The sequence below is a fragment of the Sturnus vulgaris genome, chromosome W (assembly GCF_052056855.1).
Source record: "Sturnus vulgaris isolate bStuVul1 chromosome W, bStuVul1.hap1, whole genome shotgun sequence".
Classification (NCBI taxonomy): domain Eukaryota; kingdom Metazoa; phylum Chordata; class Aves; order Passeriformes; family Sturnidae; genus Sturnus; species Sturnus vulgaris.
Window position 1 is genome coordinate 6,133,376 of NC_142282.1, and position 144,179 is coordinate 6,277,554.

Here is a 144,179-nt window from a genome sequence, read left to right on the forward strand (position 1 = left end):
GGATGGGATTCCTGGGATGGGAATGGGTGGGATGGGATGGGATGGGATGGGATGGGATGGGATCCCTGGGATGGGATACCTGGGATGGGAATGGGTGGGATGGGATGGGATCGGATGGGATTGGATGGGATGGGATGGGATCCCTGGGATGGGATGGGATGCGATGGGATTGGATGGGATCCCTGGGATGGGATCGGATGGGATCCCTGGGATGGGATGGGATGGGATGGGATGGGATCCTTGGGATGGGATCCCTGGGATGGCTTAGGATGGGATTGGATGGGATGGGATGGGATCCCTGGGATGGGATGGGATCCCTGGGATGGGATGTGTTCACTGGGATGGGATGGGATCCCTGGAATGGGATGGGATGGAATGGGATGGGATGGGATGGGATGGGATGGCATCCCTGGGATGGGATGGGATCCCTGGGATGGGATCCCTCGGATGGGATCCATGGGATGGGATGGGTTGGGATGGGTTGGGAACCGTTGGATGGGATCTTATGGGATCCCTGGGATGAGATGGGATGGGATTGGATCCCTGGGATGGGATGAGATGGGATCCTAGCCATGGGATCTTTGGAATGTGATCCCTCATATGGGATGGGATCCCTGGGATGGGATGGAATCCCTGGGATGGGATCCCGGGGATGGAATGGGATGGGATGGGATGGGATGGGATGGGATGGGATGGGATGGGATGGGATTGGAAGGGATGGGATGGGATGGGAAGGGATGGGATGGGATCCCTGGGATGGGATGGGATCCCTGGGATGGCATGGGATGGGATCGGATGGGATGGGATGGGATGGAATGGGATGGGATGGGGTGGGATTGGTTGGGATGGGATGGGATCCCTGGGATGGGAACGGATGGGATCCCTGGGATGGGATGGCATCAATGGGATGGGATCCCTGGGATGGGATGGGATCCCTGGAATGGGATGGGATGGGATCCCTGGAATGGGATCCCTGGGATAGTATGGGATTGCTGCGATGGGATCGAATCCCTGGGATGGCATCCTTGAGATGGGATGGGATCTCTGACATGGGATCCCTGGGATGGGATGTGATCCCTGGGATGAGATGGGATGGGATGGAATGGGATGGGATCCCAGGGATGGCATGGGATCCCTGGGATGTTATCCCTGGGATGGGATGGGATGGGATGGGATGGAATGGGATGGGATCCCTGGGATGGGATGGGATGGGATGGGGTGGGATGTTATCCCTGGGATGGGATGGGATCCCTGGGATGGGATGGGATGGGATGGGAAGGGATGGGATAGGATGGGATGGGATGGGATGCGATGGGATTGGATGGGATGGGATGGGATCCCTGGGATGGGATGGAACGGGATGGGATCCCTGGGATGGGATGGGATGGGATGGGATGGGATGGGATGGGATGGGATGGCATCCCTGGGATGGGATGGGATCCCTGGGATGGGATCCCTTGGATGGGATCCATGGGATGGGATGGGTTGGGATGGGTTGGGAACCGTTGGATGGAATCTTATGGGATCCCTGGGATGAGATGGGATGGGATTGGATCCCTGGGATGGGATGAGATGGGATCCTAGCGATGGGATCCCTGGAATGTGATCCCTCGTATGGGATGGGATCCCTGGGATGGGATGGAATCCCTGGGATGGGATCCCGGGGATGGAATGGGATGGGATGGGATGGGATGGGATGGGATGGGATGGGATCCCTGGGATGGCATGGGATGGGATGGGATGGGATGGGATGGGATGGAATGGGATGGGATGGGATGGGGTGGGATTGGTGGGGATGGGATGGGATCCCTGGGATGGGAACGGATGGGATCCCTAGGATGGGATGGGATCCCTGGGATGGGATCCCTGGGATGGGATGGGATCCCTGGGATGGGATGTGTTCACTGGCATGGGACGGGATCCCTGGAATGGGATGGGATGGGATTCCTGGGATGGGATGGGATGGGATCCCTGGAATGGGATCCCTGGGATAGTATGGGATTGCAGCGATGGGATCGAATCCCCGGGATGGCATCCTTGAGATGGGATGGGATATCTGACATGGGATCCCTGGGATGGGATGTGATCCCTGGGATGAGACGGGATGGGATGGGATCCCAGGGATGGGATGGGATCCCTGGGATGTTATCCCTGGGACGGGATGGGATCCCTGGGATTGGATGGGATGGGAAGGGATTGGATGGGATCCCTGGGATTGGATAGGATCCCTGGGATGGGATAGGATCCCTGGGATGGGATCGGATGGGATGGGATGGGATGGAATGGGTTGGGATGGAATGGGATCCCTGGGATGGTACGGAATGTGATCCCTGGGATGGGATGGGATACCTGGTATGGGATCCCTGGGATGGGATGGAATGGGATGGGATGGGATGGGGTAGGATGGGATGGGACGGGATGGGATGGGATGGGATCCGTGCGATGGGATGGGATCCCTGGGATGGGATCTCTGGCATCGGATGGGATCGATGGGATCGGATGAGTTGGGATGGGATGGAATCCCGGGGATGGGGACCGGGGATGGCATGGGATAGATGGGATGGGATGGGTTGGGATGGGATAAAATCCCTGGGATGGGGACCCGGGGATGGGATGGGATCCCTGGGATGGGATCCCTGGGATGGGATGGGATGGGATGGGATGGGATGGGATGGGATGGGATGGGATGGGATGGGAGGGGATGGGATTGGTTGGGATGGGATGGGAGGGATACCTGGGATGGGATGGGATGGGATGGGCTCCCTGGGATGGGATGGGATCCCTGGGATGGGATATCTGGGATGGGATGTGATGGGACGGGATGGGATGGGATGGGGTGGGAAGGGATGGGATGGGCTACAATGGGATGGGATGGGATGGGATGGGATGGGAAGGGATGGGATGGGATAGAAAGGGATGGGATGGGATCCCTTGGATGGGATGGGATCCCTGGGATGGCATGGGATGGGATGGGATGGGATGGGATGGGATGGGATGGGATGGGATGGGATGGGGTGGGATGGGATTGGTTGGGATGGGTTTGGATGGGACGGGATCCCTGGGATGGGATGGGATGGGATGGGATGCCATGGCATGGGATCCGCGGGATGAGATGGGATGGGATGGGATGGGATGGGATGGGATGGGATGGGATGGGATGGGATGGGATTGGATGGGATGGGATCGGATGGGATCCCTGGGATGGGATGGGATGGGATCCCTCGGATGGGATATCTGGGATGGGATGTGATGGGACGGGATGGGATGGGATGGGGTGGGAAGGGATGGGATGGGCTACAATGGGATGGGATGGGATGGGATGGTATCCTTGGATGGGATGGAATGGGATCCCTGAGATGGGATGCGATCCCTGGGATGGGATGGGATTGGATGGGATGGCATGGGTTGGGATGGGTTGGGAACCCTGGGATGGGATGTTATGGGATCCCTGGGATGAGATGGGATGGGATTGGATCCCTGGGATGGGATGAGATGGGATCCCAGGGATGGGATCCCTGTGATGGGATCCCTGGAATGGGATGGGATGGGATGGAATGGGATGGGATGGGATGGGATGGGATGGGATGGGATGGGATGGGATGGGATGGGATGGGATGGGATGGGATGGGATGGGAAGGGATGGGATGGGATGGAAAGGGATGGGATGGGATCCCTGGGATGAAATAAGATCCCTGGGATGGGATGGGATCCCTGGGATGGCATGGGATGGGATGGGATGGGATGGGATGGGATTCCTGGGATGGGATGGGATGGGATCCCTGGAATGGGATCCCTGGGATAGTATGGGATTCCTGCATTGGAATCGAATCCCTGGGATGGCATTCGTGAGATGGGATGGGATCTCTGACATGGGATCCCTGGGCTGGGATGTGTTCACTGGGATGGGATGGAATCCCTCGAATGGGATGGGATGGGATGGGATGGGATGGGAAGGGATCCCTGGGATGGGATGGGATCCCTGGGATGGGATCCCTGGGATGGGATCCCTGGGATGGGATGGGATGGGATTGGATGGGATGGGATGGGATCCCTGGGATGTTATGGGATCCGTGGGATTTGATGGGATGGGATTCCTGGGATGGGAATGGGTGGGATGGGATGGGATGGGATGGGATGGGATGGGATCCCTGGGATGGGATACCTGTGATGGGATCGGATGGGATTGGATGGGATGGGATGGGATCCCTGGGATGTTATGGGATCCGTGGGATGTGATGGGATGGGATTCCTGGGATGGGAATGGGTGGGATGGGATGGGATGGGATGGGATGGGATGGGATCCCTGGGATGGGATACCTGGGATGGGATCGGATGGGATTGGATGGGATGGGATGGGATCCCTGGGATGGGATGGGATGCGATGGGATTGGATGGGATCCCTGGGATGGGATTGGATGGGATCCCTGGGATGGGATGGGATGGGAAGGGATTGGATGGGATCCCTGGGATTGGATAGGATCCCTGGGATGGGATAGGATCCCTGGGATGGGATCGGATGGGATGGGATGGGATGGAATGGGTTGGGATGGAATGGGATCCCTAGGATGGTACGGAATGTGATCCCTGGGATGGGATGGGATACCTGGTATGGGATCCCTGGGATGGGATGGAATGGGATGGGATGGGATGGGATGGGATGGGATGGGGTAGGATGGGATGGGACGGGATGGGATGGGATGGGATCCGTGCGATGGGATGGGATCCCTGGGATGGGATCTCTGGGATCGGATGGGATCGATGGGATCGGATGAGTTGGGATGGGATGGAATCCCGGGGATGGGGACCCGGGGATGGCATGGGATCGATGGGATGGGATGGGTTGGGATGGGATGGAATCCCTGGGATGGGGACCCGGGGATGGGATGGGATCCCTGGGATGGGATCCCTGGGATGGGATGGGATGGGATGGGATGGGATGGGATGGGATGGGATTGGATGGGATGGGATGGGAGGGATACCTGGGATGGGATGGGATGGGATGGGCTCCCTGGGATGGGATGGGATCCCTGGGATGGGATATCTGGGATGGGATGTGATGGGACGGGATGGGATGGGATGGGGTGGGAAGGGATGGGATGGGCTACAATGGGATGGGATGGGATGGGATGGGATGGGAAGGGATGGGATGGGATAGAAAGGGATGGGATGGGATCCCTTGGATGGGATGGGATCCCTGGGATGGCATGGGATGGGATGGGATGGGATGGGATGGGATGGAAAGGGATGGGATGGGATCCCTGGGATGAAATAAGATCCCTGGGATGGGATGGGATCCCTGGGATGGCATGGGATGGGAAGGGATGGGATGGGATGGGGTGGGATGGGATTGGTGGGAATGGGATGGGATCCCTGGGATGGGATCGGATGGGATCCCTGGGATGGGATGGCATCAATGGGATGGGATCCCTGGGATGGGATGGGATCCCTGGAATGGGATGGGATGGGATTCCTGGGATGGGATGGGATGGGATCCCTGGAATGGGATCCCTGGGATAGTATGGGATTGCTGCGATGGGATCGAATCCCTGGGATGGCATCCTTGAGATGGGATGGGATCTCTGACATGGGATCCCTGGGATGGGATGTGATCCCTGGGATGAGATGGGATGGGATGGAATGGGATGGGATCCCAGGGATGGGATGGGATCCCTGGGATGTTATCCCTGGGATGGGATGGGATGGGATGGGATGGAATGGGATGGGATCCCTGGGATGGGATGGGATGGGGTGGGATGTTTTCCCTGGGATGGGATGGGATCCCTGGGATGGGATGGGATGGGAAGGGATGGGATAGGATGGGATGGGATGGGATCCCTGGGATGGGATCCCTTGGATGGGATCCATGGGATGGGATGGGTTGGGATGGGTTGGGAACCGTTGGATGGAATCTTATGGGATCCCTGGGATGAGATGGGATGGGATTGGATCCCTGGGATGGGATGAGATGGGATCCTAGCGATGGGATCCCTGGAATGTGATCCCTCGTATGGGATGGGATCCCTGGGATGGGATGGAATCCCTGGGATGGGATCCCGGGGATGGAATGGGATGGGATGGGATGGGATGGGATGGGATGGGATCCCTGGGATGGCATGGGATGGGATGGGATGGGATGGGATGGAATGGGATGGGATGGGGTGGGATTGGTGGGGATGGGATGGGATCCCTGGGATGGGAACGGATGGGATCCCTAGGATGGGATGGGATCCCTGGGATGGGATCCCTGGGATGGGATGGGATCCCTGGGATGGGATGTGTTCACTGGCATGGGACGGGATCCCTGGAATGGGATGGGATGGGATTCCTGGGATGGGTTGGGATGGAATCCCTGGGATGGGGTCCCGGGGATGGGATGGGATGGGATGGGATCCCTGGGATGGGATGGCATGGGATCCCTGGGATGGGATGGGATCCCTGGGATGGGATCCCTGAAATGTGATCCCTCGTATGGGATGGGATCCCTGGAATGGGATGGAATCCCTGGGATGGGATCCCTGGGATGGGATGGGATTCCTGGGATGGGATCCCGGGGATGGGATGGGATGGGATCCCTGGGATGGCAGGGTATTCCTGGGTTAGGAGTACGTCCCTGGGATGGAATGGGATGGGATGGGATTTCATGGGATGGGATGGGATGGGATGGCATCCCTGGGATGGGATGGGATGGCATCCCTGGTATGGGATCCCTGGGATGGGATGCGATGGGACGGGATGGGATGGGGTGGGAAGGGATGGGATGGGCTACAGTGGGAAGGGATGGGATGGGATGGGATGGGATAGGATCGCTGGGATTGGATCCCTGGGATGAGATGGGAACCCTGGGATGGGATCCCTGGGATGGGATGGGATGGGGTGGGATGGGATGGGATGGAATGGAAAGGGATGGGATGGGATTGGATGGGATGGCATGGGTTGGGATCGGTTGGGAACCCTGGGATGTGATGGGATGGGACTTGATCCCTGGGATGGGATGAGATGGGATCCCAGGGATGGGATCCCTCGAATGTTATCCCTCGTATGGGATGGGATCCCTGGGATGGGATGGAATCCCTGGGATGGGATGGGTTGGGATGGGATGGGATCCCTGGGATGGGATGGGATCCCTGGAATGGGATCCCTGGAATGGGATCCCAGGGATGGGATGGGATGGGATTGGATGGGATGGGATGGGATGGGATGGGATGGGATCCCTGCGCTGGGATGGGATCGGATGGGATGGGATCCCTGGGATGGGATCGGATGGGATGGGATGGGATATGCTGGGATCCCTGGGATGGAATCCCTGGGATAGGATGGGATCCCTGGAACGGGTTGGGATGGGTTGGAATGGGATGGGATCCCTGGGATGGGATGGGATCCCTGGGATGGGATCCATGGGATGGGTTACTTGGGAAGGGATAGGATCCCTGGGATGGGAGAGGATGGGATGGGATGGGATGGGATGGGATGGGATGGGATGGGATGGGATGGGATGGGATGGGTTGGGATGGGATGGGATGGGATGGGATGGGTTGGGATGGGATGGGATTCCTGGGATGGGATCCCTGGAATGAGATCCCTCGTATGGGATGGGATCCCTGGGATGGGATGGGATTCCTGGGATGGGATGGAATCCCTGGGATGGGATCCCTGGGATGGGATCCCTGGGAAGGGATCCCGGGGATGGGATGGGATGGGCTCCCTGGGATGGGATGGAATCCCTGGGATGGGATAACTGGAATGTGATTGGAACCCTGGAATGGGATGGGATCCCTGGGATGGTATGGAATCCCTAGGATGGTATGGAATCCCTGGGATGGGATGGGATGGGATGGTATCCCTGGGATGGTATACATGGGATGGGATCGGATGGGATTGGATGGGATGGGATCGAATGGGATGGGATGGGCTAGAATGGGTTGGAATGGGATGGGATCGATGGGATGGGAGGGGAGGGGATGGGATGGAATGGGATGGGATGGGATCCCTGGGATGGGATCGGATGGGATGGGATGGGAAGGGCTGGGATCCCTGGGATGGAATCCCTGGGATAGGGTGGGATCCCTGGAACGGGTTGGGATGGGTTGGAACGGGATGGGATCCCTGGGATGGGATGGGATGCCTGGGATGGGATCCATGGGATGGGTTACTTGGGATGGGATAGGATCCCTGGGATGGGATGGGATGGGATGGGTTGGGATGGGATGGGATCCCTGGGATGGGATGGGATCCCTGGGATAGGATCCCTGGAATGAGATCCCTCGTATGGGATGGGATCCCTGGGATGGGATGGGATTCCTGGGATGGGATGGAATCCCTGGGATGGGATCCCTGGGATGGGATGGGATCCCTGGGAAGGGATCCCGGGGATGGGATGGGATCCCTGGGATGGGAGCAGATCCCTGGGATGGGATGGGATGGGATGGGATGGGATGGGATGGGATGGGATGGGATGGGATGGGATAGGATGGGATGGGATGGGATGGGATGGGATGGGATGGGATGGGATGGGATGGGATGGGATGGGACGGGACTTGATGGGATGGGATGGGATCCCGGGGTTGGGATGGGATCCCTGCATTGGGATGGGTTTGGCTGGGATGGGATCCCGGGGATGGGATCCCGGGGATGGGATGGGATGGGCTGGGATGGGATCCCTGGGATGGGATCCCTGGGATGGGATGGGATTTCTGGGATTGGATGGGATCCCTGGGATTGGATAGGATCCCTGGGATGGGATAGGATCCCTGGGATGGGATCGGATGGGATGGGATGGAATGGGATGGGATGGAATGGGATCCCTGGGATGGTACGGAATGTGATCCCTGGGATGGGATGGGATACCTGGTATGGGATCCCTGGGATGGGATGGGATGGGGTAGGATGGGATGGGACGGGATAGGATGGGATGGGATCCCTGCGATGGGATGGGATCCCTGGGATGGGATCTCTGGGATCGGATGGGATCGATGGGATGGGATGGGTTGGGATGGGATGGAATCCCGGGGATGGGGACCCGGGGATGGGATGGGATCGATGGGATGTGATGGGTTGGGATGGGATGGAATCCCTGGGATGGGGACCCGGGGATGGGATGGGATCCCTGGGATGGGATCCGTGGGATGGGATGGGATGGGATGGGATGGGATTGGATGGGATGGGAGGGATACCTGGGATGGGATGGGATGGGCTCCCTGGGATGGGATGGGATGGGATCCCTGGGATGGGATATCTGGGATGGGATGTGATGGGACGGGATGCCATGGCATGGGATCCGTGGGATGAGATGGGATGGGATGGGATGGGATGGGATGGGATGGGATGGGATGGGATGGGATTGGATGGGATGGGATCGGATGGGATCCCTGGGATGGGATGGGATGGGATCCCTGGGATGGGATGGGATGGGATGGGATATCTGGGATGGGATGTGATGGGACGGGATGGGATGGGATGTGGTGGGAAGGGATGGGATGGTCTACAATGGGATGGGATGGGATGGGATGGGATGGGATGGTGTCCTTGGATGGGATGGAATGGGATCCCTGAGATGGGATGCGATCCCTGGGATGGGATGGGATTGGATGGGATGGCATGGGTTGGGATGGGTTGGGAACCCTGGGATGGGATGTTATGGGATCCCTGGGATGAGATGGGATGGGATTGGATCCCTGGGATGGGATGAGATGGGATCCCAGGGATGGGATCCCTGTGATGTGATCCCTGGGATGGGATGGGATGGGATGGGATGGGATGGGATGGGATGGGATGGGATGGGATGGGAAGGGATGGGATGGGATGGAAAGGGATGGGATGGGATCCCTGGGATGAAATAAGATCCCTGGGATGGGATGGGATCCCTGGGATGGCATGGGATGGGAAGGGATGGGATGGGATGGGGTGGGATGGGATTGGTGGGAATGGGATGGGATCCCTGGGATGGGATCGGATGGGCTCCCTGGGATGGGATGGGATGGGATCCCTGGGATGGCATGGGATCCCTGAGATGGGATGTGTTCACTGGGATGGGATGGGATCCCTGGAATGGGATGGGATGGGATGGGATGGGATGGGATGGGATGGGATGGTATTCCTGGGATGGGATGGGATGGGATGGGATCCCTGGAATGGGATCCCTGGGATAGTATGGGATTCCTGCATTGGAATCGAATCCCTGGGATGGCATCCGTGAGATGGGATGGGATCTCTGACATGGGATCCCTGGGATGGGATGTGATCCCTGGGATGAGATGGGATGGGATGGAATGGGATGGGATCCCAGGGATGGGATGGGATCCCTGGGATGTTATCCCTGGGATGGGATGGGATCCCTGGGATGGGATGGAATCCCTGCGATGGGATCCCGGGGATGGAATGGGATGGGATGGGATCCCTGGGATGGGATGGGATGGGATGGGATGGGATGGGATGGGATGGGATGGGATGGGATGGGAAGGGATGGCATGGGATGGGAAGGGAGGGGACGGGAACCCCGGGATGGGATGGGATCCCTGGGATGGCATGGGATGGGATCGGATGGGATGGGATGGGATGGGATGGGATGGAATGGGATGGGATGGGGTGGGATGGGATTGGTTGGGATGGGATGCGATCCCTGGGATGATATGGGATGGGATGGGATGGGATCCCTGGGATGGGATGGGATCCACGGGATGGGATGGTTTGGGATAGGATTTCTGGGATTGGATCCCTGGGATGAGATGGGATCCCTGGGATGGGATCCCTGGGATGGGATGGGATGGGATCCCTGGGATGTTATGGGATCCGTGGGATGTGATGGGATGGGATTCCTGGGATGGGAATGGGTGGGATGGGATGGGATGGGATGGGATGGGATGGGATCCCTGGGATGGGATACCTGGGATGGGAATGGGTGGGATGGGATGGGATCGGATGGGATTGGATGGGATGGGATGGGATCCCTGGGATGGGATGGGATGCGATGGGATTGGATGGGATCCCTGGGATGGGATCGGATGGGATCCCTGGGATGGGATGGGATGGGATGGGATGGGATGGGATGGGATCCTTGGGATGGGATCCCTGGGATGGCTTAGGATGGGATTGGATGGGATGGGATGGGATCCCTGGGATGGGATGGGATCCCTGGGATGGGATGTGTTCACTGGGATGGGATGGGATCCCTGGAATGGGATGGGATGGAATGGGATGGGATGGGATGGGATGGGATGGGATGGCATCCCTGGGATGGGATGGGATCCCTGGGATGGGATCCCTCGGATGGGATCCATGGGATGGGATGGGTTGGGATGGGTTGGGAACCGTTGGATGGGATCTTATGGGATCCCTGGGATGAGATGGGATGGGATTGGATCCCTGGGATGGGATGAGATGGGATCCTAGCCATGGGATCTTTGGAATGTGATCCCTCATATGGGATGGGATCCCTGGGATGGGATGGAATCCCTGGGATGGGATCCCGGGGATGGAATGGGATGGGATGGGATGGGATGGGATGGGATGGGATGGGATGGGATGGGATTGGAAGGGATGGGATGGGATGGGAAGGGATGGGATGGGATCCCTGGGATGGGATGGGATCCCTGGGATGGCATGGGATGGGATCGGATGGGATGGGATGGGATGGAATGGGATGGGATGGGGTGGGATTGGTTGGGATGGGATGGGATCCCTGGGATGGGAACGGATGGGATCCCTGGGATGGGATGGCATCAATGGGATGGGATCCCTGGGATGGGATGGGATCCCTGGAATGGGATGGGATGGGATCCCTGGAATGGGATCCCTGGGATAGTATGGGATTGCTGCGATGGGATCGAATCCCTGGGATGGCATCCTTGAGATGGGATGGGATCTCTGACATGGGATCCCTGGGATGGGATGTGATCCCTGGGATGAGATGGGATGGGATGGAATGGGATGGGATCCCAGGGATGGCATGGGATCCCTGGGATGTTATCCCTGGGATGGGATGGGATGGGATGGGATGGAATGGGATGGGATCCCTGGGATGGGATGGGATGGGATGGGATGGGGTGGGATGTTATCCCTGGGATGGGATGGGATCCCTGGGATGGGATGGGATGGGATGGGAAGGGATGGGATAGGATGGGATGGGATGGGATGCGATGGGATTGGATGGGATGGGATGGGATCCCTGGGATGGGATGGAACGGGATGGGATCCCTGGGATGGGATGGGATGGGATGGGATGGGATGGGATGGGATGGGATGGCATCCCTGGGATGGGATGGGATCCCTGGGATGGGATCCCTTGGATGGGATCCATGGGATGGGATGGGTTGGGATGGGTTGGGAACCGTTGGATGGAATCTTATGGGATCCCTGGGATGAGATGGGATGGGATTGGATCCCTGGGATGGGATGAGATGGGATCCTAGCGATGGGATCCCTGGAATGTGATCCCTCGTATGGGATGGGATCCCTGGGATGGGATGGAATCCCTGGGATGGGATCCCGGGGATGGAATGGGATGGGATGGGATGGGATGGGATGGGATGGGATCCCTGGGATGGCATGGGATGGGATCGGATGGGATGGGATGGGATGGAATGGGATGGGATGGGGTGGGATTGGTGGGGATGGGATGGGATCCCTGGGATGGGAACGGATGGGATCCCTAGGATGGGATGGGATCCCTGGGATGGGATCCCTGGGATGGGATGGGATCCCTGGGATGGGATGTGTTCACTGGCATGGGACGGGATCCCTGGAATGGGATGGGATGGGATTCCTGGGATGGGATGGGATGGGATCCCTGGAATGGGATCCCTGGGATAGTATGGGATTGCTGCGATGGGATCGAATCCCCGGGATGGCATCCTTGAGATGGGATGGGATATCTGACATGGGATCCCTGGGATGGGATGTGATCCCTGGGATGAGACGGGATGGGATGGGATCCCAGGGATGGGATGGGATCCCTGGGATGTTATCCCTGGGATGGGATGGGATCCCTGGGATGTTATCCCTGGGACGGGATGGGATCCCTGGGATTGGATGGGATGGGAAGGGATTGGATGGGATCCCTGGGATTGGATAGGATCCCTGGGATGGGATAGGATCCCTGGGATGGGATCGGATGGGATGGGATGGGATGGAATGGGTTGGGATGGAATGGGATCCCTGGGATGGTACGGAATGTGATCCCTGGGATGGGATGGGATACCTGGTATGGGATCCCTGGGATGGGATGGAATGGGATGGGATGGGATGGGGTAGGATGGGATGGGACGGGATGGGATGGGATCCGTGCGATGGGATGGGATCCCTGGGATGGGATCTCTGGCATCGGATGGGATCGATGGGATCGGATGAGTTGGGATGGGATGGAATCCCGGGGATGGGGACCGGGGATGGCATGGGATAGATGGGATGGGATGGGTTGGGATGGGATAAAATCCCTGGGATGGGGACCCGGGGATGGGATGGGATCCCTGGGATGGGATCCCTGGGATGGGATGGGATGGGATGGGATGGGATGGGATGGGATGGGATGGGATGGGATGGGATGGGATGGGATGGGAGGGGATGGGATTGGATGGGATGGGATGGGAGGGATACCTGGGATGGGATGGGATGGGATGGGATGGGCTCCCTGGGATGGGATGGGATCCCTGGGATGGGATATCTGGGATGGGATGTGATGGGACGGGATGGGATGGGATGGGGTGGGAAGGGATGGGATGGGCTACAATGGGATGGGATGGGATGGGATGGGATGGGATGGGAAGGGATGGGATGGGATAGAAAGGGATGGGATGGGATCCCTTGGATGGGATGGGATCCCTGGGATGGCATGGGATGGGATGGGATGGGATGGGATGGGATGGGATGGGGTGGGATGGGATTGGTTGGGATGGGTTTGGATGGGACGGGATCCCTGGGATGGGATGGGATGGGATGGGATGCCATGGCATGGGATCCGCGGGATGAGATGGGATGGGATGGGATGGGATGGGATGGGATGGGATGGGATGGGATTGGATGGGATGGGATCGGATGGGATCCCTGGGATGGGATGGGATGGGATCCCTCGGATGGGATATCTGGGATGGGATGTGATGGGACGGGATGGGATGGGATGGGGTGGGAAGGGATGGGATGGGCTACAATGGGATGGGATGGGATGGGATGGTATCCTTGGATGGGATGGAATGGGATCCCTGAGATGGGATGCGATCCCTGGGATGGGATGGGATTGGATGGGATGGCATGGGTTGGGATGGGTTGGGAACCCTGGGATGGGATGTTATGGGATCCCTGGGATGAGATGGGATGGGATTGGATCCCTGGGATGGGATGAGATGGGATCCCAGGGATGGGATCCCTGTGATGGGATCCCTGGAATGGGATGGGATGGGATGGAATGGGATGGGATGGGATGGGATGGGATGGGATGGGATGGGATGGGATGGGATGGGATGGGATGGGAAGGGATGGGATGGGATGGAAAGGGATGGGATGGGATCCCTGGGATGAAATAAGATCCCTGGGATGGGATGGGATCCCTGGGATGGCATGGGATGGGATGGGATGGGATGGGATCCCTGGAATGGGATCCCTGGGATAGTATGGGATTCCTGCATTGGAATCGAATCCCTGGGATGGCATTCGTGAGATGGGATGGGATCTCTGACATGGGATCCCTGGGCTGGGATGTGTTCACTGGGATGGGATGGAATCCCTCGAATGGGATGGGATGGGATGGGATGGGATGGGATGGGATGGGAAGGGATCCCTGGGATGGGATGGGATCCCTGGGATGGGATCCCTGGGATGGGATCCCTGGGATGGGATGGGATGGGATTGGATGGGATGGGATGGGATCCCTGGGATGTTATGGGATCCGTGGGATTTGATGGGATGGGATTCCTGGGATGGGAATGGGTGGGATGGGATGGGATGGGATGGGATGGGATGGGATGGGATCCCTGGGATGGGATACCTGTGATGGGATCGGATGGGATTGGATGGGATGGGATGGGATCCCTGGGATGTTATGGGATCCGTGGGATGTGATGGGATGGGATTCCTGGGATGGGAATGGGTGGGATGGGATGGGATGGGATGGGATGGGATGGGATCCCTGGGATGGGATACCTGGGATGGGATCGGATGGGATTGGATGGGATGGGATGGGATCCCTGGGATGGGATGGGATGCGATGGGATTGGATGGGATCCCTGGGATGGGATTGGATGGGATCCCTGGGATGGGATGGGATGGGAAGGGATTGGATGGGATCCCTGGGATTGGATAGGATCCCTGGGATGGGATAGGATCCCTGGGATGGGATCGGATGGGATGGGATGGGATGGAATGGGTTGGGATGGAATGGGATCCCTAGGATGGTACGGAATGTGATCCCTGGGATGGGATGGGATACCTGGTATGGGATCCCTGGGATGGGATGGAATGGGATGGGATGGGATGGGATGGGATGGGATGGGGTAGGATGGGATGGGACGGGATGGGATGGGATGGGATCCGTGCGATGGGATGGGATCCCTGGGATGGGATCTCTGGGATCGGATGGGATCGATGGGATCGGATGAGTTGGGATGGGATGGAATCCCGGGGATGGGGACCCGGGGATGGCATGGGATCGATGGGATGGGATGGGTTGGGATGGGATGGAATCCCTGGGATGGGGACCCGGGGATGGGATGGGATCCCTGGGATGGGATCCCTGGGATGGGATGGGATGGGATGGGATGGGATGGGATGGGATGGGATGGGATTGGATGGGATGGGATGGGAGGGATACCTGGGATGGGATGGGATGGGATGGGCTCCCTGGGATGGGATGGGATCCCTGGGATGGGATATCTGGGATGGGATGTGATGGGACGGGATGGGATGGGATGGGGTGGGAAGGGATGGGATGGGCTACAATGGGATGGGATGGGATGGGATGGGATGGGAAGGGATGGGATGGGATAGAAAGGGATGGGATGGGATCCCTTGGATGGGATGGGATCCCTGGGATGGCATGGGATGGGATGGGATGGGATGGGATGGGATGGGATGGAAAGGGATGGGATGGGATCCCTGGGATGAAATAAGATCCCTGGGATGGGATGGGATCCCTGGGATGGCATGGGATGGGAAGGGATGGGATGGGATGGGGTGGGATGGGATTGGTGGGAATGGGATGGGATCCCTGGGATGGGATCGGATGGGCTCCCTGGGATGGGATGGGATGGGATCCCTGGGATGGCATGGGATCCCTGAGATGGGATGTGTTCACTGGGATGGGATGGGATCCCTGGAATGGGATGGGATGGGATGGGATGGGATGGGATGGTATTCCTGGGATGGGATGGGATGGGATGGGATGGGATCCCTGGAATGGGATCCCTGGGATAGTATGGGATTCCTGCATTGGAATCGAATCCCTGGGATGGCATCCGTGAGATGGGATGGGATCTCTGACATGGGATCCCTGGGATGGGATGTGATCCCTGGGATGAGATGGGATGGGATGGAATGGGATGGGATCCCTGGAATGGGATGGGATCCCTGGGATGGGATGGAATCCCTGGGATGGGATCCCGGGGATGGAATGGGATGGGATGGGATCCCTGGGATGGGATGGGATGGGATGGGATGGGAAGGGATGGCATGGGATGGGAAGGGAGGGGACGGGAACCCCGGGATGGGATGGGATCCCTGGGATGGCATGGGATGGGATCGGATGGGATGGGATGGGATGGAATGGGATGGGATGGGGTGGGATGGGATTGGTTGGGATGGGATGCGATCCCTGGGATGATATGGGATGGGATGGGATGGGATCCCTGGGATGGGATGGGATCCATGGGATGGGATGGTTTGGGATAGGATTTCTGGGATTGGATCCCTGGGATGAGATGGGATCCCTGGGATGGGATCCCTGGGATGGGATGGGATGGGATCCCTGGGATGTTATGGGATCCGTGGGATGTGATGGGATGGGATTCCTGGGATGGGAATGGGTGGGATGGGATGGGATGGGATGGGATGGGATGGGATGGGATGGGATCCCTGGGATGGGATACCTGGGATGGGAATGGGTGGGATGGGATGGGATCGGATGGGATTGGATGGGATGGGATGGGATCCCAGGGATGGGATGGGATGCGATGGGATTGGATGGGATCCCTGGGATGGGATCGGATGGGATCCCTGGGATGGGATGGGATGGGATGGGATGGGATGGGATGGGATGGGATCCTTGGGATGGGATCCCTGGGATGGCTTAGGATGGGATTGGATGGGATGGGATGGGATCCCTGGGATGGGATGGGATCCCTGGGATGGGATGTGTTCACTGGGATGGGATGGGATCCCTGGAATGGGATGGGATGGGATGGGATGGGATGGGATGGGATGGCATCCCTGGGATGGGATGGGATCCCTGGGATTGGATCCCTCGGATGGGATCCATGAGATGGGATGGGTTGGGATGGGTTGGGAACCGTTGGATGGGATCTTATGGGATCCCTGGGATGAGATGGGATGGGATTGGATCCCTGGGATGGGATGAGATGGGATCCTAGCGATGGGATCCCTGGAATGTGATCCCTCATATGGGATGGGATCCCTGGGATGGGATGGAATCCCTGGGATGGGATCCCGGGGATGGAATGGGATGGGATGGGATGGGATGGGATGGGATGGGATGGGATGGGATGGGATGGGATGGGATGGGATGGGATGGGATGGGATGGGATGGGATTGGAAGGGATGGGATGGGAAGGGATGGGATGGGATCCCTGGGATGGGATGGGATCCCTGGGATGGCATGGGATGGGATCGGATGGGATGGGATGGGATGGAATGGGATGGGATGGGGTGGGATTGGTTGGGATGGGATGGGATCCCTGGGATGGGAACGGATGGGATCCCTGGGATGGGATGGCATCAATGGGATGGGATCCCTGGGATGGGATGGGATCCCTGGAATGGGATGGGATGGGATTCCTGGGATGGGATGGGATGGGATGCCTGGAATGGGATCCCTGGGATAGTATGGGATTGCTGCGATGGGATCGAATCCCTGGGATGGCATCCTTGAGATGGGATGGGATCTCTGACATGGGATCCCTGGGATGGGATGTGATCCCTGGGATGAGATGGGATGGGATGGAATGGGATGGGATCCCAGGGATGGGATGGGATCCCTGGGATGTTATCCCTGGGATGGGATGGGATGGGATGGGATGGAATGGGATGGGATCCCTGGGATGGGATGGGATGGGGTGGGATGTTATCCCTGGGATGGGATGGGATCCCTGGGATGGGATGGAATCCCTGGGATGGGATCCCGGGGATGGAATGGGATGGGATGGGATCCCTGGGATGGGATGGGATGGGATGGGATGGGATGGGATGGGATGGGATGGGAAGGGATGGCATGGGATGGGAAGGGAGGGGACGGGAACCCCGGGATGGGATGGGATCCCTGGGATGGCATGGGATGGGATCGGATGGGATGGGATGGGATGGAATGGGATGGGATGGGGTGGGATGGGATTGGTTGGGATGGGATGCGATCCCTGGGATGATATGGGATGGGATGGGATGGGATCCCTGGGATGGGATGGGATCCATGGGATGGGATGGTTTGGGATAGGATTTCTGGGATTGGATCCCTGGGATGAGATGGGATCCCTGGGATGGGATCCCTGGGATGGGATGGGATGGGATCCCTGGGATGTTATGGGATCCGTGGGATGTGATGGGATGGGATTCCTGGGATGGGAATGGGTGGGATGGGATGGGATGGGATGGGATGGGATGGGATCCCTGGGATGGGATACCTGGGATGGGAATGGGTGGGATGGGATGGGATCGGATGGGATTGGATGGGATGGGATGGGATCCCTGGGATGGGATGGGATGCGATGGGATTGGATGGGATCCCTGGGATGGGATCGGATGGGATCCCTGGGATGGGATGGGATGGGATGGGATGGGATGGGATGGGATGGGATCCTTGGGATGGGATCCCTGGGATGGCTTAGGATGGGATTGGATGGGATGGGATGGGATCCCTGGGATGGGATGGGATCCCTGGGATGGGATGTGTTCACTGGGATGGGATGGGATCCCTGGAATGGGATGGGATGGGATGGGATGGGATGGGATGGCATCCCTGGGATGGGATGGGATCCCTGGGATGGGATCCCTCGGATGGGATCCATGGGATGGGATGGGTTGGGATGGGTTGGGAACCGTTGGATGGGATGAGATGGGATCCTAGCGATGGGATCCCTGGAATGTGATCCCTCATATGGGATGGGATCCCTGGGATGGGATGGAATCCCTGGGATGGGATCCCGGGGATGGAATGGGATGGGATGGGATGGGATGGGATGGGATGGGATGGGATGGGATGGGATGGGATTGGAAGGGATGGGATGGGATGGGAAGGGATGGGATGGGATCCCTGGGATGGGATGGGATCCCTGGGATGGCATGGGATGGGATCGGATGGGATGGGATGGGATGGAATGGGATGGGATGGGGTGGGATTGGTTGGGATGGGATGGGATCCCTGGGATGGGAACGGATGGGATCCCTGGGATGGGATGGCATCAATGGGATGGGATCCCTGGGATGGGATGGGATCCCTGGAATGGGATGGGATGGGATTCCTGGGATGGGATGGGATGGGATCCCTGGAATGGGATCCCTGGGATAGTATGGGATTGCTGCGATGGGATCGAATCCCTGGGATGGCATCCTTGAGATGGGATGGGATCTCTGACATGGGATCCCTGGGATGGGATGTGATCCCTGGGATGAGATGGGATGGGATGGAATGGGATGGGATCCCAGGGATGGGATGGGATCCCTGGGATGTTATCCCTGGGATGGGATGGGATGGGATGGGATGGAATGGGATGGGATCCCTGGGATGGGATGGGGTGGGATGTTATCCCTGGGATGGGATGGGATCCCTGGGATGGGATGGGATGGGATGGGAAGGGATGGGATAGGATGGGATGGGATGGGATGCGATGGGATTGGATGGGATGGGATGGGATCCCTGGGATGGGATGGAACAGGATGGGATCCCTGGGATGGGATGGGATGGGATGGGATGGGATGGGATGGCATCCCTGGGATGGGATGGGATCCCTGGGATGGGATCCCTTGGATGGGATCCATGGGATGGGATGGGTTGGGATGGGTTGGGAACCGTTGGATGGAATCTTATGGGATCCCTGGGATGAGATGGGATGGGATTGGATCCCTGGGATGGGATGAGATGGGATCCTAGCGATGGGATCCCTGGAATGTGATCCCTCGTATGGGATGGGATCCCTGGGATGGGATGGAATCCCTGGGATGGGATCCCGGGGATGGAATGGGATGGGATGGGATGGGATGGGATGGGATTGGAAGGGATGGGATGGGATGGGAAGGGATGGGATGGGATCCCTGGGATGGCATGGGATGGGATCGGATGGGATGGGATGGGATGGAATGGGATGGGATGGGGTGGGATTGGTGGGGATGGGATGGGATCCCTGGGATGGGAACGGATGGGATCCCTAGGATGGGATGGGATCCCTGGGATGGGATCCCCGGGATGGGATGGGATCCCTGGGATGGGATGTGTTCACTGGCATGGGACGGGATCCCTGGAATGGGATGGGATGGGATTCCTGGGATGGGATGGGATGGGATCCCTGGAATGGGATCCCTGGGATAGTATGGGATTGCTGCGATGGGATCGAATCCCCGGGATGGCATCCTTGAGATGGGATGGGATATCTGACATGGGATCCCTGGGATGGGATGTGATCCCTGGGATGAGACGGGATGGGATGGGATCCCAGGGATGGGATGGGATCCCTGGGATGTTATCCCTGGGATGGGATGGGATCCCTGGGATGTTATCCCTGGGACGGGATGGGATCCCTGGGATTGGATGGGATGGGAAGGGATTGGATGGGATCCCTGGGATTGGATAGGATCCCTGGGATGGGATAGGATCCCTGGGATGGGATCGGATGGGATGGGATGGGATGGAATGGGTTGGGATGGAATGGGATCCCTGGGATGGTACGGAATGTGATCCCTGGGATGGGATGGGATACCTGGTATGGGATCCCTGGGATGGGATGGAATGGGATGGGATGGGATGGGATGGGATGGGGTAGGATGGGATGGGACGGGATGGGATGGGATGGGATCCGTGCGATGGGATGGGATCCCTGGGATGGGATCTCTGGGATCGGATGGGATCGATGGGATCGGATGAGTTGGGATGGGATGGAATCCCGGGGATGGGGACCCGGGGATGGCATGGGATCGATGGGATGGGATGGGTTGGGATGGGATGGAATCCCTGGGATGGGGACCCGGGGATGGGATGGGATCCCTGGGATGGGATCCCTGGGATGGGATGGGATGGGATGGGATGGGATGGGATGGGATTGGATGGGATGGGATGGGAGGGATACCTGGGATGGGATGGGATGGGATGGGCTCCCTGGGATGGGATGGGATGCCTGGGTTGGGATATCTGGGATGGGATGTGATGGGACGGGATGGGATGGGATGGGGTGGGAAGGGATGGGATGGGCTACAATGGGATGGGATGGGATGGGATGGGATGGGATGGGAAGGGATGGGATGGGATAGAAAGGGATGGGATGGGATCCCTTGGATGGGATGGGATCCCTGGGATGGCATGGGATGGGATGGGATGGGATGGGATGGGATGGGATGGGATGGGATGGGATGGGATGGGGTGGGATGGGATTGGTTGGGATGGGTTTGGATGGGACGGGATCCCTGGGATGGGATGGGATGGGATGGGATGCCATGGCATGGGATCCGCGTGATGAGATGGGATGGGATGGGATGGGATGGGATGGGATGGGATTGGATGGGATGGGATCGGATGGGATCCCTGGGATGGGATGGGATGGGATCCCTCGGATGGGATATCTGGGATGGGATGTGATGGGACGGGATGGGATGGGGTGGGAAGGGATGGGATGGGCTACAATGGGATGGGATGGGATGGGATGGTATCCTTGGATGGGATGGAATGGGATCCCTGAGATGGGATGCGATCCCTGGGATGGGATGGGATTGGATGGGATGGCATGGGTTGGGATGGGTTGGGAACCCTGGGATGGGATGTTATGGGATCCCTGGGATGAGATGGGATGGGATTGGATCCCTGGGATGGGATGAGATGGGATCCCAGGGATGGGATCCCTGTGATGGGATCCCTGGAATGGGATGGGATGGGATGGGATGGGATGGGATGCGATGGGATGGGATGGGATGGGATGGGAAGGGATGGGATGGGATGGAAAGGGATGGGATGGGATCCCTGGGATGAAATAAGATCCCTGGGATGGGATGGGATCCCTGGGATGGCATGGGATGGGAAGGGATGGGATGGGGTGGGATGGGATTGGTTGGAATGGGATGGGATCCCTGAGATGGGATGTGTTCACTGGGATGGGATGGGATCCCTGGAATGGGATGGGATGGGATGGGATGGGATGGGATGGGATTCCTGGGATGGGATGGGATGGGATCCCTGCAATGGGATCCCTGGGATAGTATGGGAGTCCTGCATTGGAATCGAATCCCTGGGATGGCATTCGTGAGATGGGAAGGGATCCCTGGGATGGGATCCCTGGGATGGGATGGGATGGGATCCCTGGGATGTTATGGGATCCGTGGGATGTGATGGGATGGGATTCCTGGGATGGGAATGGGTGGGATGGGATGGGATGGGATGGGATGGGATCCCTGGGATGGGATACCTGGGATGGCATCGGATGGGATTGGATGGGATGGGATGGGATCCCTGGGATGTTATGGGATCCGTGGGATGTGATGGGATGGGATTCCTGGGATGGGAATGGGTGGGATGGGATGGGATGGGATGGGATGGGATGGGATCCCTGGTATGGGATACCTGGGATGGGATCGGATGGGATCCCTGGAATGGGATGGGATGGAATGGGATGGAATGGGATCCCTGGGATGGTACGGAATGGGATCCCTGGGATGGGATGGGATACCTGGTATGGGATCCCTGGGATGGGATTGTATGGGATGGGATCCGTGGGATGGGATGTGATGGGATGGGATGGGATGAGATGGGATGGGATGGGATGGGATGGGATGGGATGGGATGGGATGGGATGGGGTGGGATGGGATGGGATGGGTTTGGATGGGACGGGATCCCTGGGATGGGATGGGATGAGATGGGATGGGATGGGATGGGATCCCTGGGTTGGGATTGGTTGGGATGGTATCCCTGGGATGGTGTCACTGGGATGGGATGGGATGGGATGGGATGGGATTGGATGGGATGGGGTGGGATGGTATGGGATTGGCTACAATCGGTTGGGATGGGATGGGATCGATGGGATGGGATGGGATGGGATGGAATGGGATCCCTGCGCTGGGATGGAATGGGATCCATGGGATGGGATGGGATACCTGGTATGGGATCCCTAGGATGGGATGGGATGGGATGGGATGGGATGGGATGGGATGGGATGGGATGGGATGGGATGGGGTAGGATGGGATGGGATGGGATGGGATGGCATTCCTGCGATGGGATGGGATCCCTGCGATGGGATCTCTGGGATCGCATGGTATCCAGGGGATGGGATGGGTTGGGATGGAATCCCTGGGCTGGGGTCCCGGGGATGGGATGGGATGGGATGGGATCCCTGGGATGGGACGGCATGGGATCCCTGGGATGGGATGGGATCCCTGGGATGGGATACCTGAAATGTGATCCCTCGTATGGGATGGGATCCCTGGAATGGGATGGAATCCCTGGGATGGGATCCCTGGGATGGGATGGGATTCCTGGGATGGGATCCCGGGGATGGGATGGGATGGGATCCCTGGGATGGCAGGGTATTCCTCGGTTAGGAGTACGTCCCTGGGATGGAATGGGATGGGATGGGATTTCATGGGATGGGATGGGATGGGATGGCATCCCTGGGATGGGATGGGATGGGATCCCTGGGATGAGATGGGATGGGATTGGATCCCTGGGATGGGATGAGATGGGATCCCAGGGATGGGATCCCTGTGATGTGATCCCTGGGATGGGATGGGATGGGATGGGATGGGATGGGATGGGATGGGATGGGAAGGGATGGGATGGGATGGAAAGGGATGGGATGGGATCCCTGGGATGAAATAAGATCCCTGGGATGGGATGGGATCCCTGGGATGGCATGGGATGGGAAGGGATGGGATGGGATGGGGTGGGATGGGATTGGTGGGAATGGGATGGGATCCCTGGGATGGGATCGGATGGGCTCCCTGGGATGGGATGGGATGGGATCCCTGGGATGGCATGGGATCCCTGAGATGGGATGTGTTCACTGGGATGGGATGGGATCCCTGGAATGGGATGGGATGGGATGGGATGGGATGGGATTCCTGGGATGGGATGGGATGGGATCCCTGGAATGGGATCCCTGGGATAGTATGGGATTCCTGCATTGGAATCGAATCCCTGGGATGGCATCCGTGAGATGGGATGGGATCTCTGACATGGGATCCCTGGGATGGGATGTGATCCCTGGGATGAGATGGGATGGGATGGAATGGGATGGGATCCCTGGAATGGGATGGGATCCCTGGGATGTTATCCCTGGGATGGGATGGGATCCCTGGGATGGGATGGAATCCCTGCGATGGGATCCCGGGGATGGAATGGGATGGGATGGGATCCCTGGGATGGGATGGATGGGATTGGATGGGATGGGATGGGATCCCTGGGATGTTATGGGATCCGTGGGATTTGATGGGATGGGATTCCTGGGATGGGAATGGGTGGGATGGGATGGGATGGGATGGGATGGGATGGGATGGGATGGGATCCCTGGGATGGGATACCTGTGATGGGATCGGATGGGATTGGATGGGATGGGATGGGATCCCTGGGATGTTATGGGATCCGTGGGATGTGATGGGATGGGATTCCTGGGATGGGAATGGGTGGGATGGGATGGGATGGGATGGGATGGGATGGGATGGGATCCCTGGGATGGGATACCTGGGATGGGATCGGATGGGATTGGATGGGATGGGATGGGATCCCTGGGATGGGATGGGATGCGATGGGATTGGATGGGATCCCTGGGATGGGATTGGATGGGATCCCTGGGATGGGATGGGATGGAATGGGATGGAATGGGATCCCTGGGATGGTACGGAATGGGATCCCTGGGATGGGATGGGATACCTGGTATGGGATCCCTGGGATGGGATTGTATGGGATGGGATCCGTGGGATGGGATGTGATGGGATGGGATGGGATGAGATGGGATGGGATGGGATGGGATGGGATGGGATGGGGTGGGATGGGATGGGATGGGTTTGGTTGGGACGGGATCCCTGGGATGGGATGGGATGAGATGGGATGGGATGGGATCCCTGGGTTGTGATTGGTTGGGATGGTATCCCTGGGATGGTGTCACTGGGATGGGATGGGATGGGATGGGATGGGATGGGATGGGATGGGATTGGATGGGATGGGGTGGGATGGTATGGGATTGGCTACAATCGGTTGGGATGGGATGGGATCGATGGGATGGGATAGGATGGAATGGGATCCCTGGGCTGGTATGGAATGGAATCCATGGGATGGGATGGGATACCTGGTATGGGATCCCTAGGATGGGATGGGATGGGATGGGATGGGATGGGATGGGATGGGATGGGATGGGATGGGATGGGATGGGATGGGGTAGGATGGGATGGGATGGGATGGGATGGGATGGGATGGGATGGGATGGGATGGGATGGCATTCCTGCGATGGGATGGGATCCCTGGGATGGGATGGGATCCGTGGGATGGGATATCTGGGATGGGATGTGATGGGACGGGATGGGATGGGATGGGGTGGGAAGGGATGGGATGGGCTACAATGGGATGGGATGGGATGGGATGGGATGGGATGGGATGGGAAGGGATGGGATGGGATAGAAAGGGATGGGATGGGATCCCTGGGATGGGATGGGATCCCTGGGATGGCATGGGATGGGATGGGATGGGATGGGATGGGATGGGATGGGGTGGGATGGGATTGGTTGGGATGGGTTTGGATGGGACGGGATCCCTGGGATGGGATGGGATGGGATGGGATGGGATGCCATGGCATGGGATCCGCGGGATGAGATGGGATGGGATGGGATGGGATGGGATTGGATGGGATGGGATCGGATGGGATCCCTGGGATGGGATGGGATGGGATCCCTCGGATGGGATATCTGGGATGGGATGTGATGGGACGGGATGGGATGGGATGGGGTGGGAAGGGATGGGATGGGCTACAATGGGATGGGATGGGATGGGATGGTATCCTTGGATGGGATGGAATGGGATCCCTGAGATGGGATGCGATCCCTGGGATGGGATGGGATTGGATGGGATGGCATGGGTTGGGATGGGTTGGGAACCCTGGGATGGGATGTTATGGGATCCCTGGGATGAGATGGGATGGGATTGGATCCCTGGGATGGGATGAGATGGGATCCCAGGGATGGGATCCCTGTGATGGGATCCCTGGAATGGGATGGGATGGGATGGAATGGGACGGGATGGGATGGGATGGGATGGGATGGGATGGGAAGGGATGGGATGGGATCCCTGGGATGAAATAAGATCCCTGGGATGGGATGGGATCCCTGGGATGGCATGGGATGGGAAGGGATGGGATGGGGTGGGATGGGATTGGTTGGAATGGGATGGGATCCCTGAGATGGGATGTGTTCACTGGGATGGGATGGGATCCCTTGAATGGGATGGGATGGGATGGGATGGGATGGGATGGGATGGGATTCCTGGGATGGGATGGGATGGGATCCCTGGAATGGGATCCCTGGGATAGTATGGGATTCCTGCATTGGAATCGAATCCCTGGGATGGCATTCGTGAGATGGGATGGGATCTCTGACATGGGATCCCTGGGATGGGATGTGTTCACTGGGATGGGATGGAATCCCTCGAATGGGATGGGATGGGATGGGATGGGATGGGAAGGGATCCCTGGAATGGGATGGGATCCCTGGGATGGGATCCCTGGGATGGGATGGGATGGGATGGGATCCCTGGGATGTTATGGGATCCGTGGAATGTGATGGGATGGGATTCCTGGGATGGGAATGGGTGGGATGGGATGGGAATGGGTGGGATGGGATGGGATGGGATGGGATGGGATGGGATCCCTGGGATGTTATGGGATCCGTGGGATGTGATGGGATGGGATTCCTGGGATGGGAATGGGTGGGATGGGATGGGATGGGATGGGATGGGATGGGATGGGATGGGATGGGATCCCTGGGATGGGATACCTGGGATGGGATCGGATGGGATTGGATGGGATGGGATGGGATCCCTGGGATGGGATGGGATGGAATGGGATGGAATGGGATCCCTGGGATGGTACGGAATGGGATCCCTGGGATGGGATGGGATACCTGGTATGGGATCCCTGGGATGGGATTGTATGGGATGGGATCCGTGGGATGGGATGTGATGGGATGGGATGGGATGAGATGGGATGGGATGGGATGGGATGGGATGGGATGGGATGGGGTGGGATGGGATGGGATGGGTTTGGATGGGACGGGATCCCTGGGATGGGATGGGATGAGATGGTATCCCTGGGATGGTGTCACTGGGATGGGATGGGATGGGATGGGATGGGATGGGATGGGATGGGATGGGATGGGGTGGGATGGTATGGGATTGGCTACAATCGGTTGGGATGGGATGGGATCGATGGGATGGGATGGGATGGAATGGGATCCCTGGGCTGGTATGGAATGGGATCCATGGGATGGGATGGGATACCTGGTATGGGATCCCTAGGATGGGATGGGATGGGATGGGATGGGATGGGATGGGATGGGATGGGATGGGGTAGGATGGGATGGGATGGGATGGGATGGGATGGGATGGGATGGGATGGGATGGCATTCCTGCGATGGGATGGGATCCCTGCGATGGGATCTCTGGGATCGCATGGTATCCAGGGGATGGGATGGGTTGGGATGGAATCCCTGGGATGGGGTCCCGGGGATGGGATGGGATGGGATGGGATCCCTGGGATGGGATGGCATGGGATCCCTGGGATGGGATGGGATCCCTGGGATGGGATCCCTGAAATGTGATCCCTCGTATGGGATGGGATCCCTGGAATGGGATGGAATCCCTGGGATGGGATCCCTGGGATGGGATGGGATTCCTGGGATGGGATCCCGGGGATGGGATGGGATGGGATCCCTGGGATGGCAGGGTATTCCTGGGTTAGGAGTACGTCCCTGGGATGGAATGGGATGGGATGGGATTTCATGGGATGGGATGGGATGGGATGGCATCCCTGGGATGGGATGGGATGGCATCCCTGGTATGGGATCCCTGGGATGGGATGCGATGGGACGGGATGGGATGGGGTGGGAAGGGATGGGATGGGCTACAGTGGGAAGGGATGGGATGGGATGGGATGGGATAGGATCGCTGGGATTGGATCCCTGGGATGAGATGGGAACCCTGGGATGGGATCCCTGGGATGGGATGGGATGGGGTGGGATGGGATGGGATGGAATGGAAAGGGATGGGATGGGATTGGATGGGATGGCATGGGTTGGGATCGGTTGGGAACCCTGGGATGTGATGGGATGGGACTTGATCCCTGGGATGGGATGAGATGGGATCCCAGGGATGGGATCCCTCGAATGTTATCCCTCGTATGGGATGGGATCCCTGGGATGGGATGGAATCCCTGGGATGGGATGGGTTGGGATGGGATGGGATCCCTGGGATGGGATGGGATCCCTGGAATGGGATCCCTGGAATGGGATCCCAGGGATGGGATGGGATGGGATTGGATGGGATGGGATGGGATGGGATGGGATGGGATCCCTGCGCTGGGATGGGATCGGATGGGATGGGATCCCTGGGATGGGATCGGATGGGATGGGATGGGATATGCTGGGATCCCTGGGATGGAATCCCTGGGATAGGATGGGATCCCTGGAACGGGTTGGGATGGGTTGGAATGGGATGGGATCCCTGGGATGGGATGGGATCCCTGGGATGGGATCCATGGGATGGGTTACTTGGGAAGGGATAGGATCCCTGGGATGGGAGAGGATGGGATGGGATGGGATGGGATGGGATGGGATGGGATGGGATGGGATGGGATGGGTTGGGATGGGATGGGATCCCTGGGATGGGATGGGATCCCTGGGATGGGATCCCTGGAATGAGATCCCTCGTATGGGATGGGATCCCTGGGATGGGATGGGATTCCTGGGATGGGATGGAATCCCTGGGATGGGATCCCTGGGATGGGATCCCTGGGAAGGGATCCCGGGGATGGGATGGGATGGGCTCCCTGGGATGGGATGGAATCCCTGGGATGGGATAGCTGGAATGTGATTGGAACCCTGGGATGGGATGGGATCCCTGGGATGGTATGGAATCCCTAGGATGGTATGGAATCCCTGGGATGGGATGGGATGGGATGGGATGGGATGGGATGGGATGGGATGGGATGGGATGGGATGGGATGGGATGGAAAGGGATGGGATGGGATGGGATGGGATCCCTGGGATGGGATGTGATGGGTTTGGATGGGAGGGGATCCCTGGGCTGGGATGCGATGGGATGCCATGGCATGGGATCCCTGGGATGAGATGGGATGGGATGGGATCCGTGGGATGGGATGAGATGGGATGGGATGGGATGAGATGGGATGGGATGGGATCCCTGGGTTGGGATTGGTTGGGATGGGATACCTGGGATGGCATGGAATCCCTGGGATGAGATCGCTGGGATGGGATGGGATGGGATGGGATGGGATCCGTGTGATGGGATGGCATGGGATGGGATCCCTGGGATGGTGTCACTGGGATGGGATGGGATGGGATGGGATGGGATGGGATGGGATGGGATGGGATGGGATTGGATGGGATGGGGTGGGATGGTATGGGATTGGCTACAATCGGTTGGGATGGGATGGGATCGATGGGATGGGATGGGATGGAATGGGATCCCTGGGCTGGTATGGAATGGGATCCATGGGATGGGATGGGATACCTGGTATGGGATCCCTAGGATGGGATGGGATGGGATGGGATGGGATGGGATGGGGTAGGATGGGATGGGATGGGATGGGATGGGATGGGATGGGATGGCATTCCTGCGATGGGATGGGATCCCTGCGATGGGATCTCTGGGATCGCATGGTATCCAGGGGATGGGATGGGTTGGGATGGAATCCCTGGGATGGGGTCCCGGGGATGGGATGGGATGGGATGGGATCCCTGGGATGGGATGGCATGGGATCCCTGGGATGGGATGGGATCCCTGGGATGGGATCCCTGAAATGTGATCCCTCGTATGGGATGGGATCCCTGGAATGGGATGGAATCCCTGGGATGGGATCCCTGGGATGGGATGGGATTCCTGGGATGGGATCCCGGGGATGGGATGGCATGGGATCCCTGGGATCTCAGGGTATTCCTGGGTTAGGAGTACATCCCTGGGATGGAATGGGATGGGATGGGATTTCATGGGATGGGATGGGATGGGATGGCATCCCTGGGATGGGATGGGATGGCATCCCTGGTATGGGATCCCTGGGATGGGATGCGATGGGACGGGATGGGATGGGGTGGGAAGGGATGGGATGGGCTACAATGGGATGGGATGGGATGGGATGGGATGGGATGTGATGGGATGGGATGGGATGGGATGGGATGGGATGGGATGGGATGGGTTGGGATGGGATGGGATGGGATAGGATGGGATGGGATGGGATGGGATGGGATGGGATGGGATAGGATCGCTGGGATTGGATCCCTGGGATGAGATGGGAACCCTGGGATGGGATCCCTGGGATGGGATGGGATGGGGTGGAATGGGATGGGATGGAATGGAAAGGGATGGGATGGGATTGGATGGGATGGCATGGGTTGGGATCGGTTGGGAACCCTGGGATGTGATGGGATGGGACTTGATCCCTGGGATGGGATGAGATGGGATCCCAAGGATGGGATCCCTGGAATGTGATCCCTCGTATGGGATGGGATCCCTGGGATGGGATGGAATCCCTGGGATGGGATCCCGGGGATGGGATGGGCTCCCTGGGATGGGATCCCTGGGATGGGATGGGATGGGATGGGTTGGGATGGGATGGGATCCCTGGGATGGGATGGGATCCCTGGAATGGGATCCCTGGATTGGGATCCCAGGGATGGGATGGGATGGGATTGGATGGGATGGGATGGGATGGGATCCCTGCGCTGGGATGGGATCGGACGGTATCCCTGGGATGGGATACATGGGATGGGATCGGATGGGATTGGATGGGATGGGATCGAATGGGATGGGATGGGCTAGAATGGGTTGGGATGGGATGGGATCGATGGGATGGGAGGGGAGGGGATGGGATGGAATGGGATGGGATGGGATCCCTGGGATGGGATCGGATGGGATGGGATGGGAAGGGCTGGGATCCCTGGGATGGAATCCCTGGGATAGGGTGGGATCCCTGGAACGGGTTGGGATGGGTTGGAATGGGATGGGATGGGATGGGATTCCTGGGATGGGATGGGATGGGATCCCTGGAATGGGATCCCTGGGATAGTATGGGATTCCTGCATTGGAATCGAATCCCTGGGATGGCATTCGTGAGATGGGATGGGATCTCTGACATGGGATCCCTGGGATGGGATGTGTTCACTGGGATGGGATGGAATCCCTCGAATGGGATGGGATGGGATGGGATGGGATGGGAAGGGATCCCTGGAATGGGATGGGATCCCTGGGATGGGATCCCTGGGATGGGATGGGATGGGATGGGATCCCTGGGATGTTATGGGATCCGTGGAATGTGATGGGATGGGATTCCTGGGATGGGAATGGGTGGGATGGGATGGGATGGGATGGGATGGGATGGGATCCCTGGGATGTTATGGGATCCGTGGGATGTGATGGGATGGGATTCCTGGGATGGGAATGGGTGGGATGGGATGGGATGGGATGGGATGGGATGGGATGGGATGGGATCCCTGGGATGGGATACCTGGGATGGGATCGGATGGGATTGGATGGGATGGGATGGGATCCCTGGGATGGGATGGGATGGAATGGGATGGAATGGGATCCCTGGGATGGTACGGAATGGGATCCCTGGGATGGGATGGGATACCTGGTATGGGATCCCTGGGATGGGATTGTATGGGATGGGATCCGTGGGATGGGATGTGATGGGATGGGATGGGATGAGATGGGATGGGATGGGATGGGATGGGATGGGATGGGATGGGATGGGATGGGGTGGGATGGGATGGGATGGGTTTGGATGGGACGGGATCCCTGGGATGGGATGGGATGAGATGGTATCCCTGGGATGGTGTCACTGGGATGGGATGGGATGGGATGGGATGGGATGGGATGGGATGGGATGGGATGGGATGGGGTGGGATGGTATGGGATTGGCTACAATCGGTTGGGATGGGATGGGATCGATGGGATGGGATGGGATGGAATGGGATCCCTGGGCTGGTATGGAATGGGATCCATGGGATGGGATGGGATACCTGGTATGGGATCCCTAGGATGGGATGGGATGGGATGGGATGGGATGGGATGGGATGGGATGGGATGGGATGGGGTAGGATGGGATGGGATGGGATGGGATGGGATGGGATGGGATGGGATGGGATGGCATTCCTGCGATGGGATGGGATCCCTGCGATGGGATCTCTGGGATCGCATGGTATCCAGGGGATGGGATGGGTTGGGATGGAATCCCTGGGATGGGGTCCCGGGGATGGGATGGGATGGGATGGGATCCCTGGGATGGGATGGCATGGGATCCCTGGGATGGGATGGGATCCCTGGGATGGGATCCCTGAAATGTGATCCCTCGTATGGGATGGGATCCCTGGAATGGGATGGAATCCCTGGGATGGGATCCCTGGGATGGGATGGGATTCCTGGGATGGGATCCCGGGGATGGGATGGGATGGGATCCCTGGGATGGCAGGGTATTCCTGGGTTAGGAGTACGTCCCTGGGATGGAATGGGATGGGATGGGATTTCATGGGATGGGATGGGATGGGATGGCATCCCTGGGATGGGATGGGATGGCATCCCTGGTATGGGATCCCTGGGATGGGATGCGATGGGACGGGATGGGATGGGGTGGGAAGGGATGGGATGGGCTACAGTGGGAAGGGATGGGATGGGATGGGATGGGATAGGATCGCTGGGATTGGATCCCTGGGATGAGATGGGAACCCTGGGATGGGATCCCTGGGATGGGATGGGATGGGGTGGGATGGGATGGGATGGAATGGAAAGGGATGGGATGGGATTGGATGGGATGGCATGGGTTGGGATCGGTTGGGAACCCTGGGATGTGATGGGATGGGACTTGATCCCTGGGATGGGATGAGATGGGATCCCAGGGATGGGATCCCTCGAATGTTATCCCTCGTATGGGATGGGATCCCTGGGATGGGATGGAATCCCTGGGATGGGATGGGTTGGGATGGGATGGGATCCCTGGGATGGGATGGGATCCCTGGAATGGGATCCCTGGAATGGGATCCCAGGGATGGGATGGGATGGGATTGGATGGGATGGGATGGGATGGGATGGGATGGGATCCCTGCGCTGGGATGGGATCGGATGGGATGGGATCCCTGGGATGGGATCGGATGGGATGGGATGGGATATGCTGGGATCCCTGGGATGGAATCCCTGGGATAGGATGGGATCCCTGGAACGGGTTGGGATGGGTTGGAATGGGATGGGATCCCTGGGATGGGATGGGATCCCTGGGATGGGATCCATGGGATGGGTTACTTGGGAAGGGATAGGATCCCTGGGATGGGAGAGGATGGGATGGGATGGGATGGGATGGGATGGGATGGGATGGGATGGGTTGGGATGGGATGGGATCCCTGGGATGGGATGGGATCCCTGGGATGGGATCCCTGGAATGAGATCCCTCGTATGGGATGGGATCCCTGGGATGGGATGGGATTCCTGGGATGGGATGGAATCCCTGGGATGGGATCCCTGGGATGGGATCCCTGGGAAGGGATCCCGGGGATGGGATGGGATGGGCTCCCTGGGATGGGATGCAATCCCTGGGATGGGATAGCTGGAATGTGATTGGAACCCTGGGATGGGATGGGATCCCTGGGATGGTATGGAATCCCTAGGATGGTATGGAATCCCTGGGATGGGATGGGATGGGATGGGATGGGATGGGATGGGATGGGATGGGATGGGATGGGATGGGATGGGATGGGATGGAAAGGGATGGGATGGGATGGGATGGGATCCCTGGGATGGGATGTGATGGGTTTGGATGGGAGGGGATCCCTGGGCTGGGATGCGATGGGATGCCATGGCATGGGATCCCTGGGATGAGATGGGATGGGATGGGATCCGTGGGATGGGATGAGATGGGATGGGATGGGATGAGATGGGATGGGATGGGATCCCTGGGTTGGGATTGGTTGGGATGGGATACCTGGGATGGCATGGAATCCCTGGGATGAGATCGCTGGGATGGGATGGGATGGGATGGGATGGGATCCGTGTGATGGGATGGCATGGGATGGGATCCCTGGGATGGTGTCACTGGGATGGGATGGGATGGGATGGGATGGGATGGGATGGGATGGGATGGGATTGGATGGGATGGGGTGGGATGGTATGGGATTGGCTACAATCGGTTGGGATGGGATGGGATCGATGGGATGGGATGGGATGGAATGGGATCCCTGGGCTGGTATGGAATGGGATCCATGGGATGGGATGGGATACCTGGTATGGGATCCCTAGGATGGGATGGGATGGGATGGGATGGGATGGGATGGGGTAGGATGGGATGGGATGGGATGGGATGGGATGGGATGGGATGGCATTCCTGCGATGGGATGGGATCCCTGCGATGGGATCTCTGGGATCGCATGGTATCCAGGGGATGGGATGGGTTGGGATGGAATCCCTGGGATGGGGTCCCGGGGATGGGATGGGATGGGATGGGATCCCTGGGATGGGATGGCATGGGATCCCTGGGATGGGATGGGATCCCTGGGATGGGATCCCTGAAATGTGATCCCTCGTATGGGATGGGATCCCTGGAATGGGATGGAATCCCTGGGATGGGATCCCTGGGATGGGATGGGATTCCTGGGATGGGATCCCGGGGATGGGATGGCATGGGATCCCTGGGATCTCAGGGTATTCCTGGGTTAGGAGTACATCCCTGGGATGGAATGGGATGGGATGGGATTTCATGGGATGGGATGGGATGGGATGGCATCCCTGGGATGGGATGGGATGGCATCCCTGGTATGGGATCCCTGGGATGGGATGCGATGGGACGGGATGGGATGGGGTGGGAAGGGATGGGATGGGCTACAATGGGATGGGATGGGATGGGATGGGATGGGATGTGATGGGATGGGATGGGATGGGATGGGATGGGATGGGATGGGATGGGTTGGGATGGGATGGGATGGGATAGGATGGGATGGGATGGGATGGGATGGGATGGGATGGGATAGGATCGCTGGGATTGGATCCCTGGGATGAGATGGGAACCCTGGGATGGGATCCCTGGGATGGGATGGGATGGGGTGGAATGGGATGGGATGGAATGGAAAGGGATGGGATGGGATTGGATGGGATGGCATGGGTTGGGATCGGTTGGGAACCCTGGGATGTGATGGGATGGGACTTGATCCCTGGGATGGGATGAGATGGGATCCCAAGGATGGGATCCCTGGAATGTGATCCCTCGTATGGGATGGGATCCCTGGGATGGGATGGAATCCCTGGGATGGGATCCCGGGGATGGGATGGGCTCCCTGGGATGGGATCCCTGGGATGGGATGGGATGGGATGGGTTGGGATGGGATGGGATCCCTGGGATGGGATGGGATCCCTGGAATGGGATCCCTGGATTGGGATCCCAGGGATGGGATGGGATGGGATTGGATGGGATGGGATGGGATGGGATCCCTGCGCTGGGATGGGATCGGACGGTATCCCTGGGATGGGATACATGGGATGGGATCGGATGGGATTGGATGGGATGGGATCGAATGGGATGGGATGGGCTAGAATGGGTTGGGATGGGATGGGATCGATGGGATGGGAGGGGAGGGGATGGGATGGAATGGGATGGGATGGGATCCCTGGGATGGGATCGGATGGGATGGGATGGGAAGGGCTGGGATCCCTGGGATGGAATCCCTGGGATAGGGTGGGATCCCTGGAACGGGTTGGGATGGGTTGGAATGGGATGGGATCCCTGGGATGGGATGGGATGCCTGGGATGGGATCCATGGGATGGGTTACTTGGGATGGGATAGGATCCCTGGGATGGGAGAGGATGGGATGGGATGGGATGGGTTGGGATGGGATGGGATCCCTGGGATGGGATAGGATCCCTGGGATGGGATCCCTGGAATGAGATCCCTCGTATGGGATGGTATCCCTGGGATGGGATGGGATTCCTGGGATGGGATGGAATCCCTGGGATGGGATCCCTGGGATGGGATGGGATCCCTGGGAAGGGATGTGATGGGATCCTAGCGATGGGATCCCTGGAATGTGATCCCTCGTATGGGATGGGATCCCTGGGATGGGATGGAATCCCTGGGATGGGATCCCGGGGATGGAATGGGATGGGATGGGATGGGATCCCTGGGATGGGATGGGATCCCTGGGATGGCATGGGATGGGATCGGATGGGATGGGATGGGATGGAATGGGATGGGATGGGGTGGGATTGGTTGGGATGGGATCCCTGGGATGGGAACGGATGGGATGCCTAGGATGGGATGGGATCCCTGGGATGGGATCCCTGGGATGGGATGGGATCCCTGGGATGGGATGTGTTCACTGGCATGGGATGGGATCCCTGGAATGGGATGGGATGGGATTCCTGGGATGGGATGGGATGGGATCCCTGGAATGGGATCCCTGGGATAGTATGGGATTGCTGCGATGGGATCGAATCCCCGGGATGGCAACCTTGAGATGGGATGGGATCTCTGACATGGGATCCCTGGGATGGGATGTGATCCCTGGGATGAGACGGGATGGGATGGGATCCCAGGGATGGGATGGGATCCCTGGGATGTTATCCCTGGGATGGGATGGGATCCCTGGGATGTTATCCCTGGGATGGGATGGGATCCCTGAGATTGCATGGGATGGGAAGGGATGGGATAGGATGGCATGGGATGCGATGGGATGGGATGGGAAGGGATGGGATTCCTGGGATGGGATGGGATCCCTGGGATGGCATGGGATGGGATTGGATGGGATGGGATGGGATGGGATGGAATGGGATGGGATGGGGTGGGATGGGATTGGTTGGGATGGGATGGGATCCCTGGGATGGGATCGGATGGGCTCCCTGGGATGGGATGGGATGGGATCCCTGGGATGGCATGGGATGGGATTGGATGGGATGGGATGGGATGGGATGGGATGGAATGGAATGGGATGGGATGGGGTGGGATGGGATTGGTTGGGATGGGATGGGATCCCTGGGATGGGATCGGATGGGCTCCCTGGGATGGGATGGGATGGGATCCCTGGGATGGGATGGGATCCCTGGGATGGGATGTGTTCACTGGGATGGGATGGGATCCCTGGAATGGGATGGGATGGGTTTCCTGGGATGGGATCGGATGGGATGGGATGGGAAGGGAGGGGATGGGATCCCTGGGATGGGATGGGATCCCTGGGATGGGATCCCTGGAATGAGATCCCTCGTATGGGATGGGATCCCTGGGATGGGATGGGATTCCTGGGATGGGATGGAATCCCTGGGATGGGATCCCTGGGATGGGATGGGATCCCTGGGAAGGGATCCCGGGGATGGGATGGGATGGGATCCCTGGGATGGGATGGGATCCCTGGGATGGGATGGGATGGGATGGGATGGGATGGGATGGGATAGGATGGGATGGGATGGGATGGGATGGGATGGGATGGGATGGGATGGGATGGGATGGGATGGGATGGGATGGGATGGGACGGGACTTGATGGGATGGGATGGGATCCCGGGGATGGGATGGGATCCCTGCATTGGGATGGGATCCCTGGGATGGGATCCCGGGGATGGGATCCCGGGGATGGGATGGGATGGGCTGGGATGGGATGGGATGGGATCCCTGGGATGGGATGGGATCCCTGGGATTGGATGGGATCCCTGGGATTGGATAGGTTCCCTGGGATGGGATAGGATCCCTGGGATGGGATCGGATGGGATGGGATGGGATGGAATGGGATGGGATGGAATGGGATCCCTGGGATGGTACGGAATGTGATCCCTGGGATGGGATGGGATACCTGGTATGGGATCCCTGGGATGGGATGGAATGGGATGGGATGGGATGGGGTAGGATGGGATGGGACGGGATGGGATGGGATGGGATCCCTGCGATGGGATGGGATCCCTGGGATGGGATCTCTGGGATCGGATGGGATCGATGGGATCGGATGAGTTGGGATGGGATGGAATCCCGGGGATGGGGACCCGGGGATGGCATGGGATCGATGGGATGGGATGGGTTGGGATGGGATGGAATCCCTGGGATGGGGACCCGGGGATGGGATGGGATCCCTGGGATGGGATCCCTGGGATGGGATGGGATGGGATGGGATGGGATGGGAGGGATACCTGGGATGGGATGGGATGGGATGGGCTCCCTGGGATGGGATGGGATCCCTGGGATGGGATATCTGGGATGGGATGTGATGGGACGGGATGGGATGGCATGGGGTGGGAAGGGATGGGATGGGCTACAATGGGATGGGATGGGATGGGATGGTATCCTTGGATGGGATGGAATGGGATCCCTGGGATGGGATGGGATCCCTGGGATGGGATCCCTGAAATGTTATCCCTCGTATGGGATGGGATCCCTGGAATGGGATGGAATCCCTGGGATGGGATCCCTGGGATGGGATTCCTGGGATGGGATCCCGGGGATGGGATGGGATGGGATCCCTGGGATCTCAGGGTATTCCTGGGTTAGGAGTACATCCCTGGGATGGAATGGGATGGGATGGGATTTCATGGGATGGGATGGGATGGGATGGCATCCCTGGGATGGGATGGGATGGCATCCCTGGTATGGGATCCCTGGGATGGGATGCGATGGGATGGGATGGGATGGGTTGGGAAGGGATGGGATGGGCTACAATGGGATGGGATGGGATGGGATGTGATGGGATGGGATGGGATGGGATGGGATGGGATGGGATGGGATGGGATGGGATGGGTTGGGATGGGATGGGATGGGATAGGATGGGATGGGATGGGATGGGATGGGATGGGATGGGATAGGATCGCTGGGATTGGATCCCTGGGATGAGATGGGAACCCTGGGATGGGATCCCTGGGATGGGATGGGATGGGGTGGGATGGGATGGGATGGAATGGAAAGGGATGGGATGGGTTTGGATGGGATGGCATGGGTTGGGATCGGTTGGGAACCCTGGGATGTGATGGGATGGGACTTGATCCGTGGGATGGGATGAGATGGGATCCCAGGGATGGGATCCCTGGAATGTGATCCCTCGTATGGGATGGGATCCCGGGGATGGGATGGGCTCCCTGGGATGGGATCCCTGGGATGGGATGGGATGGGATGGGATGGGATGGGTTGGGATGGGATGGGATCCCTGGGATGGGATGGGATCCCTGGAATGGGATCCCTGGAATGGGATCCCAGGGATGGGATGGGATGGGATTGTATGGGATGGGATGGGATGGGATGGGATCCCTGCGCTTGGATGGGATCGGATGGTATCCCTGGGATGGGATACATGGGATGGGATCGGATGGGATTGGATGGGATGGGATCGAATGGGATGGGATGGGCTAGAATGGGTTGGGATGGGATGGGATCGATGGGATGGGAGGGGAGGGGATGGGATGGAATGGGATGGGATGGGATCCCTGGGATGGGATCGGATGGGATGGGATGGGATAGGATGGGATGGGATGGGATGGGATGGGATGGGATGGGATGGGATGGGATGGGACGGGACTTGATGGGATGGGATGGGATCCCTGGGATGGGATGGGATGGGATGGGATGGGATGGGATGGGTTGGGATGGGATGGCATTCCTGCGATGGGATGGGATCCCTGCGATGGGATGGGATGGGGTAGGATGGGATGGGATGGGATGGGATGGGTTGGGATGGGATGGCATTCCTGCGATGGGATGGGATCCCTGCGATGGGATCTCTGGGATCGCATGGTATCCAGGGGATGGGATGGGTTGGGATGGGATGGAATCCCTGGGATGGGGTCCCGGGGATGGGATGGGATGGGATGGGATCCCTGGGATGGGATGGCATGGGATCCCTGGGATGGGATGGGATCCCTGGGATGGGATCCCTGAAATGTGATCCCTCGTATGGGATGGGATCCCTGGAATGGGATGGGATCCCTGGAATGTGATCCCTCGTATGGGATGGGATCCCTGGCATGGGATGGAATCCCTGGGATGGGATCCCTGGGATGGGATGGGCTCCCTGGGATGGGATCCCTGCGCTGGGATGGGATCGGATGGTGTCCCTGGGATGGGATACATGGGATGGGATCGGATGGGATGGGATCGAATGGGATGGGATGGGCTAGAATGGGTTGGGATGGGATGGGATCGATGGGATGGGAGGGGAGGGGATGGGATGGGATGGGATAGTATCCCTGGGATGGGATCCCTGGGATGGGATCCCTGGGATGGGATCCCTGGGATGGGATGGGACGGGATGGGACGGGATGGGATGGAATGGGATGGGATCCCTGGGATGGAATCCCTGGGATAGGGTGGGATCCCTGGAACGGGTTGGGATGGGTTGGAATGGGATGGGATCCCTGGGATGGGATGGGATGCCTGGGATGGGATCCATGGGATGGGTTACTTGGGATGGGATGGGATCCCTGGGATGGGAGAGGATGGGATGGGATGGGATGGGATGGGTTGGGATGGGATGGGATCCCTGGGATGGGATGGGATCCCTGGGATGGGATCCCTGGAATGAGATCCCTCGTATGGGATGGGATCCCTGGGATAGGATGGGATTCCTGGGATGGGATGGAATCCCTGGGATGGGATCCCTGGGATGGGATGGGATGGGATGGGATGGGATGGGATGGGATGGGATGGGATGGGACGGGACTTGAAGGGATGGGATGGGATCCCGGGGTTGGGATCCCGGGGATGGGATGGGCTGGGATGGGATGGGATGGGATCCCTGGGGTGGGATGGGATCCCTGGGATTGGATGGGATCCCTGGGATTGGATAGGATCCCTGGGATGGGATAGGATCCCTGGGATGGGATGGGATGGGATGGGATGGGATGGAATGGGATGGGATGGAATGGGATCCCTGGGATGGTACGGAATATGATCCCTGGGATGGGATGGGATACCTGGTATGGGATCCCTGGGATGGGATAGAATGGGATGGGATGGGATGGGATGGGATGGGATGGGATGGGGTAGGATGGGATGGGACGGGATAGGATGGGATGGGATCCCTGCGATGGGATGGGATCCCTGGGATGGGATCTCTGGGATCGGATGGGATCGATGGGATGGTATGGGTTGGGATGGGATGGAATCCCGGGGATGGGGACCCGGGGATGGGATGGGATCGATGGGATGGGATGGGTTGGGATGGGATGGAATCCCTGGGATGGGGACCCGGGGATGGGATGGGATCCCTGGGATGGGATGGGATGGGATGGGATGGGATGGGATGGGATGGGATGGGATGGGATGGGATGGGATTGGATGGGATGGGAGGGATACCTGGGATGGGATGGGATGGGCTCCCTGGGATGGGATGGGATCCCTGGGATGGAATATCTGGAATGGGATGTGATGGGACGGGATGCCATGGCATGGGATCCGTGGGATGAGATGGGATGGGATGGGATGGGATGGGATGGGATGGGATGGGATGGGATGGGATGGGATGGGATGGGATGGGATGGGATGGGATTGGATGGGATGGGATCGGATGGGATCCCTGGGATGGGATGGGATGGGATCCCTGGGATGAGATGGGATGGGATTGGATCCCTGGGATGGGATGAGATGGGATCCCAGGGATGGGATCCCTGTGATGGGATCCCTGGGATGGGATGGGATGGGATGGGATGGGATGGGATGGGATGGGATGGGAAGGGATGGGATGGAAAGGGATGGGATGGGATCCCTGGGATGAAATAAGATCCCTGGGATGGGATGGGATCCCTGGGATGGCATGGGATGGGAAGGGATGGGATGGGATGGGATGGGGTGGGATGGGATTGGTGGGAATGGGATGGGATCCCTGGGATGGGATCGGATGGGCTCTCTGGGATGGGATGGTGTCCTGGTTTTGGGCAAATTTGGGGGAAAACCTCCAGAAGGAGCCCCCAGACAGCAAACCCCACGACTCCTCCCCCCCCACCCCACCGGGTTCGGGAAGAATTTCCTTGGAGAAGAGTGGGAGAAAAAACCTGTTTATTTAACAAGCAAGACACTCCCCAGCACAGGGAAAAAAGACAACACCAGCTGACAAAAAAACTCTTTCACCGTTCTGAAGGGATGACAAACTCAGTCTCTCTGGCGAGTGGTCGCTCAGTTATCAGTCTCTGGCGCTGGGGATGACTGCTGCAGGTGACAAAGTGTAGCCTCCCGGTGTTTCTTGGGGTTCCCAGGTCCCCGTCCGTTCAGATGGTATCCAGGAGAGGGAGGGGACGGGGTGGAAGAGAAAACAGTCCAGGGAAAAAGTTGGACTGCCTAGCTGAACTAACTAATAAGCAGAAAGCAAGGGCAAAGCGAAGGAAAGAAAAAGGCAGAAGCGAGCAAGCAGGCAAGCAAGCAGGCAAGCAAGCAAGCAAGCAAGCAAGCAAGCAAGCAAGCAAGCCGAGCTAAAACCTCTCCTAAACATAGACCATGGGGGAGGTGAGCCGGCTGATAACAAGACAAAACAAAGCTTCACTCTCAGACTCAGTCCTGGAAGCACAGGACATAATACCAAACATAATCAGGACACACGATTGGAGATAGAAACACCATAACATCACCCTAGGACATTCCACCCCTTATCTCCATATCGTGAACATACTAAACAGCATGTAAAAACTTCAGCAAGTAGAAATTTCCATCTTTCACTTATTCGGACACATTTCCTTCTGTCTCATGCTGCCTCACCCCACAATCAGATCTCCCTGAGGCACACATCGTGTTGTTCCATCTCTCTGCATTACCCACCATGTACAACCTGGTCCTTGAGCAAAGACAATCCCACGAATGGGTTTGTCTGTACTCGGGGCAGAATTGATCCAAACTGCCTTCCCCAACAAACCTCTGATATGTGCCACTGGGACTTTGTCTCCATCTACTATATTCAGGGACTTAGACTGGGCAGGGCCCGCTCGGTTGGTGGAACCCCGGGTGTTAACTAACCAAGTGGCCTTTGCTAAATGCTGCTCCCAGTTTTTGAATGATCCCCCACCCAATGCTCTCAAGGTGGTTTTTAACAGTCCATTGTACCTTTCCACCTTCCCTGCAGCTGGTGCATGGTAGGGGATATGGTACACCCACTCAATGCCATGTTCCCTAGCCCAAGTGTTGATAAGGCTATTCTTGAAATGAGTCCCATTGTCTGACTCAATCCTCTCAGGGGTGCCATGCCTCCAAAGGACCTGCTTTTCCAGGCCCAGGATGGTGTTACGGGCTGTAGCGTGAGACACAGGGTAGGTCTCCAACCATCCAGTGGTGGCTTCCACCATGGTCAGTACATAGCGCTTGCCCTGGCGGGTTTGAGGCAGTGTGATGTAGTCAATCTGCCAGGCCTCTCCATACTTGTACTTGGACCACCGCCCCCCATACCAGAGGGGCTTCACCCGCTTGGCTTGCTTGATGGCAGCGCACGTCTCACAGTCATGGATAACTTGAGAAATACTGTCCATGGTTAGATCCACCCCTCGGTCTCGTGCCCACTTATATGTGGCATCTCTGCCCTGATGACCTGAGGCATCATGGGCCCATCGAGCCAGGAACAACTCTCCCTTGTGTTCCCAATCAAGGTCTATCTTCGACACCCCTATCTTTGCAGCCTGATCTACCTGCTGATTGTTTTTCTGCTCTTCGTTAGCCCTACTTCTGGGAACATGGGCATCTACATGGCGAACCTTCACAGGTAATTTCTCTAACCGGGTAGCGATATCTTTCCACTCTTCGGCAGCCCAAATTGGTTTTCCTCTACGCTGCCAGTTAGCCTCTTTCCATCTCTCCAACCATCCCCACAGAGCATTGGCTACCATCCATGAATCGGTATAAAGGTAAAGCTTTGGCCACTTCTCTCTTTCAGCAATGTCTAAGGCCAGTTGAACCGCTTTGAGTTCAGCAAGTTGACTGGATCCACCCTCTCCTTCAGTGGCCTCTGCTACCCGTCGCGTGGGGCTCCATACGGCTGCTTTCCACCTCCGATTCATCCCCACAATGCGACAGGAACCGTCGGTGAATAGAGCATAGCGTGTTTCCTCTGCTGGCAGTTGGTTATATGGTGGAGCTTCTTCAGCCCGTGTCACTGGTTCTTGTTCCTCATCTGTGACACCAAAACTTTCACCTTCAGGCCAATTTGTAATTACTTCCAAAATCCCAGGGCGATTCAGTTTTCCAATCCGGGTGCGCTGTGTAATGAGGGCAATCCACTTGCTCCATGTAGCACTGGTGGCATGGTGGGTTGAGGGAACCTTTCCTCTGAACATCCACCCCAGCACTGGCAGTCGGGGTGCCAGGAGGAGTTGTGTTTCTGTGCCAACCACAACCAAGAACCATACATTCCTGGAACAGATTCCAGCACCTTTATAAATCTCCTGCAGGCCATTAAAACCAAGCCCAGTCCGATGGATATTTTGGTCAATGCCCCTCTGCTACAGAAACTACGCATTAGGGACAATACCGGAGCTATTTCTGGATAAGCAAATAAACCCAGGGACCACAAAGGTATTAAGACTTCAAAAAACCCTAGGGACCAAAATCCCATGCAGGCCTCCACCCCAAAAGACATGAATTCCAACAACATAGCCAATAACTGCTCTATACCAACGCAAAAGAATTTGAACCAAATTATTATTATTAGAACAGGGTTTTTTTCCCACTTTCTCGAGCCTCGAGTTGGGCGCCAATTTATTTGTCCTGGTTTTGGGCAAATTTGGGGGAAAACCTCCAGAAGGAGCCCCCAGACAGCAAACCCCACGACTCCTCCCCCCCCACCCCACCGGGTTCGGGAAGAATTTCCTTGGAGAAGAGTGGGAGAAAAAACCTGTTTATTTAACAAGCAAGACACTCCCCAGCACAGGGAAAAAAGACAACACCAGCTGACAAAAAAACTCTTTCACCGTTCTGAAGGGATGACAAACTCAGTCTCTCTGGCGAGTGGTCGCTCAGTTATCAGTCTCTGGCGCTGGGGATGACTGCTGCAGGTGACAAAGTGTAGCCTCCCGGTGTTTCTTGGGGTTCCCAGGTCCCCGTCCGTTCAGATGGTATCCAGGAGAGGGAGGGGACGGGGTGGAAGAGAAAACAGTCCAGGGAAAAAGTTGGACTGCCTAGCTGAACTAACTAATAAGCAGAAAGCAAGGGCAAAGCGAAGGAAAGAAAAAGGCAGAAGCGAGCAAGCAGGCAAGCAAGCAGGCAAGCAAGCAAGCAAGCAAGCAAGCAAGCAAGCAAGCAAGCCGAGCTAAAACCTCTCCTAAACATAGACCATGGGGGAGGTGAGCCGGCTGATAACAAGACAAAACAAAGCTTCACTCTCAGACTCAGTCCTGGAAGCACAGGACATAATACCAAACATAATCAGGACACACGATTGGAGATAGAAACACCATAACATCACCCTAGGACAGATGGGATGGGATCCCTGGGATGGGATGGGATCCCTGAGATGGGATGTGTTCACTGGGATGGGATGGGATCCCTGGAATGGGATGGGATGGGATGGGATGGGATGGGATGGGATGGGATGGGATGGGATTCCTGGGATGGGATGGGATGGGATCCCTGGAATGGGATCCCTGGGATAGTATGGGATTCCTGCATTGGAATCGAATCCCTGGGATGGCATCCGTGAGATGGGATGGGATCTCTGACATGGGATCCCTGGGATGGGATGTGATCCCTGGGATGAGATGGGATGGGATGGAATGGGATGGGTTCCCTGGAATGGGATGGGATCCCTGGGATGTTATCCCTGGGATGGGATGGGATCCCTGGGACGGGATGGAATCCCTGGGATGGGATCCCGGGGATGGAATGGGATGGGATGGGATCCCTGGGATGGGATGGGATGGGATGGGATGGGATGGGATGGGATGGGAAGGGATGGCATGGGATGGGAAGGGAGGGGATGGGATCCCTGGGATGGGATGGGATCCCTGGGATGGCATGGGATGGGATCGGATGGGATGGGATGGGATGGAATGGGATGGGATGGGGTGGGATGGGATTGTTTGGGATGGGATGCGATCCCTGGGATGATATGGGATGGGATGGGATGGGATCCCTGGGATGGGATGGGATCCATGGGATGGGATGGTTTGGGATAGGATTTCTGGGATTGGATCCCTGGGATGAGATGGGATCCCTGGGATGGGATCCCTGGGATGGGATGGGATGGGATCCCTGGGATGTTATGGGATCCGTGGGATGTGATGGGATGGGATTCCTGGGATGGGAATGGGTGGGATGGGATGGGATGGGATGGGATGGGATGGGATCCCTGGGATGGGATCCCTGGGATGGGATGGGATCCCTGGGATGTTATGGGATCCGTGGGATGTGATGGGATGGGATGGGATACGTGGGATGGGATGGGATCCCTGGGATGGGATGAGATGGGATGGGATGGGATGCCATGGCATGGGATCCGCGGGATGAGATGGGATGGGATGGGATACGTGGGATGGGATGGGATCCCTGGGATGGGATTGGTTGGGATGGGATACCTGGGATGGGATGGAATCCCTGGGATGAGGTCCCTGGGATGGGATGGGATGGGATGGGATGGGATGGGATGGGATGGGATCCCTGCGATGGGATGGGATGGTATGTTATCCCTGGGATGGTGTCCCTGGGATGGGATGGGATGGGATGGGATGGGATGGGATGGGATGGGATGGGATGGGATTGGATGGGATGGGGTGGGATGGGATGGGACGGGATCCCTGGGATGGGATGGGATGGGATGGGATGGGATGGGATGGGATGCCATGGCATGGGATCCGCGGGATGAGATGGGATGGGATGGGATACGTGGGATGGGATGGGATCCCTGGGATGGGATGAGATGGGATGGGATGGGATGCGATGGGATCCCTGGGTTGGGATTGGTTGGGATGGGATACCTGGGATGGGATGGAATCCCTGGGATGAGATCCCTGGGATGGGATGGGATGGGATGGGATGGGATGGGATCCCTGCGATGGGATGGGATGGTATGTTATCCCTGGGATGGTGTCCCTGGGATGGGATGGGATGGGATGGGATGGGATGGGATGGGATGGGATGGGATGGGATTGGATGGGATGGGGTGGGATGGGATCCCTAGGTTGGGATTGGTTGGGATGGGATACCTGGGATGGGATGGAATCCCTGGGATGAGATCCCTGGGATGGGATGGGATGGGATGGGATGGCATGGGATGGGATGGGATGGGATGGGATGGGATGGCATGGGATGGGATGGGATGGGACGGGATGGGATGGGATCCCTGCGATGGGATGGGATGGGATGGGATGGAATGGGATCCCTGGGATGGTACGGAATGGGATCCCTGGGATGGGATGGGATCCCTGGGATGGGATCCCTGGGATGGGATGGGATGGGATGGGGTAGGATGGGATGGGTCGGGATGGGATGGGATGGGATCCCTGCGATGGGATCTCTGGGATGGGATGGTATCCATGGGATGGGATGGGTTGGGATGGGATGGAATCCCTGGGATGGGGACCCGGGGATGGGATGGGATCGCTTGTATGGGATCCCTGGGATGGGATGGGATCGGATGGGATGCCTGGGATGGGATGGGATCCCTGGGATGGGATGGGATCCTTGGGATGGGATATCTGGGATGGGGTGTGATGGGACGGGACGGGATGGGATGGGGTGGGAAGGGATGGGCTACAATGGGATGGGATGGGATGGGATGGGATGGGATGGGATGGGATGGGATGGGTTTGGATGGGACGGGATCCCTGGGATGGGATGGGATGGGATGGGATGGGATGGGATGGGATGGGATGGGATGCCATGGCATGGGATCCGCGGGATGAGATGGGATGGGATGGGATACGTGGGATCCCTGGGTTGGGATTGGTTGGGATGGGATACCTGGGATGGGATGGAATCCCTGGGATGACATCCCTGGGATGGGATGGGATGGGATGGGATGGAATGGGATCCCTGCGATGGGATGGGATGGGATGGGATGGAATGGGATCCCGGGGATGGTACGGAATGGGATCCCTGGGATGGGATGTGATACCTGGGATGGGATCCCTGGGATGGGATGAGATGGGATGGGATGGGATGCGATGGGATCCCTGGGTTGGGATTGGTTGGGATGGGATACCTGGGATGGGATGGAATCCCTGGGATGACATCCCTGGGATGGGATGGGATGGGATGGGATGGGATGGGATGGGATGGAATGGGATCCCTGCGATGGGATGGGATGGGATGGGATGGAATGGGATCCCGGGGATGGTACGGAATGGGATCCCTGGGATGGGATGTGATACCTGGGATGGGATCCCTGGGATGGGATGGGATGGGGTAGGATGGGATGGGACGGGATGGGATGGGATGGGATCCCTGCGATGGGATCTCTGGGATGGGATGGTATCCATGGGATGGGATGGGATGGAATCCCTGGGATGGGGACCCGGGGATGGGATCTCTGGTATGGGATCCCTGGGATGGGATGGGATGGGATGGGATGGGATGGGATGGGTTGGGATCGGATGGGATCCCTGGGATGGGATGGGATCCCTGGGATGGGATGGTATCCCTGGGATGGGATATCTGGGATGGGGTGTGATGGGACGGGACGGGATGGGATGGGGTGGGAAGGGATGGGATGGGCTACAATGGGATGGGATGGGATGGGATGGGATGGGATGGGATGGAATGGGATGGGATGGGATGGGATGGGATGGGATGGGGTGGGATGGGATGGGATGGGTTTGGATGGGACGGGATCCCTGGGATGGGATGGGATGGGTTTGGATGGGACGGGATCCCTGGGATGGGATGGGATGGGATGGGATACGTGGGATGGGATGGGATCCCTGGGATGGGATGAGATGGGATGGGATGGGATGCGATGGGATCCCTGGGTTGGGATTGGTTGGGATGGGATACCTGGGATGGGATGGAATCCCTGGGATGAGATCCCTGGGATGGGATGGGATGGGATGGGATGGAATGGGATCCCTGCGATGGGATGGGATGGGATGGGATGGGATGGAATGGGATCCCTGGGATGGTACGGAATGGGATCCCTGGGATGGGATGGGATGGGACGGGATGGGATGGGATGGGATCCCTGCGATGGGATCTCTGGGATGGGATGGTATCCATGGGATGGGATGGGTTGGGATGGGATGGAATCCCTGGGATGGGGACCCGGGGATGGGATGGGATCTCTGGTATGGGATCCCTGGGATGGGATGGGATGGGATGGGATGGGATCGGATGGGATCCCTGGGATGGGATGGGATCCCTGGGATGGGATGGGATCCCTGGGATGGGATATCTGGGATGGGGTGTGATGGGACGGGACGGGATGGGATGGGGTGGGAAGGGATGGGATGGGCTACAATGGGATGGGATGGGGTGGGATGGGATGGGGTGGGAAGGGATGGGATTGGTTTGGATGGGACGGGATCCCTGGGATGGGATGGGATACGTGGGATGGGATGGGATCCCTGGGATGGGATGAGATGGGATGGGATGGGATGCGATGGGATCCCTGGGTTGGGATTGGTTGGGATGGGATACCTGGGATGGGATGGAATCCCTGGGATGAGATCCCTGGGATGGGATGGGATGGGATGGGATGGGATGGGATGGCATGGGGTGGGATGGGATGGGACGGGATGGGATGGGATGGGATGGGATCCCTGCGATGGGATGGGATGGAATGGGATGGTATGGGATCCCTGGGATGGTACGGAATGGGATCCATGGGATGGGATGGGATACCTGGTATGGGATCCCTGGGATGGGATTGGATGGGATGGGATCCGTGGGATGGGATGAGATGGGATGGGATGGGATGAGATGGGATGGGATGGGATGGGATGGGATGGGATGGGGTGGGATGGGATGGGTTTGGATGGGACGGGATCCCTGGGATGGGATGGGATGAGATGGGATGGGATGGGATGGGATCCCTGGGTTGGGATTGGTTGGGATGGGATACCTGGGATGGCATGGAATCCCTGGGATGAGATCGCTGGGATGGGATGGGATGGGATGGGATGGGATGGGATGGGATTGGATGGGATGGGGTGGGATGGTATGGGATTGGCTACAATCGGTTGGGATGGGATGGGATCGATGGGATGGGATGGGATGGAATGGGATCCCTGGGCTGGTATGGAATGGGATCCATGGGATGGGATGGGATGGGATACCTGATATGGGATCCCTAGGATGGGATGGGATGGGATGGGATGGGATGGGATGGGATGGGATGGGATGGGATGGGATGGGGTGGGATGGGATGGGGTAGGATGGGATGGGATGGGATGGGTTGGGATGGGATGGCATTCCTGCGATGGGATGGGATCCCTGCGATGGGATCTCTGGGATCGCATGGTATCCAGGGGATGGGATGGGTTGGGATGGGATGGAATCCCTGGGATGGGGTCCCGGGGATGGGATGGGATGGGATGGGATCCCTGGGATGGGATGGCATGGGATCCCTGGGATGGGATGGGATCCCTGGGATGGGATCCCTGAAATGTGATCCCTCGTATGGGATGGGATCCCTGGAATGGGATGGGATCCCTGGAATGTGATCCCTCGTATGGGATGGGATCCCTGGCATGGGATGGAATCCCTGGGATGGGATCCCTGGGATGGGATGGGCTCCCTGGGATGGGATCCCTGCGCTGGGATGGGATCGGATGGTGTCCCTGGGATGGGATACATGGGATGGGATCGGATGGGATTGGATGGGATGGGATCGAATGGGATGGGATGGGCTAGAATGGGTTGGGATGGGATGGGATCGATGGGTTGGGAGGGGAGGGGATGGGATGGGATGGGATGGTATCCCTGGGATGGGATCCCTGGGATGGGATCCCTGGGATGGGATCCCTGGGATGGAATCCCTGGGATAGGGTGGGATCCCTGGAACGGGTTGGGATGGGTTGGAATGGGATGGGATCCCTGGGATGGGATGGGATGCCTGGGATGGGATCCATGGGATGGGTTACTTGGGATGGGATGGGATCCCTGGGATGGGAGAGGATGGGATGGGATGGGATGGGATGGGATGGGTTGGGATGGGATGGGATCCCTGGGATGGGATGGGATCCCTGGGATGGGATCCCTGGAATGAGATCCCTCGTATGGGATGGGATCCCTGGGATAGGATGGGATTCCTGGGATGGGATGGAATCCCTGGGATGGGATCCCTGGGATGGGATGGGATGGGATGGGATGGGATGGGATGGGACGGGACTTGAAGGGATGGGATGGGATCCCGGGGTTGGGATCCCGGGGATGGGATGGGCTGGGATGGGATGGGATGGGATCCCTGGGGTGGGATGGGATCCCTGGGATTGGATGGGATCCCTGGGATTGGATAGGATCCCTGGGATGGGATAGGATCCCTGGGATGGGATGGGATGGGATGGGATGGAATGGGATGGGATGGAATGGGATCCCTGGGATGGTACGGAATATGATCCCTGGGATGGGATGGGATACCTGGTATGGGATCCCTGGGATGGGATAGAATGGGATGGGATGGGATGGGATGGGATGGGATGGGGTAGGATGGGATGGGACGGGATAGGATGGGATGGGATCCCTGCGATGGGATGGGATCCCTGGGATGGGATCTCTGGGATCGGATGGGATCGATGGGATGGTATGGGTTGGGATGGGATGGAATCCCGGGGATGGGGACCCGGGGATGGGATGGGATCGATGGGATGGGATGGGTTGGGATGGGATGGAATCCCTGGGATGGGGACCCGGGGATGGGATGGGATCCCTGGGATGGGATGGGATGGGATGGGATGGGATGGGATGGGATGGGATGGGATGGGATTGGATGGGATGGGAGGGATACCTGGGATGGGATGGGATGGGCTCCCTGGGATGGGATGGGATCCCTGGGATGGAATATCTGGAATGGGATGTGATGGGACGGGATGCCATGGCATGGGATCCGTGGGATGAGATGGGATGGGATGGGATGGGATGGGATGGGATGGGATGGGATGGGATGGGATGGGATGGGATGGGATGGGATTGGATGGGATGGGATCGGATGGGATCCCTGGGATGGGATGGGATGGGATCCCTGGGATGAGATGGGATGGGATTGGATCCCTGGGATGGGATGAGATGGGATCCCAGGGATGGGATCCCTGTGATGGGATCCCTGGGATGGGATGGGATGGGATGGGATGGGATGGGATGGGATGGGAAGGGATGGGATGGAAAGGGATGGGATGGGATCCCTGGGATGAAATAAGATCCCTGGGATGGGATGGGATCCCTGGGATGGCATGGGATGGGAAGGGATGGGATGGGATGGGATGGGGTGGGATGGGATTGGTGGGAATGGGATGGGATCCCTGGGATGGGATCGGATGGGCTCTCTGGGATGGGATGGTGTCCTGGTTTTGGGCAAATTTGGGGGAAAACCTCCAGAAGGAGCCCCCAGACAGCAAACCCCACGACTCCTCCCCCCCCACCCCACCGGGTTCGGGAAGAATTTCCTTGGAGAAGAGTGGGAGAAAAAACCTGTTTATTTAACAAGCAAGACACTCCCCAGCACAGGGAAAAAAGACAACACCAGCTGACAAAAAAACTCTTTCACCGTTCTGAAGGGATGACAAACTCAGTCTCTCTGGCGAGTGGTCGCTCAGTTATCAGTCTCTGGCGCTGGGGATGACTGCTGCAGGTGACAAAGTGTAGCCTCCCGGTGTTTCTTGGGGTTCCCAGGTCCCCGTCCGTTCAGATGGTATCCAGGAGAGGGAGGGGACGGGGTGGAAGAGAAAACAGTCCAGGGAAAAAGTTGGACTGCCTAGCTGAACTAACTAATAAGCAGAAAGCAAGGGCAAAGCGAAGGAAAGAAAAAGGCAGAAGCGAGCAAGCAGGCAAGCAAGCAGGCAAGCAAGCAAGCAAGCAAGCAAGCCGAGCTAAAACCTCTCCTAAACATAGACCATGGGGGAGGTGAGCCGGCTGATAACAAGACAAAACAAAGCTTCACTCTCAGACTCAGTCCTGGAAGCACAGGACATAATACCAAACATAATCAGGACACACGATTGGAGATAGAAACACCATAACATCACCCTAGGACATTCCACCCCTTATCTCCATATCGTGAACATACTAAACAGCATGTAAAAACTTCAGCAAGTAGAAATTTCCATCTTTCACTTATTCGGACACATTTCCTTCTGTCTCATGCTGCCTCACCCCACAATCAGATCTCCCTGAGGCACACATCGTGTTGTTCCATCTCTCTGCATTACCCACCATGTACAACCTGGTCCTTGAGCAAAGACAATCCCACGAATGGGTTTGTCTGTACTCGGGGCAGAATTGATCCAAACTGCCTTCCCCAACAAACCTCTGATATGTGCCACTGGGACTTTGTCTCCATCTACTATATTCAGGGACTTAGACTGGGCAGGGCCCGCTCGGTTGGTGGAACCCCGGGTGTTAACTAACCAAGTGGCCTTTGCTAAATGCTGCTCCCAGTTTTTGAATGATCCCCCACCCAATGCTCTCAAGGTGGTTTTTAACAGTCCATTGTACCTTTCCACCTTCCCTGCAGCTGGTGCATGGTAGGGGATATGGTACACCCACTCAATGCCATGTTCCCTAGCCCAAGTGTTGATAAGGCTATTCTTGAAATGAGTCCCATTGTCTGACTCAATCCTCTCAGGGGTGCCATGCCTCCAAAGGACCTGCTTTTCCAGGCCCAGGATGGTGTTACGGGCTGTAGCGTGAGACACAGGGTAGGTCTCCAACCATCCAGTGGTGGCTTCCACCATGGTCAGTACATAGCGCTTGCCCTGGCGGGTTTGAGGCAGTGTGATGTAGTCAATCTGCCAGGCCTCTCCATACTTGTACTTGGACCACCGCCCCCCATACCAGAGGGGCTTCACCCGCTTGGCTTGCTTGATGGCAGCGCACGTCTCACAGTCATGGATAACTTGAGAAATACTGTCCATGGTTAGATCCACCCCTCGGTCTCGTGCCCACTTATATGTGGCATCTCTGCCCTGATGACCTGAGGCATCATGGGCCCATCGAGCCAGGAACAACTCTCCCTTGTGTTCCCAATCAAGGTCTATCTTCGACACCCCTATCTTTGCAGCCTGATCTACCTGCTGATTGTTTTTCTGCTCTTCGTTAGCCCTACTTCTGGGAACATGGGCATCTACATGGCGAACCTTCACAGGTAATTTCTCTAACCGGGTAGCGATATCTTTCCACTCTTCGGCAGCCCAAATTGGTTTTCCTCTACGCTGCCAGTTAGCCTCTTTCCATCTCTCCAACCATCCCCACAGAGCATTGGCTACCATCCATGAATCGGTATAAAGGTAAAGCTTTGGCCACTTCTCTCTTTCAGCAATGTCTAAGGCCAGTTGAACCGCTTTGAGTTCAGCAAGTTGACTGGATCCACCCTCTCCTTCAGTGGCCTCTGCTACCCGTCGCGTGGGGCTCCATACGGCTGCTTTCCACCTCCGATTCATCCCCACAATGCGACAGGAACCGTCGGTGAATAGAGCATAGCGTGTTTCCTCTGCTGGCAGTTGGTTATATGGTGGAGCTTCTTCAGCCCGTGTCACTGGTTCTTGTTCCTCATCTGTGACACCAAAACTTTCACCTTCAGGCCAATTTGTAATTACTTCCAAAATCCCAGGGCGATTCAGTTTTCCAATCCGGGTGCGCTGTGTAATGAGGGCAATCCACTTGCTCCATGTAGCACTGGTGGCATGGTGGGTTGAGGGAACCTTTCCTCTGAACATCCACCCCAGCACTGGCAGTCGGGGTGCCAGGAGGAGTTGTGTTTCTGTGCCAACCACAACCAAGAACCATACATTCCTGGAACAGATTCCAGCACCTTTATAAATCTCCTGCAGGCCATTAAAACCAAGCCCAGTCCGATGGATATTTTGGTCAATGCCCCTCTGCTACAGAAACTACGCATTAGGGACAATACCGGAGCTATTTCTGGATAAGCAAATAAACCCAGGGACCACAAAGGTATTAAGACTTCAAAAAACCCTAGGGACCAAAATCCCATGCAGGCCTCCACCCCAAAAGACATGAATTCCAACAACATAGCCAATAACTGCTCTATACCAACGCAAAAGAATTTGAACCAAATTATTATTATTAGAACAGGGTTTTTTTCCCACTTTCTCGAGCCTCGAGTTGGGCGCCAATTTATTTGTCCTGGTTTTGGGCAAATTTGGGGGAAAACCTCCAGAAGGAGCCCCCAGACAGCAAACCCCACGACTCCTCCCCCCCCACCCCACCGGGTTCGGGAAGAATTTCCTTGGAGAAGAGTGGGAGAAAAAACCTGTTTATTTAACAAGCAAGACACTCCCCAGCACAGGGAAAAAAGACAACACCAGCTGACAAAAAAACTCTTTCACCGTTCTGAAGGGATGACAAACTCAGTCTCTCTGGCGAGTGGTCGCTCAGTTATCAGTCTCTGGCGCTGGGGATGACTGCTGCAGGTGACAAAGTGTAGCCTCCCGGTGTTTCTTGGGGTTCCCAGGTCCCCGTCCGTTCAGATGGTATCCAGGAGAGGGAGGGGACGGGGTGGAAGAGAAAACAGTCCAGGGAAAAAGTTGGACTGCCTAGCTGAACTAACTAATAAGCAGAAAGCAAGGGCAAAGCGAAGGAAAGAAAAAGGCAGAAGCGAGCAAGCAGGCAAGCAAGCAGGCAAGCAAGCAAGCAAGCAAGCAAGCAAGCAAGCAAGCCGAGCTAAAACCTCTCCTAAACATAGACCATGGGGGAGGTGAGCCGGCTGATAACAAGACAAAACAAAGCTTCACTCTCAGACTCAGTCCTGGAAGCACAGGACATAATACCAAACATAATCAGGACACACGATTGGAGATAGAAACACCATAACATCACCCTAGGACAGATGGGATGGGATCCCTGGGATGGGATGGGATCCCTGAGATGGGATGTGTTCACTGGGATGGGATGGGATCCCTGGAATGGGATGGGATGGGATGGGATGGGATGGGATGGGATGGGATGGGATGGGATTCCTGGGATGGGATGGGATGGGATCCCTGGAATGGGATCCCTGGGATAGTATGGGATTCCTGCATTGGAATCGAATCCCTGGGATGGCATCCGTGAGATGGGATGGGATCTCTGACATGGGATCCCTGGGATGGGATGTGATCCCTGGGATGAGATGGGATGGGATGGAATGGGATGGGTTCCCTGGAATGGGATGGGATCCCTGGGATGTTATCCCTGGGATGGGATGGGATCCCTGGGACGGGATGGAATCCCTGGGATGGGATCCCGGGGATGGAATGGGATGGGATGGGATCCCTGGGATGGGATGGGATGGGATGGGATGGGATGGGAAGGGATGGCATGGGATGGGAAGGGAGGGGATGGGATCCCTGGGATGGGATGGGATCCCTGGGATGGCATGGGATGGGATCGGATGGGATGGGATGGGATGGAATGGGATGGGATGGGGTGGGATGGGATTGTTTGGGATGGGATGCGATCCCTGGGATGATATGGGATGGGATGGGATGGGATCCCTGGGATGGGATGGGATCCATGGGATGGGATGGTTTGGGATAGGATTTCTGGGATTGGATCCCTGGGATGAGATGGGATCCCTGGGATGGGATCCCTGGGATGGGATGGGATGGGATCCCTGGGATGTTATGGGATCCGTGGGATGTGATGGGATGGGATTCCTGGGATGGGAATGGGTGGGATGGGATGGGATGGGATGGGATGGGATGGGATGGGATGGGATCCCTGGGATGGGATCCCTGGGATGGGATGGGATCCCTGGGATGTTATGGGATCCGTGGGATGTGATGGGATGGGATGGGATACGTGGGATGGGATGGGATCCCTGGGATGGGATGAGATGGGATGGGATGGGATGCCATGGCATGGGATCCGCGGGATGAGATGGGATGGGATGGGATACGTGGGATGGGATGGGATCCCTGGGATGGGATGAGATGGGATGGGATGGGATGCGATGGGATCCCTGGGTTGGGATTGGTTGGGATGGGATACCTGGGATGGGATGGAATCCCTGGGATGAGGTCCCTGGGATGGGATGGGATGGGATGGGATCCCTGCGATGGGATGGGATGGTATGTTATCCCTGGGATGGTGTCCCTGGGATGGGATGGGATGGGATGGGATGGGATGGGATGGGATGGGATGGAATTGGATGGGATGGGGTGGGATGGGATCCCTAGGTTGGGATTGGTTGGGATGGGATACCTGGGATGGGATGGAATCCCTGGGATGAGATCCCTGGGATGGGATGGGATGGGATGGGATGGGATGGCATGGGATGGGATGGGATGGCATGGGATGGGATGGGACGGGATGGGATGGGATCCCTGCGATGGGATGGGATGGGATGGAATGGGATCCCTGGGATGGTACGGAATGGGATCCCTGGGATGGGATGGGATACCTGGGATGGGATCCCTGGGATGGGATGGGATGGGATGGGGTTGGATGGGATGGGTCGGGATGGGATGGGATGGGATCCCTGCGATGGGATCTCTGGGATGGGATGGTATCCATGGGATGGGATGGGTTGGGATGGGATGGAATCCCTGGGATGGGGACCCGGGGATGGGATGGGATCGCTTGTATGGGATCCCTGGGATGGGATGGGATGGGATGGGATCGGATGGGATCCCTGGGATGGGATGGGATCCCTGGGATGGGATGGGATCCCTGGGATGGGATATCTGGGATGGGGTGTGATGGGACGGGACAGGATGGGATGGGGTGGGAAGGGATGGGCTACAATGGGATGGGATGGGATGGGATGGGATGGGATGGGATGGGATGGGTTTGGATGGGACGGGATCCCTGGGATGGGATGGGATGGGATGGGATGGGATGGGATGGGATGGGATGGGATGCCATGGCATGGGATCCGCGGGATGAGATGGGATGGGATGGGATACGTGGGATGGGATGGGATCCCTGGGATGGGATGAGATGGGATGGGATGGGATGCGATGGGATCCCTGGGTTGGGATTGGTTGGGATGGGATACCTGGGATGGGATGGAATCCCTGGGATGACATCCCTGGGATGGGATGGGATGGGATGGGATGGGATGGGATGGGATGGGATGGGTTGGGATCGGTTGGGATCCCTGGGATGGGATGGGATCCCTGGGATGGGATGGGATCCCTGGGATGGGATATCTGGGATGGGGTGTGATGGGACGGGACGGGATGGGATGGGGTGGGAAGGGATGGGATGGGCTACAATGGGATGGGATGGGATGGGATGGGATGGGATGGGATGGGATGGGATGGGATGGGATGGGATGGGATGGGGTGGGATGGGATGGGATGGGTTTGGATGGGACGGGATCCCTGGGATGGGATGGGATGGGTTTGGATGGGACGGGATCCCTGGGATGGGATGGGATGGGATGGGATGGGATGGGATGGGATACGTGGGATGGGATGGGATCCCTGGGATGGGATGAGATGGGATGGGATGGGATGCGATGGGATCCCTGGGTTGGGATTGGTTGGGATGGGATACCTGGGATGGGATGGAATCCCTGGGATGAGATCCCTGGGATGGGATGGGATGGGATGGGATGGAATGGGATCCCTGCGATGGGATGGGATGGGATGGGATGGAATGGGATCCCTGGGATGGTACGGAATGGGATCCCTGGGATGGGATGGGATGGGACGGGATGGGATGGGATGGGATCCCTGCGATGGGATCTCTGGGATGGGATGGTATCCATGGGATGGGATGGGTTGGGATGGGATGGAATCCCTGGGATGGGGACCCGGGGATGGGATGGGATCTCTGGTATGGGATCCCTGGGATGGGATGGGATGGGATGGGATGGGATGGGATGGGATCCCTGGGATGGGATGGGATCCCTGGGATGGGATGGGATCCCTGGGATGGGATGGGATACGTGGGATGGGATGGGATCCCTGGGATGGGATGAGATGGGATGGGATGGGATGCGATGGGATCCCTGGGTTGGGATTGGTTGGGATGGGATACCTGGGATGGGATGGAATCCCTGGGATGAGATCCCTGGGATGGGATGGGATGGGATGGGATGGGATGGGATGGGATGGGATGGGATGGGATGGGATGGCATGGGGTGGGATGGGATGGGACGGGATGGGATGGGATGGGATGGGATCCCTGCGATGGGATGGGATGGAATGGGATGGTATGGGATCCCTGGGATGGTACGGAATGGGATCCATGGGATGGGATGGGATACCTGGTATGGGATCCCTGGGATGGGATTGGATGGGATGGGATCCGTGGGATGGGATGAGATGGGATGGGATGGGATGAGATGGGATGGGATGGGATGGGATGGGATGGGATGGGGTGGGATGGGATGGGATGGGTTTGGATGGGACGGGATCCCTGGGATGGGATGGGATGAGATGGGATGGGATGGGATGGGATCCCTGGGTTGGGATTGGTTGGGATGGGATACCTGGGATGGCATGGAATCCCTGGGATGAGATCGCTGGGATGGGATGGGATGGGATGGGATGGGATGGGATTGGATGGGATGGGGTGGGATGGTATGGGATTGGCTACAATCGGTTGGGATGGGATGGGATCGATGGGATGGGATGGGATGGAATGGGATCCCTGGGCTGGTATGGAATGGGATCCATGGGATGGGATGGGATGGGATACCTGATATGGGATCCCTAGGATGGGATGGGATGGGATGGGATGGGATGGGATGGGATGGGATGGGATGGGATGGGATGGGATGGGGTGGGATGGGATGGGGTAGGATGGGATGGGATGGGATGGGTTGGGATGGGATGGCATTCCTGCGATGGGATGGGATCCCTGCGATGGGATCTCTGGGATCGCATGGTATCCAGGGGATGGGATGGGTTGGGATGGGATGGAATCCCTGGGATGGGGTCCCGGGGATGGGATGGGATGGGATGGGATCCCTGGGATGGGATGGCATGGGATCCCTGGGATGGGATGGGATCCCTGGGATGGGATCCCTGAAATGTGATCCCTCGTATGGGATGGGATCCCTGGAATGGGATGGGATCCCTGGAATGTGATCCCTCGTATGGGATGGGATCCCTGGCATGGGATGGAATCCCTGGGATGGGATCCCTGGGATGGGATGGGCTCCCTGGGATGGGATCCCTGCGCTGGGATGGGATCGGATGGTGTCCCTGGGATGGGATACATGGGATGGGATCGGATGGGATTGGATGGGATGGGATCGAATGGGATGGGATGGGCTAGAATGGGTTGGGATGGGATGGGATCGATGGGATGGGAGGGGAGGGGATGGGATGGGATGGGATGGTATCCCTGGGATGGGATCCCTGGGATGGGATCCCTGGGATGGGATCCCTGGGATGGGATGGGACGGGATGGGACGGGATGGGATGGAATGGGATGGGATCCCTGGGATGGAATCCCTGGGATAGGGTGGGATCCCTGGAACGGGTTGGGATGGGTTGGAATGGGATGGGATCCCTGGGATGGGATGGGATGCCTGGGATGGGATCCATGGGATGGGTTACTTGGGATGGGATGGGATCCCTGGGATGGGAGAGGATGGGATGGGATGGGATGGGATGGGTTGGGATGGGATGGGATCCCTGGGATGGGATGGGATCCCTGGGATGGGATCCCTGGAATGAGATCCCTCGTATGGGATGGGATCCCTGGGATAGGATGGGATTCCTGGGATGGGATGGAATCCCTGGGATGGGATCCCTGGGATGGGATGGGATCCCTGGGAAGGGATCCCGGGGATGGGATGGGATCCCTGGGATGGGAGCAGATCCCTGGGATGGGATGGGATGGGATGGGATGGGATGGGACGGGACTTGAAGGGATGGGATGGGATCCCGGGGTTGGGATCCCGGGGATGGGATGGGCTGGGATGGGATGGGATGGGATCCCTGGGGTGGGATGGGATCCCTGGGATTGGATGGGATCCCTGGGATTGGATAGGATCCCTGGGATGGGATAGGATCCCTGGGATGGGATGGGATGGGATGGAATGGGATGGGATGGAATGGGATCCCTGGGATGGTACGGAATATGATCCCTGGGATGGGATGGGATACCTGGTATGGGATCCCTGGGATGGGATAGAATGGGATGGGATGGGATGGGATGGGATGGGGTAGGATGGGATGGGACGGGATAGGATGGGATGGGATCCCTGCGATGGGATGGGATCCCTGGGATCGGATCTCTGGGATCGGATGGGATCGATGGGATGGTATGGGTTGGGATGGGATGGAATCCCGGGGATGGGGACCCGGGGATGGGATGGGATCGATGGGATGGGATGGGTTGGGATGGGATGGAATCCCTGGGATGGGGACCCGGGGATGGGATGGGATCCCTGGGATGGGATGGGATGGGATGGGATGGGATGGGATTGGATGGGATGGGAGGGATACCTGGGATGGGATGGGATGGGCTCCCTGGGATGGGATGGGATCCCTGGGATGGAATATCTGGGATGGGATGTGATGGGACGGGATGCCATGGCATGGGATCCGTGGGATGAGATGGGATGGGATGGGATGGGATGGGATGGGATGGGATGGGATGGGATGGGATTGGATGGGATGGGATCGGATGGGATCCCTGGGATGGGATGGGATGGGATCCCTGGGATGAGATGGGATGGGATTGGATCCCTGGGATGGGATGAGATGGGATCCCAGGGATGGGATCCCTGTGATGGGATCCCTGGGATGGGATGGGATGGGATGGGATGGGATGGGATGGGATGGGATGGGATGGGAAGGGATGGGATGGAAAGGGATGGGATGGGATCCCTGGGATGAAATAAGATCCCTGGGATGGGATGGGATCCCTGGGATGGCATGGGATGGGAAGGGATGGGATGGGATGGGGTGGGATGGGATTGGTGGGAATGGGATGGGATCCCTGGGATGGGATCGGATGGGCTCTCCTGGATGGGATGGGATGGGATCCCTGGGATGGGATGGGATCCCTGAGATGGGATGTGTTCACTGGGATGGGATGGGATCCCTGGAATGGGATGGGATGGGATGGGATGGGATGGGATGGGATGGGATGGGATGGGATGGGATGGGATTCCTGGGATGGGATGGGATGGGATCCCTGGAATGGGATCCCTGGGATAGTATGGGATTCCTGCATTGGAATCGAATCCCTGGGATGGCATCCGTGAGATGGGATGGGATCTCTGACATGGGATCCCTGGGATGGGATGTGATCCCTGGGATGAGATGGGATGGGATGGAATGGGATGGGTTCCCTGGAATGGGATGGGATCCCTGGGATGTTATCCCTGGGATGGGATGGGATCCCTGGGACGGGATGGAATCCCTGGGATGGGATCCCGGGGATGGAATGGGATGGGATGGGATCCCTGGGATGGGATGGGATGGGATGGGATGGGATGGGATGGGATGGGAAGGGATGGCATGGGATGGGAAGGGAGGGGATGGGATCCCTGGGATGGGATGGGATCCCTGGGATGGCATGGGATGGGATCGGATGGGATGGGATGGGATGGAATGGGATGGGATGGGGTGGGATGGGATTGTTTGGGATGGGATGCGATCCCTGGGATGATATGGGATGGGATGGGATGGGATCCCTGGGATGGGATGGGATCCATGGGATGGGATGGTTTTGGATAGGATTTCTGGGATTGGATCCCTGGGATGAGATGGGATCCCTGGGATGGGATCCCTGGGATGGGATGGGATGGGATCCCTGGGATGTTATGGGATCCGTGGGATGTGATGGGATGGGATTCCTGGGATGGGAATGGGTGGGATGGGATGGGATGGGATGGGATGGGATGGGATCCCTGGGATGGGATCCCTGGGATGGGATCCCTGGGATGGGATGGGATGGGATCCCGGGGATGTTATGGGATCCGTGGGATGTGATGGGATGGGATTCCTGGGATGGGAATGGGTGGGATGGGATGGGATGGGATGGGATGGGATCCCTGGGATGGGATACCTGGGATGGGAATGGGTGGGATGGGATGGGATCGGATGGGATTGGATGGGATGGGATGGAATCCCTGGGATGGGATGGGATGCGATGGGATTGGATGGGATCCCTGGGATGGGATCGGATGGGATCCCTGGAATGGGATGGGATGGGATTCCTGGGATGGGATGGGATGGGATCCCTGGAATGGGATCCCTGGGATAGTATGGGATTCCTGCATTGGGATCGAATCCCTGGGATGGCACCCGTGAGATGGGATGGGATCTCTGACATAGGATCCCTGGGTGAGATGTGATCCCTGGGATGAGATGGGATGGGATGGAATGGGATGGGATCCCTGGGATGGGATGGGATCCCTGGGATGGGATGGGATCCCTGGGATGGGGTGGGATGGGAAGGGATGGGATAGGATGGGATGGGATGCGATGGGATGGGATGGGATGGGATGGGATGGGATGGGATGGGATCCCTGGGATGGGGTGGGATGGGATGGGATGGGATGGGATGGGATGGGATGGGATGGGATGGCATCCCTGGGATGGGATGGGATCCCTGGGATGGGATCCCTCGGATGGGATCCATGGGATGGGATGGGTTGGGATGGGTTGGGAACCGTTGGATGGGATCTTATGGGATCCCTGGGATGAGATGGGATGGGATTGGATCCCTGGGATGGGATGAGATGGGATCCTAGAGATGAGATCCCTGGAATGTGATCCCTCGTATGAGATGGGATCCCTGGGATGGGATGGAATCCCTGGGATGGGATCCCGGGGATGGAATGGGATGGGATGGGATGGGATGGGATGGGATGGGATGGGATGGGATGGGATGGGATGGGATGGGATGGGATTGGAAGGGATTGGATGGGATGGGAAGGGATGGGATGGGATCCCTGGGATGGGATGGGATCCCTGGGATGGCATGGGATGGGATCGGATGGGATGGGATGGGATGGGATGGAATGGGATGGGATGGGGTGGGATTGGTTGTGATGGGATGGGATCCATGGGATGGGAACGGATGGGATACCTGGGATGGGATGGCATCAATGGGATGGGATCCCTGGGATGGGATGGGATCCCTGGAATGGGATCGGATGGGATTCCTGGGATGGGATGGGATGGGATCCCTGGAATGGGATCCCTGGGATAGTATGGGATTGCTGCGATGGGATCGAATCCCTGGGATGGCATCCTTGAGATGGGATGGGATCTCTGACATGGGATCCCTGGGATGGGATGTGATCCCTGGGATGAGATGGGATGGGATGGAATGGGATGGGATCCCAGGGATGGGATGGGATCCCTGCGATGGGATCCCTGGGATGGGATAGGATCCCTCGGATGGGATGCCTGGGATGGGATGGGTTTGGATGGGATGGGATCCCTGGGATGGGATGGGATGGGCTGGAATGGGATCCCTGGGATGGGATGGGATGGGATCCCTGGGATGGGATGGGATGGGATGGAATCCCTGGGATGGGATAGGATCGCTGGGATTGGATCACTGGGATGGGATGGGATCCCTGGTGTGGGATTCCTAGGATGGGATGGGATGGGATGGGATGGGATGGGATGGGATGGGATGGGATGGGATGGGATGGGATGGGATCCCTGGGATGGGATGGGATCCCTGGGATGGCATGGGATGGGATCGGATGGGATGGGATGGGATGGGATGGGATGGGATTGGATCCATAGGATGGGATGGGATGGGATCCCAGGGATGGGATGGGATGGGTTGGAATGGGATGGGATCCCTGCGATGGGATGGGATGGGATCCCTGGGATGGGAACAGATGAAATGGGATCCCTGGGATGGGATGGAATCTCTGGGATGGGATAGCTGGGATGGAATGGGATCCCTGGGATGGAATGGGATCCCTGGGATGGGTTGGGATCCCTGGGATGGGATGGGATCCCTGGGTTGGGATCCCAGGAATGTGATCCCTCGTATGGGATGGGATCCCTGGGACGGGATGGAATCCCTGGGATGGGAAACCTGGGATGGGATGGGATCCCTGGGAAGGGATCCCGGGGATCGGATGGGATGGGATGGGATGGGATGGGATGGGATGGGATGGGATCCCTGGGATGGGATGGGATCCCTGGGTTGGGATCCCAGGAATGTGATGCCTCGTATGGGATGGGATCCCTGGGATGGGATGGAATCCCTGGGATGGGATCCCTGGGATGGGATGGGATCCCTGGGAAGGGATGGGATCCCTGGGAAGGGATCCCAGGGATGGGATGGGATGGGATGGGATGGGATGGGATGGGATGGGATGGGATGGGATGGGATGGGATGGGATCCCTGTGATGGGATGGGATGGAATGGCATGGGATCCCTGGGATGAGATGGGCTGGGATGGAATCCCTGGGATGGGATTGGATCACTGGGACGGGATGGGATGGGATGGGATGGGATGGGATGGGATGGGATGGGATGGGATGGCATGGGATGGGATGGGATAGGATGGGATGGGATGGAATCCCTGGGATGGGATGGGATCCCTGGAATGGGATGGGATGGGATGGGATGGAATGGGATGGGATGGGGTCGGATGGGATGGGTTGGAATGGGATGGGATGGGATGGGATGGGATGGGATGGGATGGGATTGGATGGGATGGGTTAGGATGGGATGGGATGGGATTTGATGGGATGGGATGGGATGGGATGGGATGGGATGGGATGGGATAGGATCGCTAAGATTGGATCCCTGGGATGAGATGGGAACTCCGGGATGGGATCCCTGGGATGGGATGGGATGGGATGGGATGGGATGGGATGGGATGGGATGGGATGGGATGGGATGGGATGGGATGGGATGGGATGGTGCGGGACGGGATGGGATGGGATGGGATCCCTCTGATGGGATGGGATCCCAAGAATGGGATCCCTGGGATGGGATCCCAGGGATGGGATGGGATGGGATTGGATGGGATGGGATGGGATACCTGGGATGGGATGGGATGGCATGGGATGGGATGGGATGGGATGGCATGGGATGGGATGGGATGGGATTGGATGGGATGGGATGGGATCGGATGGGATCCCTGGGATGGGATGGAATGGGATCCCTGAGATGGGATGCCATCCCTGGGATGGGATCCCTGGGCTGGGATGGGATCCCTGGAATGGGATGGGATCCCTGGGATGGGATACAAGGGATGGGATCGGATGTGATTGCATGGGATGGGATCAGATGGGATGGGAGCGGAGGGGATGGGATGGGATGCCTGGCATGGGATGGGATGGGATCCGTGGGATGGGATGGGATCCCTGGGATGGGATGGGGTGAGATGGGATGGGATGGGATCCCTGGGATTGGATGGGATGGAATGGGATCCCTGAGATGCGATGCGATCCCTGGGATGGGATGGGATTGGATGGGATGGGTTGGGAACCCTGGGATGGGATGTTATGGGATCCCTGGGATGAGATGGGATGGGATTGGATCCCTGGGATGGGATGGGATCGCTGGGATGGGATCCCTGGGATGGGATGGAATGGGATGGGATGGGATGGGATGGGATGGGTTGGGATGGGATGGGATGGGATGGGATGGGATGGGTTGGGATGGGATGGGATCTCAGGGATGGGATGGGAGGGGATGTGATGGGATGGGAAGGTATGGGATGGGATCCCTGGGATGGGATGGGATCCCTGGGATGGCATGGGATGGGATCCCTGGGATGGCATGGGTTGGGATCGGATGGGATGGGATGGGATGGAATGGGATGGGATGGGGTGGGATGGGATTGGATGGGATGGGATGCGATCCCTGGGATGGTATGGAATGGGATGGGATGGGATCCCTGGGATGGGATCCATGGGATGGGATGGGTTGGGATGGGATTGGATCCCTGGGATGGGATGCGATGGGATGGGATGGGATGGGATCCCTGGGATGGGAACAGATGAAATGGGATCCCTGGGATGGGATGTAATCCCTGGGGTGGGATAGCTGGGATGGGATGGGATCCCTGGGATGGGATGGGATGGGATGGGATGGGATGGGATCCCTGGGATGGGTTTGGATCCCTGCGATGCGATGGGATCCCTGGGATGGGATCTATGGGATGGGTTACTTGGGATGGGATAGGATCCCTGGGATGGGAGAGGATGGGATGGGACGGGATGGGTTGGGATGGGATGGGATCCCTGGGATGCGATGGGATGGGATGGGATGGGATGGGATGGGATGGGATGCGATGGGATGGGGTAGGATGGGATGGGATCCCTGCGATGGGATGGGATCCCTGGGATGAGATGGGATGGGATTGGATCCCTGGGATGGGATGAGATGGGATCCCAGGGATGGGATCCCGGGATTGTGATCCCTCGTATGGGTTGGGAATCCTGGGATGGGATGGGATGCGATGGGGTAGGATGGGAGGGGATGGGGTAGGATGGGATGGGTTGGGATGGGATGGGATCCCTGGGATGGGATGGGATGGGATCCCTGGGATGGGATCTCTGGGATAGGATGGTATCCATGGGATGGGATGGGTTGGGATGGGATGCAATCCCTGGGATGGGGACCCGGGGACGGGATGGGATCCCTGGTATGGGATCCCTGGGATGGGATGGGATAGGATGGGATGGGATCCCTGGGATGGGATCCCTGGAATGGGATCCCTGGGATGGGATGGGATCCCTGGGATGGGATGGAATCCCTGGGATGGGATCCCTGGGATAGGATCCCTGGGATAGGATGGTATCCCTGTGTTGGGATCGAATCCCTGGGATGGCATCCCTGGGATGGGATGGAATCTCTGGGATGGGATCCCTGGGATGGATGGGATGGGTTGGAATGGGATGGGATTGGCTACAATGGGTTGGAATGGGATCGATGGGATGGGATGGGATGGGATGAAATAGGATCCCTGGGATGGTACGGAATGGGATCCCTGGGATGGGATGGGATACCTTGTATGGGATCCCTAGGATGGGATGGGACGGGATGGGATGGGATGGGATGGGACGGGATAGGATGGAATGGGATGGGGTAGGATGGGATGGGTTGGGTTGGGATGGGATCCCTGGGATGGGATGGGATCCCTGGGATGGGATCTCTGGGATGGGATGTTATCCATGGGATGGGATGGGTTGGGATGGGATGGAATCCCTGGGATGGGGACCCGGGGATGGGATGGGATCTCTGGTATGGGATCCCGGGGATGGGATGGGATGGGATTGGATGGGATGGGATGGGATCGGATGGGATCCCTGGGATGGGATGGGATGGGATCCCTGGGATGGGATGGGTTCCATGGGATGGGATCCCAGGAATGGGATGGGATGGGAGAGGATCTCTGGGATGGGATCCCTGGGATGGGATGGGATCCCTAGGATGGGATGGGATGGGATGTGATCCCTGGGATGGGATGGGATGGGATGGCATCCCTGGGTTGGGATTGGTTGGGATGGGATCCCTGGTATGGGATCCCTGGGATGGCATGGGAAGGGATGGGATGGGATTGGATGGGATGGGATGGGATGGGATGGGATGGGATCCCTGGGATGGGATGGGATCCCTGGGATGGGATATCTGGGATGGGATGTGATGGGACGGGATGGGATGGGATGGGATGGGATAGGATGGGATGGGATGGGGTAGGATGGGATGGGATGGGTTTGGATGGGATGGGATCCGTGGGATGGGATGGGATGGGATAGGATGGGATGGGATGGGCTACAATGGGATGGGATGGGATAGGATGGGATGGGATGGGATCCCTGGGATGGGATAGGATGGCTAGGATTGGTTCACTGGGATGGGATGGGATCCCTGGTGTGGGATCCCTAGGATGGGATGGGATGGGATGTGATGGGATGGGATGGGATGTGATTGGATGGGATCCCTGGGATGGGATGGGATCTCTGGGATGGGATGGGATCCCTGGGATGGGATCCCTGGGATGGGATCCCTGGGATGGGATCCATGGGATGAGATGGGATCCCTGGGATGGAATCCCTGGGATGGGATTGGATCACTGGGACGGGATGGGATGGGATGGGATGGGATGGCATGGGATGGGATGGGATAGGATGGGATGGGATGGGATCCCTGGGATGGGATGGGATCCCTGGAATGGGATGGGATGGGATGGAATGGGATGGGATGGGGTGGGATGGGATGGGTTGGAATGGGATGGGATCCCTGGGATGGGATGGGATGGGTTGGGATGGCATGGCATGGGATCCCTGGGATGAGATGGGCTGGGATGGGATCCCTGGGATGGGATGGGAGGGGATGGGAATGGGATAGGATGGGATGGGTTGGCATGGGATGGGATGGGATCCCTGGGATGGGATGGGATCCCTGGAATGGGATGGGATCCCTGGCAAGGGAAGGGATGGGATTCCTGGGTTGGGAATGGATGGGTTCCCTTGGATGGGACGGGATGAGATAGGATACTTGGGATGGGAACAGATGGGATGGGATCCCTGGGATGGGATGGAATCCCTGGGATGGGATAGCTGGAATGGGATTGGATCCCTGGGATTGGATGGGATCCCTGGGATGGGATGAGATCCCTGGGATGGGATCCCTGGGATGGGATAGGATCCCTCGGATGGGATGCCTGGGATGGGATGGGTTTGGATGGGATGGGATCCCTGGGATGGGATGGGATGGGCTGGAATGGGATCCCTGGGATGGGATGGGATGGGATGGGATGGGATGGGATGGGATCCCTGGGATGGGATGGGATGGAATAAGATGGAATGGGATGGGTTCCATGGGATGGGATCCCTGGGATGGGATGGGATGGGATGGAATCCCTGGGATGGGATAGGATCGCTGGGATTGGATCACTGGGATGGGATGGGATCCCTGGTGTGGGATTCCTAGGATGGGATGGGATGGGATGGGATGGGATGGCATGGGATGGGATCCCTGGGATGGGATGGGATCCCTGGGATGGCATGGGATGGGATCGGATGGGATGGGATGGGATGGGATGCGATCCCTGGGATGGGATGGGATGGGATGGGATGGGATGGGATTGGATCCATGGGATGGGATGGGATGGGATGGGATCCCAGGGATGGGATGGGATGGGTTGGAATGGGATGGGATCCCTGGGATGGGATGGGATCCCTGGGATCGGAACAGATGAAATGGGATCCCTGGGATGGGATGGAATCCCTGGGATGGGATAGCTGGGATGGAATGGGATCCCTGGGATGGGATGGGATCCCTGGGATGGGATGGGATCCCTGGGTTGGGATCCCAGGAATGTGATCCCTCGTATGGGATGGGATCCCTGGGATGGGATGGAATCCCTGCGATGGGATCCCTGGGATGGGATGGGATCCCTGGGAAGGGATGGGATCCCTGGGAAGGGATCCCAGGGATGGGATGGGATGGGATGGGATGGGATGGGATGGGATGGGATGGGATGGGATCCCTGTGATGGGATGGGATGGAATGGCATGGGATCCCTGGGATGAGATGGGCTGGGATGGAATCCCTGGGATGGGATTGGATCACTGGGACGGGATGGGATGGGATGGGATGGGATGGGATGGGATGGGATGGGATGGGATGGCATGGGATGGGATGGGATAGGATGGGATGGGTTGGGTTGGGATGGGATCCCTGGGATGGGATGGGATGGGATGGGATGGGATGGGATGGAATGGGATGGGATGGGGTGGGATGGGATGGGTTGGAATGGGATGGGATGGGATGGGATGGGATGGTATGGGATAGGATGGGATGGGATTGGATGGGATGGGATGGGATAGGATGGGATGGGATGGGATTTGATGGGATGGGATGGGATGGGATAGGATCGCTAAGATTGGATCCCTGGGATGAGATGGGAACTCCGGGATGGGATCCCTGGGATGGGATGGGATGGGATGGGATGGGATGGGATGGGATGGGATGGAATGTCATGGGATGGGATGGGATTGGATGGGATGGCATGTGTTGGGATGGGTTGGGAACCCTGGGATGGGATGTTATGGGATTCATGGGATGAGATGGGATGGAATGGGATGGGATGGGATTGGATGGGATGGGATGTGTTGGGATGGGATGGGATCTCTTGGATGGGATGGGATGGGATGGGATGGGATGGTGCGGGACGGGATGGGATGGGATGGGATCCCTCTGATGGGATGGGATCCCAAGAATGGGATCCCTGGGATGGGATCCCAGGGATGGGATGGGATGGGATTGGATGGGATGGGATGGGATACCTGGGATGGGATGGGATGGCATGGGATGGGATGGTATCCTTGGATGGGATGGAATGGGATCCCTGAGATGGGATGCGATCCCTGGGATGGGATCCCTGGGCTGGGATGGGATCCCTGGAATGGGATGGGATCCCTGGGATGGGATACAAGGGATGGGATCGGATGTGATTGCATGGGATGGGATCGGATGGGATGGGAGCGGAGGGGATGGGATGGGATGCCTGGCATGGGATGGGATGGGATTCGTGGGATGGGATGGGATCCCTGGGATAGGATGGGGTGAGATGGGATGGGATGGGATGGGATCCCTGGGATTGGATGGGATGGAATGGGATCCCTGAGATGGGATGCGATCCCTGGGATGGGATGGGATTGGATGGGATGGGTTGGGAAACATGGGATGGGATGTTATGGGATCCCTGGGATGAGATGGGATGGGATTGGATCCCTGGGATGGGATGAGATGGGATCCCAGGGATGGGATCCCTGGATTGTGATCCCTCGTATGGGATGGGATGCCTGGGAAGGGATGGGATCGCTGGGATGGGATCCCTGGGATGGGATGGAATGGGATGGGATGGGATGGGATGGGATGGGATGGGATGGGTTGGGATGGGATGGGATGGGATGGGTTGGGATGGGATGGGATCTCAGAGATGGGATGGGAGGGGATGTGATGGGATGGGAAGGTATGGGATGGGATCCCTGGGATGGGATGGGATGGGATCCCTGGGATGGCATGGGTTGGGATCGGATGGGATGGGATGGGATGGAATGGGATGGGGTGGGATGGGATTGGTTGGGATGGGATGCGATCCCTGGGATGGTATGGGATGGGATCCCTGGGATGGGATCTCTGGGATAGGATGGTATCCATGGGATGGGATGGGTTGGGATGGGATGCAATCCCTGGGATGGGGACCCGGGGACGGGATGGGATCCCTGGTATGGGATCCCTGGGATGGGATGGGATGGGATGGGATGGGATCCCTGGGATGGGATCCCTGGGATGGGATCCCTGGGATGGGATGTGATGGGACGGGATGGGATGGGATGGGGTGCGAAGGGATGGGATGGGCTACAATGGGATGGGATGGGATGGGATGGGATGGGATGGGATGGGATGGGATGGGATGGGTTTGGATGGGATGGGTTTGGATGGGATGGGATGGGATCCCTGGGATGGGATGGGATGGAATGGGATGGGATCGGATGCCATGGCATGGGATCCGCGGGATGAGATGGGATGGGATACATGGGATGGGATCCCTGGGATGGGATGGGATGAGATGGGATGGGATGGGATGGGATGGGATCCCTGGGTTGGGATTGGTTGGGATGGGATACCTGGGATGGGATGGAATCCCTGGGATGAGATCGCTGGGATGGGATGGGATGGGATGGGATGGGAAGGGGTGGGATGGGATGGGATGGGACGGGATGGGATGGGATGGGATGGGATCCCTGCGATGGGATGGGATGGGATGGTATGGTATCCCTGGGATGGTGTCCCTGGAATGGGATGGGATGGGATGGGATGGGATGAGATTGGCTACAATGGGTTGGGATGGGAGGGGATCGATGGGATGGGATGGGATGAAATGGGATCCCTGGGATGGTACGGAATGGGATGGGATGGGATGGGATACCTGGTATGGGATCCCTAGGATGGGATGGGAGGGGATGGGATGTGATAGGATGGGATGGGATGGGGTAGGATGGGATGGGATGGGTTTGGATGGGACGGGATCCCTGGGATGGGATGGGATGGGATGGGATGGGATGGGATGGGATGGGATGGGGTGGGATGGGATGGGACGGGATGGGATGGGATGGGATCCCTGCGATGGGATGGGATGGTATGGTATAGCTGGGATAGTGTCCCTAGGATGGGATGGGATGGAATGGGATGGGATGGGATGGGATGGGATGGAATGGGATCCCTGGGATGGTACGGAATGGGATCCCTGCGATGGGATGGGATCCCTGGGATGAGATGGGATGGGATTGGATCCCTGGGATGGGATGGGTTCCATGGGATGGGATCCCAGGAATGGGATGGGATGGGAGAGGATCTCTGGGATGGGATCCCTGGGATGGGATGGGATGCCTGGGATGGGATGGGATGGGATGGGATCCCTGGGATGGGATGGGGTGCGATGGGATGGGATGGGTTGGGATGGGATGGGATCCCTGGGATTGGATGGGATGGGATGGGATCCCTGGGTTGAGATTGGTTGGGATGGGATCCCTGGTATGGGATCCCTGGTATGGCATGGGATGGGATGGGATGGGATTGGATGGGATGGGATGGGATGGGATGGGATCCCTGGGATGGGATGGGATCCCTGGGATGGGATATCTGGGATGGGATGTGATGGGACGGGATGGGATGGGATGGGATGGGATGGGATAGGATGGGATGGGATGGGGTAGGATGGGATGGGATGGGATGGGTTTGGATGGGATGGGATCCGTGGGATGGGATGGGATGGGATGGGATAGGATGGGATGGGATGGGATGGGCTACAATGGGATGGGATGGGATAGGATGGGATGGGATGGGATACCTGGGATGGGATAGGATGGCTAGGATTGGTTCACTGGGATGGGATGGGATCCCTGGTGTGGGATCCCTAGGATGGGATGGGATGTGATTGGATGGGATGGGATGGGATGTGATTGGATGGGATCCCTGGGATGGGATGGGATGGGATCTCTGGGATGGGATGGGATCCCTGGGATGGGATCCCTGGGATTGGATAGGATCCCTGGGATGGGATAGGATCCCTGGGATGGGATGGGATGGGATGGAATGGGATGGGATGGAATGGGATCCCTGGGATGGTACGGAATATGATCCCTGGGATGGGATGGGATACCTGGTATGGGATCCCTGGGATGGGATAGAATGGGATGGGATGGGATGGGATGGGATGGGGTAGGATGGGATGGGACGGGATAGGATGGGATGGGATCCCTGCGATGGGATGGGATCCCTGGGATGGGATCTCTGGGATCGGATGGGATCGATGGGATGGTATGGGTTGGGATGGGATGGAATCCCGGGGATGGGGACCCGGGGATGGGATGGGATCGATGGGATGGGATGGGTTGGGATGGGATGGAATCCCTGGGATGGGGACCCGGGGATGGGATGGGATCCCTGGGATGGGATGGGATGGGATGGGATGGGATGGGATTGGATGGGATGGGAGGGATACCTGGGATGGGATGGGATGGGCTCCCTGGGATGGGATGGGATCCCTGGGATGGAATATCTGGGATGGGATGTGATGGGACGGGATGCCATGGCATGGGATCCGTGGGATGAGATGGGATGGGATGGGATGGGATGGGATGGGATGGGATGGGATGGGATGGGATGGGATTGGATGGGATGGGATCGGATGGGATCCCTGGGATGGGATGGGATGGGATCCCTGGGATGAGATGGGATGGGATTGGATCCCTGGGATGGGATGAGATGGGATCCCAGGGATGGGATCCCTGTGATGGGATCCCTGGGATGGGATGGGATGGGATGGGATGGGATGGGATGGGATGGGATGGGATGGGATGGGAAGGGATGGGATGGAAAGGGATGGGATGGGATCCCTGGGATGAAATAAGATCCCTGGGATGGGATGGGATCCCTGGGATGGCATGGGATGGGAAGGGATGGGATGGGATGGGGTGGGATGGGATTGGTGGGAATGGGATGGGATCCCTGGGATGGGATCGGATGGGCTCTCCTGGATGGGATGGGATGGGATCCCTGGGATGGGATGGGATCCCTGAGATGGGATGTGTTCACTGGGATGGGATGGGATCCCTGGAATGGGATGGGATGGGATGGGATGGGATGGGATGGGATGGGATGGGATGGGATGGGATGGGATTCCTGGGATGGGATGGGATGGGATCCCTGGAATGGGATCCCTGGGATAGTATGGGATTCCTGCATTGGAATCGAATCCCTGGGATGGCATCCGTGAGATGGGATGGGATCTCTGACATGGGATCCCTGGGATGGGATGTGATCCCTGGGATGAGATGGGATGGGATGGAATGGGATGGGTTCCCTGGAATGGGATGGGATCCCTGGGATGTTATCCCTGGGATGGGATGGGATCCCTGGGACGGGATGGAATCCCTGGGATGGGATCCCGGGGATGGAATGGGATGGGATGGGATCCCTGGGATGGGATGGGATGGGATGGGATGGGATGGGATGGGATGGGAAGGGATGGCATGGGATGGGAAGGGAGGGGATGGGATCCCTGGGATGGGATGGGATCCCTGGGATGGCATGGGATGGGATCGGATGGGATGGGATGGGATGGAATGGGATGGGATGGGGTGGGATGGGATTGTTTGGGATGGGATGCGATCCCTGGGATGATATGGGATGGGATGGGATGGGATCCCTGGGATGGGATGGGATCCATGGGATGGGATGGTTTTGGATAGGATTTCTGGGATTGGATCCCTGGGATGAGATGGGATCCCTGGGATGGGATCCCTGGGATGGGATGGGATGGGATCCCTGGGATGTTATGGGATCCGTGGGATGTGATGGGATGGGATTCCTGGGATGGGAATGGGTGGGATGGGATGGGATGGGATGGGATGGGATGGGATCCCTGGGATGGGATCCCTGGGATGGGATCCCTGGGATGGGATGGGATGGGATCCCGGGGATGTTATGGGATCCGTGGGATGTGATGGGATGGGATTCCTGGGATGGGAATGGGTGGGATGGGATGGGATGGGATGGGATGGGATCCCTGGGATGGGATACCTGGGATGGGAATGGGTGGGATGGGATGGGATCGGATGGGATTGGATGGGATGGGATGGAATCCCTGGGATGGGATGGGATGCGATGGGATTGGATGGGATCCCTGGGATGGGATCGGATGGGATCCCTGGAATGGGATGGGATGGGATTCCTGGGATGGGATGGGATGGGATCCCTGGAATGGGATCCCTGGGATAGTATGGGATTCCTGCATTGGGATCGAATCCCTGGGATGGCACCCGTGAGATGGGATGGGATCTCTGACATAGGATCCCTGGGTGAGATGTGATCCCTGGGATGAGATGGGATGGGATGGAATGGGATGGGATCCCTGGGATGGGATGGGATCCCTGGGATGGGGTGGGATGGGAAGGGATGGGATAGGATGGGATGGGATGCGATGGGATGGGATGGGATGGGATGGGATGGGATGGGATGGGATCCCTGGGATGGGGTGGGATGGGATGGGATGGGATGGGATGGGATGGGATGGCATCCCTGGGATGGGATGGGATCCCTGGGATGGGATCCCTCGGATGGGATCCATGGGATGGGATGGGTTGGGATGGGTTGGGAACCGTTGGATGGGATCTTATGGGATCCCTGGGATGAGATGGGATGGGATTGGATCCCTGGGATGGGATGAGATGGGATCCTAGAGATGAGATCCCTGGAATGTGATCCCTCGTATGAGATGGGATCCCTGGGATGGGATGGAATCCCTGGGATGGGATCCCGGGGATGGAATGGGATGGGATGGGATGGGATGGGATGGGATGGGATGGGATGGGATGGGATGGGATGGGATGGGATGGGATTGGAAGGGATTGGATGGGATGGGAAGGGATGGGATGGGATCCCTGGGATGGGATGGGATCCCTGGGATGGCATGGGATGGGATCGGATGGGATGGGATGGGATGGGATGGAATGGGATGGGATGGGGTGGGATTGGTTGTGATGGGATGGGATCCATGGGATGGGAACGGATGGGATACCTGGGATGGGATGGCATCAATGGGATGGGATCCCTGGGATGGGATGGGATCCCTGGAATGGGATCGGATGGGATTCCTGGGATGGGATGGGATGGGATCCCTGGAATGGGATCCCTGGGATAGTATGGGATTGCTGCGATGGGATCGAATCCCTGGGATGGCATCCTTGAGATGGGATGGGATCTCTGACATGGGATCCCTGGGATGGGATGTGATCCCTGGGATGAGATGGGATGGGATGGAATGGGATGGGATCCCAGGGATGGGATGGGATCCCTGCGATGGGATCCCTGGGATGGGATAGGATCCCTCGGATGGGATGCCTGGGATGGGATGGGTTTGGATGGGATGGGATCCCTGGGATGGGATGGGATGGGCTGGAATGGGATCCCTGGGATGGGATGGGATGGGATCCCTGGGATGGGATGGGATGGGATGGAATCCCTGGGATGGGATAGGATCGCTGGGATTGGATCACTGGGATGGGATGGGATCCCTGGTGTGGGATTCCTAGGATGGGATGGGATGGGATGGGATGGGATGGGATGGGATGGGATGGGATGGGATGGGATCCCTGGGATGGCATGGGATCCCTGGGATGGCATGGGATGGGATCGGATGGGATGGGATGGGATGGGATGGGATGGGATTGGATCCATAGGATGGGATGGGATGGGATCCCAGGGATGGGATGGGATGGGTTGGAATGGGATGGGATCCCTGCGATGGGATGGGATGGGATCCCTGGGATGGGAACAGATGAAATGGGATCCCTGGGATGGGATGGAATCTCTGGGATGGGATAGCTGGGATGGAATGGGATCCCTGGGATGGAATGGGATCCCTGGGATGGGTTGGGATCCCTGGGATGGGATGGGATCCCTGGGTTGGGATCCCAGGAATGTGATCCCTCGTATGGGATGGGATCCCTGGGACGGGATGGAATCCCTGGGATGGGAAACCTGGGATGGGATGGGATCCCTGGGAAGGGATCCCGGGGATCGGATGGGATGGGATGGGATGGGATGGGATGGGATGGGATGGGATCCCTGGGATGGGATGGGATCCCTGGGTTGGGATCCCAGGAATGTGATGCCTCGTATGGGATGGGATCCCTGGGATGGGATGGAATCCCTGGGATGGGATCCCTGGGATGGGATGGGATCCCTGGGAAGGGATGGGATCCCTGGGAAGGGATCCCAGGGATGGGATGGGATGGGATGGGATGGGATGGGATGGGATGGGATGGGATGGGATGGGATGGGATCCCTGTGATGGGATGGGATGGAATGGCATGGGATCCCTGGGATGAGATGGGCTGGGATGGAATCCCTGGGATGGGATTGGATCACTGGGACGGGATGGGATGGGATGGGATGGGATGGGATGGGATGGGATGGGATGGGATGGCATGGGATGGGATGGGATAGGATGGGATGGGATGGAATCCCTGGGATGGGATGGGATCCCTGGAATGGGATGGGATGGGATGGGATGGAATGGGATGGGATGGGGTCGGATGGGATGGGTTGGAATGGGATGGGATGGGATGGGATGGGATGGGATGGGATGGGATTGGATGGGATGGGTTAGGATGGGATGGGATGGGATTTGATGGGATGGGATGGGATGGGATGGGATGGGATGGGATGGGATAGGATCGCTAAGATTGGATCCCTGGGATGAGATGGGAACTCCGGGATGGGATCCCTGGGATGGGATGGGATGGGATGGGATGGGATGGGATGGGATGGGATGGGATGGGATGGGATGGGATGGGATGGGATGGGATGGGATGGTGCGGGACGGGATGGGATGGGATGGGATCCCTCTGATGGGATGGGATCCCAAGAATGGGATCCCTGGGATGGGATCCCAGGGATGGGATGGGATGGGATTGGATGGGATGGGATGGGATACCTGGGATGGGATGGGATGGCATGGGATGGGATGGGATGGGATGGGATGGCATGGGATGGGATGGGATGGGATTGGATGGGATGGGATGGGATCGGATGGGATCCCTGGGATGGGATGGAATGGGATCCCTGAGATGGGATGCCATCCCTGGGATGGGATCCCTGGGCTGGGATGGGATCCCTGGAATGGGATGGGATCCCTGGGATGGGATACAAGGGATGGGATCGGATGTGATTGCATGGGATGGGATCAGATGGGATGGGAGCGGAGGGGATGGGATGGGATGCCTGGCATGGGATGGGATGGGATCCGTGGGATGGGATGGGATCCCTGGGATGGGATGGGGTGAGATGGGATGGGATGGGATCCCTGGGATTGGATGGGATGGAATGGGATCCCTGAGATGCGATGCGATCCCTGGGATGGGATGGGATTGGATGGGATGGGTTGGGAACCCTGGGATGGGATGTTATGGGATCCCTGGGATGAGATGGGATGGGATTGGATCCCTGGGATGGGATGGGATCGCTGGGATGGGATCCCTGGGATGGGATGGAATGGGATGGGATGGGATGGGATGGGTTGGGATGGGATGGGATGGGATGGGATGGGATGGGTTGGGATGGGATGGGATCTCAGGGATGGGATGGGAGGGGATGTGATGGGATGGGAAGGTATGGGATGGGATCCCTGGGATGGGATGGGATCCCTGGGATGGCATGGGATGGGATCCCTGGGATGGCATGGGTTGGGATCGGATGGGATGGGATGGGATGGAATGGGATGGGATGGGGTGGGATGGGATTGGATGGGATGGGATGCGATCCCTGGGATGGTATGGAATGGGATGGGATGGGATCCCTGGGATGGGATCCATGGGATGGGATGGGTTGGGATGGGATTGGATCCCTGGGATGGGATGCGATGGGATGGGATGGGATGGGATCCCTGGGATGGGAACAGATGAAATGGGATCCCTGGGATGGGATGTAATCCCTGGGGTGGGATAGCTGGGATGGGATGGGATCCCTGGGATGGGATGGGATGGGATGGGATGGGATGGGATCCCTGGGATGGGTTTGGATCCCTGCGATGCGATGGGATCCCTGGGATGGGATCTATGGGATGGGTTACTTGGGATGGGATAGGATCCCTGGGATGGGAGAGGATGGGATGGGACGGGATGGGTTGGGATGGGATGGGATCCCTGGGATGCGATGGGATGGGATGGGATGGGATGGGATGGGATGGGATGCGATGGGATGGGGTAGGATGGGATGGGATCCCTGCGATGGGATGGGATCCCTGGGATGAGATGGGATGGGATTGGATCTCTGGGATGGGATGAGATGGGATCCCAGGGATGGGATCCCGGGATTGTGATCCCTCGTATGGGTTGGGAATCCTGGGATGGGATGGGATGCGATGGGGTAGGATGGGAGGGGATGGGGTAGGATGGGATGGGTTGGGATGGGATGGGATCCCTGGGATGGGATGGGATGGGATCCCTGGGATGGGATCTCTGGGATAGGATGGTATCCATGGGATGGGATGGGTTGGGATGGGATGCAATCCCTGGGATGGGGACCCGGGGACGGGATGGGATCCCTGGTATGGGATCCCTGGGATGGGATGGGATAGGATGGGATGGGATCCCTGGGATGGGATCCCTGGAATGGGATCCCTGGGATGGGATGGGATCCCTGGGATGGGATGGAATCCCTGGGATGGGATCCCTGGGATAGGATCCCTGGGATAGGATGGTATCCCTGTGTTGGGATCGAATCCCTGGGATGGCATCCCTGGGATGGGATGGAATCTCTGGGATGGGATCCCTGGGATGGATGGGATGGGTTGGAATGGGATGGGATTGGCTACAATGGGTTGGAATGGGATCGATGGGATGGGATGGGATGGGATGAAATAGGATCCCTGGGATGGTACGGAATGGGATCCCTGGGATGGGATGGGATACCTTGTATGGGATCCCTAGGATGGGATGGGACGGGATGGGATGGGATGGGATGGGACGGGATAGGATGGAATGGGATGGGGTAGGATGGGATGGGTTGGGTTGGGATGGGATCCCTGGGATGGGATGGGATCCCTGGGATGGGATCTCTGGGATGGGATGTTATCCATGGGATGGGATGGGTTGGGATGGGATGGAATCCCTGGGATGGGGACCCGGGGATGGGATGGGATCTCTGGTATGGGATCCCGGGGATGGGATGGGATGGGATTGGATGGGATGGGATGGGATCGGATGGGATCCCTGGGATGGGATGGGATGGGATCCCTGGGATGGGATGGGTTCCATGGGATGGGATCCCAGGAATGGGATGGGATGGGAGAGGATCTCTGGGATGGGATCCCTGGGATGGGATGGGATCCCTAGGATGGGATGGGATGGGATGTGATCCCTGGGATGGGATGGGATGGGATGGCATCCCTGGGTTGGGATTGGTTGGGATGGGATCCCTGGTATGGGATCCCTGGGATGGCATGGGAAGGGATGGGATGGGATTGGATGGGATGGGATGGGATGGGATGGGATGGGATGGGATCCCTGGGATGGGATGGGATCCCTGGGATGGGATATCTGGGATGGGATGTGATGGGACGGGATGGGATGGGATGGGATGGGATAGGATGGGATGGGATGGGGTAGGATGGGATGGGATGGGTTTGGATGGGATGGGATCCGTGGGATGGGATGGGATGGGATAGGATGGGATGGGATGGGCTACAATGGGATGGGATGGGATAGGATGGGATGGGATGGGATCCCTGGGATGGGATAGGATGGCTAGGATTGGTTCACTGGGATGGGATGGGATCCCTGGTGTGGGATCCCTAGGATGGGATGGGATGGGATGTGATGGGATGGGATGGGATGTGATTGGATGGGATCCCTGGGATGGGATGGGATCTCTGGGATGGGATGGGATCCCTGGGATGGGATCCCTGGGATGGGATCCCTGGGATGGGATCCATGGGATGAGATGGGATCCCTGGGATGGAATCCCTGGGATGGGATTGGATCACTGGGACGGGATGGGATGGGATGGGATGGGATGGCATGGGATGGGATGGGATAGGATGGGATGGGATGGGATCCCTGGGATGGGATGGGATCCCTGGAATGGGATGGGATGGGATGGAATGGGATGGGATGGGGTGGGATGGGATGGGTTGGAATGGGATGGGATCCCTGGGATGGGATGGGATGGGTTGGGATGGCATGGCATGGGATCCCTGGGATGAGATGGGCTGGGATGGGATCCCTGGGATGGGATGGGAGGGGATGGGAATGGGATAGGATGGGATGGGTTGGCATGGGATGGGATGGGATCCCTGGGATGGGATGGGATCCCTGGAATGGGATGGGATCCCTGGCAAGGGAAGGGATGGGATTCCTGGGTTGGGAATGGATGGGTTCCCTTGGATGGGACGGGATGAGATAGGATACTTGGGATGGGAACAGATGGGATGGGATCCCTGGGATGGGATGGAATCCCTGGGATGGGATAGCTGGAATGGGATTGGATCCCTGGGATTGGATGGGATCCCTGGGATGGGATGAGATCCCTGGGATGGGATCCCTGGGATGGGATAGGATCCCTCGGATGGGATGCCTGGGATGGGATGGGTTTGGATGGGATGGGATCCCTGGGATGGGATGGGATGGGCTGGAATGGGATCCCTGGGATGGGATGGGATGGGATGGGATGGGATGGGATGGGATCCCTGGGATGGGATGGGATGGAATAAGATGGAATGGGATGGGTTCCATGGGATGGGATCCCTGGGATGGGATGGGATGGGATGGAATCCCTGGGATGGGATAGGATCGCTGGGATTGGATCACTGGGATGGGATGGGATCCCTGGTGTGGGATTCCTAGGATGGGATGGGATGGGATGGGATGGGATGGCATGGGATGGGATCCCTGGGATGGGATGGGATCCCTGGGATGGCATGGGATGGGATCGGATGGGATGGGATGGGATGGGATGCGATCCCTGGGATGGGATGGGATGGGATGGGATGGGATGGGATTGGATCCATGGGATGGGATGGGATGGGATGGGATCCCAGGGATGGGATGGGATGGGTTGGAATGGGATGGGATCCCTGGGATGGGATGGGATCCCTGGGATCGGAACAGATGAAATGGGATCCCTGGGATGGGATGGAATCCCTGGGATGGGATAGCTGGGATGGAATGGGATCCCTGGGATGGGATGGGATCCCTGGGATGGGATGGGATCCCTGGGTTGGGATCCCAGGAATGTGATCCCTCGTATGGGATGGGATCCCTGGGATGGGATGGAATCCCTGCGATGGGATCCCTGGGATGGGATGGGATCCCTGGGAAGGGATGGGATCCCTGGGAAGGGATCCCAGGGATGGGATGGGATGGGATGGGATGGGATGGGATGGGATGGGATGGGATGGGATCCCTGTGATGGGATGGGATGGAATGGCATGGGATCCCTGGGATGAGATGGGCTGGGATGGAATCCCTGGGATGGGATTGGATCACTGGGACGGGATGGGATGGGATGGGATGGGATGGGATGGGATGGGATGGGATGGGATGGGATGGCATGGGATGGGATGGGATAGGATGGGATGGGTTGGGTTGGGATGGGATCCCTGGGATGGGATGGGATGGGATGGGATGGGATGGGATGGAATGGGATGGGATGGGGTGGGATGGGATGGGTTGGAATGGGATGGGATGGGATGGGATGGGATGGTATGGGATAGGATGGGATGGGATTGGATGGGATGGGATGGGATAGGATGGGATGGGATGGGATTTGATGGGATGGGATGGGATGGGATAGGATCGCTAAGATTGGATCCCTGGGATGAGATGGGAACTCCGGGATGGGATCCCTGGGATGGGATGGGATGGGATGGGATGGGATGGGATGGGATGGAATGTCATGGGATGGGATGGGATTGGATGGGATGGCATGTGTTGGGATGGGTTGGGAACCCTGGGATGGGATGTTATGGGATTCATGGGATGAGATGGGATGGAATGGGATGGGATGGGATTGGATGGGATGGGATGTGTTGGGATGGGATGGGATCTCTTGGATGGGATGGGATGGGATGGGATGGGATGGGATGGTGCGGGACGGGATGGGATGGGATGGGATCCCTCTGATGGGATGGGATCCCAAGAATGGGATCCCTGGGATGGGATCCCAGGGATGGGATGGGATGGGATTGGATGGGATGGGATGGGATACCTGGGATGGGATGGGATGGCATGGGATGGGATGGTATCCTTGGATGGGATGGAATGGGATCCCTGAGATGGGATGCGATCCCTGGGATGGGATCCCTGGGCTGGGATGGGATCCCTGGAATGGGATGGGATCCCTGGGATGGGATACAAGGGATGGGATCGGATGTGATTGCATGGGATGGGATCGGATGGGATGGGAGCGGAGGGGATGGGATGGGATGCCTGGCATGGGATGGGATGGGATTCGTGGGATGGGATGGGATCCCTGGGATAGGATGGGGTGAGATGGGATGGGATGGGATGGGATCCCTGGGATTGGATGGGATGGAATGGGATCCCTGAGATGGGATGCGATCCCTGGGATGGGATGGGATTGGATGGGATGGGTTGGGAAACATGGGATGGGATGTTATGGGATCCCTGGGATGAGATGGGATGGGATTGGATCCCTGGGATGGGATGAGATGGGATCCCAGGGATGGGATCCCTGGATTGTGATCCCTCGTATGGGATGGGATGCCTGGGAAGGGATGGGATCGCTGGGATGGGATCCCTGGGATGGGATGGAATGGGATGGGATGGGATGGGATGGGATGGGATGGGATGGGTTGGGATGGGATGGGATGGGATGGGTTGGGATGGGATGGGATCTCAGAGATGGGATGGGAGGGGATGTGATGGGATGGGAAGGTATGGGATGGGATCCCTGGGATGGGATGGGATGGGATCCCTGGGATGGCATGGGTTGGGATCGGATGGGATGGGATGGGATGGAATGGGATGGGGTGGGATGGGATTGGTTGGGATGGGATGCGATCCCTGGGATGGTATGGGATGGGATCCCTGGGATGGGATCTCTGGGATAGGATGGTATCCATGGGATGGGATGGGTTGGGATGGGATGCAATCCCTGGGATGGGGACCCGGGGACGGGATGGGATCCCTGGTATGGGATCCCTGGGATGGGATGGGATGGGATGGGATGGGATCCCTGGGATGGGATCCCTGGGATGGGATCCCTGGGATGGGATGTGATGGGACGGGATGGGATGGGATGGGGTGCGAAGGGATGGGATGGGCTACAATGGGATGGGATGGGATGGGATGGGATGGGATGGGATGGGATGGGATGGGTTTGGATGGGATGGGTTTGGATGGGATGGGATGGGATCCCTGGGATGGGATGGGATGGAATGGGATGGGATCGGATGCCATGGCATGGGATCCGCGGGATGAGATGGGATGGGATACATGGGATGGGATCCCTGGGATGGGATGGGATGAGATGGGATGGGATGGGATGGGATGGGATCCCTGGGTTGGGATTGGTTGGGATGGGATACCTGGGATGGGATGGAATCCCTGGGATGAGATCGCTGGGATGGGATGGGATGGGATGGGATGGGAAGGGGTGGGATGGGATGGGATGGGACGGGATGGGATGGGATGGGATGGGATCCCTGCGATGGGATGGGATGGGATGGTATGGTATCCCTGGGATGGTGTCCCTGGAATGGGATGGGATGGGATGGGATGGGATGAGATTGGCTACAATGGGTTGGGATGGGAGGGGATCGATGGGATGGGATGGGATGAAATGGGATCCCTGGGATGGTACGGAATGGGATGGGATGGGATGGGATACCTGGTATGGGATCCCTAGGATGGGATGGGAGGGGATGGGATGTGATAGGATGGGATGGGATGGGGTAGGATGGGATGGGATGGGTTTGGATGGGACGGGATCCCTGGGATGGGATGGGATGGGATGGGATGGGATGGGATGGGATGGGATGGGGTGGGATGGGATGGGACGGGATGGGATGGGATGGGATCCCTGCGATGGGATGGGATGGTATGGTATAGCTGGGATAGTGTCCCTAGGATGGGATGGGATGGAATGGGATGGGATGGGATGGGATGGGATGGAATGGGATCCCTGGGATGGTACGGAATGGGATCCCTGCGATGGGATGGGATCCCTGGGATGAGATGGGATGGGATTGGATCCCTGGGATGGGATGGGTTCCATGGGATGGGATCCCAGGAATGGGATGGGATGGGAGAGGATCTCTGGGATGGGATCCCTGGGATGGGATGGGATGCCTGGGATGGGATGGGATGGGATGGGATCCCTGGGATGGGATGGGGTGCGATGGGATGGGATGGGTTGGGATGGGATGGGATCCCTGGGATTGGATGGGATGGGATGGGATCCCTGGGTTGAGATTGGTTGGGATGGGATCCCTGGTATGGGATCCCTGGTATGGCATGGGATGGGATGGGATGGGATTGGATGGGATGGGATGGGATGGGATGGGATCCCTGGGATGGGATGGGATCCCTGGGATGGGATATCTGGGATGGGATGTGATGGGACGGGATGGGATGGGATGGGATGGGATGGGATAGGATGGGATGGGATGGGGTAGGATGGGATGGGATGGGATGGGTTTGGATGGGATGGGATCCGTGGGATGGGATGGGATGGGATGGGATAGGATGGGATGGGATGGGATGGGCTACAATGGGATGGGATGGGATAGGATGGGATGGGATGGGATACCTGGGATGGGATAGGATGGCTAGGATTGGTTCACTGGGATGGGATGGGATCCCTGGTGTGGGATCCCTAGGATGGGATGGGATGTGATTGGATGGGATGGGATGGGATGTGATTGGATGGGATCCCTGGGATGGGATGGGATGGGATCTCTGGGATGGGATGGGATCCCTGGGATGGGATCCCTGGGATGGGATCCATGGGATGAGATGGGATCCCTGGGATGGAATCCCTGGGATGGGATTGGATCACTGGGACGGGATGGGATGGGATGGGATGGGATGGGATGGCATGGCATGGGATGGGATAGGATGGGATGGGATGGGATCCCTGGGATGGGATGGGATCCCTGGAATGGGATGGGATGGGATGGAATGGGATGGGATGGGGTGCGATGGGATGGGTTGGAATGGGATGGGATCCCTGGGATGGGATGGGATGGAATGGAATCCTTGGGATGGGATGGGATCCCTGGGATGGGATGGGATGGGATGGGATGGGATGGGATGGGATGGGATGGGATGGGATGGGATGGGATGGGATGGGATAGGATGGGATGGGATGGGATTTGATGGGATGGGATGGGATGGGATGAGATGGGATAGGATCGCTGGGATTGGATCCCTGGGATGAGATGGGAACTCCGGGATGGGATCCCTGGGATGGGATGGGATGGGATGGGATGGGATGGGATGGGATGGGATGGGATGGGATGTCATGGGATGGGATGGGATTGGATGGGATGGCATGTGTTGGGATGGGTTGGGAACCCTGGGATGGGATGTTATGGGATTCCTGGGATGAGATGGGATGGGATTGGATCCCTGGGATGGGATGAGATGGGATCCCCGGGATGCGATCCCTGGATTGTGATCCCTCGTATGGGATGGGATCTCTGGGATGGGATGGGATGGGATGGGATGGAATGGGATGGGATGGGATGGGATGGGATGGGTTGGGATGGGATGGGATGGGATGGGATGGGATGGGATGGGATGGGATGGTGCGGGATGGGATGGGATGGGATGGGATCCCAAGAATGGGATCCCTGGGATGGGATCCCAGGGATGGGATGGGATTGGATGGGATGGGATACCTGGGATGGGATGGGATGGCATGGGATGGGATGGGATGGTATCCTTGGATGGGATGGAATGGGATCCCTGAGATGGGATGCGATCCCTGGGATGTGACCCCTGGGCTGGGATGGGATCCCTGGAATGGGATGGGATGGGATCCCTGGGATAGTATGGTATTCCTGCGTTGGGATCGAATCCCTGGGATGGCATCCGTGAGATGGGATGAGATCTCTAACATGGGATCCCTGGGATGGGATGTGATCCCTGGGATGAGAAGGGATGGGATGGAATGGGATGGGATCCCTGGGATGGGATGGGATGGGATCCCTGGGATGGGATCCCTGGATTGTGATAGCTCGTATGGGATGGGATCCCTGGGATGGGATGGGATCGCTGGGATGGGATGGGATGGGATTGGATGGGTTGGGATACCTGGGATGGGCTGGGATGGCATGGGATGGGATGGGATGGTATCCTTGGATGGGATGGAATGGGATCCCTGAGATGGGATGCGATCCCTGGGATGGGATCCCTGGGCTGGGATGGGATCCCTGGAATGGGATGGGATCCCTGGAATGGGATGGGATGGGATTCCTGGGATGGGAATGGATGGGATGGGATGGGATTGGATGGGATGGGATCACTGTGATAGGATGGGATCCCTGGGTTGGGATCGAATCCCTGGGATGGCATCCCTGGGATGGGATGGAATCTCTGGGATGGGATCCCTAGGGTGGGATGGGTTGGAATGGGATGGGATCCCTGGGATCGGATGGGATCCCTGGGATGGGATGGGATGGGATCCCTGGGTTGGGATGGGTTCCATGGGATGGGATCCCCGGGATGGGATGGGATGGGATGGGATGGGATAGGATCTCTGGGATTGAATCCCTGGGATGGGATGGGATCCCTGGGATGTTATGGGATCCGCGGGATGTGATGGGATGGGATTCCTGGGATGGGAATGGGTGGGGTGGGATGGGATGGGATGGGATGGGATGGGATGGGCTCCCTGGGATGGGATGGGATCCCTGTGATGGGAAGGGATGGTATCCCTGCGATGGGATCGGTTGGGATGGGATCCCTGGGATGGGATGGAATACCTGGCATGAGATAGCAGGGATGATATGGGATGGGATGGGATGGGATGGGATGGGATCCCTGGGATGGGATACCTGGGATGGGATGGGATGGGATTGGATGGGATGGGATGGGATGGGATCCCTGGGATGGGATGGGATGGGAAGCGATGGGATGGGATGGGATCCCTGGGATGGGATGGGATTCCTGGGATGGTATCCCTGGGATGGGTTAGGATGGGATTGGATGGAATGGGATGGGATCCCTGGGATGGGATGGGATCCCTGGGATGGGATGTGTTCACTGGGATGGGTTGGGATCCCTGGAATGGGATGGGATGGGATTCCTGGGATGGGATGGGATGGGATCCCTGGGATAGTATGGGATTCCTGCGTTGGGATCGAATCCCTGGGATGGCATCAGTGAGATGGGATGAGATCTCTAACATGGGATCCCTGGGATGGGATGTGATCCCTGGGATGAGAAGGGATGGGATGGAATGGGATGGGATCCCTGGGATGGGATGGGATGGGATCCCTGGGATGGGATGGGATGGGATGGGATGGGATGGGATGGGATGGGATGGGATGGGATGGGATGGGATGGGATGGAATGGGATGGGATGGCATGGGATGGGATTCCTGGAATGGGATGGGATCCCTGGAATGGGATGGGATGGGATTCCTGGGATGGAAATGGATGGGATGGGATGGGATTGGATGGGATGGGATCACTGGGATGGGATGGGATCCCTGTGATGGGATGGAATACCTGGGATGAGATCGCTGGGATGGGATGGGATGGGATGGGATCCCTGGGCTGGGATGGGATCGGATGGTATCCCTGGGATGGGATACATGGGATGGGATCGGATGTGATTGCATGGGATGGGATTGGATGGGATGGGCTAGAATGGGTTGGGATGGGATGGGATCAATGGGATGGGAGCGGAGGGGATGGGATGGGATGGGTTGGGATCCCTGGGATGGGATCCCTTGGATGGGATGTGATCCCTGGGATGGGATCCCTGGGATGGGATGGGATGGGATCGATGGGATGGGATGGGATGGGTTGGGATGGGTTGGGATGGGATAGGATCGCTGGGATTGGATCCCTGGGATGAGATGGGAACCCTGTGATGGGATCCCTGGGATGGGATGGGATGGGATGGGATGGGATGGGATGGGATGGAATGGGATGGGATGGAATGGAATGGGATCGGATGGGATGGGATTGGATTGGATTGGATGGCATGGGTTGGGATGGGATTCGATGGGATGGGATGGGATCCCTGGGATGGGATCGGATGGGATGGGATGGGATGGGATGGGATGGGATGGGATGGGATGGGATAGGATGGGATGGGATGGGATTTGATGGGATGGGATGGGATGGGATGAGATGGGATAGGATCGCTGGGATTGGATCCCTGGGATGAGATGGGAACTCCGGGATGGGATCCCTGGGATGGGATGGGATGGGATGGGATGGGATGGGATGGGATCCCTGAGATGGGATGCCATCCCTGGGATGGGATCCCTGGGCTGGGATGGGATCCCTGGAATGGGATGGGATCCCTGGGATGGGATACAAGGGATGGGATCGGATGTGATTGCATGGGATGGGATCAGATGGGATGGGAGCGGAGGGGATGGGATGGGATGCCTGGCATGGGATGGGATGGGATCCGTGGGATGGGATGGGATCCCTGGGATGGGATGGGGTGAGATGGGATGGGATGGGATCCCTGGGATTGGATGGGATGGAATGGGATCCCTGAGATGCGATGCGATCCCTGGGATGGGATGGGATTGGATGGGATGGGTTGGGAACCCTGGGATGGGATGTTATGGGATCCCTGGGATGAGATGGGATGGGATTGGATCCCTGGGATGGGATGGGATCGCTGGGATGGGATCCCTGGGATGGGATGGAATGGGATGGGATGGGATGGGATGGGATGGGATGGGATGGGATGGGTTGGGATGGGATGGGATCTCAGGGATGGGATGGGAGGGGATGTGATGGGATGGGAAGGTATGGGATGGGATCCCTGGGATGGGATGGGATCCCTGGGATGGCATGGGATGGGATCCCTGGGATGGCATGGGTTGGGATCGGATGGGATGGGATGGGATGGAATGGGATGGGATGGGGTGGGATGGGATTGGATGGGATGGGATGCGATCCCTGGGATGGTATGGAATGGGATGGGATGGGATCCCTGGGATGGGATCCATGGGATGGGATGGGTTGGGATGGGATTGGATCCCTGGGATGGCATGGTTTGGGATCGGATGGGATGGGATGGGATGGAATGGGATGGGATGGGGTGGGATGGGATTGGATGGGATGGGATGCGATCCCTGGGATGGTATGGAATGGGATGGGATGGGATCCCTGGGATGGGATCCATGGGATGGGATGGGTTGGGATGGGATTGGATCCCTGGGATGGGATGCGATGGGATGGGATGGGATGGGATGGGATCCCTGGGATGGGAACAGATGAAATGGGATCCCTGGGATGGGATGTAATCCCTGGGGTGGGATAGCTGGGATGGGATGGGATCCCTGGGATGGGATGGGATGGAATGGGATGGGATCCCTGGGATGGGTTTGGATCCCTGCGATGCGATGGGATCCCTGGGATGGGATCTATGGGATGGGTTACTTGGGATGGGATAGGATCCCTGGGATGGGAGAGGATGGGATGGGACGGGATGGGTTGGGATGGGATGGGATCCCTGGGATGCGATGGGATGGGATGGGATGGGATGGGATGGGATGGGATGGGATGCGATGGGATGGGGTAGGATGGGATGGGATCCCTGCGATGGGATGGGATCCCTGGGATGAGATGGGATGGGATTGGATCCCTGGGATGGGATGAGATGGGATCCCAGGGATGGGATCCCGGGATTGTGATCCCTCGTATGGGTTGGGAATCCTGGGATGGGATGGGATGCGATGGGGTAGGATGGGAGGGGATGGGGTAGGATGGGATGGGTTGGGATGGGATGGGATCCCTGGGATGGGATGGGATGGGATCCCTGGGATGGGATCTCTGGGATAGGATGGTATCCATGGGATGGGATGGGTTGGGATGGGATGCAATCCCTGGGATGGGGACCCGGGGACGGGATGGGATCCCTGGTATGGGATCCCTGGGATGGGATGGGATAGGATGGGATGGGATCCCTGGGATGGGATCCCTGGAATGGGATCCCTGGGATGGGATGGGATCCCTGGGATGGGATGGAATCCCTGGGATGGGATCCCTGGGATAGGATCCCTGGGATAGGATGGTATCCCTGTGTTGGGATCGAATCCCTGGGATGGCATCCCTGGGATGGGATGGAATCTCTGGGATGGGATCCCTGGGATGGATGGGATGGGTTGGAATGGGATGGGATTGGCTACAATGGGTTGGAATGGGATCGATGGGATGGGATGGGATGGGATGAAATAGGATCCCTGGGATGGTACGGAATGGGATCCCTGGGATGGGATGGGATACCTTGTATGGGATCCCTAGGATGGGATGGGACGGGATGGGATGGGATGGGATGGGACGGGATAGGATGGAATGGGATGGGGTAGGATGGGATGGGTTGGGTTGGGATGGGATCCCTGGGATGGGATGGGATCCCTGGGATGGGATCTCTGGGATGGGATGTTATCCATGGGATGGGATGGGTTGGGATGGGATGGAATCCCTGGGATGGGGACCCGGGGATGGGATGGGATCTCTGGTATGGGATCCCGGGGATGGGATGGGATTGGATGGGATGGGATGGGATCGGATGGGATCCCTGGGATGGGATGGGATGGGATCCCTGGGATGGGATGGGTTCCATGGGATGGGATCCCAGGAATGGGATGGGATGGGAGAGGATCTCTGGGATGGGATCCCTGGGATGGGATGGGATCCCTAGGATGGGATGGGATGGGATGTGATCCCTGGGATGGGATGGGATGGGATGGCATCCCTGGGTTGGGATTGGTTGGGATGGGATCCCTGGTATGGGATCCCTGGGATGGCATGGGAAGGGATGGGATGGGATTGGATGGGATGGGATGGGATGGGATGGGATGGGATGGGATGGGATCCCTGGGATGGGATGGGATCCCTGGGATGGGATATCTGGGATGGGATGTGATGGGACGGGATGGGATGGGATGGGATGGGATAGGATGGGATGGGATGGGGTAGGATGGGATGGGATGGGTTTGGATGGGATGGGATCCGTGGGATGGGATGGGATGGGATAGGATGGGATGGGATGGGCTACAATGGGATGGGATGGGATAGGATGGGATGGGATGGGATCCCTGGGATGGGATAGGATGGCTAGGATTGGTTCACTGGGATGGGATGGGATCCCTGGTGTGGGATCCCTAGGATGGGATGGGATGGGATGTGATGGGATGGGATGGGATGTGATTGGATGGGATCCCTGGGATGGGATGGGATCTCTGGGATGGGATGGGATCCCTGGGATGGGATCCCTGGGATGGGATCCCTGGGATGGGATCCATGGGATGAGATGGGATCCCTGGGATGGAATCCCTGGGATGGGATTGGATCACTGGGACGGGATGGGATGGGATGGGATGGGATGGGATGGCATGGGATGGGATGGGATAGGATGGGATGGGATGGGATCCCTGGGATGGGATGGGATCCCTGGAATGGGATGGGATGGGATGGAATGGGATGGGATGGGGTGGGATGGGATGGGTTGGAATGGGATGGGATCCCTGGGATGGGATGGGATGGGTTGGGATGGCATGGCATGGGATCCCTGGGATGAGATGGGCTGGGATGGGATCCCTGGGATGGGATGGGAGGGGATGGGAATGGGATAGGATGGGATGGGTTGGCATGGGATGGGATGGGATCCCTGGGATGGGATGGGATCCCTGGAATGGGATGGGATCCCTGGCAAGGGAAGGGATGGGATTCCTGGGTTGGGAATGGATGGGTTCCCTTGGATGGGACGGGATGAGATAGGATACTTGGGATGGGAACAGATGGGATGGGATCCCTGGGATGGGATGGAATCCCTGGGATGGGATAGCTGGAATGGGATTGGATCCCTGGGATTGGATGGGATCCCTGGGATGGGATGAGATCCCTGGGATGGGATCCCTGGGATGGGATAGGATCCCTCGGATGGGATGCCTGGGATGGGATGGGTTTGGATGGGATGGGATCCCTGGGATGGGATGGGATGGGCTGGAATGGGATCCCTGGGATGGGATGGGATGGGATGGGATGGGATGGGATGGGATCCCTGGGATGGGATGGGATGGAATAAGATGGAATGGGATGGGTTCCATGGGATGGGATCCCTGGGATGGGATGGGATGGGATGGAATCCCTGGGATGGGATAGGATCGCTGGGATTGGATCACTGGGATGGGATGGGATCCCTGGTGTGGGATTCCTAGGATGGGATGGGATGGGATGGGATGGGATGGCATGGGATGGGATCCCTGGGATGGGATGGGATCCCTGGGATGGCATGGGATGGGATCGGATGGGATGGGATGGGATGCGATCCCTGGGATGGGATGGGATGGGATGGGATGGGATGGGATTGGATCCATGGGATGGGATGGGATGGGATCCCAGGGATGGGATGGGATGGGTTGGAATGGGATGGGATCCCTGGGATGGGATGGGATCCCTGGGATCGGAACAGATGAAATGGGATCCCTGGGATGGGATGGAATCCCTGGGATGGGATAGCTGGGATGGAATGGGATCCCTGGGATGGGATGGGATCCCTGGGATGGGATGGGATCCCTGGGTTGGGATCCCAGGAATGTGATCCCTCGTATGGGATGGGATCCCTGGGATGGGATGGAATCCCTGCGATGGGATCCCTGGGATGGGATGGGATCCCTGGGAAGGGATGGGATCCCTGGGAAGGGATCCCAGGGATGGGATGGGATGGGATGGGATGGGATGGGATGGGATGGGATGGGATCCCTGTGATGGGATGGGATGGAATGGCATGGGATCCCTGGGATGAGATGGGCTGGGATGGAATCCCTGGGATGGGATTGGATCACTGGGACGGGATGGGATGGGATGGGATGGGATGGGATGGGATGGGATGGGATGGGATGGGATGGGATGGCATGGGATGGGATGGGATAGGATGGGATGGGTTGGGTTGGGATGGGATCCCTGGGATGGGATGGGATGGGATGGGATGGGATGGAATGGGATGGGATGGGGTGGGATGGGATGGGTTGGAATGGGATGGGATGGGATGGGATGGGATGGTATGGGATAGGATGGGATGGGATTGGATGGGATGGGATGGGATAGGATGGGATGGGATGGGGTTTGATGGGATGGGATGGGATGGGATAGGATCGCTAAGATTGGATCCCTGGGATGAGATGGGAACTCCGGGATGGGATCCCTGGGATGGGATGGGATGGGATGGGATGGGATGGGATGGGATGGGATGGAATGTCATGGGATGGGATGGGATTGGATGGGATGGCATGTGTTGGGATGGGTTGGGAACCCTGGGATGGGATGTTATGGGATTCATGGGATGAGATGGGATGGAATGGGATGGGATGGGATTGGATGGGATGGGATGTGTTGGGATGGGATGGGATCTCTTGGATGGGATGGGATGGGATGGGATGGGATGGGATGGGATGGGATGGTGCGGGACGGGATGGGATGGGATGGGATCCCTCTGATGGGATGGGATCCCAAGAATGGGATCCCTGGGATGGGATCCCAGGGATGGGATGGGATGGGATTGGATGGGATGGGATGGGATACCTGGGATGGGATGGGATGGCATGGGATGGGATGGTATCCTTGGATGGGATGGAATGGGATCCCTGAGATGGGATGCGATCCCTGGGATGGGATCCCTGGGCTGGGATGGGATCCCTGGAATGGGATGGGATCCCTGGGATGGGATGGAATGGGATGGGATGGGATGGGATGGGATGGGATGGGATGGGATGGGTTGGGATGGGATGGGATGGGATGGGATGGGTTGGGATGGGATGGGATCTCAGAGATGGGATGGGAGGGGATGTGATGGGATGGGAAGGTATGGGATGGGATCCCTGGGATGGGATGGGATGGGATCCCTGGGATGGCATGGGTTGGGATCGGATGGGATGGGATGGGATGGAATGGGATGGGGTGGGATGGGATTGGTTGGGATGGGATGCGATCCCTGGGATGGTATGGGATGGGATCCCTGGGATGGGATCTCTGGGATAGGATGGTATCCATGGGATGGGATGGGTTGGGATGGGATGCAATCCCTGGGATGGGGACCCGGGGACGGGATGGGATCCCTGGTATGGGATCCCTGGGATGGGATGGGATGGGATGGGATGGGATCCCTGGGATGGGATCCCTGGGATGGGATCCCTGGGATGGGATGTGATGGGACGGGATGGGATGGGATGGGGTGCGAAGGGATGGGATGGGCTACAATGGGATGGGATGGGATGGGATGGGATGGGATGGGATGGGATGGGATGGGATGGGATGGGTTTGGATGGGATGGGTTTGGATGGGATGGGATGGGATCCCTGGGATGGGATGGGATGGAATGGGATGGGATCGGATGCCATGGCATGGGATCCGCGGGATGAGATGGGATGGGATACATGGGATGGGATCCCTGGGATGGGATGGGATGAGATGGGATGGGATGGGATGGGATGGGATCCCTGGGTTGGGATTGGTTGGGATGGGATACCTGGGATGGGATGGAATCCCTGGGATGAGATCGCTGGGATGGGATGGGATGGGATGGGATGGGAAGGGGTGGGATGGGATGGGATGGGACGGGATGGGATGGGATGGGATGGGATCCCTGCGATGGGATGGGATGGGATGGTATGGTATCCCTGGGATGGTGTCCCTGGAATGGGATGGGATGGGATGGGATGGGATGAGATTGGCTACAATGGGTTGGGATGGGAGGGGATCGATGGGATGGGATGGGATGAAATGGGATCCCTGGGATGGTACGGAATGGGATGGGATGGGATGGGATACCTGGTATGGGATCCCTAGGATGGGATGGGAGGGGATGGGATGTGATAGGATGGGATGGGATGGGGTAGGATGGGATGGGATGGGTTTGGATGGGACGGGATCCCTGGGATGGGATGGGATGGGATGGGATGGGATGGGATGGGGTGGGATGGGATGGGACGGGATGGGATGGGATGGGATCCCTGCGATGGGATGGGATGGTATGGTATAGCTGGGATAGTGTCCCTAGGATGGGATGGGATGGAATGGGATGGGATGGGATGGGATGGGATGGAATGGGATCCCTGGGATGGTACGGAATGGGATCCCTGCGATGGGATGGGATCCCTGGGATGAGATGGGATGGGATTGGATCCCTGGGATGGGATGGGTTCCATGGGATGGGATCCCAGGAATGGGATGGGATGGGAGAGGATCTCTGGGATGGGATCCCTGGGATGGGATGGGATGCCTGGGATGGGATGGGATGGGATGGGATCCCTGGGATGGGATGGGGTGCGATGGGATGGGATGGGTTGGGATGGGATGGGATCCCTGGGATTGGATGGGATGGGATGGGATCCCTGGGTTGAGATTGGTTGGGATGGGATCCCTGGTATGGGATCCCTGGTATGGCATGGGATGGGATGGGATGGGATTGGATGGGATGGGATGGGATGGGATGGGATCCCTGGGATGGGATGGGATCCCTGGGATGGGATATCTGGGATGGGATGTGATGGGACGGGATGGGATGGGATGGGATGGGATGGGATAGGATGGGATGGGATGGGGTAGGATGGGATGGGATGGGTTTGGATGGGATGGGATCCGTGGGATGGGATGGGATCCGTGGGATGGGATAGGATGGGATGGGATGGGATGGGCTACAATGGGATGGGATGGGATAGGATGGGATGGGATGGGATACCTGGGATGGGATAGGATGGCTAGGATTGGTTCACTGGGATGGGATGGGATCCCTGGTGTGGGATCCCTAGGATGGGATGGGATGGGATGTGATGGGATGGGATGGGATGTGATTGGATGGGATCCCTGGGATGGGATGGGATGGGATCTCTGGGATGGGATGGGATCCCTGGGATGGGATCCCTGGGATGGGATCCATGGGATGAGATGGGATCCCTGGGATGGAATCCCTGGGATGGGATTGGATCACTGGGACGGGATGGGATGGGATGGGATGGGATGGGATGGCATGGCATGGGATGGGATAGGATGGGATGGGATGGGATCCCTGGGATGGGATGGGATCCCTGGAATGGGATGGGATGGGATGGAATGGGATGGGATGGGGTGCGATGGGATGGGTTGGAATGGGATGGGATCCCTGGGATGGGATGGGATGGAATGGAATCCTTGGGATGGGATGGGATCCCTGGGATGGGATGGGATGGGATGGGATGGGATGGGATGGGATGGGATGGGATAGGATGGGATGGGATGGGATTTGATGGGATGGGATGGGATGGGATGAGATGGGATAGGATCGCTGGGATTGGATCCCTGGGATGAGATGGGAACTCCGGGATGGGATCCCTGGGATGGGATGGGATGGGATGGGATGGGATGGGATGGGATGGGATGGGATGGGATGTCATGGGATGGGATGGGATTGGATGGGATGGCATGTGTTGGGATGGGTTGGGAACCCTGGGATGGGATGTTATGGGATTCCTGGGATGAGATGGGATGGGATTGGATCCCTGGGATGGGATGAGATGGGATCCCCGGGATGCGATCCCTGGATTGTGATCCCTCGTATGGGATGGGATCTCTGGGATGGGATGGGATGGGATGGGATGGAATGGGATGGGATGGGATGGGATGGGATGGGTTGGGATGGGATGGGATGGGATGGGATGGGATGGGATGGGATGGTGCGGGATGGGATGGGATGGGATGGGATCCCAAGAATGGGATCCCTGGGATGGGATCCCAGGGATGGGATGGGATTGGATGGGATGGGATACCTGGGATGGGATGGGATGGCATGGGATGGGATGGGATGGTATCCTTGGATGGGATGGAATGGGATCCCTGAGATGGGATGCGATCCCTGGGATGTGACCCCTGGGCTGGGATGGGATCCCTGGAATGGGATGGGATGGGATCCCTGGGATAGTATGGTATTCCTGCGTTGGGATCGAATCCCTGGGATGGCATCCGTGAGATGGGATGAGATCTCTAACATGGGATCCCTGGGATGGGATGTGATCCCTGGGATGAGAAGGGATGGGATGGAATGGGATGGGATCCCTGGGATGGGATGGGATGGGATCCCTGGGATGGGATCCCTGGATTGTGATAGCTCGTATGGGATGGGATCCCTGGGATGGGATGGGATCGCTGGGATGGGATGGGATGGGATTGGATGGGTTGGGATACCTGGGATGGGCTGGGATGGCATGGGATGGGATGGGATGGTATCCTTGGATGGGATGGAATGGGATCCCTGAGATGGGATGCGATCCCTGGGATGGGATCCCTGGGCTGGGATGGGATCCCTGGAATGGGATGGGATCCCTGGAATGGGATGGGATGGGATTCCTGGGATGGGAATGGATGGGATGGGATGGGATTGGATGGGATGGGATCACTGTGATAGGATGGGATCCCTGGGTTGGGATCGAATCCCTGGGATGGCATCCCTGGGATGGGATGGAATCTCTGGGATGGGATCCCTAGGGTGGGATGGGTTGGAATGGGATGGGATCCCTGGGATCGGATGGGATCCCTGGGATGGGATGGGATGGGATCCCTGGGTTGGGATGGGTTCCATGGGATGGGATCCCCGGGATGGGATGGGATGCGATGGGATGGGATAGGATCTCTGGGATTGAATCCCTGGGATGGGATGGGATCCCTGGGATGTTATGGGATCCGCGGGATGTGATGGGATGGGATTCCTGGGATGGGAATGGGTGGGGTGGGATGGGATGGGATGGGATGGGATGGGATGGGCTCCCTGGGATGGGATGGGATCCCTGTGATGGGAAGGGATGGTATCCCTGCGATGGGATCGGTTGGGATGGGATCCCTGGGATGGGATGGAATACCTGGCATGAGATAGCAGGGATGATATGGGATGGGATGGGATGGGATGGGATGGGATCCCTGGGATGGGATACCTGGGATGGGATGGGATGGGATTGGATGGGATGGGATGGGATGGGATCCCTGGGATGGGATGGGATGGGAAGCGATGGGATGGGATGGGATCCCTGGGATGGGATGGGATTCCTGGGATGGTATCCCTGGGATGGGTTAGGATGGGATTGGATGGAATGGGATGGGATCCCTGGGATGGGATGGGATCCCTGGGATGGGATGTGTTCACTGGGATGGGTTGGGATCCCTGGAATGGGATGGGATGGGATTCCTGGGATGGGATGGGATGGGATCCCTGGGATAGTATGGGATTCCTGCGTTGGGATCGAATCCCTGGGATGGCATCAGTGAGATGGGATGAGATCTCTAACATGGGATCCCTGGGATGGGATGTGATCCCTGGGATGAGAAGGGATGGGATGGAATGGGATGGGATCCCTGGGATGGGATGGGATGGGATCCCTGGGATGGGATGGGATGGGATGGGATGGGATGGGATGGGATGGGATGGGATGGGATGGGATGGAATGGGATGGGATGGCATGGGATGGGATTCCTGGAATGGGATGGGATCCCTGGAATGGGATGGGATGGGATTCCTGGGATGGAAATGGATGGGATGGGATGGGATTGGATGGGATGGGATCACTGGGATGGGATGGGATCCCTGTGATGGGATGGGATGGGATCCCTGGGATGGGATTTGTTGGGATGGGATCCCTGGGATGGGATGGAATACCTGGGATGAGATCGCTGGGATGGGATGGGATGGGATGGGATCCCTGGGCTGGGATGGGATCGGATGGTATCCCTGGGATGGGATACATGGGATGGGATCGGATGTGATTGCATGGGATGGGATTGGATGGGATGGGCTAGAATGGGTTGGGATGGGATGGGATCAATGGGATGGGAGCGGAGGGGATGGGATGGGATGGGTTGGGATCCCTGGGATGGGATCCCTTGGATGGGATGTGATCCCTGGGATGGGATCCCTGGGATGGGATGGGATGGGATCGATGGGATGGGATGGGATGGGTTGGGATGGGTTGGGATGGGATAGGATCGCTGGGATTGGATCCCTGGGATGAGATGGGAACCCTGTGATGGGATCCCTGGGATGGGATGGGATGGGATGGGATGGGATGGGATGGAATGGGATGGGATGGAATGGAATGGGATCGGATGGGATGGGATTGGATTGGATTGGATGGCATGGGTTGGGATGGGATTCGATGGGATGGGATGGGATCCCTGGGATGGGATCGGATGGGATGGGATGGGATGGGATCCCTGGGATGGAATCCCTGGGATAGGATGGGATGGGTTGGAATGGGATGGGATCCCTGGGATGGGATGGGATCCCTGGGATGGGATGGGATGGGATCCCTGGGTTGGGATGGGTTCCATGGGATGGGATCCCTGGGATGGGATCCCAGGGATGGGATGGGCTGGGATTCCTGGGATGGGAATGGGTGGGATGGGATGGGACGGGATCCCTGGAATGGGATGGGATCCCTGTGATGGGATGGGATGGTATCCCAGCGATGGGATTGGTTGGGATGGGATCCCTGGGATGGGATGGAATACCTGGCATGAGATAGCAGGGATGATATGGGATGGGATGGGATGGGATGGGATGGGATGGGATTGGATCCCTGGGATGGGATGGAATGTGATGGGGTGGGATGGGATGGGATGGGTTGGGATGGGATCCCTGGGATGGGAACAGATCAAGTGGGATCCCTGGGATGGGTTGGAATCCCTGGGATGGGATAGCTGGGATGGGATGGGATGGGATCCCTGGGATGGGATGGGATCCCTGGGATGGGTTGGGATCCCCGGGATGGGATGGCCTCCCTGGGATGGGATCCATGGGATGGGTTACTTGGGATGGGATAGGATCCCTGGGATGGGAGAGGATGGGATGGGATATGTTGGGATGGGATGGGATCCCTGGGATGGGATGGGATCCCTGGGATGGGATACCTGGAATGTGATCCCTCGTATGGGATGGGATCACTGGGATGGGATGGAATCCCTGGGATGGGATCCCTGGGATGGGATGGGATGGGATGGGATCCCTGGGATGTTATGGGATCCGTGGGATGTGATGGGATGGGATTCCTGGGATGGGAATGGGTGGGATGGGATGGGATCACTGTGATGGGATGGAATCCCTGGGACGAGATCGCTGGGATGGGATGTGATGGGATGGGATGGGATGGGATGGGATCCCTGCGATGGGATGGGATGGTATGGGATGGGATCCCTGGGATGGGATCGGATGGGATGCCTGGGATGCGATGGGATGGGATCCGTGGGATGGGATGTGATCCCTGGGATGGGATGGGGTGAGATGGGATGGGATGGGATGGGATCCCTGGGATTGGATGGGATGGGATGGGATGGGTTGGGATGGGATGGGATGGGATTGGATGGGATGGGTTGGGATGGTATGGTATCCCTGGGATGGTGTCCCTGGGATGGGATGGGATGGGATGGGATGGGATGGCATGGGATGGGGTGGGATGGGATGGGATTGGATGGGATGGGGTGGGATGGGATGGGATTGGCTACGCTGGGTTGGGATGGGATGGGATCGATGGGATGGGATGGAATGGGATCCCTGGGATGGTACGGAATGGGATCCCTGGGATGGGATGGGATACCTTGTATGGGATCCCTAGGATGGGATGGGATGGGATGGGATGCGATGGGATAGGATGGGATGGGATGCGATGGGATAGGATGGGATGGGATGGGGTAGGATGTGATGGGATCCCTGGGATGGGATGGGATCCCTGGGATGGGATCTCTGGGATCGGATGGAATCCATGGGATGGGATGGGTTGGGATGGAATCCCTGGGATGGGGACCAGGGGATGGGATGGGATCCCTGGTATGGGATCCCTGGGATGGGATGGGATGGGATCCCTGGGATGGGATGGGATCCCTGGGATGGGATCCCTGGAATGTGATCCCTGAGATGGGATGCGATCCCTGGCATGGGATGGGATTGGATGGGATGGCATGGGTTGGGATGGGTTGGGAACACTGGGATGGGATGTTATGGGATCCCTGGGATGAGATGGGATGGGATTGGATCCCTGGGATGGGATGAGATGGGATCCCAGGGATGGGATCCCTGGATTGTGATAGCTCGTATGGGATGGGATCCCTGGGATGGGATGGGATGGGATCCCTGGGATGGGATGGGATGGGATTGGATGGGTTGGGATACCTGGGATGGGCTGGGATGGCATGGGATGGAATGGGATGGTATCCTTGGATGGGATGGAATGGGATCCCTGAGATGGGATGCGATCCCTGGGATGGGATCCCTGGGCTGGGATGGGATCCCTGGAATGGGATGGGATCCCTGGAATGGGATGGGATGGGATTCCTGGGATGGGAATGGATGGGATGGGATGGGATTGGATGGGATGGGATCACTGTGATAGGATGGGATCCCTGGGTTGGGATCGAATCCCTGGGATGGCATCCCTGGGATGGGATGGAATCTCTGGGATGGGATCCCTGGGGTGGGATGGGTTGGAATGGGATGGGATCCCCGGGATGGGATGGGATGGGATGGGATGGGATGGGATGGCATGGGATGGGATAGGATCTCTGGGATTGAATCCCTGGGATGGGATGGGATCCCTGGGATGTTATGGGATCCGCGGGATGCGATGGGATGGGATTCCTGGGATGGGATGGTGCGGGACGGGATGGGATGGGATGGGATGGGATGGGATGGGATGGGATCCCTGGGATGGGATGGGATCCCTGTGATGGGAAGGGATGGTATCCCTGCGATGGGATCGGTTGGGATGGGATCCCTGGGATGGGATGGAATACCTGGCATGAGATAGCAGGGATGATATGGGATGGGATGGGATGGGATGGGATCCCTGGGATGGGATACCTGGGATGGGATGGGATGGGATTGGATGGGATGGGATGGGATGGGATCCCTGGGATGGGATGGGATGCGATGGGATGGGATGGGATCCCTGGGATGGGATGGGATTCCTGGGATGGTATCCCTGGGATGGGTTAGGATGGGATTGGATGGAATGGGATGGGATCCCTGGGATGGGATGGGATCCCTGGGATGGGATGTGTTCACTGGGATGGGTTGGGATCCCTGGAATGGGATGGGATGGGATTCCTGGGATGGGATGGGATGGGATCCCTGGGATAGTATGGGATTCCTGCGTTGGGATCGAATCCCTGGGATGGCATCAGTGAGATGGGATGACATCCCTAACATGGGATCCCTGGGATGGGATGTGATCCCTGGGATGAGAAGGGATGGGATGGAATGGGATGGGATCCCTGGGATGGGATGGGATGGGATGGGATCCCTGGGATGGAATCCCTGGGATAGGATGGGATCCCTGGGTTGGGATCGAATCCCTGGGATGTTATCCCTTGGATGGGATTGGATCCCTTGGATGGGATGGGATGGGATGGAATGGGATGGGATGTGATGGCATGGGATGGGATCCCTGGAATGGGATGGGATCCCTGGAATGGGATGGGATGGGATTCCTGGGATGGGAATGGATGGGATGGGATGGGATTGGATGGGATGGCATGGGTTGGGATGGGATTCGATGGGATGGGATGGGATGGGATCCCTGGGATGGGATCGGATGGGATGGGATGGGATCCCTGGGATGGAATCCCTGGGATAGGATGGGATGGGTTGGAATGGGATGGGATCCCTGGCATGGGATGGGATCCCTGGGATGGGATGGGATGGGATCCCTGGGTTGGGATGGGTTCCATGGGATGGGATCCCTGGGATGGGATGGGATGGGATGGGATGGGATGGGATAGGATCTCTGGGCTGGGATGGGATCGGATGGTATCCCTGGGATGGGATACATGGGATGGGATCGGATGTGATTGCATGGGATGGGATTGGATGGGATGGGATGGGCTAGAATGGGTTGGGATGGGATGGGATCAATGGGATGGGAGCGGAGGGGATGGGATGGGATGGGATGGGATGGGATGGGATCCCTGGAATGGGATGGGATCCCTGGAATGGGACGGGATGGGATTCCTGGGATGGGAATGGATGGGATGGGATGGGATTGGATGGGATGGCATGGGTTGGGATGGGATTCGATGGGATGGGATGGGATCCCTGGGATGGGATCGGATGGGATGGGATGGGATCCCTGGGATGGAATCCCTGGGATAGGATGGGATGGGTTGGAATGGGATGGGATCCCTGGGATGGGATGGGATCCCTGGGATGGGATGGGATGGGATCCCTGGGTTGGGATGGGTTCCATGGGATGGGATCCCTGGGATGGGATGGGATGGGATGGGATGGGATGGGATAGGATCTCTGGGATTGGATCCCTGGGATGAGATGGGATCCCTGGGATGGGATCCCAGGGATGGGATGGGATGGGATTCCTGGGATGGGAATGGGTGGGATGGGATGGGACGGGATCCCTGGAATGGGATGGGCTCCCTGTGATGGGATGGGATGGTATCCCAGCGATGGGATTGGTTGGGATGGGATCCCTGGGATGGGATGGAATACCTGGCATGAGATAGCAGGGATGATATGGGATGGGATGGGATGGGATGGGATGGGATGGGATGGGATGGGATGGGATGGGATCCCTGGGATGGGATTGAATGTGATGGGGTGGGATGGGATGGGATGGGTTGGGATGGGATGGGATCCCTTGGATGGGATGGGATGGGATGGGATGGGATCCCTGGGATGGGAACAGATCAAGTGGGATCCCTGGGATGGGATGGAATCCCTGGGATGGGATAGCTGGGATGGGATGGGATGGGATCCCTGGGATGGGAACAGATCAAGTGGGATCCCTGGGATGGGATGGAATCCCTGGTATGGGATAGCTGGGATGGGATGGGATGGGATCCCTGGGATGGGATGGGATCCCTGGGATGGGTTGGGATCCCCGGGATGGGATGGCCTCCCTGGGATGGGATCCATGGGATGGGTTACTTGGGATGGGATAGGATCCCTGGGATGGGAGAGGATGGGATGGGATATGTTGGGATGGGATGGGATCCCTGGGATCGGATGGGATCCCTGGGATGGGATACCTGGAATGTGATCCCTCGTATGGGATGGGATCACTAGGATGGGATGGAATCCCTGGGATGGGATCCCTGGGATGGGATGGGATGGGATGGGATCCCTGGGATGTTATGGGATCCGTGGGATGTGATGGGATGGGATTCCTGGGATGGCAATGGGTGGGATGGGATGGGATCACTGTGATGGGATGGAATCCCTGGGACGAGATCGCTGGGATGGGATGTGATGGGATGGGATGGGATGGGATGGGATGGGATCCCTGAGATGGGATGGGATGGTATGGGATGGGATCCCTGGGATGGGATCGGATGGGATGCCTGGGATGCGATGGGATGGGATCCGTGGGATGGGATGTGATCCCTGGGATGGGATGGGGTGAGATGGGATGGGATGGGATGGGATCCCTGGGATTGGATGGGTTGGGATGGGATGGGATGGGATTGGATGGGATGGGTTGGGATGGTATGGTATCCCATGGATGGTGTCCCTGGGATGGGATGGGATGGGATGGGATGGCATGGGATGGGGTGGGATGGGATGGGATTGGATGGGATGGGGTGGGATGGGATGGGATTGGCTACGCTGGGTTGGGATGGGATGGGATCGATGGGATGGGATGGGATGGAATGGGATCCCTGGGATGGTACGGAATGGGATCCCTGGGATGGGATGGGATACCTGGTATGGGATCCCTAGGATGGGATGGGATGGGATGGGATGCGATGGGATAGGATGGGATGGGATGGGGTAGGATGTGATGGGATCCCTGGGATGGGATGGGATCCCTGGGATGGGATCTCTGGGATCAGATGGAATCCATGGGATGGGATGGGTTGGGATGGAATCCCTGGGATGGGGACCAGGGGATGGGATGGGATCCCTGGTATGGGATCCCTGGGATGGGATGGGATGGGATCCCTGGGATGGGATGGGATCCCTGGGATGGGATCCCTGGAATGTGATCCCTGAGATGGGATGCGATCCCTGGCATGGGATGGGATTGGATGGGATGGCATGGGTTGGGATGGGTTGGGAACACTGGGATGGGATGTTATGGGATCCCTGGGATGAGATGGGATGGGATTGGATCCCTGGGATGGGATGAAATGGGATCCCAGGGATGGGATCCCTGGATTGTGATAGCTCGTATGGGATGGGATCCCTGGGATGGGATGGGATGGGATCCCTGGGATGGGATGGGATGGGATTGGATGGGTTGGGATACCTGGGATGGGCTGGGATGGCATGGGATGGAATGGGATGGTATCCTTGGATGGGATGGAATGGGATCCCTGAGATGGGATGCGATCCCTGGGATGGGATCCCTGGGCTGGGATGGGATCCCTGGAATGGGATGGGATCCCTGGAATGGGATGGGATGGGATTCCTGGGATGGGAATGGGATGGGATGGGATTGGATGGAATGGCATGGGTTGGGATGGGTTGGGAACCCTGGGATGGGATGTTATGGGATCCCTGGGATGAGATGGGATGGGATTGGATCCCTGGGATGGGATGAAATGGGATCCCAGGGATGGGATCCCTGGATTGTGATAGCTCGTATGGGATGGGATCCCTGGGATGGGATGGGATCGCTGGGATGGGATCCCTGGAATGGGATGGGATGGGATGGGATGGGATGGGATGGGATGGGATGGGATGGGATGGGATGGGATGGGTTGGGATGGGATGGGATGGGATGGGATGGGATGGGATGGGTTGGGATGGGATGGGATCTCAGGGATGGGATGGGATGGGATGGTGCGGGACGGGATGGGATGGGATGGGATCCCTCAGATGGAATGGGATCCCAAGAATGGGATCCCTGGGATGGGATCCCAGGGATGGGATGGGATGGGATTGGATGGGTTGGGATACCTGGGATGGGCTGGGATGGCATGGGATGGGATGGTATCCTTGGATGGGATGGAATGGGATCCCTGAGATGGGATGCGATCCCTGGGATGGGATCCCTGGGCTGGGATGGGATCCCCGGAATGGGATGGGATCCCTGGAATGGGATGGGATGGGATTCCTGGGTTGGGATCGAATCCCTGGGATGGCATCCCTGGGATGGGGTGGAATCTCTGGGATGGGATCCCTGGGGTGGGATGGGTTGGAATGGGATGGGATCCCTGGGATCGGATGGGATCCCTGGGATGGGATGGGAGGGGATCCCTGGGTTGGGATGGGTTCCATGGGATGGGATCCCTGGTATGGAATGGGATGGGATGGGATGGGATAGGATCTCTGGGATTGAATCCCTGGGATGGGATAGGATCTCTGGGATTGAATCCCTGGGATGGGATGGGATCCCTGGGATGTTATGGGATCCGCGGGATGTGATGGGATGGGATTCCTGGGATGGGAATGGGTGGGGTGGGATGGGATGGGATGGGATTGGATGGGATGGGATGGGATCCCTGGGATGGGATGGAATACCTGGCATGAGATAGCAGGGATGATATGGGATGGGATGGGATGGGATGGGATGGGATGGGATCCCTGGGATGGGATACCTGGGATGGGATGGGATGGGATTGGATGGGATGGGATGGGATGGGATCCCTGGGATGGGATGGGATGCGATGGGATGGGATGGGATCCCTGGGATGGAATGGGATTCCTGGGATGGTATCCCTGGGATGGGTTAGGATGGGATTGGATGGAATGGGATGGGATCCCTGGGATGGGATGGGATCCCTGGGATGAGAAGGGATGGGATGGAATGGGATGGGATCCCTGGGATGGGATGGGATCCCTGGGATGGGATCCCTGGATTGTGATAGCTCGTATGGGATGGGATCCCTGGGATGGGATGGGATCGCTGGGATGGGATGGGATGGGATTGGATGGGTTGGGATACCTGGGATGGGAATGGATGGGATGGGATGGGATTGGATGGGATGGGATCACTGTGATAGGATGGGATCCCTGGGTTGGGATCGAATCCCTGGGATGGCATCCCTGGGATGGGATGGAATCTCTGGGATGGGATCCCTAGGGTGGGATGGGTTGGAATGGGATGGGATCCCTGGGATCGGATGGGATCCCTGGGATGGGATGGGATGGGATCCCTGGGTTGGGATGGGTTCCATGGGATGGGATCCCCGGGATGGGATGGGATGGGATGGGATCCCCGGGATGGGATGGGATGGGATGGGATAGGATCTCTGGGATTGAATCCTTGGGATGGGATGGGATCCCTGGGATGTTATGGGATCCGCGGGATGTGATGGGATGGGATTCCTGGGATGGGAATGGGTGGGGTGGGATGGGATGGGATGGGATGGCATGGGATGGGATGGGATGGGATCCCTGGGATGGGATGGAATACCTGGCATGAGATAGCAGGGATGATATGGGATGGGATGGGATGGGATGGGATGGGATCCCTGGGATGGGATACCTGGGATGGGATGGGATGGGATGGGATTGGATGGGATGGGATGGGATGGGATCCCTGGGATGGGATGGGATGCGATGGGATGGGATGGGATCCCTGGGATGGAATGGGATTCCTGGGATGGTATCCCTGGGATGGGTTAGGATGGGATTGGATGGAATGGGATGGGATCCCTGGGATGGGATGGGATCCCCGGGATGGGATGGGATGGGATGGGATGGGATGGGATGGGATGGGATGGGATGGGATAGGATCTCTGGGATTGAATCCCTGGGATGGGATGGGATCCCTGGGATGTTATGGGATCCGCGGGATGTGATGGGATGGGATTCCTGGGATGGGAATGGGTGGGGTGGGATGGGATGGGATGGGATGGGCTCCCTGGGATGGGATGGGATCCCTGTGATGGGAAGGGATGGTATCCCTGCGATGGGATCGGTTGGGATGGGATCCCTGGGATGGGATGGAATACCTGGCATGAGATAGCAGGGATGATATGGGATCGGATGGGATGGGATGGGATGGGATGGGATGGGATGGGATCCCTGGGATGGGATCCCTGGGATGGGATACCTGGGATGGGATGGGATGGGATTGGATGGGATGGGATGGGATGGGATCCCTGGGATGGGATGGGACGGGATGCGATGGGATGGGATGGGATCCCTGGGATGGGATGGGATTCCTGGGATGGTATCCCTGGGATGGGTTAGGATGGGATTGGAAGGAATGGGATGGGATCCCTGGGATGGGATGGGATCCCTGGGATGGGATGTGTTCACTGGGATGGGTTGGGATCCCTGGAATGGGATGGGATGGGATTCCTGGGATGGGATGGGATGGGATCCCTGGGATAGTATGGGATTCCTGCGTTGGGATCGAATCCCTGGGATGGCATCAGTGAGATGGGATGAGATCTCTAACATGGGATCCCTGGGATGGGATGTGATCCCTGGGATGAGAAGGGATGGGATGGAATGGGATGGGATCCCTGGGATGGGATGGGCTGGGATTCCTGGGATGGGAATGGGTGGGATGGGATGGGACGGGATCCCTGGAATGGGATGGGATCCCTGTGATGGGATGGGATGGTATCCCAGCGATGGGATTGGTTGGGATGGGATCCCTGGGATGGGATGGAATACCTGGCATGAGATAGCAGGGATGATATGGGATGGGATGGGATGGGATGGGATGGGATGGGATGGGATGGGATGGGATTGGATCCCTGGGATGGGATGGAATGTGATGGGGTGGGATGGGATGGGATGGGTTGGGATGGGATGGGATCCCTTGGATGGGATGGGATGGGATGGGATGGGATCCCTGGGATGGGAACAGATCAAGTGGGATCCCTGGGATGGGTTGGAATCCCTGGGATGGGATAGCTGGGATGGGATGGGATGGCATCCCTGGGATGGGATGGGATCCCTGGGATGGGTTGGGATCCCCGGGATGGGATGGCCTCCCTGGGATGGGATCCATGGGATGGGTTACTTGGGATGGGATAGGATCCCTGGGATGGGAGAGGATGGGATGGGATATGTTGGGATGGGATGGGATCCCTGGGATGGGATGGGATCCCTGGGATGGGATACCTGGAATGTGATCCCTCGTATGGGATGGGATCACTGGGATGGGATGGAATCCCTGGGATGGGATCCCTGGGATGGGATGGGATGGGATGGGATCCCTGGGATGTTATGGGATCCGTGGGATGTGATGGGATGGGATTCCTGGGATGGGAATGGGTGGGATGGGATGGGATCACTGTGATGGGATGGAATCCCTGGGACGAGATCGCTGGGATGGGATGTGATGGGATGGGATGGGATGGGATCCCTGGGATGGGATGGGATCCCTGGGATGGGATCCCTGGAATGTGATCCCTGAGATGGGATGCGATCCCTGGCATGGGATGGGATTGGATGGGATGGCATGGGTTGGGATGGGTTGGGAACACTGGGATGGGATGTTATGGGATCCCTGGGATGAGATGGGATGGGATTGGATCCCTGGGATGGGATGAGATGGGATCCCAGGGATGGGATCCCTGGATTGTGATAGCTCGTATGGGATGGGATCCCTGGGATGGGATGGGATGGGATCCCTGGGATGGGATGGGATGGGATTGGATGGGTTGGGATACCTGGGATGGGGTGGGATGGCATGGGATGGAATGGGATGGTATCCTTGGATGGGATGGAATGGGATCCCTGAGATGGGATGCGATCCCTGGGATGGGATCCCTGGGCTGGGATGGGATCCCTGGAATGGGATGGGATCCCTGGAATGGGATGGGATGGGATTCCTGGGATGGGAATGGATGGGATGGGATGGGATTGGATGGGATGGGATCACTGTGATAGGATGGGATCCCTGGGTTGGGATCGAATCCCTGGGATGGCATCCCTGGGATGGGATGGAATCTCTGGGATGGGATCCCTGGGGTGGGATGGGTTGGAATGGGATGGGATCCCTGGGATGGGATGGGATCCCTGGGATGGGATGGGATGGGATCCCTGGGTTGGGATGGGTTCCATGGGATGGGATGGGATGGGATGGGATGGGATGGGATGGGATGGGATGGGATGGGATGGGATGGGATCCCTGGGATGGGATGGGATCCCTGTGATGGGAAGGGATGGTATCCCTGCGATGGGATCGGTTGGGATGGGATCCCTGGGATGGGATGGAATACCTGGCATGAGATAGCAGGGATGATATGGGATGGGATGGGATGGGATGGGATGGGATCCCTGGGATGGGATACCTGGGATGGGATGGGATGGGATTGGATGGGATGGGATGGGATGGGATCCCTGGGATGGGATGGGATGCGATGGGATGGGATGGGATCCCTGGGATGGGATGGGATTCCTGGGATGGTATCCCTGGGATGGGTTAGGATGGGATTGGATGGAATGGGATGGGATCCCTGGGATGGGATGGGATCCCTGGGATGGGATGTGTTCACTGGGATGGGTTGGGATCCCTGGAATGGGATGGGATGGGATTCCTGGGATGGGATGGGATGGGATCCCTGGGATAGTATGGGATTCCTGCGTTGGGATCGAATCCCTGGGATGGCATCAGTGAGATGGGATGACATCCCTAACATGGGATCCCTGGGATGGGATGTGATCCCTGGGATGAGAAGGGATGGGATGGAATGGGATGGGATCCCTGGGATGGGATGGGATGGGATGGGATGGGATGGGATCCCTGGGATGGAATCCCTGGGATAGGATGGGATCCCTGGGTTGGGATCGAATCCCTGGGATGTTATCCCTTGGATGGGATTCGATCCCTTGGATGGGATGGGATGGGATGGGATGGGATGGGATGGGATGGGATGGGATGGGATGGGATGGGATGGGATGGAATGGGATGGGATGTGATGGCATGGGATGGGATCCCTGGAATGGGATGGGATCCCTGGAATGGGATGGGATGGGATTCCTGGGATGGGAATGGATGGGATGGGATGGGATTGGATGGGATGGCATGGGTTGGGATGGGATTCGATGGGATGGGATGGGATGGGATCCCTGGGATGGGATCGGATGGGATGGGATGGGATCCCTGGGATGGAATCCCTGGGATAGGATGGGATGGGTTGGAATGGGATGGGATCCCTGGCATGGGATGGGATCCCTGGGATGGGATGGGATGGGATCCCTGGGTTGGGATGGGTTCCATGGGATGGGATCCCTGGGATGGGATGGGATGGGATGGGATGGGATGGGATGGGATGGGATGGGATGGGATGGGATAGGATCTCTGGGCTGGGATGGGATCGGATGGTATCCCTGGGATGGGATACATGGGATGGGATCGGATGTGATTGCATGGGATGGGATTGGATGGGATGGGATGGGCTAGAATGGGTTGGGATGGGATGGGATCAATGGGATGGGAGCGGAGGGGATGGGATGGGATGGGATGGGATGGGATGGGATGGGATGGGATCCCTGGAATGGGATGGGATCCCTGGAATGGGATGGGATGGGATTCCTGGGATGGGAATGGATGGGATGGGATGGGATTGGATGGGATGGCATGGGTTGGGATGGGATTCGATGGGATGGGATGGGATCCCTGGGATGGGATCGGATGGGATGGGATGGGATGGGATCCCTGGGATGGAATCCCTGGGATAGGATGGGATGGGTTGGAATGGGATGGGATCCCTGGGATGGGATGGGATCCCTGGGATGGGATGGGATGGGATCCCTGGGTTGGGATGGGTTCCATGGGATGGGATCCCTGGGATGGGATGGGATGGGATGGGATGGGATAGGATCTCTGGGATTGGATCCCTGGGATGAGATGGGATCCCTGGGATGGGATCCCAGGGATGGGATGGGATGGGATTCCTGGGATGGGAATGGGTGGGATGGGATGGGACGGGATCCCTGGAATGGGATGGGCTCCCTGTGATGGGATGGGATGGTATCCCAGCGATGGGATTGGTTGGGATGGGATCCCTGGGATGGGATGGAATACCTGGCATGAGATAGCAGGGATGATATGGGATGGGATGGGATGGGATGGGATGGGATGGGATGGGATGGGATGGGATTGGATCCCTGGGATGGGATGGAATGTGATGGGGTCGGATGGGATGGGATGGGTTGGGATGGGATGGGATCCCTTGGATGGGATGGGATGGGATGGGATTGGATCCCTGGGATGGGAACAGATCAAGTGGGATCCCTGGGATGGGATGGAATCCCTGGGATGGGATAGCTGGGATGGGATGGGATGGGATCCCTGGGATGGGAACAGATCAAGTGGGATCCCTGGGATGGGATGGAATCCCTGGGATGGGATAGCTGGGATGGGATGGGATCCCTGGGATGGGATGGGATCCCTGGGATGGGTTGGGATCCCCGGGATGGGATGGCCTCCCTGGGATGGGATCCATGGGATGGGTTACTTGGGATGGGATAGGATCCCTGGGATGGGAGAGGATGGGATGGGATATGTTGGGATGGGTTACTTGGGATGGGATGGGATCCCTGGGATGTTATGGGATCCGTGGGATGTGATGGGATGGGATTCCTGGGATGGCAATGGGTGGGATGGGATGGGATCACTGTGATGGGATGGAATCCCTGGGACGAGATCGCTGGGATGGGATGTGATGGGATGGGATGGGATGGGATGGGATGGGATCCCTGCGATGGGATGGGATGGTATGGGATGGGATCCCTGGGATGGGATCGGATGGGATGCCTGGGATGCGATGGGATGGGATCCGTGGGATGGGATGGGGTGAGATGGGATGGGATGGGATGGGATCCCTGGGATTGGATGGGATGGGATGGGATGGGTTGGGATGGGATGGGATGGGATTGGATGGGATGGGTTGGGATGGTATGGTATCCCATGGATGGTGTCCCTGGGATGGGAAGGGATGGGATGGGATGGCATGGGATGGGGTGGGATGGGATGGGATTGGATGGGATGGGGTGGGATGGGATGGGATTGGCTACGCTGGGTTGGGATGGGATGGGATCGATGGGATGGGATGGGATGGAATGGGATCCCTGGGATGGTACGGAATGGGATCCCTGGGATGGGATGGGATACCTGGTATGGGATCCCTAGGATGGGATGGGATGGGATGGGATGCGATGGGATAGGATGGGATGGGATGCGATGGGATAGGATGGGATGGGATGGGGTAGGATGTGATGGGATCCCTGGGATGGGATGGGATCCCTGGGATGGGATGTCTGGGATCGGATGGAATCCATGGGATGGGATGGGTTGGGATGGAATCCCTGGGATGGGGACCAGGGGATGGGATGGGATCCCTGGTATGGGATCCCTGGGATGGGATGGGATGGGATCCCTGGGATGGGATGGGATCCCTGGGATGGGATCCCTGGAATGTGATCCCTGAGATGGGATGCGATCCCTGGCATGGGATGGGATTGGATGGGATGGCATGGGTTGGGATGGGTTGGGAACACTGGGATGGGATGTTATGGGATCCCTGGGATGAGATGGGATGGGATTGGATCCCTGGGATGGGATGAGATGGGATCCCAGGGATGGGATCCCTGGATTGTGATAGCTCGTATGGGATGGGATCCCTGGGATGGGATGGGATGGGATCCCTGGGATGGGATGGGATGGGATTGGATGGGTTGGGATACCTGGGATGGGGTGGGATGGCATGGGATGGAATGGGATGGTATCCTTGGATGGGATGGAATGGGATCCCTGAGATGGGATGCGATCCCTGGGATGGGATCCCTGGGCTGGGATGGGATCCCTGGAATGGGATGGGATCCCTGGAATGGGATGGGATGGGATTCCTGGGATGGGAATGGATGGGATGGGATGGGATTGGATGGGATGGGATCACTGTGATAGGATGGGATCCCTGGGTTGGGATCGAATCCCTGGGATGGCATCCCTGGGATGGGATGGAATCTCTGGGATGGGATCCCTGGGGTGGGATGGGTTGGAATGGGATGGGATCCCTGGGATCGGATGGGATCCCTGGGATGGGATGGGATGGGATCCCTGGGTTGGGATGGGTTCCATGGGATGGGATCCCCGGGATGGGATGGGATGGGATGGGATGGGATAGGATCTCTGGGATTGAATCCCTGGGATGGGATGGGATCCCTGGGATGTTATGGGATCCGCGGGATGTGATGGGATGGGATTCCTGGGATGGGAATGGGTGGGGTGGGATGGGATGGGATGGGATGGGATGGGATGGGATGGGATGGGATGGGATCCCTGGGATGGGATGGGATCCCTGTGATGGGAAGGGATGGTATCCCTGCGATGGGATCGGTTGGGATGGGATCCCTGGGATGGGATGGAATACCTGGCATGAGATAGCAGGGATGATATGGGATGGGATGGGATGGGATGGGATGGGATCCCTGGGATGGGATACCTGGAATGGGATGGGATGGGATTGGATGGGATGGGATGGGATCCCTGGGATGGGATGGGATGCGATGGGATGGGATGGGATCCCTGGGATGGGATGGGATTCCTGGGATGGTATCCCTGGGATGGGTTAGGATGGGATTGGAAGGAATGGGATGGGATCCCTGGGATGGGATGGGATCCCTGGGATGGGATGTGTTCACTGGGATGGGTTGGGATCCCTGGAATGGGATGGGATGGGATTCCTGGGATGGGATGGGATGGGATCCCTGGGATAGTATGGGATTCCTGCGTTGGGATCGAATCCCTGGGATGGCATCAGTGAGATGGGATGAGATCTCTAACATGGGATCCCTGGGATGGGATGTGATCCCTGGGATGAGAAGGGATGGGATGGAATGGGATGGGATCCCTGGGATGGGATGGGATGGGATCCCTGGGATGTTATCCCTGGGATGGGATTGGATCCCTGGGATAGGATGGGATGGGATGGGATGGGATGGGATGGGATGGGATGGGATGGGATGGGATGGGATGGGATGGGATGGAATGGGATGGGATGGCATGGGATGGGATTCCTGGAATGGGATGGGATTCCTGGAATGGGATGGGATGGGATTCCTGGGATGGGAATGGATGGGATGGGATGGGATTGGATGGGATGGGATCACTGGGATGGGATGGGATCCCTGTGATGGGATGGGATGGGATCCCTGGGATGGGATTTGTTGGGATCGGATCCCTGGGATGGGATGGAATACCTGGGATGAGATCGCTGGGATGGGATGGGATGGGATGGGATCCCTGGGCTGGGATGGGATCGGATGGTATCCCTGGGATGGGATACATGGGATGGGATCGGATGTGATTGCATGGGATGGGATCAATGGGATGGGAGCGGAGGGGATGGGATGGGATGGGTTGGGATCCCTGGGGTGGGATCCCTTGGATGGGATGTGATCCCTGGGATGGGATCCCTGGAATGGGATGGGATGGGATCGATGGGATGGGATGGGATGGGATGGGATGGGTTGGGGTGGGTTGGGATGGGATGGAATGGGATGGGATGGAATGGAATGGGATGGGATCCCTGGGATGGGATGGGATCCCTGGGATGGGAACAGATGAAATGGGATCCCTGGGATGGGATGGAATCCCTGGGATGGGATAGCTGGGATGGAATGGGATCCCTGGGATGGAATGGGATCCCTGGGATGGGATGGGATCCCTGGGATGGGATGGGATCCCTGGGTTGGGATCCCAGGAATGTGATCCCTCGTATGGGATGGGATCCCTGGGACGGGATGGAATCCCTGGGATGGGATACCTGGGATGGGATGGGATCCCTGGGAAGGGATCCCGGGGATCGGATGGGATGGGATGGGATGGGATGGGATGGGATCCCTGGGATGGGATGGGATCCCTGGGTTGGGATCCCAGAAATGTGATGCCTCGTATGGGATGGGATCCCTGGGATGGGATGGAATCCCTGCGATGGGATCCCTGGGATGGGATGGGATCCCTGGGAAGGGATGGGATCCCTGGGAAGGGATCCCAGGGATGGGTAGGGATGGGATGGGATGGGATGGGATGGGTTGGGATGGGTTGGGATGGGATGGAATGGGATGGGATGGAATGGAATGGGATGGGATCCCTGGGATGGGATGGGATCCCTGGGATGGGAACAGATGAAATGGGATCCCTGGGATGGGATGGAATCCCTGGGATGGGATAGCTGGGATGGAATGGGATCCCTGGGATGGAATGGGATTCCTGGGATGGGATGGGATCCCTGGGATGGGATGGGATCCCTGGGTTGGCATCCCAGGATTGTGATCCCTCGTATGGGATGGGATCCCTGGGACGGGATGGAATCCCTGGGATGGGATACCTGGGATGGGATGGGATCCCTGGGAAGGGATCCCGGGGATCGGATGGGATGGGATGGGATGGGATGGGATGGGATGGGATCCCTGGGATGGGATGGGATCCCTGGGTTGGGATCCCAGGAATGTGATGCCTCGTATGGGATGGGATCCCTGGGATGGGATGGAATCCCTGCGATGGGATCCCTGGGATGGGATGGGATCCCTGGGAAGGGATGGGATCCCTGGGAAGGGATCCCAGGGATGGGATGGGATGGGATGGGATGGGATGGGATGGGATGGGATCCCTGTGATGGGATGGGATGGAATGGCATGGGATCCCTGGGATGAGATGGGCTGGGATGGAATCCCTGGGATGGGATTGGATCACTGGGACGGGATGGGATGGGATGGGATGGGATGGGATGGGATGGGATGGGATGGGATGGGATGGGATGGCATGGCATGGGATGGGATGGGATAGGATGGGATGGGTTGGGTTGGGATGGGATCCCTGGGATGGGATGGGATGGGATGGGATGGGATGGAATGGGATGGGATGGGGTGGGATGGGATGGGTTGGAATGGGATGGGATGGGATGGGATGGTATGGGATAGGATGGGATGGGATTGGATGGGATGGGATGGGATAGGATGGGATGGGATGGGATTTGATGGGATGGGATGGGATGGGATAGGATCGCTAAGATTGGATCCCTGGGATGAGATGGGAACTCCGGGATGGGATCCCTGGGATGGGATGGGATGGGATGGGATGGGATGGAATGTCATGGGATGGGATGGGATTGGATGGGATGGCATGTGTTGGGATGGGTTGGGAACCCTGGGATGGGATGTTATGGGATTCATGGGATGAGATGGGATGGAATGGGATGGGATGGGATTGGATGGGATGTGTTGTGATGGGATGGGAGCTCTTGGATGGGATGGGATGGGATGGGATGGGATGGTGCGGGACGGGATGGGATGGGATGGGATCCCTCTGATGGGATGGGATCCCAAGAATGGGATCCCTGGGATGGGATCCCAGGGATGGGATGGGATGGGATTGGATGGGATGGGATGGGATACCTGGGATGGGATGGGATGGCATGGGATGGGATGGTATCCTTGGATGGGATGGAATGGGATCCCTGAGATGGGATGCGATCCCTGGGATGGGATCCCTGGGCTGGGATGGGATCCCTGGAATGGGATGGGATCCCTGGGATGGGATACAAGGGATGGGATCGGATGTGATTGCATGGGATGGGATCGGATGGGATGGGAGCGGAGGGGATGGGATGGGATGCCTGGCATGGGATGGGATGGGATTCGTGGGATGGGATGGGATCCCTGGGATAGGATGGGGTGAGATGGGATGGGATGGGATGGGATCCCTGGGATTGGATGGGATGGAATGGGATCCCTGAGATGGGATGCGATCCCTGGGATGGGATGGGATTGGATGGGATGGGTTGGGAAACATGGGATGGGATGTTATGGGATCCCTGGGATGAGATGGGATGGGATTGGATCCCTGGGATGGGATGAGATGGGATCCCAGGGATGGGATCCCTGGATTGTGATCCCTCGTATGGGATGGGATGCCTGGGAAGGGATGGGATCCCAGGGATGGGATCCCTGGGATGGGATGGAATGGGATGGGATGGGATGGGATGGGATGGGATGGGATGGGATGGGGTGGGATGGGTTGGGATGGGATGGGATGGGATGGGTTGGGATGGGATGGGATCTCAGAGATGGGATGGGAGGGGATGTGATGGGATGGGAAGGTATGGGATGGGATCCCTGGGATGGGATCCCTGGGATGGCATGGGATGGGATCCCTGGGATGGCATGGGTTGGGATCGGATGGGATGGGATGGGATGGGATGGGATGGAATGGGATGGGATGGGGTGGGATGGGATTGGTTGGGATGGGATGCGATCCCTGGGATGGTATGGGATGGGATCCCTGGGATGGGATCTCTGGGATAGGATGGTATCCATGGGATGGGATGGGTTGGGATGGGATGCAATCCCTGGGATGGGGACCCGGGGACGGGATGGGATCCCTGGTATGGGATCCCTGGGATGGGATGGGATGGGATGGGATGGGATGGGATGGGATCCCTGGGATGGGATCCCTGGGATGGGATCCCTGGGATGGGATGGTATCCCTGGGATGGGATATCTGGGATGGGATGTGATGGGACGGGATGGGATGGGATGGGGTGCGAAGGGATGGGATGGGCTACAATGGGATGGGATGGGATGGGATGGGATGGGATGGGATGGGATGGGATGGGATGGGATGGGATGGGATGGGATGGGATGGGTTTGGATGGGATGGTTTTGGATGGGATGGGATGGGATCCCTGGGATGGGATGGGATGGAATGGGATGGGATGGGATGCCATGGCATGGGATCCGCGGGATGAGATGGGATGGGATACATGGGATGGGATCCCTGGGATGGGATGGGATGAGATGGGATGGGATGGGATGGGATGGGATCCCTGGGTTGGGATTGGTTGGGATGGGATACCTGGGATGGGATGGAATCCCTGGGATGAGATCGCTGGGATGGGATGGGATGGGATGGGATGGGATGGGATGGGATGGGATGGGATGGGATGGGAAGGGGTGGGATGGGATGGGATGGGATGGGACGGGATGGGATGGGATGGGATCCCTGCGATGGGATGGGATGGGATGGTATGGTGTCCCTGGGATGGTGTCCCTGGAATGGGATGGGATGGGATGGGATGGGATGGGATGGGATGGGATGGGATGGGATGGGATGGGATTGGATGGGATGGGATGGGGTAGGATGGGATGAGATTGGCTACAATGGGTTGGGATGGGAGGGGATCGATGGGATGGGATGGGATGAAATGGGATCCCTGGGATGGTACGGAATGGGATGGGATGGGATGGGATACCTGGTATGGGATCCCTAGGATGGGATGGGAGGGGATGGGATGTGATAGGATGGGATGTGATGGGGTAGGATGGGATGGGATGGGTTTGGATGGGACGGGATCCCTGGGATGGGATGGGATGGGATGGGATGGGTTGCCATGGCATGGGATCCGCGGGATGAGATGGGATGGGATACGTGGGATGGGATGGGATCCCTGGGATGGGATGGGATGAGATGGGATGGGATGGGATGGGATGGGATCCCTGGGTTGGGATTGGTTGGGATGGGATGGGATGGGATGGGATCCCTGGGTTGGGATTGGTTGGGATGGGATACCTGGGATGGGCTGGAATCCCTGGGATGAGATCCTTGGGATGGGATGGGATGGGATGGGATGGGATGGGATGGGATGGGATGGGATGGGATGGGGTGGGATGGGATGGGACGGGATGGGATGGGATGGGATCCCTGCGATGGGATGGGATGGTATGGTATAGCTGGGATAGTGTCCCTAGGATGGGATGGGATGGAATGGGATGGGATGGGATGGGATGGGATGGGATGGGATGGGATGGGATGGGATGGGATTGGATGGGATGGGATGGGGTGGGATGGGATGGGATTGGCTACAATGGGTTGGGATGGGATGGGATCGATGGGATGGGATGGGATGGGATGGAATGGGATCCCTGGGATGGTACGGCATGGGATCCCTGCGATGGGATGGGATCCCTGGGATGAGATGGGATGGGATTGGATCCCTGGGATGGGATGGGTTCCATGGGATGGGATCCCAGGAATGGGATGGGATGGGAGAGGATCTCTGGGATGGGATCCCTGGGATGGGATGGGATCCCTGAGATGGGATGCGATCCCTGGGATGGGATCCCTGGGCTGGGATGGGATCCCTGGAATGGGATGGGATCCCTGGGATGGGATACAAGGGATGGGATCGGATGTGATTGCATGGGATGGGATCGGATGAGATGGGAGCGGAGGGGATGGGATGGGATGCCTGGCATGGGATGGGATGGGATTCGTGGGATGGGATGGGATCCCTGGGATGGGATGGGGTGAGATGGGATGGGATGGGATGGGATCCCTGGGATTGGATGGGATGGAATGGGATCCCTGAGATGGGATGCGATCCCTGGGATGGGATGGGATTGGATGGGATGGGTTGGGAAACATGGGATGGGATGTTATGGGATCCCTGGGATGAGATGGGATGGGATTGGATGCCTGGGATGGGATGAGATGGGATCCCAGGGATGGGATCCCTGGATTGTGATCCCTCGTATGGGATGGGATGCCTGGGAAGGGATGGGATCCCAGGGATGGGATCCCTGGGATGGGATGGAATGGGATGGGATGGGATGGGATGGGATGGGGTGGGATGGGATGGGGTGGGATGGGTTGGGATGGGATGGGATGGGATGGGTTGGGATGGGATGGGATCTCAGAGATGGGATGGGAGGGGATGTGATGGGATGGGAAGGTATGGGATGGGATCCCTGGGATGGGATGGGATCCCTGGGATGGCATGGGATGGGATCCCTGGGATGGCATGGGTTGGGATCGGATGGGATGGGATGGAATGGGATGGGATGGGGTGGGATGGGATTGGTTGGGATGGGATGCGATCCCTGGGATGGTATGGGATGGGATCCCTGGGATGGGATCTCTGGGATAGGATGGTATCCATGGGATGGGATGGGTTGGGATGGGATGCAATCCCTGGGATGGGGACCCGGGGACGGGATGGGATCCCTGGTATGGGATCCCTGGGATGGGATGGGATGGGATGGGATGGGATGGGATCCCTGGGATGGGATCCCTGGGATGGGATCCCTGGGATGGGATGGGATCCCTGGGATGGGATATCTGGGATGGGATGTGATGGGACGGGATGGGATGGGATGGGGTGCGAAGGGATGGGATGGGCTACAATGGGATGGGATGGGATGGGATGGGATGGGATGGGATGGGATGGGTTTGGATGGGATGGTTTTGGATGGGATGGGATGGGATCCCTGGGATGGGATGGGATGGAATGGGATGGGATGGGATGCCATGGCATGGGATCCGCGGGATGAGATGGGATGGGATACATGGGATGGGATCCCTGGGATGGGATGGGATGAGATGGGATGGGATGGGATGGGATGGGATCCCTGGGTTGGGATTGGTTGGGATGGGATACCTGGGATGGGATGGAATCCCTGGGATGAGATCGCTGGGATGGGATGGGATGGGATGGGATGGGAAGGGGTGGGATGGGATGGGATGGGACGGGATGGGATGGGATGGGATGGGATCCCTGCGATGGGATGGGATGGGATGGTATGGTATCCCTGGGATGGTGTCCCTGGAATGGGATGGGATGGGATGGGATGGGATGGGATTGGATGGGATGGGATGGGGTAGGATGGGATGAGATTGGCTACAATGGGTTGGGATGGGAGGGGATCGATGGGATGGGATGGGATGAAATGGGATCCCTGGGATGGTACGGAATGGGATGGGATGGGATGGGATACCTGGTATGGGATCCCTAGGATGGGATGGGAGGGGATGGGATGTGATAGGATGGGATGGGATGGGGTAGGATGGGATGGGATGGGTTTGGATGGGACGGGATCCCTGGGATGGGATGGGATGGGATGGGATGGGATGGGATGGGTTGCCATGGCATGGGATCCGCGGGATGAGATGGGATGGGATACGTGGGATGGGATGGGATCCCTGGGATGGGATGGGATGAGATGGGATGGGATGGGATGGGATGGGATCCCTGGGTTGGGATTGGTTGGGATGGGATGGGATGGGATGGGATCCCTGGGTTGGGATTGGTTGGGATGGGATACCTGGGATGGGCTGGAATCCCTGGGATGAGATCCTTGGGATGGGATGGGATGGGATGGGATGGGATGGGATGGGATGGGATGGGATGGGATGGGATGGGATGGGGTGGGATGGGATGGGACGGGATGGGATGGGATGGGATCCCTGCGATGGGATGGGATGGGATGGGATTGGCTACAATGGGTTGGGATGGGATGGGATCGATGGGATGGGATGGGATGGGATGGAATGGGATCCCTGGGTTGGTACGGCATGGGATCCCTGCGATGGGATGGGATCCCTGGGATGAGATGGGATGGGATTGGATCCCTGGGATGGGATGGGTTCCATGGGATGGGATCCCAGGAATGGGATGGGATGGGATGGGATGGGATCCCTGGGATGGGATGGGGTGAGATGGGATGGGATGGGTTGGGATGGGATCCCTGGGATTGGATGGGATGGGATGGGATCCCTGGGTTGGGATTGGTTGGGATGGGATCCCTGGTATGGGATCCCTGGTATGGCATGGGATGGGATGGGATGGGATTGGATGGGATGGGATGGGATGGGATGGGATGGGATCCCTGGGATGGGATGGGATCCCTGGGATGGGATATCTGGGATGGGATGTGATGGGACGGGATGGGATGGGATGGGATGGGATGGGATGGGATGGGATGGGATAGGATGGGATGGGATGGGGTAGGATGGGATGGGATGGGTTTGGATGGGATGGGATCCGTGGGATGGGATGGGATGGGATGGGATAGGATGGGATGGGATGGGATGGGCTACAATCGGATGGGATGGGATAGGATGGGATGGGATGGGATCCCTGGGATGGGATAGGATGGCTAGGATTGGTTCACTGGGATGGGATGGGATCCCTGGTGTGGGATCCCTAGGATGGGATGGGATGGGATGTGATGGGATGGGATGGGATGTGATTGGATGGGATCCCTGGGATGGGATGGGATGGGATCTCTGGGATGGGATGGGATCCCTGGGATGGGATCCCTGGGATGGGATCCATGGGATGAGATGGGATCCCTGGGATGGAATCCCTGGGATGGGATTGGATCACTGGGACGGGATGGGATGGGATGGCATGGGATGGGATGGGATAGGATGGGATGGGATGGGATCCCTGGGATGGGATGGGATCCCTGGAATGGGATGGGATGGGATGGAATGGGATGGGATGGGGTGGGATGGGATGGGTTGGAATGGGATGGGATCCCTGGGATGGGATGGGATGGAATGGAATCCCTGGGATGGGATGGGATCCCTGGGATGGGATGGGATGGGATGGGATGGGATGGGATGGGATGGGATGGGATGGGATGGGATAGGATGGGATGGGATGGGATTTGATGGGATGGGATGGGATGCGATGGGATAGGATCGCTGGGATTGGATCCCTGGGATGAGATGGGAACTCCGGGATGGGATCCCTGGGATGGGATGGGATGGGATGGGATGGGATGGGATGGGATGGGATGGGATGTCATGGGATGGGATGGGATTGGATGGGATGGCATGTGTTGGGATGGGTTGGGAACCCTGGGATGGGATGTTATGGGATTCCTGGGATGAGATGGGATGGGATTGGATCCCTGGGATGGGATGAGATGGGATCCCCGGGATGCGATCCCTGGATTGTGATCCCTCGTATGGGATGGGATCTCTGGGATGGGATGGGATGGGATGGGATGGGATGGGATGGGATGGGATGGAATGTCATGGGATGGGATGGGATTGGATGGGATGGCATGTGTTGGGATGGGATCTCTTGGATGGGATGGGATGGGATGGGATGGGATGGGATGGGATGGGATGGGATGGTGCGGGACGGGATGGGATGGGATGGGATCCCAAGAATGGGATCCCTGGGATGGGATCCCAGGGATGGGATGGGATGGGATTGGATGGGATGGGATGGGATACCTGGGATGGGATGGGATGGCATGGGATGGGATGGGATGGTATCCTTGGATGGGATGGAATGGGATCCCTGAGATGGGATGCGATCCCTGGGATGGGATCCCTGGGCTGGGATGGGATCCCTGGAATGGGATGGGATCCCTGGGATGGGATACAAGGGATGGGATCGGATGTGATTGCATGGGATGGGATCGGATGGGATGGGATGGGCTAGAATGAGTTGGGATGGGATGGGATCGATGGGATGGGAGCGGAGGGGATGGGATGGGATGCCTGGCATGGGATGGGATGGGATCCGTGGGATGGGATCCCTGGGATGGGATGGGGTGAGATGGGATGGGATGGGATCCCTGGGATTGGATGGGATGGAATGGGATCCCTGAGATGGGATGCGATCCCTGGGATGGGATGGGATTGGATGGGATGGCATGGGTTGGGATGGGTTGGGAACCCTGGGATGGGATGTTATGGGATCCCTGGGATGAGATGGGATGGGATTGGATCCCTGGGATCGGATGAGATGGGATCCCAGGGATGGGATCCCTGGATTGTGATCCCTCGTAGGGGATGGGATCCCTGGGAAGGGATGGGATCGCTGGGATGGGATCCCTGGGATGGGATGGGATGGGATGGAATGGGATGGGATGGGATGGGATGGGATGGGATGGGATGGGATGGGATGGGATGGGATGGGAGGGGATGGGATGGGATGGGTTGGGATGGGATGGGATGGGATGGGATGGGATGGGTTGGGATGGGAAGGGATGGGATGGGATGGGATGGGAAGGGATGGGATGGGATCCCTGGGCTGGGATGGGATCCCTGGGATGGCATGGGTTGGGATCGGATGGGATGGGATGGGATGGAATGGGATGGGATGGGGTGGGATGGGATTGGTTGGGATGGGTTGCGATCCCTGGGATGGTATGGAATGGGATGGGATGGGATCCCTGGAATGGGATGGGATCCATGGGATGGGATGGGTTGGGATGGGATTGGATCCCTGGGATGGGATGGGATCCCTGGGATGGGATGGGATGGGATGGGATCCCTGGGATGGGAACAGATGAAATGGGATCCCTGGGATGGGATGGAATCCCTGGGATGGGATCCATGGGATGGGTTACTTGGGATGGGATAGGATCCCCGGAATGGGAGAGGATGGGATGGGACAGGATGGGTTGGGATGGGATGTGATGGGATGGGATGGGATGTGATTGGATGGGATCCCTGGGATGGGATCTCTGGGATGGGATGGGATCCCTGGGATGGGATCCCTGGGATGGGATCCCTTGGATGGGATGGGATCCATGGGATGAGATGGGATGGGATGGGATGGGATGGGATGGGATGGGATAGGATGGGATGGGATGGGATGGCATGGGATGGGATGGGATAGGATGGGATGGGATGGGATCCCTGGGATGGGATGGGATCCCTGAAATGGGATGGGATGGAATGGGGTGGGATGGGATGGGTTGGAATGGGATGGGATCCCTGGGATGGGATGGGATGGAATGGAATCCTTGGGATGGGATGGAATCCGTGGGATGGGATGGGATGGGATGGGATGGGATGGGATGGGATGGGATGGGATGGGATGGGATGGGATGGGATTGGATGGGGTGGCATGGGTTGGGATGGGTTGGGAACCCTGGGATGGGATGTTATGGGATCCCTGGGATGAGATGGGATGGGATTGGATCCCTGGGATGGGATGAGATGGGATCCCAGAGATGGGATCCCCGGATTGTGATAGCTCGTATGGGATGGGATCCCTGGGATGCGATGGGATCGCTGGGATGGGATCCCTGGGATGGGATGGGATGTAATGGGATGGGATGGGATGGGATGGGATGGGATGGGATGGGATGGGATGGGTTGGGATGGGATGGGATGGGATGGGTTGGGATGGGATGGGATCTCAGGGATGGGATGGGATGGGATGGTGTGGGACGGGATGGGATGGGATGGGATCCCTCAGATGGAATGGGATCCCAAGAATGGGATCCCTGGGATGGGATCCCAGGGATGGGATGGGATGGGATTGGATGGGTTGGGATACCTGGGATGGGATAGGATGGGATTGGATGGGATGGGATGGGATCCCTGGGATGGGATACCTGGGATGGGATGGGATGGGATTGGATGGGATGGGATGGGATGGGATCCCTGGGATGGGATGGAATGCGATGGGATGGGATGGGATCCCTGGGATGGAATGGGATTCCTGGGATGGTATCCCTGGGATGGGTTAGGATGGGATTGGATGGAATGGGATGGGATCCCTGGGATGGGATGGGATCCCTGGGATGGGATGTGTTCACTGGGATGGGTTGGGATCCCTGGAATGGGATGGGATGGGATTCCTGGGATGGGATGGGATGGGATCCCTGGGATAGTATGGTATTCCTGCGTTGGGATCGAATCCCTGGGATGGCATCCGTGAGATGGGATGAGATCTCTAACATGGGATCCCTGGGATGGGATGTGATCCCTGGGATGAGAAGGGATGGGATGGAATGGGATGGGATCCCTGGGATGGGATGGGATGGGATCCCTGGGATGGGATCCCTGGATTGTGATAGCTCGTATGGGATGGGATCCCTGGGATGGGATGGGATCGCTGGGATGGGACGGGATGGGATTGGATGGGTTGGGATACCTGGGATGGGATGGGATGGCATGGGATGGGATGGGATGGTATCCTTGGATGGGATGGAATGGGATCCCTGAGATGGGATGCGATCCCTGGGATGGGATCCCTGGGCTGGGATGGGATCCCTGGAATGGGATGGGATCCCTGGAATGGGATGGGATGGGATTCCTGGGATGGGAATGGATGGGATGGGATGGGATTGGATGGGATGGGATCACTGTGATAGGATGGGATCCCTGGGTTGGGATCGAATCCCTGGGATGGCATCCCTGGGATGGGATGGAATCTCTGGGATGGGATCCCTAGGGTGGGATGGGTTGGAATGGGATGGGATCCCTGGGATCGGATGGGATCCCTGGGATGGGATGGAATACCTGGCATGAGATAGCAGGCATGATATGGGATGGGATGGGATGGGATCCCTGGGATGGGATACCTGGGATGGGATGGGATGGGATTGGATGGGATGGGATGGGATGGGATCCCTGGGATGGGATGGGATGCGATGGGATGGGATGGGATCCCTGGGATGGAATGGGATTCCTGGGATGGTATCCCTGGGATGGGTTAGGATGGGATTGGATGGAATGGGATGGGATCCCTGGGATGGGATGGGATCCCTGGGATGGGATGTGTTCACTGGGATGGGTTGGGATCCCTGGAATGGGATGGGATGGGATTCCTGGGATGGGATGGGATGGGATCCCTGGGATAGTATGGTATTCCTGCGTTGGGATCGAATCCCTGGGATGGCATCCGTGAGATGGGATGAGATCTCTAACATGGGATCCCTGGGATGGGATGTGATCCCTGGGATGAGAAGGGATGGGATGGAATGGGATGGGATCCCTGGGATGGCATGGGATGGGATCCCTGGGATGGGATCCCTGGATTGTGATAGCTCGTATGGGATGGGATCCCTGGGATGGGATGGGATCGCTGGGATGGGATGGGATTGGATGGGTTGGGATACCTGGGATGGGCTGGGATGGCATGGGATGGGATGGGATGGTATCCTTGGATGGGATGGAATGGGATCCCTGAGATGGGATGCGATCCCTGGGATGGGATCCCTGGGCTGGGATGGGATCCCTGGAATGGGATGGGATCCCTGGAATGGGATGGGATGGGATTCCTGGGATGGGAATGGATGGGATGGGATGGGATTGGATGGGATGGGATCACTGTGATAGGATGGGATCCCTGGGTTGGGATCGAATCCCTGGGATGGCATCCCTGGGATGGGATGGAATCTCTGGGATGGGATCCCTAGGGTGGGATGGGCTGGAATGGGATGGGATCCCTGGGATCGGATGGGATCCCTGGGATGGGATGGGATGGGATCCCTGGGTTGGGATGGGTTCCATGGGATGGGATCCCCGGGATGGGATGGGATGGGATGGGATGGGATGGGATGGGATGGGATGGGATGGGATGGGATAGGATCTCTGGGATTGAATCCTTGGGATGGGATGGGATCCCTGGGATGTTATGGGATCCGCGGGATGTGATGGGATGGGATTCCTGGGATGGGAATGGGTGGGGTGGGATGGGATGGGATGGGATGGGATGGGATGGGATGGGATCCCTGGGATGGGATGGGATCCCTGTGATGGGAAGGGATGGTATCCCTGCGATGGGATCGGTTGGGATGGGATCCCTGGGATGGGATGGAATACCTGGCATGAGATAGCAGGGATGATATGGGATGGGATGGGATGGGATGGGATGGGATGGGATGGGATGGGATGGGATGGGATGGGATGGGATCCCTGGGATGGGATACCTGGGATGGGATTGGATGGGATGGGATGGGATCCCTGGGATGGGATTCCTGGGATGGTATCCCTGGGATGGGTTAGGATGGGATTGGATGGAATGGGATGGGATCCCTGGGAGGGGATGGGATCCCTGGGATGGGATGTGTTCACTGGGATGGGTTGGGATCCCTGGAATGGGATGGGATGGGATTCCTGGGATGGGATGGGATCCCTGGGATAGTATGGGATTCCTGCGTTGGGATCGAATCCCTGGGATGGCATCAGTGAGATGGGATGAGATCTCTAACATGGGATCCCTGGGATGGGATGGGATGGGATGGGATCCCTGGGATGTTATCCCTGGGATGGGATTGGATCCCTGGGATGGGATGGGATGGGATGGGATGGGATGGGATGGGATGGGATGGGATGGGATGGGATGGGATGGGATGGGATGGGATGGAATGGGATGGGATGGGATGGGATGGCATGGGATGGGATTCCTGGAATGGGATGGGATTCCTGGAATGGGATGGGATCCCTGGAATGGGATGGGATGGGATTCCTGGCATGGGAATGGATGGGATGGGATGGGATTGGATGGGATGGGATCACTGGGATGGGATGGGATCCCTGGGATGGGATTTGTTGGGATGGGATCCCTGGGATGGGATGGAATACCTGGGATGAGATCGCTGGGATGGAATGGGATGGGATGGGATCCCTGGGCTGGGATGGGATCGGATGGTATCCCTGGGATGGGATACATGGGATGGGATCAGATGTGATTGCATGGGATGGGATTGGATGGGATGGGATGGGCTAGAATGGGTTGGGATGGGATGGGATGGGATTCGATGGGATGGGATGGGATCCCTAGGATGGGAATGGATGGGATGGGATGGGATTGGATGGGATGGCATGGGTTGGGATGGGATTCGATGGGATGGGATGGGATCCCTGGGATGGGATCGGATGGGATGGGATGGGATGGGATCCCTGGGATGGAATCCCTGGGATAGGATGGGATGGGTTGGAATCGGATGGGATCCCTGGGATGGGATGGGATCCCTGCGATGGGATGGGATGGGATCCCTGGGTTGGGATGGGTTCCATGGGATGGGATCCCTGGGATGGGATGGGATGGGATGGGATGGGATGGGATGTAATGGGATGGGATGGGATAGGATCTCTGGGATTGGATCCCTGGGATGAGATGGGATCCCTGGGATGGGATCCCAGGGATGGGATGGGACGGGATCCCTGGAATGGGATGGGATCCCTGTGATGGGATGGGATGGTATCCCAGCGATGGGATTGGTTGGGATTGGATCCCTGGGATGGGATGGAATGTGATGGGGTGGGATGGGATGGGATGGGTTGGGATGGGATGGGATCCCATGGATGGGATGGGATGGGATGGGATCCCTGGGATGGGAACAGATCAAGTGGGATCCCTGGGATGGGATGGAATCCCTGGGATGGGATAGCTGGGATGGGATGGGATGGGTTGGGATGGGATGGGATGGGATGGGATTGGATGGGATGGGTTGGGATGGTATGGGATCCCTGGGATGGTGTCCCTGGGATGGGATGGGATAGGATGGCATGGGATGGGGTGGGATGGGATGGGATTGGATGGGATGGGGTGGGATGGGATCCCTGGGATGGGTTGGGATCCCCGGGATGGGATGGCCTCCCTGGGATGGGATCCATGGGATGGGTTACTTGGGATGGGATAGGATCCCTGGGATGGGAGAGGATGGGATGGGATATGTTGGGATGGGATGGGATCCCTGGGATGGGATGGGATCCCTGGGATGGGATACCTGGAATGTGATCCCTCGTATGGGATGGGATCACTGGGATGGGATGGAATCCCTGGGATGGGATCCCTGGGATGGGATGGGATGTGATGGGATCCCTGGGATGTTATGGGATCCGTGGGATGTGATGGGATGGGATTCCTGGGATGGGAATGGGTGGGATGGGATGGGATCACTGGGATGGGATGGAATCCCTGTGATGGGAAGGGATGGTATCCCTGCGATGGGATGGGATGGTATGGGATGGGATCCCTGGGATGGGATCGGATGGGATGCCTGGGATGCGATGGGATGGGATCCGTGGGATGGGATGTGATCCCTGGGATGGGATGGGGTGAGATGGGATGGGATGGGATGGGATCCCTGGGATTGGATGGGATGGGATGGGATGGGATGGGTTGGGATGGGATGGGATGGGATGGGATTGGATGGGATGGGTTGGGATGGTATGGGATCCCTGGGATGGTGTCCCTGGGATGGGATGGGATAGGATGGCATGGGATGGGGTGGGATGGGATGGGATTGGATGGGATGGGGTGGGATGGGATGGGATTGGCTACGCTGGGTTGGGATGGGATGGGATCGATGGGATGGGATGGGATGGAATGGGATCCCTGGGATGGTACGGAATGGGATCCCTGGGATGGGATGGGATACCTGGTATGGGATCCCTAGGATGGGATGGGATGGGATGGGATGCGATGGGATAGGATGGGATGGGATGCGATGGGATAGGATGGGATGGGATGGGGTAGGATGTGATGGGATCCCTGGGATGGGATGGGATCCCTGGGATGGGATCTCTGGGATCGGATGGTATCCATGGGATGGGATGGGTTGGGATGGAATCCCTGGGATGGGGACCAGGGGATGGGATGGGATCCCTGGTATGGGATCCCTGGGATGGGATGGGATGGGATCCCTGGGATGGGATGGGATCCCTGGTATGGGATCCCTGGGATGAGATGGGATGGGATTGGATCCCTGGGATGGGATGAGATGGGATCCCAGGGATGGGATCCCTGGATTGTGATAGCTCGTATGGGATGGGATCCCTGGGATGGGATGGGATGGGATCGCTGGGATGGGATGGGATGGGATTGGATGGGTTGGGATACCTGGGATGGGCTGGGATGGCATGGGATGGAATGGGATGGTATCCTTGGATGGGATGGAATGGGATCCCTGAGATGGGATGCGATCCCTGGGATGGGATCCCTGGGCTGGGATGGGATCCCTGGAATGGGATGGGATCCCTGGAATGGGATGGGATGGGATTCCTGGGATGGTAATGGATGGGATGGGATTGGATGGGATGGGATCACTGTGATAGGATGGGATCCCTGGGTTGGGATCGAATCCCTGGGATGGCATCCCTGGGATGGGATGGAATCTCTGGGATGGGATCCCTGGGGTGGGATGGGTTGGAATGGGATGGGATCCCTGGGATCGGATGGGATCCCTGGGATGGGATGGGATGGGATCCCTGGGTTGGGATGGGTTCCATGGGATGGGATCCCCGGGATGGGATGGGATGGGATGGGATGGGATGGGATGGGATGGGATGGGATAGGATCTCTGGGATTGAATCCCTGGGATGGGATGGGATCCCTGGGATGTTATGGGATCCGCGGGATGTGATGGGATGGGATTCCTGGAATGGGAATGGGTGGGGTGGGATGGGATGGGATGGGATGGGATGGGCTCCCTGGGATGGGATGGGATCCCTGTGATGGGAAGGGATGGTATCCCTGCGATGGGATCGGTTGGGATGGGATCCCTGGGATGGGATGGAATACCTGGCATGAGATAGCAGGGATGTTATGGGATGGGATGGGATGGGATGGGATGGGATGGGATGGGATGGGATGGGATCCCTGGGATGGGATGGGATGGGATGCGATGGGATGGGATGGGATCCCTGGGATGGGATGGGATTCCTGGGATGGTATCCCTGGGATGGGTTAGGATGGGATTGGATGGAATGGGATGGGATCCCTGGGATGGGATGGGATCCCTGGGATGGGATGTGTTCACTGGGATGGGTTGGGATCCCTGGAATGGGATGGGATGGGAATCCTGGGATGGGATGGGATCCCTGGGATAGTATGGGATTCCTGCGTTGGGATCGAATCCCTGGGATGGCATCAGTGAGATGGGATGAGATCTCTAACATGGGATCCCTGGGATGGGATGTGATCCCTGGGATGAGAAGGGATGGGATGGAATGGTATGGGATCCCTGGGATGGGATGGGATGGGATCCCTGGGATGTTATCCCTGGGATGGGATTGGATCCCTGGGATGGGATGGAATGGGATGGGATGGGATGGGATGGGATGGGATGGAATGGGATGGGATGGCATGGGATGGGATTCCTGGAATGGGATGGGATCCCTGGAATGGGATGGGATGGGATTCCTGGGATGGAAATGGATGGGATGGGATGGGATTGGATGGGATGGGATCACTGGGATGGGATGGGATCCCTGTGATGGGATGGGATGGGATCCCTGGGATGGGATTTGTTGGGATGGGATCCCTGGGATGGGATGGAATACCTGGGATGAGATCGCTGGGATGGGATGGGATGGGATGGGATGGGATCCCTGGGCTGGGATGGGATCGGATGGTATCCCTGGGATGGGATACATGGGATGGGATCGGATGTGATTGCATGGGATGGGATTGGATGGGATGGGCTAGAATGGGTTGGGATGGGATGGGATCAATGGGATGGGAGCGGAGGGGATGGGATGGGATGGGTTGGGATCCCTGGGATGGGATCCCTTGGATGGGATGTGATCCCTGGGATGGGATCCCTGGGATGGGATGGGATGGGATCGATGGGATGGGATGGGATGGGTTGGGATGGGTTGGGATGGGATAGGATCGCTGGGATTGGATCCCTGGGATGAGATGGGAACCCTGTGATGGGATCCCTGGGATGGGATGGGATGGGATGGGATGGGATGGGATGGGATGGGATGGGATGGGATGGGATGGAATGGGATGGGATGGAATGGAATGGGATCGGATGGGATGGGATTGGATTGGATTGGATGGCATGGGTTGGGATGGGATTCGATGGGATGGGATGGGATCCCTTGGATGGGATGGGATGGGATGGGATGGGATGGGATGGGATGGGATGGGATGGGATGGAATGGGATGGGATGTGATGGCATGGGATGGGATCCCTGGAATGGGATGGGATCCCTGGAATGGGATGGGATGGGATTCCTGGGATGGGAATGGATGGGATGGGATGGGATTGGATGGGATGGCATGGGTTGGGATGGGATTCGATGGGATGGGATGGGATGGGATCCCTGGGATGGGATCGGATGGGATGGGATGGGATCCCTGGGATGGAATCCCTGGGATAGGATGGGATGGGTTGGAATGGGATTGGATCCCTGGCATGGGATGGGATCCCTGGGATGGGATGGGATGGGATCCCTGGGTTGGGATGGGTTCCATGGGATGGGATCCCTGGGATGGGATGGGATGGGATGGGATGGGATGGGATGGGATGGGATTGGATGGGATGGGATGGGCTAGAATGGGTTGGGATGGGATGGGATCAATGGGATGGGAGCGGAGGGGATGGGATGGGATGGGATGGGATGTGATGGCATGGGATGGGATCCCTGGAATGGGATGGGATCCCTGGAATGGGATGGGATGGGATTCCCGGGATGGGAATGGATGGGATGGGATGGGATTGGATGGGATGGCATGGGTTGGGATGGGATTCGATGGGATGGGATGGGATCCCTGGGATGGGATCGGATGGGATGGGATGGGATGGGATCCCTGGGATGGAATCCCTGGGATAGGATGGGATGGGTTGGAATGGGATGGGATCCCTGGGATGGGATGGGATCCCTGGGATGGGATGGGATGGGATCCCTGGGTTGGGATGGGTTCCATGGGATGGGATCCCTGGGATGGGATCCCAGGGATGGGATGGGATGGGATTGGATGGGTTGGGATACCTGGGATGGGCTGGGATGGCATGGGATGGGATGGTATCCTTGGATGGGATGGAATGGGATCCCTGAGATGGGATGCGATCCCTGGGATGGGATCCCTGGAATGGGATGGGATGGGATTCCTGGGTTGGGATCGAATCCCTGGGATGGCATCCCTGGGATGGGGTGGAATCTCTGGGATGGGATCCCTGGGGTGGGATGGGTTGGAATGGGATGGGATCCCTGGGATCGGATGGGATCCCTGGGATGGGATGGGAGGGGATCCCTGGGTTGGGATGGGTTCCATGGGATGGGATCCCTGGGATGGGATGTGATGGGATGGGATGGGATGGGATGGGATGGGATGGGATGGGATAGGATCTCTGGGATTGAATCCCTGGGATGGGATAGGATCTCTGGGATTGAATCCCTGGGATGGGATGGGATCCCTGGGATGTTATGGGATCCGCGGGATGTGATGGGATGGGATTCCTGGGATGGGAATGGGTGGGGTGGGATGTGATGGGATGGGATCCCTGGGATGGGATGGAATACCTGGCATGAGATAGCAGGGATGATATGGGATGGGATGGGATGGGATGGGATGGGATGGGATCCCTGGGATGGGATACCTGGGATGGGATGGGATGGGATGGGATTGGATGGGATGGGATGGGATGGGATGGGATCCCTGGGATGGGATGGGATGCGATGGGATGGGATGGGATCCCTGGGATGGAATGGGATTCCTGGGATGGTATCCCTGGGATGGGTTAGGATGGGATTGGATGGAATGGGATGGGATCCCTGGGATGGGATGGGATCCCTGGGATGGGATGGAATACCTGGCATGAGATAGCAGGGATGATATGGGATGGGATGGGATGGGATGGGATGGGATGGGATGGGATCCCTGGGATGGGATACCTGGGATGGGATGGGATGGGATGGGATTGGATGGGATGGGATGGGATGGGATGGGATCCCTGGGATGGGATGGGATGCGATGGGATGGGATGGGATCCCTGGGATGGAATGGGATTCCTGGGATGGTATCCCTGGGATGGGTTAGGATGGGATTGGATGGAATGGGATGGGATCCCTGGGATGGGATGGGATCCCTGGGATGGGATGTGTTCACTGGGATGGGTTGGGATCCCTGGAATGGGATGGGATGGGATTCCTGGGATGGGATGGGATGGGATCCCTGGGATAGTATGGTATTCCTGCGTTGGGATCGAATCCCTGGGATGGCATCCGTGAGATGGGATGAGATCTCTAACATGGGATCCCTGGGATGGGATGTGATCCCTGGGATGAGAAGGGATGGGATGGAATGGGATGGGATCCCTGGGATGGGATGGGATGGGATCCCTGGGATGGGATCCCTGGATTGTGATAGCTCGTATGGGATGGGATCCCTGGGATGGGATGGGATCGCTGGGATGGGACGGGATGGGATTGGATGGGTTGGGATACCTGGGATGGGATGGGATGGCATGGGATGGGATGGGATGGTATCCTTGGATGGGATGGAATGGGATCCCTGAGATGGGATGCGATCCCTGGGATGGGATCCCTGGGCTGGGATGGGATCCCTGGAATGGGATGGGATCCCTGGAATGGGATGGGATGGGATTCCTGGGATGGGAATGGATGGGATGGGATGGGATTGGATGGGATGGGATCACTGTGATAGGATGGGATCCCTGGGTTGGGATCGAATCCCTGGGATGGCATCCCTGGGATGGGATGGAATCTCTGGGATGGGATCCCTAGGGTGGGATGGGTTGGAATGGGATGGGATCCCTGGGATCGGATGGGATCCCTGGGATGGGATGGAATACCTGGCATGAGATAGCAGGCATGATATGGGATGGGATGGGATGGGATGGGATGGGATGGGATGGGATGGGATGGGATCCCTGGGATGGGATACCTGGGATGGGATGGGATGGGATTGGATGGGATGGGATGGGATGGGATCCCTGGGATGGGATGGGATGCGATGGGATGGGATGGGATCCCTGGGATGGAATGGGATTCCTGGGATGGTATCCCTGGGATGGGTTAGGATGGGATTGGATGGAATGGGATGGGATCCCTGGGATGGGATGGGATCCCTGGAATGGGATGGGATGGGATTCCTGGGATGGGATGGGATGGGATCCCTGGGATAGTATGGTATTCCTGCGTTGGGATCGAATCCCTGGGATGGCATCCGTGAGATGGGATGAGATCTCTAACATGGGATCCCTGGGATGGGATGTGATCCCTGGGATGAGAAGGGATGGGATGGAATGGGATGGGATCCCTGGGATGGGATGGGATGGGATCCCTGGGATGGGATCCCTGGATTGTGATAGCTCGTATGGGATGGGATCCCTGGGATGGGATGGGATCGCTGGGATGGGATGGGATTGGATGGGTTGGGATACCTGGGATGGGCTGGGATGGCATGGGATGGGATGGGATGGTATCCTTGGATGGGATGGAATGGGATCCCTGAGATGGGATGCGATCCCTGGGATGGGATCCCTGGGCTGGGATGGGATCCCTGGAATGGGATGGGATCCCTGGAATGGGATGGGATGGGATTCCTGGGATGGGAATGGATGGGATGGGATGGGATTGGATGGGATGGGATCACTGTGATAGGATGGGATCCCTGGGTTGGGATCGAATCCCTGGGATGGCATCCCTGGGATGGGATGGAATCTCTGGGATGGGATCCCTAGGGTGGGATGGGTTGGAATGGGATGGGATCCCTGGGATCGGATGGGATCCCTGGGATGGGATGGGATGGGATCCCTGGGTTGGGATGGGTTCCATGGGATGGGATCCCCGGGATGGGATGGGATGGGATGGGATGGGATGGGATGGGATGGGATGGGATAGGATCTCTGGGATTGAATCCTTGGGATGGGATGGGATCCCTGGGATGTTATGGGATCCGCGGGATGTGATGGGATGGGATTCCTGGGATGGGAATGGGTGGGGTGGGATGGGATGGGATGGGATGGGATGGGATGGGATGGGATCCCTGGGATGGGATGGGATCCCTGTGATGGGAAGGGATGGTATCCCTGCGATGGGATCGGTTGGGATGGGATCCCTGGGATGGGATGGAATACCTGGCATGAGATAGCAGGGATGATATGGGATGGGATGGGATGGGATGGGATGGGATGGGATGGGATGGGATGGGATCCCTGGGATGGGATACCTGGGATGGGATTGGATGGGATGGGATGGGATCCCTGGGATGGGATTCCTGGGATGGTATCCCTGGGATGGGTTAGGATGGGATTGGAAGGAATGGGATGGGATCCCTGGGAGGGGATGGGATCCCTGGGATGGGATGTGTTCACTGGGATGGGTTGGGATCCCTGGAATGGGATGGGATGGGATTCCTGGGATGGGATGGGATCCCTGGGATAGTATGGGATTCCTGCGTTGGGATCGAATCCCTGGGATGGCATCAGTGAGATGGGATGAGATCTCTAACATGGGATCCCTGGGATGGGATGGGATGGGATGGGATCCCTGGGATGTTATCCCTGGGATGGGATTGGATCCCTGGGATGGGATGGGATGGGATGGGATGGGATGGGATGGGATGGGATGGGATGGGATGGGATGGGATGGGATGGAATGGGATGGGATGGGATGGCATGGCATGGGATTCCTGGAATGGGATGGGATCCCTGGAATGGGATGGGATGGGATTCCTGGCATGGGAATGGATGGGATGGGATTGGATGGGATGGGATCACTGGGATGGGATGGGATCCCTGGGATGGGATTTGTTGGGATGGGATCCCTGGGATGGGATGGAATACCTGGGATGAGATCGCTGGGATGGAATGGGATGGGATGGGATGGGATCCCTGGGCTGGGATGGGATCGGATGGTATCCCTGGGATGGGATACATGGGATGGGATCGGATGTGATTGCATGGGATGGGATTGGATGGGATGGGATGGGCTAGAATGGGTTGGGATGGGATGGGATCAATGGGATGGGAGCGGAGGGGATGGGATGGGATGGGATGGGATGGAATGGAATGGGATGTGATGGCATGGGATGGGATCCCTGGAATGGGATGGGATCCCTGGAATGGGATGGGATGGGATTCCTGGGATGGGAATGGATGGGATGGGATGGGATTTGATGGGATGGCATGGGTTGGGATGGGATTCGATGGGATGGGATGGGATCCCTGGGATGGGATCAGATGGGATGGGATGGGATGGGATCCCTGGGATGGAATCCCTGGGATAGGATGGGATGGGTTGGAATCGGATGGGATCCCTGGGATGGGATGGGATCCCTGCGATGGGATGGGATGGGATCCCTGGGTTGGGATGGGTTCCATGGGATGGGATCCCTGGGATGGGATGGGATGGGATGGGATGGGATGGGATGTAATGGGATGGGATGGGATAGGATCTCTGGGATTGGATCCCTGGGATGAGATGGGATCCCTGGGATGGGATCCCAGGGATGGGATGGGATGGGATTCCTGGGATGGGAATGGGTGGGATGGGATGGGACGGGATCCCTGGAATGGGATGGGATCCCTGTGATGGGATGGGATGGTATCCCAGCGATGGGATTGGTTGGGATTGGATCCCTGGGATGGGATGGAATGTGATGGGGTGGGATGGGATGGGATGGGTTGGGATGGGATGGGATCCCATGGATGGGATGGGATGGGATGGGATGGGATCCCTGGGATGGGAACAGATCAAGTGGGATCCCTGGGATGGGATGGAATCCCTGGGATGGGATAGCTGGGATGGGATGGGATGGGTTGGGATGGGATGGGATGGGATGGGATTGGATGGGATGGGTTGGGATGGTATGGGATCCCTGGGATGGTGTCCCTGGGATGGGATGGGATAGGATGGCATGGGATGGGGTGGGATGGGATGGGATTGGATGGGATGGGGTGGGATGGGATCCCTGGGATGGGTTGGGATCCCCGGGATGGGATGGCCTCCCTGGGATGGGATCCATGGGATGGGTTACTTGGGATGGGATAGGATCCCTGGGATGGGAGAGGATGGGATGGGATATGTTGGGATGGGATGGGATCCCTGGGATGGGATGGGATCCCTGGGATGGGATACCTGGAATGTGATCCCTCGTATGGGATGGGATCACTGGGATGGGATGGAATCCCTGGGATGGGATCCCTGGGATGGGATGGGATGGGATGGGATCCCTGGGATGTTATGGGATCCGTGGGATGTGATGGGATGGGATTCCTGGAATGGGAATGGGTGGGATGGGATGGGATCACTGGGATGGGATGGAATCCCTGTGATGGGAAGGGATGGTATCCCTGCGATGGGATGGGATGGTATGGGATGGGATCCCTGGGATGGGATCGGATGGGATGCCTGGGATGCGATGGGATGGGATCCGTGGGATGGGATGTGATCCCTGGGATGGGATGGGGTGAGATGGGATGGGATGGGATGGGATCCCTGGGATTGGATGGGATGGGATGGGATGGGTTGGGATGGGATGGGATGGGATGGGATTGGATGGGATGGGTTGGGATGGTATGGGATCCCTGGGATGGTGTCCCTGGGATGGGATGGGATAGGATGGCATGGGATGGGGTGGGATGGGATGGGATTGGATGGGGTGGGGTGGGATGGGATGGGATTGGCTACGCTGGGTTGGGATGGGATGGGATCGATGGGATGGGATGGGATGGAATGGGATCCCTGGGATGGTACGGAATGGGATCCCTGGGATGGGATGGGATACCTGGTATGGGATCCCTAGGATGGGATGGGATGGGATGGGATGGGATGCGATGGGATAGGATGGGATGGGATGCGATGGGATAGGATGGGATGGGATGGGGTAGGATGTGATGGGATCCCTGGGATGGGATGGGATCCCTGGGATGGGATCTCTGGGATCGGATGGTATCCATGGGATGGGATGGGTTGGGATGGAATCCCTGGGATGGGGACCAGGGGATGGGATGGGATCCCTGGTATGGGATCCCTGGGATGGGATGGGATGGGATCCCTGGGATGGGATGGGATCCCTGGGATGGGATCCCTGGAATGTGATCCCTGAGATGGGATGCGATCCCTGGCATGGGATGGGATTGGATGGGATGGCATGGGTTGGGATGGGTTGGGAACACTGGGATGGGATGTTATGGGATCCCTGGGATGAGATGGGATGGGATTGGATCCCTGGGATGGGATGAGATGGGATCCCAGGGATGGGATCCCTGGATTGTGATAGCTCGTATGGGATGGGATCCCTGGGATGGGATGGGATGGGATCGCTGGGATGGGATGGGATGGGATTGGATGGGTTGGGATACCTGGGATGGGCTGGGATGGCATGGGATGGAATGGGATGGTATCCTTGGATGGGATGGAATGGGATCCCTGAGATGGGATGCGATCCCTGGGATGGGATCCCTGGGCTGGGATGGGATCCCTGGAATGGGATGGGATCCCTGGAATGGGATGGGATGGGATTCCTGGGATGGGAATGGATGGGATGGGATTGGATGGGATGGGATCACTGTGATAGGATGGGATCCCTGGGTTGGGATCGAATCCCTGGGATGGCATCCCTGGGATGGGATGGAATCTCTGGGATGGGATCCCTGGGGTGGGATGGGTTGGAATGGGATGGGATCCCTGGGATCGGATGGGATCCCTGGGATGGGATGGGATGGGATCCCTGGGTTGGGATGGGTTCCATGGGATGGGATCCCCGGGATGGGATGGGATGGGATGGGATGGGATGGGATGGGATGGGATAGGATCTCTGGGATTGAATCCCTGGGATGGGATGGGATCCCTGGGATGTTATGGGATCCGCGGGATGTGATGGGATGGGATTCCTGGGATGGGAATGGGTGGGGTGGGATGGGATGGGATGGGATGGGATGGGCTCCCTGGGATGGGATGGGATCCCTGTGATGGGAAGGGATGGTATCCCTGCGATGGGATCTGTTGGGATGGGATCCCTGGGATGGGATGGAATACCTGGCATGAGATAGCAGGGATGTTATGGGATGGGATGGGATGGGATGGGATGGGATGGGATGGGATGGGATCCCTGGGATGGGATGGGATGGGATGCGATGGGATGGGATGGGATCCCTGGGATGGGATGGGATTCCTG